The following is a 144,179-nucleotide window of genomic DNA, read 5'->3' on the forward strand; positions in this document are numbered from 1 at the left end:
ATCATATCTGGGTGGTGCATTCTTGAAGTCTCATGTGATTATTGAGGGCCTGGGAGAGAGGGAACAATGGCAAAGTGGATCCAGTTAGAGCTCCCATTAATCTTGATCATTCCATTCTTTGTTTATCCTGTTGTATTTGCTTTCTCATTCTTAAATTCCCCAACCCCAGGGACACTGCCACATATACCACAAAACCCACGAACATCCCCCAATGACCTTATCCCACCACTCCATTCATTCCAGGTGGGAATTCAGGCCAATCTCTGCAGAAGCCACATAGAACATATATACAGTTCTGTTATACCCCATATATTATCCCTCCACATCCCAAGGAAAACATTTCCTCTTAGGGATCATTTTAGTATATCTTTTAAGAAAATCTTGTGTTGACTTGTCTCCATCTTTTTCTTGAGTCATTTTGTGAATTGTCATTTTGTGTCTGATGTTGCTGTTTACAACTTTTTTTCAAGATTTCATTTATTTATTTTTTAGAGAGGAGAAGGCAGGGAGAAAGAGAGGGAGAGAAACATTAATGTGTGGTTGCCTCTCGCACCCCCAGCTGAGAACCTGGCCCACAACCCAGGCAGGTGCTCCGACGGGGAATCAAACTGGCAACACTTTGACTTGCGGGCCGGCACTCAACCACTGAGCCACACCAGCCAGGGCAGTTCACAGCTTTTCTTGATCGGCCTAGAACAATAGTGGGAACAGGCTTGCTGTACACTGAATGTTGGACAGCAGCTCTTAGCCTTGCTTATCTTAGGTTGTTACGCTGTGCATTTTTTAAATTTCTGCTTTTTTAAAACATTTTTCTTCATTGAGATAAAAGTCACCATTTTAACTATTTCAAAGTGTATAATTCAGTGATTTTTAGCATATTCACAATATTGTGCAACCATTACCACTAATTCCACAACATTTTTATTACCCCAAGAAGAAATCCTGTATTTATTAAACAGTCACTCTCCACTACCTCTAGCCTCTTGCAGTCATTAATCTACTTTTGATCTTTATAAACTTGCTTATTGTGGACACTTTATGTAAACGGAATCATATGAGGTTTATATTTGGCTTCATTCACTTAGCATAATGTTTTCAAGGTTCACTCATATGGTAGCATATATCAATACTTCATTATTGTTTATGGTTGAATAATATTCTTTTTTAATGGCTACACTACATTGTATTTATTCAACAGTTGATGGGCATATGGGTTGTATTTACCACGACCATTATGCATACTGCTGCTATAAGCATTTGTGTGCAAGTTTTTATGTAAACGTATGTTTTCAGTTCTCTTGGGCATATACTTAAGAATAGAATTACTGCGTCATATGATAATTCTATATTTACAGTAACTTTCTGAGGAACTGCTCTTACTGCAGAGTAGTAAAAATTCTCGTGACATTTACTGCACCATTTTACATCCCCACCAGCAGTGTATGAAGCTTCTAATTTCTCCACATTGTCACCAACACTTATTTTCTCTTTCTTTTTTAAAATTATAAATCCCAGTGGAATGCTATCTCATTGTGGTTTTGATTTGCATGTCCTTAGTCCAAATGATATTGAACATCTTTCCATGTTCTTATTGGTCATTTGTTTATTTTCTTTGAAGAAATACTTGTTCAAATGTTTTGTTCATTTTAAAATTTGTCTGTTATCATTTTAGTGTTGAATTCTAAGAATTCTTCATCTATTCTGGTCAATAGACCCTAATCAGATAGCCGATGCGCAAATATTCTGCTATCCTCTGGGTTGTCTTTCCATTTCGGTGACCGTGTCCTTGTTGCACACCTTCTAATGGAGTTCAGGTCATCCATTTTTTTACTTGTTGCTTGTGCTTTTGGCATCACATTTAAGAAATATTTGCCTAAACCAGGGTCATGAGAAAATTTACCCCAGTGTCCTTCTAAGAGTTGTAGAAGTGTAGCTCTTATATTTAATCTTTGATCCATTTTGAGGTAATTTTTATATATATTATGAAGGAAAGTTTCAAATTCATGTGGAGGAGGTTTCTCTTGTATGTGGATATTCAATTCTTTCAGCAACATTAGTTGAAAAGACTATCTTTTCCCTACTGAATGGTCTTGGCCCTTTAGGAAAAATCAGTATTTGCTTTATGTACTTTGGGATTCTGTTTTTAGGTTCATAATTGACTGTGTTTTTATTTCAAGCAGTGTTAAAGCAAAATTTAACTGCCACGGCTGAAGTCTTTTTAAAGAAAAGTTTTGTTGAGCCAAACACGCTGGCTAAAAAGACCAGACTTGGAGCATGAAGTCTGAACCAACTGCAGAATTGCTCGGTGGAAAACCCTGTATGTCTGTGGTCCCAGAGTTTGTAGGCATTTTTGTACCTGCTGCAGGAGGGCAGGGGAAGGGAAAGAAACAGGTAAGCCAAGTCGTCTGAGAGAATTTACAGTAGCTATAGGCAAAAGTGAAGCCGGGTCAGCTCTGGGACAGGCGCAGAGCCCGCAAGGAGGAAGAGTGGCTCCTTTGGATTGGGGGGCCAGTAATCTGGAAAGTTTATGAATAAACATGCTGAGGCTCCTGGGGTTCAGAGGCACCTGGCTATTCTCTTTTGAATAATTGAGGAAACAGCTATCTGGAAGTTAATCCAGAAGTTCCAACTGACAAACGCATATAGGAATATGAGCAGTCTTTGGTTAGCTGGTCCAGCTATCAACAGGCTAACTGTTCTGTTTCTTTCTTTCACTCTCTGGCCACTGTAATTAATTTAGAACATCTCTCAGGAATGTCCTCCTTGTCAACAGCAACAACGTGAAAAGTATTACCTGAAGGCAGAATAAAAAAATACTTTCTACATTTAAAAAGTATTGTTGGCAAACAGGAAAAATTAGAGGAAATAGGAGCTTTCACAGAAGAAAATTTCATAGAATACGATCACTCCAGCTCATACTAAGCCCAGAAATAGTCTAAGCAAAGAGAAAGATATCCCTCCGAATCTTTCTGCCCTGAAAAGAGAACACTCCTTTCCTTGTCTATGAGCACTAGAAAGGATCTACGGAATAAAAACATTAGATACCTTTTCCTGAGAGCTTACTGTTCCAGGTACTGTATAAGATTTTTCTTTATTTCATTTAATTCTTAATAAACCCTATATTGTGATGTCTTATTTCAGCACAATTTGAGTCAAGTAGTCATTTCCAAAGGTGATTTTTAAAGAAGCGTTTGTTTCTAGGAGAAGCAGGGAAGGTAATAGGGATAGCAGGACAGAGGAAAGGATGAAGCCAAACAAAGGTGGGATTTCAAGGATTGTCTAGGAGGAGATGCTTCAGCTTGATCTCACAGAGAGGCTCTGGAGTGTAAATTGGCAACCTCAATGTATCCCCCATGAGATCAGTGAACTTGGCTTTTATTCTCCCTACTCATCAGTCAGGGGCTAAGGGCTACCAAGGCGGAATATAAACACTGAGTCACGTGGACTTTCTCTGTCTGTGGACCTTGGTGGTCTGGTAACCAAGGCACTTCCTCCAAAGAGTCTCAGGTGCTCTCAGGTAGCGCTGTTGAAGCTGGTTCCTGCCAAAAAAAAAAAAGGGGCAGAAGCTGGGAGAACGGTGTCAGAAAATGTGAGAGGGATCCTAGGGGATCTGGGCAGAGCAGCCACGGTCTGCTACAGACAGGTACTAAATTTTCCAGTTTAGAGAGAGAAAGAACTGAAAGGTTAAGTGGCCCTTCACAATGATAATGAGTTCATCTGACTTCAAATCCTTTTTCCTTTCCCCTTTACTTTGGGAACTTCAAGAATCTCCTTTCTCAGATACCACTGTGCTTTTTTCTTAAAACAGAGTAATTTTTTTCAGATATTCTTAGGATCAGTCAAATTGCATGCAGAATTTTGTATGTATATATGTGAGTATATTTATAAGATTTTTCTCCCTGAGTAAATGATGTAAAAAATTTCTTAAAGGAAATACAAAAAACATAATATATGAATCACTATTTTAAGAGGTTGTCTCCTATTATTATTATTATTATTATTATTTTACTTATTTTTTTATTTTCCTGCCTAGGATCTTATAACTTGTTTATCACCACATATCTCTAAAACTTTGGTCTCTTGGGCTCATATTAATTATATTAATCACAAATGGCAATTGAGAATGACAACAGATCCCTAGTCCCCATTTCGAGCGCTGCTTTCACTGCTTCTCATAAGTTTAGGGAGGATTGGCATTAATTCTCCTCTAAACACTTGGTGTAATTCACCAGCGACGCCTCTGGTCCTGCGCTTTTTTGTGTTGGAAGTTTCTGAGTACTGATTCAACCTCTTGTTACACGTCTATTTAATTTCTATTTGCAGCTAGAAGCACAAAGAGCTTACAGATTATTTTGTTAGGCAAACGGTTTACTTAGAATTAAGGCAACTGCCAACTTTTTTAAAATTCAAGAATAAATCTCAGTATTTTTCTAATGTTGCTCTTTTGATTATGTGATCTTAGTGGGCAGAACTTTCACGTACACAGAGTTAATCGTTGGAACTCCCTTTATAGAATGAGTCTGAGGGTGTCTTTGTAAAGTGGAAAAATTCTAAACTTTAGTATTATAGATCTAAGACCCGCTGCCTGAGAAAGTTCCGAGGCTTTTGGGGGCTTGGGTAGAGATCCATATGCAGAGCTGTCCCTGGGGGGGAGTGCAGTTTCAGACCTTTGGGTGCCTGGATGGGTGGCTGGCTCCAGCCTGAGCCCAGCTGCTGGAGGTAGGTAAGGAGCAAGTCTTAGACAGAGAGGTAATGCCTTCTCAACAAGTGGTGCTGAAAAATGGGAAAGATGTAAATACACCCATAATCCTGGCTGCGCAGGCCAGGTAATGCTCTTAGGCTGTATTACTTGTACCCATAATTCACCCTTCAGCCGTCTACCACCTTGGGTCTCATTTTGTTTTCTTCCATGTTAAATTTTGATATAATGTAGTAACATTAAATTCAAGTTCAGGGGTGTTTTCTCTTTCTAATATTCCAAGAGAGCATGACAGGCTGTGGCTTGCGGTGAGGCAATGTGAATCGAAAGAAGATCTTTGATCTTTTTGGACAGTGCTAGGCGTTTAGTTGTCAAAAGAACAGATGATGAAATGAAAAATTATGTGGCAGACAACAGTCACCCCAAGTCTTTACTAATTTCTCTGTCTTAAAAGGAGCACACATTATCATATTCAACATGTGTGACCCTTGCCATTTTGGATTGAAAATGAAATACTGTGATTTCATTTTCATTTCAACAAATGTCCATTGCACTACCCAGACGTGTAAAAGATGAGGAATCCGCCGGGATGTGTTTAAATCACAAACTACTGTCAGTAGGAGCGAATGCACCTTTTCCTCCAAGCTCAAGGCCAGAATCTCTGGGAAAGTGAGGCCTGGGATTCTGAGTGCTTGCGCACCCGCGAGCAGGGCAGTCGGGACACGTGCGCTGCGATGGTGTCTGTCCCCCGAGTCACGGAGGAGAGCCCTCACCAACCCCTAGGATTGCCCCGGGAATAAATAAGCCCTGCCCGGGTCGTGCAGAACTGAACGCTGCTCTGGGGTCCTCCTCTTCCCGGCCGGGGCTTACTCTCAAGGCTGCTAGGCGGCGCGGCGTTTGTGCCTCCCGAGTGTAGGGACGCGGACATCTGCTCTTCCCCCCGAGAAGACCGTGAGTGGATCTTTTCTGATCTTTCTGGGAGCTTCTGGCATGAGAAGTGTCCTTGGGCCCAGCGCAAGCTGAGAAAAAGGGGGGAAAGAGGGAGAAGGAGATGTGGGGAATGGGACTCCATTACTCTGGTGAGACGCGCGCAGGTGAGGATGCCAGTTTCGAGTTGTGCATCAGTCAGGACCGCAGACAGGTGGAGAAAGGCAGTCCCGCCTCGGCCCACCTGGTTCCCGGGGCGATCTGAGCTGTACCTGTGCAAAGCTTTCCTTCTCCACGCCGCCGCGGGGATCCCGAGCCGGAGGCCCCCGCCCCTGTAGCCCAGGTCCCCAGCCCCGCCCCGCCCCGCCCCGCCCCAAGCTGGAGGCTCCACCGGGAGCCGGCGCCGACGGTGCCCAGGTCTCCCGTGGCCAGGAGGATGGCCAAGGTCCCGGAGCTGGAAAACGCCTTTCCGCAGGCTCAGCCTTCGCCCCAAGTTTCCTCCGACGTCCAGGACGAGTGTTGCGTGCAGCTCCTGGGCAAAGGCTTGCTCGTTTACCCCCAGGAAAGGGTGTACCTGGCGGCTGAAGCGCAGCCCAGAGGCGCGCTGGGCAGCAGAGAGAAGGAAGAGGACTCAGAGCTGCGGATGGGAGTTAAATCAGGTGAGTGCTCTGCTCTGCTCCCTCGGGGATCTGATTGGAATCGGGATTGATATAGTCTAAAAAAGGCATTCAATAAAAAAAGTTATAAACACACCGCAAACATACAAATATGTAGAATGTTCTGTTCGGATCTTTGTATTTCCCCCAGGGAAGTATTTCTTAACTAGAAATTAAGGGACTTCACATAGGTGTCCTCCCAACCCCCCATAGGCCACCCCGTTAGACGCAAAGGTACATTAAGAGGCTACTCAATTGATTTTATGTTCTGATTTCCTGTATCATCTTTTCAAATTGCAACCAGAAATGCATTTAAGCAATGGCAGCTTTTCCTCTGAAGAAGAGGATTCGGACAGTCGCGACAGCAAAACCAAAGCAGCAGACCCACACCTGTGTCAGAAGAAAACCATCACGCAGATTATGAAGGATAAGAAGAAGCAGACACAGCTGACCCTGCAGTGGTAAGATTCCCACCCCCCCCCCGACCCCGGGGTACACTTAAGCACCTGTTGAGTTTTAAAAGTCAGTATCTTCAGAATCTTTGCTTTTCTCACTTTGCTTCTCCCTTTTTAAACTTTTTGTGAGAAGTTTAAAAGACCAATTAGAAATTTATTCCAATTTTTTTTCACTGAATATTTGGCAGAGAGACATATTTTGGTGCTGATGAAAAAGGAACTACAATACAAATAAAACCACATCATGTTCTTCATTATTGACTAAAACTATAATTCATTCAAATGTAAGCAATAATGGATGTTTTTATGACTTATTTGCTTAACATGAAATCAGTTTGCTCCTGTATATTTGTTATTTGGTAGTTTTGTGTTTATAAAATATGATTCTTAAAAATAATTTGGAAGGATGAGGATTTTAACATTGCCTTTATCTATAAAAGGGCAAATTTAAAAATGGTGCACTAGCCATAAGGTGAAATATATTCGAAATAGAAGAAATAGAAAAATCAGTTAAGATATTGCTAGTAACTTAAATAGATGTTCTATTGTTTTTATAGCACCTGTCATATATGATTTATTATAGTAAAATATCAAAATTGGATTTTGTGTAAAATCTATTAATACCAATGATTTATCAGTATACTCTATATAGAAAACATTGTGTAATATTGATCTAAAAGGAAAAGGGATCTAAAGTAAAACATCACATTAAACTTCCCCTCAAAGTGTGAAGAAATAGGAGTATATATTTTCTCCCAAATTCCAAATAATAAGCTAGTAAGTAAAAAGTTCTATCCACTGATAAGTTACATAATCTGTTTATATGTAAAGTATTATCTACATTTTAGGAAAATGCAAAAAAATCATAAAAATTAGTAATTTAAAAAAATTTATTATAACATTAAATTACAGTTTTATATACTGTTTTTATAATTATATACTCTTTCAAATATTTAAAATATAAACCAGTGATCTTCTAAAGTTATGGTTTAACTATGAAGTTGATGTCACACTTACTGGTTAAGAATACACCAACCAGAGCAGTAAATAATTGAGCTAATAATCTGGAATATTTAGGATACAACTATTTCATTAGGATAACTAGGACAAAAGTGTTTTGATTTTAGTTATATTATGGAGGTCTTTCAAATGATCAGTTTCTTTTTGTCAGTTCAAATTGAATGAATAAAGACAAACTTCTGTTTATTTGTAAATATGAATACCTTACAATTAAAGTAGGAAGTTATACTCCAAATTAGTATTGTACTTATGCCTACAATTGCTCAGTTTTGAAGACAAAAGCAATACCTACAACATCAAAACAGCCGGTGAAAAGTGGGCATTATATGCATGTCATTAACACATAATTTTAAAATACTTGTGTGTTTCTCAGTGATTTTCATTTAAATATTCCACACCTTCTCCCTTCAAAAGTGATATATATATTTTTAAAAACCTAAGTGAGTTATTTATATTTTAAGAATTTTCCCTTAAGGTTATAGATGATATTGAGGATGGTAAAAATTAGAACAGAAAGTTAAAGTGAAAAGTCTGATTGAGTAACTCCAATTTTCACTGTCAACTAGGTGTTTGTTTTTATGTATGCAAATCTTACTTGGGTTTGCTTCTTTTTTTCCTTCTTTGTAGCAAAATAGATGTCTGATGCTTTACCTGGTTAGAGAACATATCCTTTACCTTTTATCTCATGTACATTGGGAATATGTTAAATCAAAGATCTTAAAGAGTTCCACTCAATTTTAATCTAAATGGGTAGTTTGTATTGCATTGTTCTTATATAGTAGTAATTCTGAATTTAATATGCATAAATTTGGTAAGTTTTAGCCAAAATAACCTCCTGAATTGTCAGAAAAACTGGAAATAGAATCTACAAGTTCTGATTTCTAGATTGCTGTTCAGAGATTTGTAACCTTTAAATATATATCTTTACATTTATATAAAGTGTGTTTAATTGCAATTATAGACATCCAAACAATAGAATTACCTCTAAATTTTCAAAGTTTGTGTTATTGTATTTGTAATATAAAGCTTAATTTATATCATATTTAGAGGTATCTATAGAGAATTACATAGTGTTTCAAATGTGGAGGATATTTCAGGTAATTACAGTACTGCTCACAGTTAAGGTGTAGGATAAAAATAGATCAGTACCATTCTGGACTTAAGTGAAGTGAGTTTACCCTTAGGTATTTTCCAAATACATGCACCACCGTGCTTCCCTAACTATTCAGGTTCAGAACTAGTTTGTGCATAACAACAAATGATTGTAGACATTTGCCGTCCTGAAGCCTGGCAGCCTTTTCGCATTGAGAATGTTCTTTTTAAAAAACCCCCATCATTTTCAATTTCACTATTAATTGTATCTCACAGAACAAACTCCAAGAACAGTGAGGATTTACAATACATAGAAATAAGACCTGTTCTTTAGGCTGTTGACCAGGGAGGAGTGGTTTTATGTTAGCCATATTATTTTAACTGCATTAACAGGTGTTCATTGGGGTTCTTGCACTTATGACATTAATTTATGATCTTATTTTGAGTAATACCCAGAATATGTCTACTCGTGAACTCATTTGTATAAAGCATCTATTCAAAAATGGACATTAAATAAATATGAAAGGGGAATGGAAAGGAGAAATAAACAGAATGTTTGATTTGACCTTTTGCCTTTTGTCTTAGGCTTGAAGAGAATTACATTGTATGTGAAGGAGTTTGTTTACCACGGTGCATCCTTTATGCGCACTATTTAGATTTCTGCAGAAAAGAGAAATTGGAGCCAGCCTGTGCAGCCACCTTTGGAAAGGTAAGTGACACATATTGGCTCTACTACCTTACAGTTAAAGACATGTGAGACAGAGAGGATGGAAACAAATTCATCTGAACAAGTTTTCATATAGAATATTAAAAAATGTATATCTCAAGCATAAACGAAGTCTTTTAAGAGCTGTATCTGGAACTGTTACACATCTTACTTTGATTTTACCTACTATATGTTTTACCTTGAACAACTATATATTCCAAATGTTAGAACCCTACCTCTCTGAAGGTTTAATGTGACCTTACAGGAAACTGCATTTGAGCAGTGACATTTGCTTTCAGAAAGGAATATATTAAAGAATGTCGTCTGGACTGTATTGAGAAGCAAAATTAAGTGGAGGTGACAAGTATCTTGGTGATGCAATTGATTATTATGTTTCTTATTTAGTGAGTCCAAGTATAAGAGTTTTTTAACAGATTTTTTTATTCTATTACATAAATATTATAGATCTCCTAATTCTCTACTTCACTCTGACTCTAAGATGTTACAGGATTGATTAAATTTCTCTCATTTTTATACATTTCTTTCTACCCAAATTGTATGTCTAGGATGGGAATCTATAGAACCGACATTACTATATTTATATATGTGGATCTCATTTTGAAAATCAGGAAGCACTATCAGTACCTTGTGAAAGTCTTGTTCTTTGAGATTCTTATACTTGATGGCCTAAGAACCTAAGATGTGCCGGAAAAACTGCAGGAAGCTTAATTAAGTCTCAAACATTGTATCTTACTTAAACTGAAATCCAAGTTCTAGCCTGTAGAGGGACTCATTGCCCAGAAAATAATGAATACTATGGTTCGGCCTCTCAGTTTTTTTTTAAATAAAATGGTTTATCAACTTACTTTAAAGAAACTTATTTATGAGAGTGGTGAACATGGTCAGCCAGTGAGTTAGGCTCCAGCCGAGGCTGTGACTAATTCATGTGAGACCTTCTTAAACGCATTTAATCTCTTCAGAGCTCTGCTTACTGCTTGCTTACTCATTCTATAAAATAAGGAGGTTGGATAAGACAATTTTTAATGTCCATTTTAGCATTATTATTTTATGAGTCCCCCTTATGGCAGTAATTCTTATCTGTTAGGGGGGTCGTGAAACATCCTGAGAATCTGATAGAAACTACAAGACCAGTTCCCAAGACGTGAACACATCCATAGTTTGCTAGTTTGCCCTGAAGCCTTTAGAAGATCAGTGTGGATCTCCTATAATCCAGATTAAAACCCCTGCTTTATGTAGAAAAGATTTATGTTCTTTAATCAGATGTTAATTTTTTTTGCAAGTTTAGAGAAAGAAACATAGAAAAGAAAAATTTTAAAACACTGCTGTGGAGATGCTGTAAAGCAGAAAAAGTTTCATGTGTCCCTCCAGGGTTGGAGATGGATATTTAATGTGGATAAACCTCTAGATAGAATTACTGTAGAGAAACTCAAGTCTTCCCACTAAGTTGATAAAGTAAAACGTGCCTTGGATATTGAGACAATTTGTACTTGAAGTTCAACATTTATTTTCTAGAATTAATTAGTGATGGGTGATCTGAAGTAGAACCATACACTTTCTAAAAACTAAAGTAATTGATTTTCCTTTTAGACCATTCGCCAGAAATTTCCCCTCTTAACAACACGGCGACTTGGAACAAGAGGCCATTCAAAGTAAGACATGTCAATAAGCATGTATCAGACTAGTACATGTGATACCTTGTGCATGAAGACTGACACAATGTCAAATAGGTATTGTCTGTATTGGTGAATAGAACCAGGTATTTTCTTCTCGATGAAGCAGACATTTACCAATTGTAAGAACTAAAAAGAAAAATGAGTGGACTTTCAGGTAATATTTTAAAAGCAAAATTGACAGAAAAATCATAATAGTTTTTCTGATGAAATAACTCAAATAAATCACTTTCATAACCTTAAAGCCACTCCCAAAGGCACCAGTGTCAAGAAGGGCAGATGTATGTATTTAAATAAGTGAGCAAACGGAATTCCCACTCTGAAGAGCAAGGCCAAAGCCAGGGGTTGAAGCAAGGTTCAGGTTCTTCCTCTGGTTGTCTGATAATTTTTAGAGTCTCCTCTTTCTCCTTGAAGAAAAATAACGTGCCTGAAATGACCTCTTTGGTCATCTCTTAGTGTAAATATAAGCATGAATGAGGTGTCGTATATCCCTCCTCTTGGTAACTTTAGCTGTTTTTTCATTTGTGTCAATCTCTGTACAACCTGCAGTTATAGGTTTTTGTCCATCACTTATTTGCTCTTTTCAGTTTTTAGTTTTTCCTTTCCTTCTGCTTACAAACATATCCAGATCTCTTTGATGTTGATGAAAATAAAATTATCTCAAACCTCTACACTGTTCTTTTTAATTAGTTATTTTTGTCTTTGCTAATTCTTGAAAGGGTAGCTATCTGCTCCCTTCCCCTAGTGTGAATCACATGCCTCTGTTCTAGTCATTTCTTTACCAGCCATAACAAAAACCCAGTGTCTCGTTTTTACTATTGCGCATCTTCCTTGGTGCCTGTCTAGCATTTGAACCTACTGAAAATGTCCTCTTAAAATAAATACATACATAAAACTTCCCGGATGGCTTCCCCGGCACAGCCCTGCCAGGTCGTCTTCCCTTCCCTACCTCATTTTTCAGTCTGTGCAGTGTCTCCTTCTGCCCTAAAATCCAGTTCAGCACTGTCCAGGGAAGTAAAATGCAGCCACATAGTTGAAAACATTCTAGTAGTCACATTAAAAGAGTAAAAAAGGAACAGATAAAATTGATTTTCATGTTTCATTTAATCCAACATATCCAGAACATTTAATTACCATGTAATTAAAATAAACATTATTAATGAGATATTTTATGCTCTTTTCTGCTAAGTTTTTGAGATCCAACGTGTATTTTACACTTCCAGCACACATCTCAACTCAGACTAGTCCCGTTTCAAGTGGTCAGTACCCACATGTGACTAGTGGAGACTGTTACCCAGCTCAGGCTTAGTCACTTGCCAAAACAGAGGTCCTTCTCTTTGGGCTTCTCTTGAACCTGTCTGTCTTCATCTTTACTTTCGTAACCTGGCCTTGACTCAGTCTTTCCAGTCCATTCAAAACACTTTTCCCCAAACCGACCTAAAATTCAGATTCAATCCTGCCTCTCTCATGCTCAGAAACTTTCGCCAGCTCATAATGTCTACTAGGAAAGACAAATTTTTATCACCTTGACATTCAAGGTCTATTATGATTTAGTCCCAACCCATTTTCCTATCTTATAATCTCCTTTCTTATTTCTCAGCATGAAGCCTGTGCTCTCCCCAAATTATTGTCCTATTACCCATTGCTTCACCCTCAATGGTCACTCCTTTGTGTATGCTCTCTTCCTCCATCGAGCATGGTATTTGCCCTCTGGGTGTGCTGAAATATCATACATTTAAAAGAATATCCCGTGAACCATCTCTTCTTCAGACTCTTTTCTTAGCCCCTTGATTGATTTTAGATTCTTTCTTTGTACTCTCACAGCAATCTGCGGGAACCTATCTTCATGTGCAATTAACTTACTTCTTCCACTCAACAGACAGTATGTTGAGGACAGAGACTTTGTCTCGTTTGCATTCATATTTTATCTGTTGTCTGCTACATAACAGATCATCAGTTAGTATTTATCTAATTGATTCCAATTAATATTAACAGTATTGTGACCTCAGAAGGAGGGACAAAATGCCAAATTGAAAGATAATGCTGGATTTTTCCTTCTAATCAAATCAGCTTTTTCCCAAAGCTGAGTCAATTTTTCTGGCTAATTTTTACTGAATTTGATTTCTACTGGATTGTGTGTGGAGAAAAGATCAGTCACTATTTAAGTAGATAGGTAACCGAAGAAGAGGCAAAGCAATGCTGAGAAATCCTCTTCATAGGATCTACAGGAGGGCAGGCAGGCAGGTTGCAGAGAAAGTCAATTAATCCTAGAAGGAGACTTTAAGATTAGGGATGAATCATTAACCCCGTGTTTTGTGACACAGGGAGGCTCCAGTATTTAGGTTTTTGTAACAACGTGTGATGACTTCGGGTGATATGTTTGGTATCTAAGAGTAGACAAGCCCAGAAGTAAACAATGACAATTTGAATTTTCTTCTACCTTCCTGATATGCCGTTTTGGCTTTTATAATTTGCCTATTATATGTTTGGTGTTTAGATATCATTAGGAATAAGAAATTTTCCATATGTAAACTAGGACGTTGAGAGAGATGACAAAATGTAAAGTTTGTGTACTTTGTCATTGGTAATGCTTTGATGTAATTATTCTTAGCCAGGTAGTTCTCCTGTTTTTATACATTCCCAAGCAATACCCTTAGATTTTTATCCTGAGAGATGATGTATGTAAAAAGGCAGCATTGCCTAGTAGGAGCATAAAGTTTAAAGTTGGACAAGTCTAAGCTTTAATTCTCTGCTTCCATACAGAGCTGTGTGTGACTCTAGATGAGTTGTTCAGCTCTTCATCAGTAAATATCCATCTCATAGTTTTGTCGTGAATGTTAAAAGAAATAAAATATAGGAATGAATGGAGAAATGAATATGGTTTCAACTTTACTATTTTTAATACTATGAAATTAATCACTCAGTGCATCCAAGTATCAGCAGTCTGTTAAGGTTATTATTTATTGAGAACTACATACACACATTCCCCATAATCCTTACAATGATAAAATTGGAATTCCTGTGTTTTACAAATGAGAAAACTGCAGTTTAAAGATTATTGACTTGCCCAAGCCCACACAGATACTATAAAATAACTATATTGGCATCTAAATAAATGTTTATTTGGCTCTAAAGTTTGTGCTTTGTCAATTAGTAAAGCCTACTGCTTTCTGATATCAGTCATATCAACACAAGAATCGTTTAATTGAACTTTGGTTTTTTAAAGTATAACTTTTTTTTTTTCTGATCTAAGTTTTAAAAATTCATTAATATATTGGATTCTTTTTCAAAGAGCTAACAACATTTTCTCAAGCCTCAATCATAAGGCATTTTGAATTATTTTATACTTATTGGGATATATTTATATTTTATATTAAAGCAAATGTGTAGTATGAACATAATTTTGCTCTCTGCTTTTAATTTTTGTCTTAAACATTTTAATATGTTGGCATGTTATCTTCACACTCATTTCTAATGGATGTTTAATATTCTAAAAATTTACATTTTATTAAAGGTATTCTTATGTTTGTAGAAATATGAACAAATGATGAACTAGAAATATAAATGAAGAAGTAAGCATATTTTGGAAAAATAAGAATTTATAATTTCTCCCAGTTTTACTAGTAATTTTTTAAAACTTATTTTATTGTCATAGTGTTTAGTACAATACCCTAAATGTATTATTACTGAATTTTTATTAAACTATTTCAAAAATAAAAATAAATTGGGTATTAATTTATTTTAAATTTTGTGGATTACATAATAAAATATATTAATGATGGTCATTTAAAATATAAGTTCTAAATTTTGCCAAATTCTTATGGAATATGCTAGAGTATGCCCAATAATTTCATTTGGGTATCTCAGGCAGAATTTATTTTAGATCATGATTAACATAAAAGATTCAAAAGATTCTTCTGTATTGTGGGCACAAGATGAACCACTACTTCTAAAACTGTCCTTAGGTGCTGTTAATGTCCATGACACAATGTCACTTTCCAGATTTTACTGGTTAGTGTGTGAAATTCTACAGTGTGTGAAGTGCTGATCTATGGTGACCAAAGACATGATTAGTACATTCTGAAACAATAGGAGTGAATTCTGTGTTTATTTTCAAGTTCTGTTTCTCTAAGTTCTGACATAAGTGGATATTAAAATGGTCAGTCCAAAATGGGCAGAGCCAAGAATGTGTTCAACCCAAAAGGAAGGGAGAAAATATTTTGTAAGGACAGATACATTAAAAACAACCATAAAAACAAATGGACAGAATTGCTAGGTAGGTAGGGCCCATTGTCAAAAATCAGAAACATTTAAAAACTGACTGATTTGTTTCCAGTGGCAATTCAGATGTTCCTCATGAGAAGCCTTTGTTGCCAAAGGTTATGGAAAAAGGTCTCTAAAGATTAACACTCCAGGTCAGAAAGGCTCACCCTAGAGCATTGAACCTAAGCGTGCTTTTTGGACAAAGCCAGTGTAGTTGCAGGCAACATTAGCATCTCAGCTCCCCATCCCTCCCTTCACCCTTAACCATTATTATGCTCCTGGCCGAGAAAACCAATATTTCCAATGGTGGATTCTTCCCAATCTCAACACCAAGATAAAAACTGACTTTGCATTTTTAAAATTTATTTACAGCCAATGCCAAAAATATACACCTGATTGTTTTTCTGTGTGATGTTTTTAAATTTAGATTTTGAATAAATAACAATAATACAGCATTCTGTAGGTACAAAAGAGTAATGAAAAGTAAATATTGCTTATTTGATGTTATAAATGTATTATATCAAGAATGATCAATCCATTTATATTTATATTGATGTATAAAGCATGGTGCTGAAGAGTTTTTGAGATGTAGAGAATAATACCATAGAGTACATGGTGTCCCAAAACTTCCACCATTAATCTTTATTTATTTAATAAGCACTTTGCTGAGTATCCTGAGGGTGAGTAGGCCCTAGGGGTATGATGAGCAAAAGGAGCCTGTATCCCATCTGTGCTCGGAATAACTCAGAGTGGGGGAGAACACGGTTGAGTAGATTTCATGCGCATGGTAGACTGTTTGATTTGAAGTTACATTTTAATTTCTTATAGACTTTGATCAGTTGGATCTTGGTTTTCAGACATGATGGACGAAAGCTATTATCTTATTTATTAGTGGTGATTTAGTGGGTTAATAAAACTGATATGGCAGCTGCTCTTATCATAGTTAAGTTATTGCAAGTCCCTGAACAGCTTAATCCCATCATTTCCTTATCAGTTATCATTTGTGTAGTGTAAACTGACCTCAGGGCTACTAGCTCAGTGGGAACATCTGTTTCAGGAATCCCGTGTAATGACTGAAATGGAAAAGAAGAAATGTAGGTGTAGGTATACATAGATCAGCAAATGAAGAAAAGTATTAGACACAATGTAAATATCTCAGTAGTAAAAAAGAGCAGCGATAATTGCATTTGTCCCGTTAAAAATCTCTTGTATTTTTTAATGTGTTAACTTTATAATGTGGACACAAAAATCAATGAATAGTATTTCTTTATTCCTCAGATGTAAATGATATCTGTTACTTAATATAAGGCTGCGGACAGTTGATGCTAATAAATACAATTTTGTTAGTTCACAAAGACTGCTTGCATTATGAAAACATTTTCTTAGAGAAACTAGCTAATCATACACAGGATTTTAAATCACTTATTATGTATATTCTTTGATAAAAATAGATAAAAACCATTTAGGGAGAAAGAACTGTGCCATGTTTATTCCGAGTAACCCACAGGACAGGCAGCGGGCAGTGATATTGAAATTAAAACAACTAGTTGTCCCACAGTGAAAACTTCACGTTTTTACTTAACATGCACCAGCTCATGTTCTTGTAATGCTAGAACATTTCTGGCAAATATTTCCTAGCAAGTTCATTTTAGGGAACTATATTAACAACAAAATAGTGCTATAAAATGTTGAAATGAGATGAAAAATCCATGTATATGTTGCATGAAATCACCCTGCCCAGTTTTATGAGGTTTGCGCTTTAGCTGTTAGGAGGAGAGAGAGCGATGGTTTGTTATCGTCTCTGTTTTCAGAGACATGGAATCACTACTCAGATCATGCCATGCACCTAGTTAGAGTAAAAGAAAGGCTAAACTAGAAAAATTGTATTGTCAGCACTAGAAAAAAACGTGTATGAAATGTGCTAAAGCATTACTGTAGTGGTCACTGCAAAACAAATTTATATTTCTAATGTTCTTTATGCCTAAATACACTGGTTCCACTGTTGCATTGTATACCTACATTGCTAGGTATACAAGGTTTGTTCACTCCAGTATTTTACAGATAACCTGGAAATGCACAGTGCTAGGAGGAGGTTATTGGAAATGATTGGCTTTAGGAGAATTTGCTTTTTATCAGTTTCTAAATTTCTGGCAGGATACATTGACTCACCCAATAAATGAGGATTTTTCTTCACAGTAATGTCTAAGGGGGAACACAATGAAGGGAAAGATGCAATTTTCTTTCTCCAAATCTTACAGTTAGTAGGTGAGGTAAGCCATGTATACACTCATCAATGGTACGGGGTATAAAGCTGCATGGGATAAATGACCAAGAGAAGAATTCAAAGGACAGAAAACTTGGTTTTACCTGAGAGACCAGGCAAAGCTTCATGCATTAATGCTATGCCTTGAGGCATGGGTAGGAAATGAGCCAGGAAGGGAGAATATTGTCAATGGAGACAGAGCTCAGCCAAGTAAAGGCACCAAGATGGGAAAGAAGATATTCATGGAGAACAAGTAATTCTGACAGAGTAAATAAGTTTATACCGTGTTAGTTGTAGGATTAAAGGAGTTAGTAGACTTACTTGCATACATACTCTTAGACAAGAGATTCTTCAATCTCTACCAAATTTTAAATTGTGCCATTTTAAGTATATACTTAAATGGAGAAAATGCTTTACTTGCTGGTTGCTGTAGAAATTTGAGGCAAAGTTCTTTGCATGTAACAAGTGCTCAATAAAAAGTATCCATTTCTGTTACCTGCTAACACCTGCTTCAATTTTGGCACATATTAATTTGGTGTTGCAATTTATTGTATGCTTTTCTCTCCACAAGACTGTCCAGTCTTCCAGGGCAGAGACCTTCTTCTCCCTCTCTTCGAATCCTCAGCACCTGGCACACAGTAAGCACTGAATACATGTCTACAATAAGGGAGAGCTCACTCTTCCACTGGTCCCCTATCAGCTGGCATGTTTATAAGACTGTAGTAATGGAACATGCTCAACAGCACCAAGACAGCTAAATCATGAGGTATTGCTAATGAGAAAAGCACACGCTTTTCATTTGTAGAGTGAAATGTAGCTGACCAAGTTACCTTCCTCTGGTGCCAGTGTGTGTGTGGTTACAGAGCCATTTACATTTGACCTACGAATAAAATACATTTCTTGAAAAGGACATTTTTATTTGGGTAGAAATAAAATCTTGACTCTGCATGTAGGTGGAGGCATCAAGTACATCTAATTTTAAAAATATCTTGCTCTAATGATTGGAAGGGAAGAGATAAAATAATACAATCATTTTATTAAAATAAAGAACAAATGAATTCTGTAAGAAAAATATCCTTTTCTTAAAAACCATATGTAAGAAAAAATTATAAATCCATTTGAGTCAGTATTTATTGGGTCTTAAAGGATATTGTAATTTTTACAAAAAGTGATCACCAGTGATTTTAACAAGTGGAAGAAACCTGTGCCTCAGGCTCGGCCTGTGTGGTTGCTGTCCTGTGACTGGCAGGTGGTCTGGTTCAGGAAGCCGTGGACTAAGGCGGACGTCAGAGCATTCGTGTTCCTGAGCTGACTTTTCATGCTGGTTTTTCCATTGCTGTATTGACAGCTATGCAGTGGTCAGGACACAGCATGGCCTTTATTAGTTTGTTAAACTCATGACCGTTCCTTGACTTACGATTTTGTCTGCCACCTGTCAAGGCGATGTATTTTATCCCAGTCTGCATGGCAAACTGATTTTCCATGGTATAATATATTTTGCAGGTTGAAAAAAGGTAGATGAGAAAGAAGATAAAGTTATAATAAAAGATTATCATTTTTAAAACAAGTGGTTAAAATGTAGTTATTTAAACTATAGCATCTTGTTTAACAAACTGCAAGCTTTGCATAAGAACATAAAATTACAATATTCTGTATTTTTATTGTAATAGAATTCCCTGTCCTCAAGCATTTCTTGCTTTATTTCGTCTAATGTAAAGACATTTCCTTTGCTATCTTAGTTCTAAAATCTAATAAAGGAAATATTAATATTTATTTCGGTCTCTTGGCTCATTAACTAATTCTAATTCTAATTCTAATTCTCATTAACTAATTCTAATTAGTTAATATAATTGACTAAAGAGCATTTAAATCTGCTCAGTTATTCATAGTTTTGGGATATTTCCTTTATCTATTCCTATTAATATAGCTGCTTTTGGTAATGTCTTAATGACAAGTTTCCTTCTTTTCATTTCTAATTAGAGACAAATCAGTACAATACTTTGGCATTTCTGTAAGTTTTATATTTTCTCCCTTTCCCCTTTGCTCCAATATGCCTTAGAGGTTCTTCTTCCTCACCTACCAGAGGATCATTCTCTGTTCTGCAAAAACTGAGCAGCGGTGAGCCGCCTCTGTTCAGGGTAACAGGCTACCATTGTCCTTCTGCCAAAACTGAGGACTTGAAAACTTGTTTCTTCTCTGCCAGCATCATAAAAATGCCTTCATTTACCTTGATCACTCTCTGTTACTACTTCTCAGGTATAATAGCTATTTCTGAAAATATTTGTTACAATACATGGAATTTTTTCATATTTAGAAACGCCTCTCCATCTCAAATGTCCCGGGGTCACTGCAGGCAACTTCTCCACCACAGAACTGCCCTCAGGACCTGATGGGAGAGCACCCATCTCCGGGCTTCACACTGCAGGGCTCTGCTACGGCTGTCCTCCAGCTGTTCCCCTCCCCAAGGGATAAGGAGTCCTTGGCCCGAGGGAATGTGTCCACCCAAAGAGCACTTCCCCCTTCTAATCCAGGTCCCTGGGGCCGGAGTATTCCCCGTTCAATCAGCCTCCCGTCTGCCTCCTGGGCCTACGTGGGGCTCTCCCTCATCCTTTCTCAGAAGAGTGCTCGGCTCCCGCAGTAAGCACAGAGCAGAGGACTGGCCAGGAGGCCGCTATTCGAAGGGTCCCTGTGTGCATGGATCCTGAGCGTGGAGGCTGCGGTGTTCACAAGAGGCCCCTCACAGTGAAAAGGAGCAGGGGCGGAGAAGTGAACGGGGTGGAGGGTGGCTCTTCCCCACACAGTGTTCCCCCCACAAGGAACTCCAGGAGTCTAAGGATTCTAAGTTCAAACAACCTACCAAAACATTATGCAGTTAAATGGTCAAGATAGGGCAGTCACATGTATTTAGTAATTTGTTAGCTTGACTTATATCTTTTAAATATTTGGATACATGATATTCAGGCCTCCATTGTCCTCTCATCCTCGGCTTTGAAAACAGTTGGAGGCGGAGTCACTCTGCCAAGTATCTTCTGTGTTGCTGAGGTGGGGAATGGAGCCTTGGAACTTAGATCCTTCTGCCCATTTTCAGCTCAGATGGGGATGCTAAGGAGTGACCCTTTGAATATGCTTACATTGGAATCCCTTTATTCTCTTTAGTTATCCCTTCCCTGATCTTAGATGAATGCAAATTGAAGTGTTAGGTAACCACACAGGCAGTGGTGTAGCATGGGGAGAGAGGGGGAGTGAAAGCAGAAGTGGGCAGGCTTGGCCGCCCTCACCAAATACCCACTATATAACCTTTGTAGTTTTGTGCCCGGGTGTGTACTCTGTTAGCAGTCTGCAGTTTTGCAAAAAATGCTACAACGTGAGACGAGATGGATCCTATACTTACCTGTGGCTCAGGATTCACAGGCACATTTATGACAAATTATTCATATACATTCTATGATTTATATTTGCAATTGATTCATGACATGGTTTGCTCCCCCCCACCATTGTTGCACAAAAGTTTGAAGTGAAAATGACAGTGAATTGGGCTTCTCATTCCACACGAGGAAAAAGACTTTTAAAGGATCACATACTTCACACATATTCCTATGCGTGATATCCATGTCTTCTTCACACGTAATGTCATGCTATTTTCTCTATCTGATAGATACAATACAAAGGAACCCTGCTGTTTTCTTATTTAATTGACTAAACTCAAGTTGAATGGAGCCATATGCAAATAGATACAATCTGCAGACTTAGAGCCAATGTCTACATTTACAAGTTTAAGTGCCTACAGTTAAATGCCTACAATTACATTCTTTTTGCTTTGAAACCTAACATTTTAGGGGTTTAAAGGAGTTTGGCAGTAGGTGTTTCTTCTATCTTTATCAAGTCAAGAGCCAGAATATATTTATTTAATTATTTTAATATAGTAATATATGTTTAATTTATATTTAATATATTTAAAACATAAGTAGGATTAGTTGCCCTCAAAGAGGGATTTAGCACATTTACGATGTTATTTGGAAAAAATCAGGAAAGGAAGGTGATCAACGAGCTGCAGTTCTTACTTGTGGTTTACTTCAGTTATGCTTTAGTATCTTCCCCCCTTCGGAGCCTCCTACAGTAACACAGAGCTGGTCCCTGTCCTGGCCCTAGGTATCACTATTATGGGATTGGCATCAAGGAAAGCAGCGCGTATTACCACTCCGTCTACTCTGGAAAGGGCCTGACAAGGTAGGGTTCCGCTATCCTCCAGACAACTTCTCTGCATTTCTTTAAATGTGCATGATATCTACTGAATAGAACAACTTACTGATTTTGCATATAAAATGTTTTATTTTAAGCATCAGATCTTAATTTCAACTTTGTAAGGACACTTACAGTGATAGGGTCTAGATTATTGTACAATGTATATAATTTTCAATCATTAATGACAAATTAAAAGTGAAACAGGTATTTCAGAGAGATGAAAAAGAAAAACCAGGGAAGCCAAATTGATTTTAAATTAGTATTTATTCATACGGCTGAATCTGTTTTCAGGCTGAATTTAGTAAAAATAAAGGCAGAAATTATAAATGTGTTTTTCTTTTCCTACTAGACAACCTGTTTTAAATATCTGTGTGCTGAGCAGGACCTTATGCAGATGAAAAGGTTGTAATTGTACAATCATGTCTAATCACAGGTGCCTTTACTGCCAGCTTACCTTAGTAAGATAAAGCTACTGACCTTTCTGAGACTCTGTGAAAGGAAAAACACAAATGAATATAGAGAATACATTGCTCTCATCTGCCAGCACTTGCCAGGGGGAGGTTATTCACAAGTGAAGTGACATTCTGTGAAACCTATGATATATGCAATTATTATTTTTTAAATTCTAGAGCTCTGAATAATTAAATCGACATCTGGGATCGCCTTGATGACTTATCAAGAATTGCTCTTAGCTCCCAAAGAATGAATTGTTTTTAAAAGTAAAGTGTCCTGTGGTGGGGGGGGGGGAATGAATTTAGTCACCTGAATCATACTGAGATAAACTCAACACATTACAAAGAACGTATGGAAGCTCACTAGCCACTGCCCATTGTAAAGTTCGAGTGCAGCCTGGAACACAGACACAGATATGTACTGCCGAGTATTCTTGCTTGCTTCAAATCTTAACAGACTTCCCTAAGGTTTCTCAATTTTACTTTTCCTTAATAGATTTATTTTTTTAGTAAGTTGAGAGAGATGCTTAGATCCCTTTGAACATCAAATAAATCTCTCCAGATTTATTTCGCTAATCATGGTATGAAATTACTACTTGGTAGGTTGTCTGTATTTCCTTGATAGCTATAAGTGTTTATGTGTATATATTTTTAACTAATGGAAAATGTACTCACTTTTAAGGTTTTCTGGAAGCAAGCTGAAGAATGAGGTAAGAATTTCTTTCATTTCTTCTATTTTACATGTGCTATAATACATATTACAAACTGAACAGTAAGTATTAATCACTTTTGTTGTCAAATATGGAAATAAATGTTATTTATTAGGAACCCCTTGAATGATTGAGGACTTCAGACCAAGCGAAGTTATATTGGGGGCAGCTAATGGTTCTTTATATGGACTTACTGAACAACTTGCAATTAACTTAGGAGAGGTAATTTTTAAATTATCCTTACCTAATATCAGATATTTAAGTGACTGCAAAAAAAAAAAAAAAGACCATTACTGATCCAAGAAATTTCCACTTAAATATAAATGGCATGCCTAAAGCTGAGGACAGGGAAAGAATTGCTATTTGGGATATACCTGTTTGGAAAAAACCTTTAATAGTTATCAGGAAGCCCAAATGCTATGTTAGGGTTGGTTTTAATGTTAGGGTTTGTTTTAGCCACTGTGTGTACATTAGTCACTTTGCCGATCTCTTCTACAACAAGGACGGGTGTGGGTGGTGGAGGTGGGAGTTGGTAGAGAGGGTACATTACACCCCTGGACTCCTCTTCCCTCTAGCTCCCAATCAAATCACAGATCAGCAAAGAGACTTTATCTAAATGAGTTAGACTACCATTAGGGACTGCATGGCTAATTAGGCACATGATAAGGGCTTCATTATCCTCAAGTTAACTAATCATTAAAAAGAGGTGCCGCAGAACTAAGGGCACATGACAATGTGTTGTGTGGTGAATCTGGACCTGAGGTAGATGGTACCTCCATTAGTTTGGTGAAATGGTGCAAGCATATTATCTTAAGAAATAACATAAAGCCCCAATCCTCTGAAATGATCAGTTTCTTCCCACTAGTGTTTTTAATGCAGTTAATGGCTAACTACATAATAAAATCATCTAGATTGCTCTTTTTATCAATGAAGTAATAGTTCTTTATTAGATAAACAATTATGAAAGGGCAAAAATATTGACTTAGAAATATACTTCAGTTGACCTGAAGTTTGTCAACAGGGAGTTTCAGTAACTTCTCTCAGGTGTTTTTCCACCACTTGGGTGGAGCTCGGGGTATCAGCTGGTACAGCCCGCGCCTGGCAAGCCGTGCTGTACAGAGTGAAGGAAAGCGTTTCTCCCGTTTCTCTCTTCATCCTCAGGAGAGTGCACTACAAACTCATAAAGTTAAAAAGACGATTCCAGGTAGGCCACGTAGCATGTGTTTCTAAAGATACCTGACAGAGGCGGGGAAGGGAGGGGGGTTTGGCTGGGGTGGGGTGCAGGGATGGGCAGGAAATGCAGGCAACTGTAATTGAATAATAATAAAAATTTTTTAAAAACCTAAATAAATAAATAAATTTAATTCAAAAAAATAAAGATACCTGACGTGATAGTAGAGTGTCATTACTATGATGACTATAGAAATTAGCAAAATTAAGGACTTTCTGAAAGCCCAGGACTACTCTAGACACTTTTAAAAAATGATAATAAAGTATTTGTTTAACAAGGTTGAAATAAAAATATTTTGTGCTCAGAGTGACCATTGTAGTTTGCTCAGGACCTGAGGCTTTCAGCATAAGCCTGCACATTTCTGGTCCTTGGAACATTAGTAACTGTGGGATACAGGAAATGGGCATTAACATATATAGTTTATAGCTAAGGAAACTGAGGCTAAGGGATATATTTGCTTTTTAAAAAGTTCTGAGTACAGCTTTATTTTTTAAAACCCATGGTCAAGATATTAATCAAGAGATATATGAAGTTACAGGCACTAGGGAACAAAATAGTGAGTAGATAGATTTGACCCTTTACAGAGTAGCAGAAAAATATGTCTTACGTAATTATAAGTAATTATGAAGGGTGTCATGGCAGTTAACCTAGTGTAAGTGGTTAATGACATTTACCGCAGGAAGTGACATTTAAGAAGAGAACTGTAATGGAAAAAATACAATAAAGATTAAAAAATTGTTTAAAAAGGAGAGAACTGATAATAAGTGAGAATGTGGAGGAGGAGAGCAGTAGGGGAAGAGAGAGGAAGAGTGGTCCAGACAGATGGAACAGCAAAGGTTAGGGTTTCTCAGCCTTGGTATCATTTACATTTGGGCTCAGATGATTCTGTTGTGGGGGATGTCCTGTGCATTGTAGGATGTTTATAGGGTAGGACTTTATAAAATTTAAATTGTAGGAAGCAGCAGAAATGCAAAATATTTAGGAGCCATCATAGTAAAAGACGCATACTACCTGTTTAAAAAATACAGCTATAAAAGAACATTTTAAAGGAAAAGACATGTGACAAGTCTGGATAGGAATTCTAGTTATTACAAAGGTGCCAATTCTTCCCATATTAATTTAAACATTTAATACTCTAATAAAAACATCATTGGGTAATTAATTTTTTGAAATGATGAAAATAGCTATGGACTTGACCCAGAAAAATAGAAAGTAAAAGATTTGTCCGGTAGGTATTATAATATTATGACACTATGGTGCTGACTCAACTGAAGGAACAACAAATCTACAGCAGAGATGAGATACCTGAAAAAAGACCCTCGTATGTATAAGAACTTAGCATATGACCAAGGAGACGTTTCAAATGAAGAAGGAAGACGATATTTTTCAATGATTGCCTTAAGTTTTTTCTGGAGGAAGATGGAGTACAAAATAGATAAATATAATTCTTCAGGGCATAATGTTATAAAAATGAATAATTTGGAGAAAATTTTCTATATCTCATACCTTTATGAATTTCATATAAATTACTATGTATACCAAGAATAATTAGAAGGAAACATATGTATCTACTTCATTTCTGGGTGAGGAATGACTTTCTAAGCATGAAAAAAATTAAGAGATTTCAAAGAAAAAAATAAAACAAATCAAACACTTCTTTGTATCAAAAGTACCATATACAAAATTTGAAGAAAAAAAGAAAAACCGGGGAAAATATTTTCTGCTAAGATGACAATGGGATGATATCTCTACTACATGAAGAAATTCTATCAGTTTATAAGAAAAATATGAAGACCACACTGAATAGTGAAAGATGTGAATAGACACTACACATGAGAAAGAAAAGACCGATAAATGTGTGAAAAATTGATTACAATAAATAAAAAGTTAAATAACATTTTAAATGATAAAATTATCAAATATTAAGGAATTGTTATGCCGCTGGTGAAGGTATGCTGAAATGAGATCTCTCATATCCTGCTGGTTAGACAGAACCAAGTTTCTCAAAAATAGTTGCAAGATCTGTATCATTTTTAAAGTGTTTATACACTTTCTCCCACTAATTTTGCTTTTGCATGAATCTCACATAAAGCAATAATAGAAAATGTGGATGCAAATATCATGCGCAAAATTGTTATTGACTATAGTGAAAAACAGCATGCAACCTAAATGTCTAATAATAAAGAAATGGTTACATAACGTATAGAACTTTTGGAGATAAAACACTGTATCATTTATTAACAGGCTTTTTTACTGACAGAGAAGTAATATTTAGGAAGAAAAACAGGGCATGAGAGCAAATATACACATACTGCTTCAAGTATGTAAATAAAACAATATTTAGATATTACATGTGACAGAAGGTTACTACCTATAAATATATGTGCAGTATGGTAGCCCCTATGCACATGTGGCTATCAGTATGTAAAGTGTCCAGTTTCTCTGTCACACTGACTACATTTCACGCATTCAGTAGTCATATGTAGCTGGTGATTATTGTATCGGCCTATGCAGATATAGAAGAACGTTTTCATCATCACAGAAAGTTCCATAGAACAGTATTGTTTTGGAATATGTAAAGTATTCAACTTCAAAATATAAAGACAGCTCAATATAAATATAGCAAAATATATGAACAGGAAATTAGCACAGGATGAAAAAGAATGACTAATATGTAGTGTTGTTCATGGCACCCATTCTGACTGACCAGGTTCCATAACATATGGTCAGTAAATATTTTGAATACCATTTCCACCAATAAACATATAAAAAGTGCTCAATCTAAACCTTCAATCAGAGAAATGCAAATTAAAACTATTAGTAATTATTTAACTATTATTGGAATAATAACAATTTAAAAAGTCTAAAAATATATTTTCAAGAATGTGGAGAAAAGGAACTCTCTTTAGCAGTAGGAGGGACAATAACTAGTAAAACTGAAGGCATGCACACCGTATAAATGCATTCCTAGAGAAACTTCTCACTGTGCACAAGGAGGCGTGTGGGAAGATGTTCCTAAGAGCATTGTTTATAATCTCAGAATGCTGGAAAATAAATGTCCATTATGATACAATGGGAAAACGTATTTTACATATACTTATACAAGGGAATGCTACCCTTACTTGGAAATGAGTGAACTGCAGCTGTAAGAATCACATTAGAGTCATCTCAAAAACCTAAAGTTTAGTGAAAAAAGCTCATTGAATTTAGAAGGATACATACTTTATGGTACCATATTTAAAGCAATAGTACTTATTGCTTAAAAATATTTACATATGAAGTAAATGTTTGGAGGTTTGAATAGGAATGATAATAACCAAATCCGGAATATTAATTATTTCTTGTGAGGAAGGAAAAGAAAGAAGTTAGGGAGAGCTACAGAGCTCCTTTAATATTTCAAACGTCTAATGTCTTAAGATGGTGAATTCATGGGTATTTGTTACTTTTTATCTATACTAAAAAGTATAGATAGTTTTAAATAGTTTATAATATAAAAGCAAACAAAATCAACAACAAAAGCAAAACAAAAAGGAAAATGGATGGTAATAGTAGTTATCAGTCAGTGGTATGAATTTTGATAGTTTCAATTTTTTAATTCAGAAATTCAGTGGTTCAGATTTCATTTTGTTTTAACTAGCTAAAGTACTGATTTGCCATTATTTCTTAAGAAAAAAGTCCCTTGATTTCAGACATTTCAACCAGGAAGTTTCCCTGATAGTTTGAGTTTCCTTCTCTTCACATCAAGCCTTCATGGCCAGTTCAACAACTTTGTACCAAGATAAACAACAAATCCTCCCTTCTTGGTGTATGCTCTTCAAATATTTGTAGAGTGTTATCATGCTCTCTTTTAGTAGTAGCCAAACTGTGCAGCCGAACTCCTTTAATCTTTCCCCATAAATCAGACCCTCTTGCCTTCTAATCATATTGTTTCTTTTCCATAGGTTCCTTCTTATTTTCTTTTGGAAATAAGATTTTCAATAGTTAACTCAAGAGTACTGAAGTCATCGGTTGCCGAAAAAAAAACCCCAAACAAACAAAAAAACCCCAGACCTCTGTAGCTGGCCTATGATCTGGCATCTCCTAGTATAGTTAAAATAGGAAACATATTATTGGAATCAAAATGATTATATTTTACTTTTTTTTCCACTTTAGCAATCCTTCTTTTTTTTCTGTTACATGTTCTGGCAGTATTAGTATTTGATTTTTTGGGGTCTTTTACTTTTTATTCTTTTTATTCAGATTATATATTTCTTTAAAAAATTTTATTGTTATTCAATTACATACCAGCTTTGTATACAATTGTTAATATATTCAAGCAAAGTAACATTTAAAAACTTTTTCTTGAACACTCTGGTCTCCTGTTGATGTTCCACACATTTGTTAACTTCTGTTACACAGAAGTATTATTTATCATCATGAGAGCTTTAAATAAGCGTTAAAATAAAACATGTATTTTGTTCCTTAATATGTGTTTCCTTAACACTACATTTTTTATTGGGAAATGTATTACTTATAACATGCACACACACAATTTACAAACAACCATGAGATAAAAACTGAAGACCAGCCTCATGGCTGAAAAGAGAGAAGTCCTCTGTGTCCCCCCTTCCAGTCACTTCCTTGTCCCTGCTGAGCAGGTTTCCACTGTCCAGAATTTGGTCTTAATCACTCCTTTGTTTTTCCCTAAACTTTATCACTCTTGAATGAATTCCTAACCATGTGGTGATGATTGCATAACCATATGAATGTGCTTAATTCCACTGAACCCTATACTTCAAAATTATCAAGATAGTAAGTTTTATGCATTATTTATTATTGTCCAGTTTATTATCACCAATATATTGTTTATTATTTACCATACATAGAAATGGATTCATTTTTTTCTATGACTTTTTGGTTTCATTCAACGTAAGGTTTTGTGATTCATCAGTGTTAATACATGTAATTCTAGTACTATTATTTATAATTCTATATAGTGTTATATAAAAATGCTGTATCACAATGCATTCATTTCTTTCATTGTTGGTTTCATTTTTTTGGTAGAAAAACAATATTGTTACGAGCATTTTTCAAGTGCACAGGTTCAGGAGTGGAATTCTGGGTCCTAGGATGTGCTTATGTTTAATTTTACTAGCTAAGGTCAAGTTGTTTTCTAAAATGGCTGTATCAGCTTATGTCGCTTCAGCTGTGTGTGTGACATTCCTTGTGCTTTACATTCTCAGAAACACTTGGCATCAAATAACATTTTAGTTTTTGCCAATTCAATAAGTATAAAATGTTATCTATGGTTTTCATTTGAAAATTGATTTTGATAACTACACAAAACATGAGCTTGAAATTCTTCTTGGGTTTTTATTGGCTGATTCTGTTCTGTGAAATATTTGTTCAGATCACGTAATTTTTCTATTTTAAAAATTTGATTCTTAGGAGATTTTAAAAATATTCTGATTACCAATATCCTATAAGTTATGTCTTGTAAATAACTTCTGCCTGTTGGTGGCATGACTCAGCATTTTATACAGTGTTTTGAAGAAGGTAATTGAAAAATTTTATGGCTGGTGGGTTCTTTTTTGTATCTTGTGTGTTAAATTCTGTGTTTATTCCAGATTCTAAATATACTTTCCTACAGTCTTCTAAAAGTATAAAGTTGCTCTTAACACTTAAGTTCTTATTTCCTCTGTAATTGACTTTTTCCTATTTTCTTACTGTGCAAAAATACACATGACAAAAATTTTACTATCTTAATCATTTTTACATACACACTTAAGGGGTACTAAGTGCATTCATACCGTTGTACAGCGATCACTATTACGCATTAACTCGTAATCTAGCAAAAGGGAAACTCTGTAGTCATTAACATTAACTCCCCATCTTCCCCGTTCCCAGCCCCTGAAAACCATGATTCTATTTTCTGTCTCCGTCATTGTGACTACTCCAGGTACTTCATATAAGTACAATCATACAGTTTTTTATGTTTGTGATGGGCTTATTTTATTTAGCATAATGCCCTTAAGGTTCAAGTTTCATCCATGGTGCAGCATACATTAGACTTTTCTTCCTTTTTAAGGCTGAATAATATTTCATTATGTGTGTGTGTATATAAATGTGGGATTATATATATGTGTGTGTGTGCATGCACATCCTGCATTTTACCTTTTCATTCATCTGCCAGTGAATATCTGATTTGCTTTCATGGTTTAACTATTGTGAATAATGTTCCCATGAACATGGGTATACAAATACATCTTTGAGGCCTTGCTTTTACTTTTTTTTTGAGTATATACTTTTGGGCATATTTCATCAAATACTAATACTATTTTTAATTTTTGAAGAACTTCCATACTATTTAACACACCAGCTGTACTATTTTACATTTCCATCAACAGTCTACAAGAGTTCCAATTTCTCCACGTCCTCACTAACACTTGTTAGTTCTAGGGTTTTTTTATTGTCTTAATTGGTATGAAGTGATATCTTTTGTGGTTTTGATTAGCATTTATCTAAATATTAGTAATGTTGAATATCTTTTCATGTGCTTATTGACTATGAATATATCTTTGGAAAAGTGCCTATTCAAGTCCTTTGCCCATTTTTGGATAGCTTTGTTTGTTTTTATTGTTGTTGAGTTTAGGAATTCTCTATATATTCTGTTTATTAATCCCTTATCAAATATGATTTGTAGGTATCTTCTCCTATTCCATGGACTGTCTTTTCACTCTGTTGATAGAGTTCTTTGATGCAGAAAAGTTTTAAATGTTTATTAAGTCAGTTTGTCTATACCTTTTGTTGCCTGTTCCTTTGATGCCATATCTAAGACATCATTGTCACATCAAATGTTATGAAGCATTTGCCCTATGTTTTCTTCTAAGAGTTTTATAGTTTTAGGCCTTATAATCATGTCTTTGATTGATTTTCTTAATTTTTGCCTGTGGTGCTAGGTAAAGGTCTATCTTCAGTCTTTTACATGTGGATATCCAGTTTCCCTAGCATCACTTGTTGAAAATAATATCCTTTTCCCATTGAATGTTCTTGACACCCTTGGTGAAATTCATTTAACAACATATGTGAGGGTTTACTTCTGGACTCTCTATTCTGTTCCATTGACCTATTTGTTTGTCTTTATGCCATACCACTGTGGTTTTGTGGTAAGTTTTGAAATCAGGAAGGATAATGCCTTCAACCTTGTTCTTCTCTTTAAATATTGTTTTGGCTATTGGGGGTCACTTGAGTTTCCATATGAATTATAGAATAATTTTTCTATCTTTATAAAATGTCATTGGGATGTTGATAAGAATTGCATTGAATCTGTGGGTCATTTTGGTTAGTATTCACATCTTGACATTATTAAATCTTTTAATTCATGAACATAAGATATTGTTCCAGTTTTTTGTGTCTCCTTTAATTTTGTTTTTCAGTATTTTGTAGTTTTCAGTTCATAAGTCTTTTACCTCATTGGTTAAGTTTACTCCTAAGTATTTTATTCTTCTTCATGTAATTGTAAATGGAATTGCTTTCTTCATTTGCTTTTTGAATTGTTCATTATTAGTGTAAAGAAGTGGAACTGATTTTGGAGGTGTTGGTTTTGTATCTTGCAACTTTTCTGAATTAATTTATTCTAACAGTTGTATTTGTGGTATCTTTAGGGTTTTCTATGTATAAAAACATGTTTTTATGAACAGAGATAATTTTACTTCTTTCTCCCCAATATGGATGCCTTTTATTTCCTTTTCTTGCTTAATTTCTCTGGCTACAACTTCCGGTACTATGCTGAACAGAAATGGCAAGGATGGGCATTCCTGCCTTGTTTTGGATCTTAGCAGAAAAGTCTTTCAGTCTTTCACCATCAAATATAACTGAGCAATAGTTATATCATATACGGCCTCTTTTGGACATAGTTTCCTTCCATTCTTTGTGAAGTATTTTTATCACGTTTGGTTGGTCTCCAGTGTTGACATCTTTAACTGTTATTGTAGAGTTATTTTTCCCTTTAATTCTGTTAATTTTTGCTTCATATATTTTGATGGGCTGTCATCAGGTGTGTAAATGTTTTAATTGTTACATCTGCTTGCTGTACTGAACCTTTTATTAAGATACAATGTCCTTCTTTGCCTCATAATATCTTGTAATTTAAAGTCTACTTAATCTGATATTAATGTAGCCATTCTTTTGGGGCGGGTTACTATTTGAATGAAATATCTTTTTCCACCTTTTCCCTTTTAACCTATTTCTGTATTTGTGTCTAAAGTGAGTAGGCAGTGCATAAGTGGATTGTGTTATTTTCCATTCTGCTTTTTTTGATTAGAGGAATTAATTCATGTATGTTTAAAGCAATTATTGAAAAGGAGTGACTTCCTTCTGTCATTTTGCTGTCTGTTTTCTATATGCCTTATCACACATTTTGCTTCATTCCTGCATCACTCTCTTTTTGTATGTGTATAGTTGACTTTTTGTAGTGAAATATTTTAATTTTCTTGTCATTTACTCTGGTGTATATTCTATAACTCTGTTACTTTTGGTTACCGTGGAATTGTTTTTAATATCTTAAAGGTGTAACACTAATTTGAACCTGTACCAGCTAAACTACAATAAGATACAAAATTCTGCTCCATTACAGTTCTGTCTTTGCCCCTTAGTTATTAATATTACAAAATTACATCTCTATAAACTGTTTAAAATATACACGAATAGTTGTTTTTTTAAAATAATGTATTAGTCTCTCATATTATATGGAAAACAAAATGTGGAGTTACAAACCAAAGTTATAGTAATACTAGCTTTTATACTAATATTTGTTTTTTAAAAATATTTAGTTTCTTAAATATATAAAAACAAAAAGTAGAGTTACAACTATTATAATAGTAGCTTTTATAATTGCACAGGTATTTAACTTTACTGAGATCTTTATTTCTTCATATGATTTCAGATTACTGTTTACTGTTCTTTTATTTTAACCTGCAGGACTCCCTTTAGCATTTTGCAGGATAGGTCAAGTAGCTAAAAACTTGTTCAGCTGTTGTTTATCTGTAAATGTCTTGTGTGTGTGTGTGTGTGCAAATGCCTTAATTTCCCCCTTACTTTTGAAAAATAGTGTTGCCAGATATAGGTTTTTTGGTTGTCAGTTTATTTCTCTTAACACTTGGAATATTTCAGCCTGAAAAGTTTCTACTAAGAAATCTACTAATCTTGCTGAGGATCACTTGTTTGTAATGAGTACCTTCCCTTTTTCTGCTTTCAAGATTTTCTCTTTGCTTATTGAAAGTTTGATTTTCATGTGTCTCACTGTGGATCTCTGAGTTCATCTCACTTAAAGTTTGTTGATCTTCTTGGATGTTTATATTCATATCTTTCATCAAACTTGGAAAGTTTTCAGCCATTATTTCTTCAAATACTTTCCCCATCTTGCTCCACCTTCTGGGATTATTACAATGTGTATGCTTATCTTTGGATTCTGTTTCCTTTTTTTCATTTTTTAAATTTTTGTTCCTCAGACTTGATAATTTCAATCGGCCTTCCTTACAGTTCACTAATTCTTTCTTCTGCTTACTCAAATCTATCTTTTAATTCCTCTGATAATTTTTAATTTCAGTTACTGTACCTTCCAGTTCTAGAATTTCTTTTTAGTTTCTTTAGGTTTTCTAACCCTTTAATGATATTCCTAATTTGTTCATACATCATTTAACTTTATCCACATCTTCCCTTGTTCTTTAAACACTGGCTTGACTTTAAGACAGCTGTTTTAAAGTTTTTGTCTAGTTGGTCCACCATATGGTCTTTGTTGGTGATAGTTTCTTTGGTTAGTTTTTTTTTTTTCTTTTCAATGGGGTATACTTTCCAGTGTATTTGTGTGTCTTGTAACTTTTTTGTTGAAAACATTTGACTCTAATAATGCAGTAACTCTGGAAATCAGATTTTCCTTCCTCTTCCAGGTTTGTTTTATTTATTTATTTTTAATTATTTTAATGTTGTTAAAGTATAGTTGTCTGCATTTACTCCCCACCACTTCCCTGTATCCCAGCCATTCCCATCTCCCTCCCCTGATTCCACCCCCATTGGTTTTGTCCATGTGTCCTTTGTAGTTGTTCCTGCTGTTTGTTTTATTTTTATTGTGGTAGGCTGTCTCTATATCAACATCAGCCTGAGGTCTATTAGATCTTCTCAGGTCCTTTCCAAGCCTGCACCTTGCCTTGGGTATGCTCGGTGGTTTTCTAATTTCTCCCATGAATGCTGTTGCTTTTATATATCTCAGTCTTTTAATATATGGTTTTCAAAAGAGGAGAAAAAAATAAAGGGAAGAAAGAGGCACTGACCCTTAAAATCTCCTAGAAGTCACTTTATATGGGGTGGGAAGCAGTTCACTTGCAAAAATACTTTCTGGCTCTGTGTTTGCATCTCCATGATCAGAAGCAGCAATTAGTGGATGCAGTACATTTACACAATGGAATACTATGCAGCTGTAAAAAAAGAAGAAACTTCTTACTCTTTGTGACAGCATGGATGGAACTAGAGAGCATTATACAGTATCTCCCTAATCACGCGTTCTTAAAGTTTGTTCCTTAATTTTAGTAATTGAATTGACTTATACTGATCTCATGTCCAGCAACTTTGCTAACAGTATTTCTTAATTGTAACAAATTTTTGTGCAGTTTGTTTTAGTTGTTCAGTATAATCAGCCACATCACTGGCAATTAATAATAGTTTTGTTTCTTTTCAATGCTTAATCTTTCATTACTTTTTCTGGTCTTAATGTTCAATTAACTATTTACTCTAGTACAGTGTTGATTAAAAGAGGTGAGAGTGGATAACTTTATCTTATTTGTAATTTTTAAGAGAATGTTTCTGGTATTTTACCATGAGTGTAATATTTGTTGTAATTTTTGAAAGATATTCTTTAGTGAATGATTAAGGTAATTCCTCTCTCTATCCATAGCTTACAAAGAAGAAAGGAGATGATTATATAATGTATGATATTTTCCTTTTAATGTGGTAAATTTAAATTCAAGTTGAGTATGATCATTCTCACATACTGCTAAATTTGGTATGCTATCATTTTGTTTGGTATTGTTTCAAGTATAATAATAAGCAATATTGGTCTAAAATTTTTCCTTCATTTTCTGTCATTGTCTAGTTTTGGCATATGTTCTCAAATGAATGGGGAAATGTTTCTTCTTTTCTGTTGTCTGGAGAAGTCTTTTAAGTTTGAAATTATCTGTTTTTTAAATGCTGATGAAACTCACCTATTAAATCTTTTACACCTGTTTTTATTTTCCTTGTGAAAAATTTTGATTACTAATTTTATTGTTTATTGAAGTGAGAGTATTCTCAATCTATAACTTAAATTTAATTTAATACAACACTATGTATTGTCATTTTTGGTTTATATTTCTTGGTCTCACTTTTCCCATCTCACAAATTACATGTCAGGATGAATAAACATGATTTTCTATCCAAGAGAAAAGGTATAAAAAGTATAAATCTCTTTTGAAATTAGTACTTAGGTGTATTTCAGTGTTTATCACATATTTATTTTATATCTTGCTAAGCTTTTTTCTTTCTGTGAAATTAAAATCTTAATTTTCTTACATATTATTTTTTTCCCTTTTTATTAACAGTACCATTCTTTGATAATCAATGATAATTGGTACTTATAAATGACAAATCCAAAGCATTGAAACCCTTTGAAGCACATCTTAAATTATTAAAACTGATTAAATAGATTGAGTTAGTATCAACTGCTATTACATCAGTTTATGATATTTATATAGTAGATTTTTATTCATTTATTAAAAATGATTTAATCAAATTAATCCTTTCCTATCCATACTTGAAATTAAAGGTTTACAAAGTTAAAATCTAAAACCCGATAGAGATGTGCCTTCTTCAAGAGATTTGAAAGAACAAATACCTGAACTTTGGGTGGGGGAAGGGTGAGGTGGGAAAGTCCAGAGTACTAGCTTGGGGATTAAGAGACTCAGGCTCTAATCAAAATTCTACTGCTATTTATCTCTGAGTTGAATAAATAAATTAACTTATCTCATTTACTTAAGTCATAGATGAGGGTGCTGGATTTGGCCATCCTTGATTCTCCTATAGTTAAAATAATTTCAATAGCTCTAAAAGTTGATCTTTAAAAATATATGCCCTTAACAGATGTGAACTAAAAGCTCTAAAAGTTGTGAAAACAAAAAATTTCAAAATGAAAATCCAAAGTAATAGGAAATTTATCCTGACTATGAAACTATTTATGGTTTGGAAACAATAAGTCTGCTGAATTATTTATTTGGTTATACAATTTAAACAGTTTACCTAAATCTTCTAATTTCTCATGGTTTGCAGGATAAAAAAGAATACAATGTTATGGGTTTCTATTTTATTAGAATTGTATGTTTTATAAAGACTTTATTTCTTTTTATTTTTCTAAATTTTAGGGTGGTTTCACTCGTAAATATTCACTTAGCTCAAAGACTGGAACGCTTCTTCCAGAATTCCCCAGTGCTCAACACCTTGTGTACCAAGGATGCATTTCTAAAGAAAAGGTATCAATTAAAGCTACTTCTGTATTGATTTTCTGATATGTTGGCTCCATATCTTGCTTTGCTAGGAATCTCATGCCACTTGAAGGAAGGCAGCCAGAAATCTGCATAATCAAACATAATTGACTGATTTATAGGAGGAAATGTTTACTAACATAGATTAAACACTTTCCAATTAATTATTTACCATCTCCATGGTAGTACATAACCACAGAAAGTGGTAAAATAAACCTTACAAGACTAAAAATTGTTTTTTATTTAAAACTCAATATTAAGGAAGAAAACACTAGAATGTAACCATCACATACAGTATTTTTAGTCATAAGCTTTGTTTTTGATTAACAGCATTTAATTGCTGTAAATAGTCATCACGCACTTCTCTAGGAAAGAATCTATTCCTAGCTCTCAGGGGAGGAACCTAAGTGAATGCAAGGATGTACACTAGATGATTACAAAGCTTCTTTTCATTTCTAAAGTTCTTGTTTCTCTTACATTTGCAATTGGAAGAAGTTTTTCATGGTTTACAAATAATCCTCAATATGGTCTGTCAGTACTTCTGTAATAAAATGTATGTCTAAATTCCCTTCTATTTCAGAACTTCTAAAGTCATTTTTGCAGTCCTACTAGCTGATTAATAGCAGGGTCCATTATTAAATCGGGGCATAATTTCCACATTCTTTTATTAACTAGAGTTCATTCTTCATTAGCATTTGAGGAAAACACCTTTGATAGTATTTTATCAAGTCATTTTTGAGGTGCAAAGATGGAAGAATATGATGAACACATGTCCAATTAAATACTTAGAAATGAGCTTTATGTAGAAACCAGAAATAAAAATAACACATTGATTAGAAATCTGTTGATGGATAAGTAGACACGCACAGTAACTTCCGGGATTCATGTTGATGGCAGGCATACTCCCCCAGTTAAGAATAGGCAACATACTGAAGGTTATTCTCAAATGTCAATTCTAGGCAAGTCTCCTGAAGTATGTCCACTTCCTGCTATTCTCCTCTCCCATCATAGTTACCAAATCATTTTTCCCCTAAAGATATAATGTGTGATGTTATGACTTCAGATTTCAGATACCTACAGCTAATGTTAACATGTGCAGTTTGTGGGGTAACCTGTAGAAATCAATGACATCTCAGGGAACACAGTTCTTTTGGGGAGAGCATGGTTGAGTACCTTTGTGGAGAGGATTGCTTACATGCAAACATATTATAAAAATATTTACTGTGTAAATATTCCTGTTGAGAGAAGGGGGGACACAGAGAGAGCAACAAAATAAAAAAGAGAGGTGACGAACATGTTCAATAGTTTCAGTTTCTCCACTAGTCTCCAAGGAATTCCTTACCTGTCAACTTGAAAAACTGGTCTGTGGATCATTTCTCATGCAGGTATCAAGGTGCTTATATAACCCCTGGTTTCTAAATTCATTCCTTTTGGTCCCCATCATTCCCTTTGGAGCCCTAGCGACTAACACTTTGCCCCTTCAGGGCCCTGGGTATTGCCTTTCACCTTCTTAGCCAGAAGCCAAGTTCCCCAGATAACCTGACAGTTTCTAGAAAGAAGGGCGGGGCTGCAGCTAAGCCTTTGCTTTCTTCAGGCAGAAAGGATGGAGATTGCCCAGGGAGAAGCTGACTCCAGTGAGGGGTGCCAGCTGAAGCTGAGGGACCCGATTTCTGCCTCATCACACTGTCACTCAAAGCAGTTGCTACCCCACCCCTCATCACATGCCCCTTGACTTGACTGGGGATGAACCTTGCCTCTGCTCCTGCCTTCTATAATGTGATGTCTGTTCCTAGAAAATTGAGCAAAATTATGTTTGAAAGAATGCCAAGTATGGTACAATGAAAGTTTATTGTCCTAAGACTATGTAAATAGAAAATAAACATAGTACTAATAGTAAGATTAAAAATGTTGATGATTTGTGTATGAAAGAATAAATTTTGACGCAAATAAATGAAAATACTAGTGATGATAAAAATTTACTTGTATTTAAATAGGTTTTGAGGCTCAAGGGTTAATTTTTTACATCAGTTATAAATTCCCTTCTATCATTCATGCTGATTCATCTAAAAATAAAATACTATTGCCAAAACGTAGAAAGTGTCTCAATTGCATTAATTGTGCCATATCTGGCTCGAGGTGTCCTGTATTCAGCATACCTCCTTGGAGGGAGACTGATAATTTGCATGTCATCATTGTACAGTTTGCACTAACACCCCAAATGTGTGCTGTTACTGGGCTGCAGGGATAAAGGTTAGAGGGCAAGGGATTAGATAGGAAATCATCCCCTTCAACATTACCACCCTAGATAACGTAGGATAAAAATAGCCAATAGTCGACTTCTTAACAGGTATTATGGATTAATTCAACCACTTCACATGTGTTAATTCATTTAGTCTTCATGAGAATCCTATTAGATTGTCATTGTTATTATTATCTCCATTTTACAGATGAGGAAGTTAAAACCTACAGACCTTAAGTGAATTGACCAACTGTCACATAGCTAGTGAGTGGCAGATTAGAACTGACGCCAGTTATTAGTTCAAATCCAGGTAGTCTGTGGGCGAGACTCAACACCTTTAACCTCTGAGCAATACTCCTGTTCACATAAACCACACAACTGGTAACACGTAGGGACATTTCTAGCTCATAAAATAGTCTTGATTTTGAATATTGGTAAATTGCTAGAATATTACCTAGTTCTAATCCATTGCAAATTTTAGAATATGAATAAAACTTTAACTATGCAATGCAAATGTCTGTGGCAATATATCATAATAGACTCCCAATGCCCAAAGTTTTAGGGGGTAAAGGAGTCATTTGATGTTTTTACTAATTTTAGGTAATATTTAGTAAGGTATTACTGTATACCAAACACTGTCCTATGTGCATTATGTCTTATTTGATCTTTTTAATACCATATATGTAATATATAATTACTACTCTAAGTATAGACAAAAAGCGTGAGGTTCCATGACTAAGAAACATGTGCTGCAAAGTCATACTTTGTAAAAAGTGCAGTGGAGCCTGACCAGTGTGGCTCAGTTAATTGGGTGTCATCCCACAAAACAAAAGGTCACCAGTTCGATTCCTGGTCAGGGCACATGCCTGAGTTGCAGGTTAGGTCTCTGGCCGGGGCACACTAGAGAAGAAACTAATGTTTCTCTCTCACATCAATGTTTCTTTCCCTCTCTTTCTCCCTCCCTTCTTCTCTATCTAAAAATAAATAAAGTCTTTGAAAAAAAAGTGCACTGAAGCTGGGCAGTCAAGTTAAACCAACTCTAGAACCAAAAGTGAAAACCACTACACCACACTGCCCAAGCACCCACTTAATAAAACTTAAAGTTGAAGAGTTGGTGTATTTTATCATTTTACAGTTCTCCAATCAAAGGCAATTTTCTTAGTAAAAATCACAGTGTCGCTTTGGCCTGCATGTCCCTGCACCATCACCTTTCTCGTTGTTTTATAGTACTGCATTTTAATCACATAGTGCTTGCCTTTCTCCCTTCACAAGGCAGCAAGCTCCTTGAAATAAGAATTTTTTTTTTATTTGTAATTCCTCAGCATTGAGCACAATGCCTGGTGTATGACAGGGCCTTAATAAATGTGTGTTGAATGAAACAACAAATGAATGCATGAAAATGAAGGCAGTGTCGAAAGGATGCTGTGGCTAAGCTTTTTCTCTCTTAAAATAGGTTGATACCCTCATAATGATGTACAAAACTCACTGCCAGTGCATCCTGGACAATGCAATTAATGGAAACTTTGAAGAGGTAAGAGTGACAAAATACTACTCTCTTGGCGTGTTCTTTATATGAGCTGAAGAAAAAATCTTAATGTACATAATCTTTGCTTTGCAACTAGATCCAGCATTTCTTACTACACTTTTGGCAAGGGATGCCTGATCATCTTCTCCCCCTGCTTGAAAACCCTGTTATCATTGACATTTTCTGTGTTTGTGACTCAATTCTTTATAAGGTAAGCTCTTTGGGCTCTCTTAAACATAAACTATATATTTCTTTTAAGAGCATGCTGTCTAAATTTTTGCAATGTATTTTCAATAAATTCATTACTTCCGGCTAGAGAAACACCATTAATTATTTTTTCTAATGAGAAAGCAAGCAGTTTAATAATGTATGTTTAATAGTGTATGTATTTTAATGTAAATTGACATTAAGTAAATCAAAATCAATTTTATTTATAGCTAAGAATAATTCTAAATGTGGCCTATTAATACATGAACACCTGGTTCATTATTATTAACTCTTCAGCATGTTTTCAGATTAAATAACACAGTTTTTTTCACAATATTCGTGCCTTGGGATAAAGCAGAATTAAGCATTTTCACAGGATTAATAACTCGAAAATCTCTAGCTTTAATGCATAATGTCATTTCTGTTCTCAAACCAAGTAAGAGTCCCCAGATGTCCACAGGAGGGTCACCAAGACATCCTGAACAAAGACAAGAGGAGCTGGTTGGCCTTCTAGCCAGACATTTAGTAGGAAGGGGGAGGCTGGTTTCCTGGCCGTTTGCTCTCTAGTTGGAGGAGCAACAGTGTTCAAGCTGAGGGAGAAAACTGTATTGAAATCTGGGTACTTTAAAGTGAGTTTGTCTACATTTACCTGTTAAATTGTCATAAGATACAAGAGAAGCTTTCCTTTGGGGATTAGCTTGGGTAGAAAAGAGGGTGGGGCAGGGTGGAGGTAGGGAAAGGGAGAAAAGTAAGAATAACTGTAACAGCATAAAAAATAAAAATAAAAAATAATAAAAAAATAAAAAACAGTCTGAGTTAGCAAGAAAACCCAAGCCAGAGCCTTATTAAGCATTAATAAAATGAAATCCTTCTAAGTTAATTGCACAGAAATGAAGCAGAAGCTACATAGACTCAGTCCAGAAACAACTTTGCAGACCAAGAAGTGACAGGTGAACTCCATTGTTCATAGCGGTGTTATTTACAAAAGCCAAGTGCTAGAAACAGCCTAAGTGCCCATTAGTAAATGAGTGGCTCAAGAAACTGAGGTACATTTGCACAATGGAATACCACGCAGCAAAAAGAAAGAAGGAGCTCCTACCCTTCATCACAGCATGGATGGACCTGCAGAGCATTATGCTAAGTGAATTAAGCCAGGAGGTGAAAGACAAATACCATATGATCTCACCTAGAAGTGGAACCTAATCAACAAAACAAACAAGCAAAATAGAACCAGAGACATGGAAATAAAGAACAAACTGACAATGACCAGAGGCAAAAGGGGAGAAAGGATGATGGGGAATAATGGGGGGAAAGAAGGGCTTCGAAGGGACAAATGAAGGAACACAAATAGAGGACTCATGGGCGCAGACAGTGGCGGGGGATGGGGTAGTGGAGAGCAACAGGGAAAAAGGCAGGACAACTGTAACTGACCAACAAGTAAAAAATAAAAAATAAATAAATAAAAAAGTGACAGGGGGGCTTGAGTCTGAGTGCGAGAGCCCATATTTTCACCCTCTGTTCAGCTCTCGCTCATCACAGGGTAAGAGAATGGGGGAGTGAATGAGGGATATTGTCTACCTTTAATTCAAGGTAAAGAAGGACAGAGGAAAGCATTGTCTCATGTTGGGGGGTTGAATAAGAATATCATTATTTAGAGGGAAAAGACTGAGCTTGCACTAGCTGGTTGTCTGCAATATTTAAGACTTAAGAGAGTAACTGGGAAGGGGGAAAAGGTGACTCCAAGTGCGTATCTAACAAAAGACCCAGAGCTCAGGCCCGCACATCACTGCCATCAAGATAAAGCTGCTTCGGCTGTCATTGAATGCCTCCAAGAATATCCTTTAAGCATCTTTCCCCCCCTTAAGTGGTCTGTTTCTTTGAGTTCAACACAACCCCCCGAGTTTAAGTACCTTTAAATGAACTAAGTTTCTCTTCTTCACGGAGGACTCAGGGAGGCACGGTGAGCACTGTAAATGGAGCAGTGTACGATGAGCTTCTGCCAGATCTTCATCCCCCTTCAGAGACTGGTCCCAGCTTTGAGTCCCTAAAACAGTACATAATTACTAGGCCAATCCATCGGGAACTAACATACTGAGCATAGACAATGCTGTCTCTTCTTTTACTGGCTCATACACATGGCATGGCATGCATACACATATGCATGTGCTTTGCTGGTAGGCTACACAGGCCTTTGTGGATGAGTGTCTACCCACATTCTGAAATATCTTATGATGGAAACTTCTTGGTCTTCTTCTCCAGGCTGGCCCACTCAGTTGATTAGCCAGCCTAGTGGATCTGCACTGCTCCTGTCTAATCTGATTCCCAACCTCCTTTATACATCATGGTTTTTCCTGAGCTGGAATCAGTCAGCACTATCTAATTTCTTCTTTGTACTACTTTTCATCTCACCCATGTTTAGGGCGCAGTCTAGCCCTTTCTTTTCAGTAATCTTTCTGTTCTTATAATCATCTCTCTGTACCCAGTAGGTGAGTGTCACCTGCTTAACCTAGTGACTGCAGTGTTTTTAGATCCCCTCACCCTGCCTTTTGCACACACACACACACACACACACAACTCATACATACATTCATTTCAGGGAAAAAGCATAACTTTCAGAAATGAGTTAACATGGTATTCTCTTGAAAGCTAGGAATAAAAGCAATTGACAAATAATGTGTCTTTCTAAAGAAATACTAAGTATTAATGTTAACTCTCTTTTGCTGTGATTAAGGTTCTTACAGATGTACTCATTCCTGCAACAATGCAAGAAATGCCTGAAAGGTAGGTTCCGTCAATAAAATATGATAGTTTCCCAATATAGGGTTTCACATTATACACTATATTAAAGGAAAACATTAAGTAGAAATTAATTCATTTAGCAAGATTAGTTTCTTTTAAAAACAATTTGCCGTCTTTAAACGTCTAATTTGTGCTCCGAATTAGGTACAGGTCACAGCAGAATGGCTGTGCTTACTTCGTGGCAGGCATGCGGCATGTGACTAATAGTAATAACAGTTGATGTTTATTAAACACAGCATGGGGATTTGAGGCTTTGCATAAATTATTTCACTTAGTTCCCACAATAAGCCTGAAAAAACTATGTATATATTTATCTTTTAAGTTTACAAGTAATTCACATTCATTGTGGAGAATGAAGAGCATGCATGTATACATTTAAAAAAATCACTCACAATCTCACTACATTCTTACTGTCCTAGTTATTACCTCACAGACTGTTTTCTAGGAATAACTGTAAATATGTACATTTTATAAAGTGAAACCATAGTATACATACCATGGCAGTATACTGTGAAAATGTTTTCATATCAACCATGTAGCTCAACATTATCTCTTTAAATGGTTGCATAGCATCTGAACAACACTATACTGAACCAATTCCTTACCAATTAGAGCTTTTTGACCAAAATTCCAAATAGCCATTATGATCCTAAATTCACAAATGAGGAACCCAGGAGCAGAAAGAAGTTACCTTATTTATTATTTTATATTTATGTAATTTACTTGCTTAGGTATTTATCTACAGGCAGCTTATTAGTAAGAAGCTGAGCCTATATTTTAATCAAAGTCTGTTTAACTCCAAACTGCCTACTCTTTTTCCTGTGCCACGTCTCTGTCCTCAACTTACATACCACGTCAAATATATTTAAATCTCTTTTACTGAGCTGTAAAAGGTACATAATTAACTGACTTTTAAAATTATATGTGTTCTCATAGTTTAAACACAACCAACATTTGCAATTGTAGTGACTGACATGACAAAATAACCGCTTGAGCTGAAGCCGACCCGCTAACATTTGCAATTTTAAAGCAGATTCCTCTAATCAGCACATTTTTGATAATTTATCCCACAGTTATATTTGGAGTAGAAGAACATGTTCCTGGGAATTAATATTAAATACCTGAAATTATGTTACGGTTCCCACGTGATGGGCTCTCAAGAAGCTAAGATGTGCAAAAGTCAAGTGCACACTTACATTTTCCCAGAAATATTTTATAGAAAATGATTGAGTCGTGAGTTAATATTGATAATAATTATTTATTGAACACTGTGCATGACAGGCTTTAACCTAAGCACTTCCCTTGAGTTATTTCATATAATCCTCATAGTAATCTTATAACATGGATACTGTTCTTGTTCCCATTTAACAGATGAGGAAATTGGAGCTTGAAGTGATTGAGTCTATTTAGCAAGATAATTAATGACAGACCAAGGCTGACTTCAAAAGTCATGCACTTGGAATCACACAATAACCGTATGCTTCCATCAAACTACATGTATTTAATGCATTTTGAACAACTTAGCATTTAACATATTGTGGGCTTTGGTTTTTTTTGTAGTTTACTAGCAGACATACGAAATTTTGCTAAAAATTGGGAACAGTGGGTTGTTTCATCTTTGGAAAACTTGCCAGAAGCTCTGACTGACAAGAAAATACCCATTGTGCGAAGATTTGTATCTTCTCTGAAACGACAAACGTCTTTCTTACATCTTGCTCAGGTACGTTAGTAAGCCGAGTGTGTTTGAGTCTCCAACTCAAACATGAACCTTCTTATAGCAAAGACTGAGGAAATTCCAGAGACTGGAGACTGAATAGACAATAAAGTGCATTGTGAGATCTTAGAACAGAGAAAGGCCATTAGTGGAAAAACTGATGAACTTAGAATTATTTCTACAGCATAGTTAATACTATCACACCAAGGGTAGTTTTCTGATTTGGCTAATGGACAATGGTTATGTGAGAGGATAATAGGAGAAGCTGGATGGAGAAGATATGGAACTTGGGCCTTCATAGCGGTGGGTTCCACAAGAGTGGACACTGGGGACAGCTGTACCCTGCACTAACTTTGCCACTTTGTTATTGATTTAAACCCACTTCAGAATAAAAGTAAAAACACAATTCTGAATGCAATATGAAATGTAGAACTTTTATTAGCCACATGAATCCAAATGATAAAAATTAAGTTTGAAAGAAATGAGCCCATATGATGTTTAATATTTTGAAACCCACAAAACCAACACATTTTAAAAAGTACCTTCTAATTGGGCTCTCTTAAATAGAGATGAAAAAAGTGATATTTTTGTGGTATATTCTTTTTTTCTTTGTATTGAATTTACTGGGGTGACACTGGTGAACAAAATTATACAGGTTTTGGGTGCACAATCCCACAACACATCACGTGCACACTGTATTGTGTGTTCACCACCCCAAGTCAAGTTTCTGTCCGTCACTATTTATCTGCCCTACACCCTCCTCCGCTCCCCACCACTCCCAATTCCCTCTGGCAGTCACCACACTGTGGTCTCTGTCCATGAGTTTTTTCCTTTCTTTTTTTCTTTTTTTGCCCAGTCCCTCCACCCCATCCTTAAATTTGACTACATGTTTGCATATTGTGAAGTATACTTTCCCTTCTCTCAAGTGATCATTTGTTTTAAGAAGGTTTCTAGCTCCCTAAATTTTAAAAGACTAGCTTGGAATAATTCCAGATAAGAAACTGTATTACAAAATTCTTGTTTTATAACCTTGAATTAAAAAAATTCATTTTCTAGGTCTAAAATACTTTTCAGACCTTTTACAGAGATGATCACGAGTCTCAGTTATTGCATTTTAGTTTTAAAATAAGAAAACACTGCCCTGACTGTACTGACTCAGTTGGATGAGTGTCGTTCCACAAAGCGTAAGGTTGCTGGTTTGATTCCCAGTCAGGGCACATGCCTGGGTTGTAGGTTCGATTCCTGGTTGGGGCATGTGCGAGAGGCTGCCTACCTTATCGATGTTTCTCACATGATACTTCTCTCCCTCACTTTCTCTCTCTCTTCCTCTCTCTAAAAATAAATAAATAAAATCTTTGAAAATGTAAAATGAAACATTTATGACTTTCCCCGAAGGAAATATTCTAGAAGCTAAAACCTTTTAGATAGACTATCAGTGACATAGTTTAGTGTTTTTAAAAACCTTTTTCTGTACAGATTGCCAGACCAGCTCTCTTTGACCAGCATGTCGTGAATTCTATGGTGTCGGACATTGAGAAGGTTGACCTGAACAGCATTGGATCGCAGGCTCTTCTCACCATTTCGGGCAGCACCGACACAGACTCCGACATCTACACTGAACGTGAGTCTTCTCTCTTTGCCCGAGCAGGGCTTCCCAGCTTCAGCACTATTGACATCTTGGACTGGATAACTCTTTGTTGGGGGGCTGTCCTCTGCATTATGGGGTGTTTAGCAGCATCCTTGCCATCTACACACTAGATACCATTAGCAATTTCCCTCCAGTTTGACAACCCACAAATGTTGCCAAACATTGCCAAATGTTCTCTCCCTAGACTACAAAGACCCTATCTGTTGGAGAAACCTGGTTTATAGAAACATTTCACATTTTTAAAAAAGTGTTCTCTATTTTAAACAGCGACATTTACTCATTGCGGAAAACATGGAAAATTCAGAAAATATTAAGAGGAAAATAAGTCATCCATAATTGTATAGCCTAGATGTCACCAAAAGAGAAATAACCTAAAAATAATCAAAATGGTCTTGAGTCTTGTTAGTTTTCTTCCAGTTCTACATTATAAGCATACACCTCTCCATGTGTTTAACACTCCTGGCGTCATATGGTGCATTTCAAAATGGTATCTCTGCACAATACTGTTTTTCAAAGCAGAAAGTCCACGATCAGGTTTGGACCCCCTGAGAAATTACCATGCCCGTAGGTGTGACAACCAGGCCCAGTTTCCAAGGGATAGTAACCCACTCTTTCTCCCTTCCTTTCTCTCTGAAAAGACAAAAAAAAATGTAGTTCTGTACAGGCTATAGCACCAATGATGAATTGGGGTCTGGGGATGGTCCAACCACAGCCCTGCTTTCTGTTTCTTACCATAAAATTCTAGTATCCTTTGGGATTCAGTAAACCTTGAACTCTTTAGTAAAGTGATAGTCTTAAACTGGTCCTTTAAATTTTACATGTTACAAGATATTCACATAAATGGTTCAAATTCTTCAGTGCAAAATTCAAGTTTTGTTAAAGATAAACAATATTTCATTAAGCAGGAAATCAATAACCTTAGCTCATCCTTTAGCTTTCAAGTAAGTCATTCCATTTAATGAAAGCATTGGATTCAAAATGAGTAATCAACTATATTGACAACTGACCCATCTCTAGTATCATATACTTACATAATATCAAAACCTATATTTCAATATATACCAAGATACACTTATGATCAAAATTTTGAAGAGTAAAGTACCAAGAATATTTTTACTGTTCTCAGGATATGAAATGAATTCCTTTAACACATCTAACTCAATCTACTGCCTTTCCTTTTTATTGTATAATAATACTATTAATGATTTCTAGTTTTAGGTTTTCTCTTGGGTTCAAAGTCAAGTGCAATATTCTGCTTTTTTTCCTTTTATATATGGTAGATGACTCTATCACAGTGTTCCAGGAACTGAAAGATCTCCTAAAGAAAAACGCCACCGTGGAGGCTTTCATTGAATGGTTGGATACTGTAGTGGAGCAGAGAGTTATTAAGGTACTTTTCAATGACAGAGTCATTATATTTTCGTTAGTAATAAATGCTAATCTGGTTGTAATTTCTTACTGCTGGGTTTGGGATGACAGGCTGTGTGTAAAAATGCTTTGAAGAGTTTTGAAGCCCTAAAAATAAGGCAGCCCAAATACCAAAATTAGGAATATGCCAGATCCAAGACCACGGCACCCATTCAATTCTATTTATCCTTTCTTGTCAAAGGACTGCACGGCAGACACTACAGTGGTCCTCCCTTAACTGCAGTTTCACTTTTCATGGTTTCAGTTACTTCTGGTCAACAGTGGTCTGAAAATATTAATGAAAAATTCCAGAAATAAACAATTCACAAGTTTTAAATTCTGCACTGAGCAGTGTGACAAAATCTCTCAACCTCCTACTCCATCCTGACAGGATGTGACTCTTCCATTGTCCCAAGAATCCACACTGTACATGCTCTCTGACCGTAGCAGACTGGGTTATCAGACTGACTGTCTGTACCACAGAGCTTGTGTTCAAGTCACCCTTAGTGTACTTAATGATGGTCCCAAAGTGCAAGAGCAGAGACGCTGGCAATGCATATGTGCCAAAGAGAGGCTTCCTTTAAGTGGAAGTGTGAATACAAAACAATAAGATTTTTTGAGAGAGAGAGGGAGAGGAGAGAGAGAGAAAGACAACATTCACATAACTTATTACAGTTTATTGTTATAATTGTTCTATTTTATTACTGTTAATCTCTTACTGTTTAATTTATAAATTAAAATTTCTCATAGGTATATATTTGTAGGAAAAAACATAGCATATAAATGGTTTGGTATTAACTGCAGTTTCAAGCATGCACTGTGAACCTTTGAATGTGTCCCCCTTGGATAAATGGGGACTACTGTATGCCTTCCCCATCAGTTAATAGAGTTATGGCTGAATAACATCAGTAGTGAAAGTTAAACTTAGAAACTGGGAAGATTCTAGCCGTTTTATGAAAAGCCCAGTTCCATAAATGCTGGCAGAAAATATGGTTTTAAGTATTTACATTTTTTTAATTCAAAGAGCTCAGTATTTTGTGTTTTCTGTGGGGTTTCTTCAACTCTTTCAGTTAACCTTGAAGTCATCCATCATGGAATGAGACAATAAGAACAAATATATCCATCATTAGTCGGTGTTAGCCCTTCCATATCAAGGAAACTAGTTATAGCGTGGGGACTTTCTTTTCTCCTGGAAGGAAAACAGATTATCATTCAGGACCAGAGAAGTCAGAGTTAATCATTCACAGAAATATATAACCCTTCCTTCATGCTTCACCTTCTGTTTTGTCAAAATAAAATTAAGGGATAAAATATTTTGTAAATTATTTCATTTTGTTGTCCTGTTCTATTATGTAACGAAACAATACAGAATAAAGACCTATTAACCTTAAAAATGACCATGAAGACAAACTAAAATCAAATCCCGTGAAACAAATGGCGTTCCCTGTCCTGCGTCCCGTCAGACCGGTGGCCTACCTCCTGCTCTTGTGTAGGGTGCATGTAGTAAGGAGATGACAGGTCTTTATAGTTCCACTTTATTCTTTCACTTTTCAGACCAGCAAACAAAATGGGAAATCATTGAAGAAGAGGGCTCAAGACTTTCTGCTGAAGTGGAGCTTTTTCGGTGCTCGAGTAATGCATAATCTCACCTTGAACAATGCGTCCAGCTTTGGTATGCTATGTGCTTTAGAAAACTCTTCTGAAGCGAATGACATCATTTGTCCCCAGTCACACTTCCCATCAATTTTTAAACATGCGACATTGTCACTTCTCAAACCATGTCTGGGTATTGAGCAGTAGAGACTGGCAGTTATGAACCTGGGTTTTAGAGGCAGTTCACAGGCAGAGGTCAACCCTAACACCTCTTGGTGGCGCAGGCTCTACCCAGGCTCTCTGCTTATCATAGAAGGAGGGGCGTAGCACTCAGTAAACACTTAATAATTAATAGCTATTATCATCCCATTCCATCAGTGCTGGATAACTGTTTTATTAAACAAGTAAATAAAGAATTATGATACATTATGTTCCCAAGGCACTATGCGTTGCGATATGGCAAATTTTGGCACCTGTTTGGGAACCCACAGAGCTGCATTTCAGGAGTTAAAAGAACAGCTTAGAAGACATGCTCTTGTGTTTCTGAATCACCTTTCCTGCTATGTGACTTGTGAATCAAATTGGGTCAAGTTAGCTTTTTCAAAAATTAAATACCTTCTTGTCTTAAAAAGATTTTCTGGGACTTTTAGTTTATTGTTGTAAAGCTATCTCATGGACAGTACTCCTGAATTTCGTAATCGCATCCTGAGAAATCTTCACAGTACAAAATAGATTACAGTTAACTAAGTTGTTTTTATTTAGTTTTCAGCGGAATTAAATAAAATCAGTTCACTTCTATTGAGGGATGAACAAAGTGTATTGAGTCTATTATTTGAATTTTCCTGCTTACAGTTAAGGTTTCTTAAAATATACAACATTGAAGCCTGACTTTTTTTTTTTATGAAAAAAGACTTCTGTTGAAAATCTATTGAACAGTTAAAGAAGGTTAAGGTTTTCCGGAACAGCTTCTACATGAAAATTACTCTTTTGCTTTATTTTTCCCTCCAAATCAAAGAGGTACTTTGTTTTAGGCTGTAAAGACGTCTTCTTACTTGATACTTTTTCCAGACCATGTTGGCCATTGTCTAATTATTTAGTACAAAGTAAACAGAAATAGAGTAGAATAGGGCTTATTCTCCCCAGGTTGAAGCTTATCACACTCCAATGCGTGCCCTCTTAAAGCATAAAGCATGTCTCACTTTCATCCGTATTTTCCTTTGATGTAATTAGTTGCCAAAGAGCTGGCAGGACAGTACACACAGTGAGTTGGGCAGGCGGTACACAGAAAGATTAGAGACCTAGGTTAAGCATGTTGGTCTTAGAAGGTCATTTAAAGTCCAACAAGTATTTGTTTATTTCAGGCACTCCTTGTAAAGTATTGCGAGATGGTCACCAAGATAACTCGACTTCTCCTTCTTTCTCTTCTCTTTCTCCCCCTTATTTCATCTCACAATGCCCTTCACCCATTCCCCACCCACAAACAAGGTTCTTTCCATTTGATCCGAATGCTTCTGGATGAATACATTCTCCTGGCCATGGAGACCCAGTTTAATAATGACAAAGAGCAGGAGTTACAGAATCTATTGGACAAGTATATGAAAAATTCAGGTAATTTAAAATTTATATCTTGTTTTGAATATTTCTTTGCTTAAACCTAAGTTCAAGGATTTGTTTAGTGGGTTTATAACTGTCTCAGAGTTTACTCCAAACATGTCACTGCTAACATGGTATACTAACACTAATAAAGCACTATCTTTTCTTTTCTGTGGACTGTTCTTTTCTACTGAGTATTCAAAGTATCTCTCTGGAAACTCTGAGAGATACAAAATATTTTTAACTTTTGAGAAGTCAGATAAAATGGAAGAGGTGTCTATAATCCAAAAATTAACTGGATTAATCTACACCTTATAAATGGTGTAGAAATAAGTTTTCTAGTAGTTTAGAGAAGAAAGGAACGCATCTCCTTGGGATGTGATGTGTTTTGAAGACTGTTCATGCCAGAGTGGATTATTTTTAGTGCTTCTCAAGATGCACCTTTATTCACAAGTATACAGTTAACTAAAACCAGACCACAGCCAAGAGCAAAGAGCTGCCAGCCTGTTCCCCATGGAAATCATTTCTCATGACGTTCCAGATTTCTGATACAACCCTAAAACATTTGCAGTTTCTTTTACTTGGCCTTCTCCACCAGGAATATGGGAGTGATGTTAATTTTCCCATTAAAAAAAATCCTTCCAGATGCAAGTAAAGCTGCCTTCACTGCTTCTCCAAGTTCATGCTTTTTGGCAAACCGTAATAAGGCGAGCACTGCCTCCAGTGACACTGTGAAGAACGAGAGCCATGTGGAAACACCCTATCTTCCTCTGTCTTCCAGTCAACCTGGAAGCTTAACCTCTGCCCTGCACCCATTCCCTGCTGGAAATACAGACAACATGCCACTCACAGGTACGCTGAGCAACAACCAAGAAAACCACTTAGGCTTTGGTATCACAGGAAACTCTTCCTTCGTTTTCTTAAAGTTGGTAACCACCAGGCATTCCAAGTATTAAAAGAGGTTTACCTTAACTGACTTATAATAACGGTTTGTAAAATTTTTATGACTTTCAGCATTTGTTATTCAAACTTAGCAATACCATTGTTAACATAGGTATCATTCTTTGGCACGCTCTCTTAGTTATACCAGAAGTGCAAATAATTAGTTATCTTCATTAGGTTTGCATAAAACCCAAAAGGGCTGCTATTTATTTTGGAGTTTTGAGGAGACTTATTTCCCCTTCACTAAAAAGTGGATACAGCCCTTTTTGCACAACCATTATGATTTTCCTCATAGGTAGGTCTGAGGTCCCCTTTGGGTCAGTCTGAATGTTTAGTGGCTTGAACTAGCTGCTAGATAATTTCTTCAGTCTGCTTACTGCTTTATATCTTCTTTGAAATCCTTTTACATACATTACTTCATTGGACACACAGAATTTTAAACTTGGAAGAGCCTAATAGTTCAAGGGCTGAATTCCACCAACGGGAAGTTGGTGGCATCCATAACTCATGGATCATCCATGGTTTTTGCATGGTATTTTGAACTGGCTGCTTTAAAACTGTGGTCATTCTGACTTTATTGCCCATTTTTACCTTAAACATCAAACCAGGTCACGTTCAGCTTGCTTGTTAATTGTAGAGAAATGAGAACAGCAGACCCATCTGCCCTCCCACGCTTGAGCTCTAACCATCTCTACACCCATGGGAGCACGAAGCCATCTTAGACTTTCTTCCTCAGTCACTAACTCCAAAAGTCTCCACTGCCATGGAATATACATGTATTGTGATGATGTTTTTAAACCTAAATTTTTAGTGTCCCCCAGTTTTGTGGTTTGGGGAGAACAGGAATGAAACAAGTTAGGGAAAGGTACAATAATAAATCTTTTGACTAATTTTTAAAGAAGTGGCCTGTATCTTTTAGTATACCACTTAGTGAATGCTATGATAATTTTTTCCCCAGGTCAGATGGAGCTCTCCCAGGGTGCCGGTCATCTGATGACACCACCCATTTCTCCAGCCATGGCGAGTAGAGGAAGTGTCATTAACCAGGGTCCAATGGCAGGGAGACCCCCAAGTGTGGGTCCAGTGCTGTCAGCCCCGCCACACTGCTCAACGTACCCAGAGCCCATTTATCCTGCTCTTCCTCAAGCCAGCCACGACTTTTACGGGACCAACACTAACTATCAGACTGTGTTCAGGGCACAACCTCACCCCCCGTCAGGACTCTATCCTCATCGCCCTGAGCATGGTCGCTGCGTGGCCTGGAGTGAACAGCAGCTTTCTAGAGACTTCTTCAGTGGTAGCTGTGCTGGGTCTCCATATAACTCTCGGCCGCCTTCCAGCTATGGACCATCCCCACACAGTCAGGATGTACACAGTATGCAGTTTTTAAATACAGGAAGCTTCAATTTCCTGAGTACCACAGGGGCTTCCAGCTGCCAAGGAGCAACATTACCTCCAAATTCACCGAATGGTATGAAAAATTTGTAAAATATTTTCCTGGCTTTGAGTTGGTGATAAAACAAATCAGACATGGAGTTCCACCCCTGCTGAGTAGCATGTCGTCCCATGCAGACTTTCTGGAGATCACAGAAGTTTGGAATTTGGGGTTCATTTCTGCTGCGAACAAACATACCCCTAATTCTGTGGCTTTATTAAAGTTGTCTTTTTACGTGCCACATGTGATGAAAATATATGATGTCAAACGACATTTGAGACCAACCTTAGTAGCCCCAAAGAAGAATGTTCTGTCCTTTGAAAATATTTTTTTAGTGAATATTTTTTTCCAGACACTTAGCAGAAGATCTGAATGACTAGGACCCAAATTATGACCTCTGTTAGGCTGATAAAATACTGGAAGTTAAGGAGTTAGAGAGACCTGTGGACTTCTTCAGGCACCAAATTTAGTTCTATGTGTAGGCTGTGTTGACGCTTCTCTCTTAAGTGTAGGCCTGCCCTTCCTTCAGAAACATGAATCTATAAATAAAATTGGTATTTGACAAGCAGGGTAATCTTTGTGAGAGGCTAATAGTACTTTTTTTCATTCATAGAAGATCTTGGTAATTTAGATAAGGGAAATTAAATTAGAGAGATGTAGCCTTTAAAAATTAAGAACAGGATAACTCATGTATGTTTTTCAAAAACAAACGAAATTACAGCATAGTGAACCATTCCATTTACTAAGTAGAAATCCAACTGTATAGTAAATATAGATGTGAATGTAATATTTACAGTATATTTTTAGGCTCTAACCTATCATCTTGTCCACTTTTACCTTCCTGAAAGAGTCTTTGTAATAAGTTCACAGTCCATTCTTGACATTCTCTGTTGCAGGATACTATGGAAGCAACATGAACTACCCAGAGTCTCATAGACTTGGATCAATGGTGAACCAACATGTTTCTGTCATCAGCACTGTTCGCTCATTGCCTCCCTACAGTGACATCCACGATCCACTTAACATTTTAGATGACAGTAGTAGAAAGCAGACCAGCTCGTTTTATGCAGACACATCACCTTCAGTTGCATGTCGAACTCCAGTAGTAGGTAAATTATTTTAGTAGTTCTTGAAAACATTTAAAAAAGTTGTTAACCTCAGATATGCAGTATTACTTGGGAGGGTGACCATTGAGGTGGCCTGGCCACTCATGTACCTTCAGTTGATTTATCACTTTGGATCTGACATTATATTTTTGTATCTGTAACTAACAGTTTGCTATTATTCAGAATGCATATCCCTACTGCTAAAATCTACTGCTAGACCTATTATTATTTCCAAAAAGAATAGCTGGCATCCGCTATATAAACAAAAATGAATAGAACCTGTCAAAGGCAGTTTGAAAGACTGTGGGGTTTATGAGAACAGTAATGATGTCTTTTTCTTACTATCTTGTTCATGGATGGGCCCAGGGGCAGAGCCAACAGGTATCTTTGGACCCCATAATCTCCATCAGTACCTAAAACTGTTCCAAGTTAAAAGAATTGGTGACTTGTGGTAGGCATTTTCTCAACTGCATGTAAAATGTGATTAGTTCCCTCTGTAGAAAAGTTGCTATTTTTAGTGTTTTAAAACATACAGTTTAGTGTTTTATAACATACAGCTATTTTTAGTGTTTTATAACATACAGTTTAAGTAAAAATGAGCAAAACAGGGCATTTGTCATGGAGTCCTGTAGCATCTTCTTCCACCCAGGTTGCTGTACCTAAGAAAATCCTGAAACTTGAACTAGATACATCACTGGCACTCAGCAAAGTGTCTGCCACATAGTAGAAACTCAAGAAATAAGAGTTGAAAAAGAGAAGACACACATAGAAATTAAGTTGCTAAAATTACTGATAAGGTATCATAGGACAAATGTATATCCATGTGAGTATCAAAGCAGCATGTTAATGTTTGTTTATATGAGATGGTTGAAACCTTCGGATGGAATTGATTTCAGACCAGCATAAGTAAAGGGCGTTAACACCCAACTGGAGCATAAAGGAAAATGAGATAAATTCTCTCTCTCCCCGCTCAGTGTGCTTTTCTAATAATTCAATAGGAAGTACTTCTGCCCTTCCGGTGACCATCACAGATGCTCTCTGAGCAGAGTCTGGCAGCTCATCTCGTGCTATGTGCAGATGGTCATTGCTTCTAGGTTACTCTAATGAAGCAGAAAATTCCACTTCAGGAAGTTTCCTCACTGTGAGACTAAAATGTACCATGTTGCTATTGTTACTATTAGTTCTGTTTGCTTGTAGAGATAGTGGAAGCTTTGGCAGAACATAGCTTAGGTGTCAGATGGATTCTAAGCTTGAGGTGTCAGGCCTGGCTTACAGGTAAATTACATACAGGGCTCCCAGGTGAAAAGAGAGAACAGAGCAAGAGGGTAAGTTGCACAGAGGAGTTAGCACCTACCTTATGTCTCCTTAGTTATATATCCTGGTTTTGGGTGACAGAGTAGATGGTAATTAGAACAATAAGGAAAACAACAACCAGAAGGCAGCACCCATAAATGCAAGAAGTGTAGTGTTAGTGAGCCAATTAGTGTGATTTTTTTAAGAACCTACTCTGTGCCAAACTTCGTTCTAGGTGTGGGGATATAGTAGTGATCAGGCCGGAGTTCCTGCCTGTAAGAAGTTTACATCTCAGTAAAGGGAGATAAAGCAATGAATATACAAGCAAATGCATTGAAAGGATAATTTCAGGTACTCTGACGTCAATTGAGTAGAGTAAAATGACAGATAGTAATGGAGGAGCTGCTTCTAGGTTAGGTAGTTGGAAAGGAAACCTGAGGTGAGAACACTGGAGTTGGAAGCTGAGGGCCAAGGAGGTACATGACATGGAGATCTGATGGAGTTCGAGGCAGAAGAAACAGCAAGCGCATAGCCTCTGAAACGGGAACACGGTTGGAAAGTTCACTGCGCCGAAAAGAGGCCGGTATGTTTTGAGCAAGGTGGATAAAGAAGAGAGTGGAACGAATCAGAAGGTACCTGAATTCACACAGGTGCCTGTTATGAACCAGGGCAAGGAGGCTGGATTTTGTTCTGAGTAATGGGAGGTCATTGTAACATTTGAGAAAAGTGACAATCTGATTAAGATTCAGCAAGATTACCCTGGCTCTATCTGCAGGGTGAGAGGGTGGGGCAAAAGTGAGGTCACAAGACTAATTAGATGGTTGCTGTGTTGGTCCAGATAAGAAGACCCTGGTTTGAACTACGACTGTGCAGGTGCAGATGGAAAGAGGAGGTATATTGGGTATAGCTTTTGGAGGTAGAGTTATGTGAATTTAAGTTTAACGTTGAGTTTCATTGTGAACTGTATAGAAGCAATAAATTCTGGAAGAATAGCAAGGGGGAAGATGGAAGAAGAGGATGGCTTCAGAAACCACACGCACTCAAATTTAGGACAGATACATGTGCTAAATGCAAAAATAAACACAGAGGCCTAAAGTGAGTGGCACTTGCAGAGAAAAGAAAATGTTAGTTTTCAATTACTGATTGTCTTTTCCCTTACAGCATCCAGCATGCAAACCTCGATTCCTTCCTCCTCATCCCAGTGTATGTATGGAAGCTCCAATCAGTACCCAGCTCAAGAAGCCCTGGACTCCCATGGAGCAAATGGGAGAGACATGGTGTCCTCTTTACCGCCCATCAACACTGTGTTTATGGGAACAGCAGCTGGAGGCACTTAAATCAACAGTGCTGGGTGGGGGTTAAACTTTAAAAATCTCTACCACTAAATACTATTCACTGAGACTCCCATCAGAGTAAAAAGAATAAAATATGCAGTGTCGGGACATTGTTTTTCAAGTCGCTGGGACAAAACGATGGACAACCCCCATAGTGAATGGAGATATTGCAGAGTTGACCTTGCACACAAATTGTTTAAAACACGATCTCATTATTAATCATCACTTCAAATAGTATCAAGTGGAACCAGTGGAGCTTTGAAGAAGCAAATATTTCAACTATGAAGATTTAATATTTCACTTCCTAATTTATTGAAAATTCGTGTGCTGTTGTTTCGTCTTTGGTTTCTAAAAAAAGAGAAAATTTTATTTAACGCCTTTAAAATACCTTTAATTTATTAGGATCTCAGATTCATTGTTACTACCCCTTATTTGACAAAAAGTCAAATGTGTATGTTCTACCTCCTATGGAAATGTTTACAAGGTCAAGACTTAATTCAACGCAGCCCAAACCAAAGTTGCTTGACTTTCCATTCCTGTGCATTAGTGTGGTGATTTCTGTTACATAGCAGTATTCCAATTCTATGTAACTGAAAGGACATTATAAATGCTTTCCCTCTCTATTTAAAAAGGATGAGAAATAAACAGAATAAGGTGTGGAAATATTCTTCAAGGTGTGCTTGCTCTCAGGGCTGGGACTGTTTCTGAAGAATACTGGGCAACTCTCTGAATATCAAATTAAAGAGTCAGGCTGGTTGGTCAAAATATCATTCACCCAAAGTATCAATTCAAAAACACTCGCACATCAAATACATGCATGTAAGTATAAAGACGTCATGATGTGGAGGCTGTTTGACTTGTACACATTGGAAGTAGTCTTTAATCGAGTACTTTGTTTATAAAGGGAGACTGTAGGAGTGTTCAGGGATCATCTGGAAGCAAAGACAAATTCAGAAGTGAAGGATTTATTATATATAAATTAATACAATTTGATATACCACCTACCTAGCTTGTTTCTTTTTCATGTATCTTAGCTGAAATGTCTGTTGTAAAACTCATGGCCTATAGTGGGAACATTTTATCAACTTTACAAGCTTCTCCTACAGCCTTATGCCAGGCATCAAATTACTTTTATGAAGGATTTGGTTATACTATTAGCCTTGGGTACATTATGAAAGGATCTGTAAGCCCTGAATACCCATTATATACCATGATGGAATTTGGTAAAGACAAACTGTAGGATTGTTTTCAGCAACCAATGAACAATTAATGTGGACTTGGAGTGTTGCTGCCATTTGCTCAGTAGTGTGCTCAATAGTATGTAGTTTATAAACTAATTGAGCAGAAAAAATTTGCAACAGTAATAAATCATGACAAAAAGTAAGCCAAGAGTTCCATTCCTTGCTGTGATAATATTGTAAGAGTACAAGGAGAGTGAAATGAATAAGGACTAGGATTGAAGTAGAAAACAAAACAGTTTTAACAAGTGTTTGGATGGAAGCCTTGAAAATTAAGAACTGAATTTCCATTGTATTGTAATTAAATATATATTCAGCATCTAGTTTGTGTCAGGCACATTGGAAAATACAAAGATGAAAAAGATGAAAATTAAAACACAAAGAAGAAAAGGGCACTGTTCCTATTTCACTTCCTAAGTTTTAGTAAGTTTTGATGTGATGGTGAAGGAGTGATGTGATAGAAAGTAGAAGCTCCCTGAAGACTTTTGAGCAGAAAAGCGATATGGGGAAAGTGATGTTTAGGGAACATGGAGCAGCAGTTGGAGGGAGGAGATGGACGGATAGGAGAGGACTTAGCCTGCGAATGGGCCGCTTGGGAGGTGGTTCCTCTTATGCAGAGTCCAGCAGGTAAGTGCAAAGACGATGTGGAAGCAAAGTGAATGGGGAGGGGAGAGAGAAAGAAGCATGAGCATCATTTCAAAGAATATACTGAAGGATTGGTGACTGACTACATATAAGGGGAAAAAAAGGAATATGTCAACAGCAGCTCTGAAGTTTTCCTTAACCTTATTTGCAAAGCATTTCAGTGCAAATAGTTGACCTTATATTGACATTCCCTTTGTAGATGAGGGAAAATGGTCTGGAGCAGGGAGAAGCTGAACAGAGAAGTGAGTGGTGTCTCTGGGTTTCATGTGCATTGGCTCAGTTTTGACAGTTGAGAAGACTAACTTGCCCTTTTCCCCAGGCAGTGAGACTTGAGTTCATCTCTATTAGATGTATAACAGTGTTTCTCAATGCAGGCCCTGTTGGCTTTCAGGCAGGGCAGTTCTTTGTTCCATAAAACTATTGTGCATATCACACAAGATTTAGTAGCCCTGGCCCACAAACACGAAAAGCACTCCCACCGCCTCTGGCCTTGTGAAGACCAAAATTTTCTCCCATATTTCCAAACACCCCTGGAGGCAGTGCCACCCATGTATGAATTAAAGGTGACAGCAGCTTTAATTTTACTTAGAAGGAGCTTCAGACATTTCATACCTCTCCCCTTTCAGCCACACTCATCATTTAAGAATCGTTTCCTTCATAAATCTAAAGTTTGGATATTCAAGGCATTTTCTGCTCTTCTTAGTATTCTTTTTTCAAAAAATTATTTTTATTCTTGTTCAATTACAGTTGTCTGCATTTTCCCACCACCACTCCCCTCAACCCCAGCCATCTCCTGATTCCACCTCCCACTTGCTTTTGTCCATGAGTCCTGTAGAGTTGTTCCTGAAAACCCTTCTTCTCTCCCTCCCCAATATCCTCTCCCCTCTCCCCTCTGATTACTTTCAGATTTTTCTTAATTTCTATGTCTTTGGTTGTATTTTGTTTGCTTGTCTGTTTTGTTGATTAGGTTGCACTTAAAGGTGAGATCATATGGTATTTGTCTTTCACCACCTGGCTTATTTCACTTAGCATAATACTCTCCAGTTCCATTCATGCTGTTGCAAAGGGTAGGAGCTCCTTCTTTCTTTCTGCTGAGTAGTATTCCATTGTGTAAATGTACCATAATTTTTTGATCCATTCATTTACTGATGGGCACTTATGTTGTTCCAGCACTTGGCTATTATAAATTGTGCTGCTGTGACATTGGGGTGCATATGTTCTTATGAATTGGTATTTCAGGTTTCTAAGGATATAATTCCAGCAGTAGAATTGCTGGGTCCAAAGGCAGTTCCATTTTTTAGTTTTCTGAGGAAATTCCATACTGTTTTCCACAGTGGCTACACCAGTCTGCATTCCCACCAACAGTGAACTATGGTTCCCTTTTCTCCACATCCTCACCAGCACTTGTTGTTTGTTGATTTGTTTATGATGGCCATTCTCACCAGTGTGAAGTGGTATCTCATTGTGGTTTTAATTTGCATCTTTGTGATGGCTAGTGATGCTGAGCATCTTTTCATATGTCTGTTGGCCATCTGTATGTCCTCCTTGGAGAAGTGTCTGTTCAGTTCCTTGGCCCATTTTTGAATTGAATTGTTTGTCTTTTTGAAGTGGAGTCATGCAAGTTCTTTATTATTTTATTTAATATAATTCAGAGACTAAACCTGTCTAGTAACAACTTCAAGAAAAAATAAAAGTCAACTACATTATTAACATAACATCACAGATTAGAAGAGATCTGGTTTATTCTACTTTCTTTAGTCAGGGTTGAACCAAAAGAAGTTAGGGCTCTGGTCAGTTATGTGTTCCCAAGTATGTTTTCAGGTTAGAAAGTTATTACAAAAAGTCATTTAAACTAAATTTTAATTACAGTTGTGATATAAAAGCTTTATCTTTGGTTCTTCTTTGAGAGAGAAGGGCCCGTGAGACTCTCAAGGTCCTGCATGTCATAGCCCATTTTGGAAAGAAAAAGGGGGATATTTGTCATTGCAATAATGTCTAATGGGAGGAGGTGCACTGGCATACAGTGTCAGGACTAAGGATGTGAATAACTTGTGATATGAGGGACAGATTTGCACAATGAAGGATTGTCCAGCTCAAAAGCTAATAACACATTGAAGAAATGGAGGTAGACCAGTAGGCTGAGAGATGATTGTCCTGAAATTTTGCCCAGTAGTGATATTCTTTTGTAAATGGTATCTACCCCAATCAGATAAGCTCTTCAGGAACTATGACTGTGAAACACACACAACCTAGAGCAACAAGCAGGTAGAGGAGTAAGGCTACAAAGTCAGAGAAAGTGAAGGAGATCTAGAAAAAAGCAGAGTTGTGAGAGTGCTGCAGTGGACAGCAGTGGGTGGGCCCTTCTAATGGGACCCTGAGACAAGAAGTTCCTAAGTGAGATTTGTGACTGTGCTACCCTGACCAGTGAGGGGCAATACCCAGTTCTCTCTACTTGAATTAGCCCCTGGAGCACTCAGTGGATAAGGTCTTCATTTAGTCGCTCTGAGCACAGCTGCTTTGAATATATCACTATATCCTCAATGACATGTTTTCCTCTTCTTCAGAAAAAGTGGATAAACAATAAACTAGAGAACCACTGAATCAATGCTCACACAAATGCACTTAACAAAAAATAGGGCAAAGAATATGCCAATTCTTGAAAGTCAGCCCAGGTAGTACATTGCCACCCCCCCCCAAAAAAAAAGAGAAAGAGAGAAAGAAAGAAAAAAGGACGGAAGGAAGAAAAAAGGAAGGAAGGAAGAAAAAAGAAGGATGGAAGGGGAGGAAGGAAGGAAGGAAGGAAGGAAGGAAGGAAGGAAGGAAGGAAGGAAGGAAGGAAGGAAACCCTTAGAGATAAACAAATTCTGAAACCCAAATCCAGAGCTCTAACATTTCAAAAAAGCAGGAAGTTAAATGAGAGTGGTTTTTCCAAACTCCCTGGAAAGAAATAGTTCAGTCACTCAGATTTCCATATGACAAAGAGTAAAATTAATCTTACAAGTCTCAAAATAATGGCTATGATCTCTTATAAGGTCTGGTGCAGTAAACTGTTCACACTGTATTGTGAAGGTAAATTTACAATCCTAGGTTAGTTGCAGAAATTTAAACAGAAAACCTCCCAGAAAGGTAAACAATAGTGGTTAAAGGCATACAGGACATTTTGTGCTTTGGGAAAGATAAGAAATGATGAATTTATATAAAAGATTATTGTACTATCTCATTCAATTATTGAAATCTAAATTAAATCCTCGAGTTTGTAAATGGCAGAGAACACAGCCTGTCTGTTACAAAAGCACACTGATTAAATGAAAAGAAAATAAATTTCAGTTACCCCTTGATTATAGGCATTAGCAATGGCTAGAAAAGATCAGTAGTTGTAAGTAGACACCACTAAACGATCTATTCACTAATTCTGAGATATTTTACTACCAAATGAGGTCTTATTTCTGTTCTCTTTGGTAAAAAGTTTTTCAATTAGTTTTCTAACATCAGAATCTTATTAGTGCTTAATTTCTATTGAACTTGGCTACATAATTCTATGATAGAAATGCTTTCCATTATAAAAATAGTCTACTTCAGAACAAGCAAAAGATTTATGTAGTTTTATTTTGTAGAATCTAATCCAGTTGGAGAGATCTCTGATTTTCCCCCAAATCTCTCTTCTAATATCTATAATTCAATCATATTAATGCAGATGTTTATGAGGATAAAATTGACCACTTACTAGTTTGACCATTTTACTTTTTATGTTAGAAGGTTCTAGTAAAAGCCTCTTTGTCCATTCAATAGCATGGGAAGCTTTGAATATATATATATATGTATATCATATGTGTGTATGTATAATATATGTATATATGCTTCTAGATTCTTTTTCCTATTAAAATTTTATCTCATTATTTTATCTCAAGACTTAATTTTTATTTATTGAGTATTTTTAATGAAATGTCTTGGTAGCATTCTTAGGCTTGGTTAGGTTCTGTTAAGGAGTTAATGTGTTGAAGATTCTAACAGACAACTCTGTTTATCTCATATCTTAACAAATTTGTCAGCTCACACTGGTGATAAGAAGAACTGACAATAGCCCTGGCTGGTGTGGCTCAGTGGATTGAGTGCTGGTCTGCAAACCAAAGGGTCACTGGTTTGATTCCCAGTCAGGGCACATGCCTGGGTTGCAGGCCAGGTCCCCAGTAGTGGGTATGCAAGAAGCAACCGCACATGGATGTTTCTCTCCCTCTCTTTCTCCCTCCCTTCCCCTCTCTCTAAATGTAAATAAAGCAGACATTAAACTAAGCATTTACACAATTGGTAACAGTAAAGAAATGATTAATTGAAATTGTGAAAAGAGGTGAGGGCTGCTCAGAGAAATCATATAACAACAGTTGAGCTCATGGAGAGGTGTACAAGACAGATGGTGTCAGGAGAGCAGGTCAGGAAACTTCCTGGGAGAAGGGACCTACTGAGAAGGAAAGAAGAAGTGGGAAACAGGTGATGCTAGGGAAGGGAGTTTTGGGGGGAAGGGTGAGCAGGCAGGACAAGTGTTCAGACAGGAATCCAGCAGGTAAGGAGGCACAGGATAAAAAGATGTGGTGGAACTTGAAGAGCCAGAATGAGTTTAGAAAGATACTTTGGAGGCTTTTAAACTTTAATGATTATAGTGGTTTGTTGATAAAACATGACAAACTCATATGATTGTGAAGATCTATAAGGTATTGGAAGAGGTTGGTAAGAATGTCAAGCTGAGATTTTTATAAATCCTGCTTTTGTGGAACTATTTTCATGATGACATCAGCATTGTTTTTCTAGAATCTACTATTAAAAATAGCCTGTAAGCTCCTTCAATGTGTTCAATGACAGTACATAATTAAGAAATTTAATTTCGTGGTTTCATTTTTATTGGGATATAATCAACATATAACATATTAGTTTTAGGAAGTTGTTTTCTTTAATGAGAATCTGAATTTGGATCTCTTTTTAAAATAATTATTTTAGCTAATAATTTAAGTTTTAATAGAATTCTCATTTCTTTTTCCAGAAATTTAATTCTTGGCTTCCTCCCTTGAAAAATGCATTTAAATAACAGGGAAAGGAAAAATATGTTAATGCTTTGAAGTGGCACTTTTTCTGTATTGCTGATGTGATTAATTTCAACCCTAATGTTGAAGGAAACCAAAGGTGAAGAGAAGGTCAAAACCAAGATGTCTCAGTGTAATGTGGTGACTTCACATCTTTTCTTAAAATAGATGTCTTAGAGTCTCCAAGAATTGGGAGAGAAGCACATTTACAAAGGTGAAAAATTAACTTCCCAATATGATACCTGCTCTAAAGTAAAGAGAAACCATTGTTTTTATTAGTTAAAAACAAGGGTGGTGTTCTTACCAATCAATAGTCAGAATGAGGGTCAAAGATTTACAGCCTTCAAGCATCTTTAAACACACTGAAGCAAATACAAGCTTCGTGGGCAGTTTGTTTATCTAGATTTGTTATTTAACTCTGTGTACTTTGGCTTATTAATGCTTTACATATGACCTCTATGGAAAATAAAATTGTTTCCATATTTTATGTTACAAAGTAGCAAGATTTCTTGAATCTTGGGAGTAATATATATCTACTATTTGCCTTCTTGTCTCCCCAGACATATATTGGTTTTAACTCATTACTAACTGTCTAGATTTCTCTACAATTCATAATATTCACTTGAACTCTGCTTCCCAAAGAACGTTCAGCTAGGAAATATGCCTGAAGATGGTATAAGATGTGTTTTCACAGAAAGCCGAGCACTCATTTGCCTAGGATGTTAGAGGCACTTGGACGGTGAGCTAGCAGAGGAAGCCCTCCGAGAGCACGTTGATCTTTCAATGGAAGATAACTTTGTGGCATAGCAGTGGGTCTCTCGCATCCTGATGTGAACAACTGCCAAGAATTGACTAGTGAGTCCTGGAAATGGAACGAACTGCTTGTCTTTGACACATGCTTCAGTGTTAAGTAGCTTGCCCTAGAGAAACTCCCATATAGTTTTCCTTGGGCTCCCTGCACTTAAGAACATGAGACCAGATAGGGTAAAGCAGGGAGAGAGAAGTATCAGGATGACATGAGCTAATCTTGAGTTCTCCTAGGAAAGGCATGGCCCCCAAAACAAAAACTTTCCTTTATATAACAGCATTGAAGTGATTGTTCTTGTTAAAATATGAAACAGGACTAACCTAAACTATGATTTCAAAGGAAAAACACATAACAATTTCAAACACTTACTACAAAGTCAGACAAGTCTGTGTTTCTAACCACATTAACCGTGTGACTAGTTAAATGTCTTCTCATCTGCAAAGTGGACTTAGTAACCCCACAAAGGGTTTTTGTGAGGATTAGTTGAGATAATGCTCATAAAATATTCAGCACGATGGTTTCTGACGGACACACAGGCTCAGTAAATGGTAGCTGCTATTCGTTTTCATTGTTATTCAAATCCATAGAATCAGAAGTGCTACTGAAAGCAATGCCAACTGTTCTTGTGTGTCTTTATGTGTGATGTGGACAGCTCTATTGCTACAGTTTTCTAGCAAGATAGCCCAGGCTGGTATAATTAAATAAAAATTTATAATGTAAAAGTAAAGGAAAAAAGCAAAAGGCAGTCAATCATTAACTACCCCAATATGGTTTCATGAAAGTGGAACTCACAGGAAACAATATGGTCTGATTGTTAGATATAAAAACATGATTGCAAACAATATTTAAAAGTAATTTTGTTTCTACGTGTTTTACTGGTTTTATACAATGATACAAATTATTCCTCCATTAATCAATTCAATTCAGGGAGGTAACTATCAATGTATTTCAGTCTCATTGTCTTTGTTTTCACAGACCTATAATCAGTAGCCATAAAAATTAGATTTTTCTATGAAAAATTATATTAGAAAAACATTTTAATGAATTTTATTCCCCTTTTACAGTTAGCTAAATTAATATTTAAAATATAAATGGCTAAACTTATAACCAGAAATTATTGTGTTAGACATTTTGAATACCTTTATAATTGCAAGGTTAAGGACAAGGTGCTTTCTGCTCTCATTCTTGCTATTATAAAGAAAACCATTACCCAAGCCTAAAGCACTCTCAAGCTACTAGTCTAAAGATCAACTATTGATTATTGACTATTGAACATCTCTCCCACGATGTACTTCAAGCACCTAAAGCTCAGCATGTACAGACCTGGAGCCATGAGCTCTGTTCTCAAGTAGAGTTCTCACTGTTTTCTCTCCTCATTATACTCTTGTGGGAGTGAAAAACCTGGAAGTCATCCTAAACTCTCCCTCCTGTGCCCTCTCCCAGCTACTCTATCCCTTTATTATCTTCAGGAGCTCCCTTCTCATCCTCCTCATCCTCATGGACAATGCCTTACCCCACTCTCATCTCTTGCCAGAATTACGGGATTAGCCCCAACCGAATCAGCTTCTCCACCGCTCCCAGAGGAAGCCTCCTGAAACACAAATGGCACCTCTTCTCTGGCTCCTCTGTGATCTCAGAACAAGGCATGGATTTAAGGCTTTTTTATTTTTCCTGCTTGGACCTAGTGTTAATCAATATAATGTAAATGCTCTTTGAAAATTTGTATGCAACTGGAAGTTTCATGGGATTTTTTAGGTGTTAGAAGTAATCACTTTGTAGGTTCTGGGATTTCCTTTATGTTTTATGGTCAGAGTAGAAATAATAGGACTATGAATGATAAATGGTCAATAGAGATGAAATGCTTATAAAAATCAATAGCTGTAATGGCTCTAAAATATTTCAAGACATTAGCACTTGACATAAACAACATTGAAGGAAACCTTATTTAATTGGAATTTTTGGCTCAATTCTCAGCCTTTCTAATGTGTGACAGAGTGATACTGAAAGACTAAGGGAAAAGACCTTTATAGACCTCAATGCCATATAGACAGAAAGAGGCTTCACTGAGTCTAAGATTGAGATTTTTTTAAAGTAGTACACAGAAATTCAATAAATGCGGCAAACTCTCTTCCTCTTCATTCTGTCGCTTCTGTGTTTGGCTGATTCTTACTCCACCTTCCAGTATAGGTGTTGTATGCCTTAAGCACTCTCTCCTGAAACCCCAAAGCCCAGGTTACTGTCCCTCCTATACGCTTTCTTTAGCTTATATTTCCACATTGGGGAAATACAAAACCTAAATAAGATGATAAGATGACTTATCATCTTATTTTTGTTTCCTGAACTAAACTATTAGCACTGGGATGGCTGAGGTGATTGTTAGGTTGATATATTTCCACAATAAGTACATGTTCACTAAAATTACTTGTAAGGAGCACCATTAAACTCATAATGAATAACTACCTTTGGGTCCATTGCTCTAGAAGCTGTGTAGCAGATAACACAATGAAGATCAAATCCCCTATCAATGTCAATGTTACAGTTCATTCTTTGAAGTTCAGTTAATATTGATGAGGTTATAAACATGTGGCTTCCTCTCTTGAAATTATTCCTCCATGCAAACATACCTCTCAATAGCCTAGCAACTCATTTGCCTTCTGCTTTCAAGGCTAGATGCATCCCACATTCCCTTAGGTAAAGGAATGATTCAGACTCATCTTCCACATATCCACGTGAAGAAATAAAATCCAATTTTCCATCCAAGGTCAGTGCAAACAACAATATCCAACCATCAAGAACTTTGCTGAGTTACGTTAAGGAGATCAACTCCTCCTGGGACTGTTTTTTCTGAGATGTGACTTTGTATTTGTGCTTCTGCTCAACTACAAGTAACTCATAGAAAAAAGCTGTGCCTGGAATCCCTTCAGTTACTATAATCTGTATAGACAGTAAGAAAGATACTGCGATGTTCCAGGTAAAAGTAGTTATAGCCTCAACTCAATGATTTCAGTAGGTTAAAAATAAGAAAAGACAAGACTTAATTACTTGGATGTGGGGAATGGAGGTGATGGTAAGAACGACGGAAGAGAAAAGGAGAGATCCAGACACTTGGTATGTGATAATACGAATAACTGATTATGCAATATAGGAGGGAGTGTAGTGTTTCTGTCTGGATACATGGGTGAAGAGAGACAAGAAACATAAGTATATTATGCAAATTGGGAGATGACGGATTGGCCTATATTTCTGGTCTAAAATCCAGGGGAACCATAAATGCTGGAAATACACACTTGATGCTCATTAAGATAAGGTGTTACTTAAAACTGTGTCAAAGTTATCACCCAGGCAGAGTTCATAGATTGAACACAGAGCAAGGCCAAAGACAAATCCCTGAGAAAATACTGTTTAAAGAGAACATAAGGAGAAGGCATCCATGAAGGAGACTGATGGCCGGAGGTAGGAGCAGAAAATAGAGAAATCTGTGACTTAAAATGAAGGAAGGAGAGATTTCCAAGAATGCATGATGGTCAATAGTGGCAAACATAGTATAGATTCTCCAGAAAAAAAGGTCTGGAAAATACCTATCAGGTTTGGTAAGGCAGAGTGTTGTAAGCAAAAGGAAGCTTGTGTATATTTAGATGGAATTGTGAATGGGAAGTAAGAAAAAGACCATGAGTAGAGAACATTTTATTAAAAACCTTTTGGACTCCCTGCTTTTGAGAACATGGGACTACAGGTTTAAAAGGGAGCTGTTTGTTTTCCTTTTTCTTTTTGGCTGGAAAAAATTTAAGCATGCTTATGGACTACAGAGAAACAGTTGGCAGCGAGGAAGGCGTTGAAGGTTTGGGAGAGAGGGAGACCATGAACGGGGTGACATACCGGGCCAGGTGTCTTTCCCTGCGGGGGGGGGGGGGGGGGGCTGCATCAGTGGAATGCACTGTTGCTGCTTTTCTTCTCGCTGCCCCACCATGCCTTTCTCTGTTCACATGCTATTTGTTACCTATTCACATACTTTGGCAGGATCTGCAACACGACTCATCTATTTATAAGCCTTGTTTTTCCAAGTTCTTTTGCAAAAATCAGGTAATGAAAAGGAGCTGGTGATTGGTGAGGAAAGATTCCTCTCTTAGGTTGTATACTTTTTCCTTAATTTGTACATCACTAACAAAAGACCACGTGATTCAGTTTTCCTCATTCAAGAGACAAGCTCAGTTTTCAAAGCAAAATAGACACAACACCGTTGTGATGTGGTAAAAATTTTTGCAAAATCCAAGTTAATGGGCACATCTCACAGAATTCCCTGACTGCCTGAATTGAATTTGGGTAGGTTTTAAACTACTGCATCACACACACGTGTGCAGAGGATACACAAAGTTATATTGCTTTCCTGGTGCTTAAGTGAAGCGAGAAGTTCTGATAACAATAACAACCCAGCTGGTGCGGCTCAGTGGATTGAGTGCCAGCCTGTGAGCCAGAGTCGTCACTTTGATTCCTGGTCAGGGCACAGGCCTGGGGTGTGGGCCAGGTCCCCAGTAGGGGGCACTTGAGAGGCAACCACACATTGATGTTTCTCTCTCTCTTTCTCCCTCCCTTCCCCTCTCTAAAAATAAATAAATAAAAACTTAAAAAAAAAAAGAAAACAATAACAAACCATAGGCACATTTAGTCTAGTTTAGAGGCAGATATCAAACTTCCAGCTTTTTAATTACCTAGTGAAAAATCCCTTACTCTATTCCTGATCTCAGCCCACTCCGAAGACTTACTCCTCCATCCTCATGTGTGACCAACAGGACAGAGTAGAAATGTGGTGAAGTGTCCTGCTCTGCTCATTGTGTGGTAGTCTTTACAAGCAGAACATGCAATGCTTTGTCTTTTTACTTTCATGAATGGATATGCAATTTAAAAGTCATAATGCAAAAATAGCAACATTAAACAGCTTTGTCAGAATGACATGTAACTTCCCTAGGTTCCTTTGTTTTTCTTTTTATTTCTAATAATCTCGTGTTCTATCAGAGAGCTTCTCCTGCTTCTATTCTTTTCTCCTCTTTCTTTTCTGAAGTTCATAGCTGACATGACAATTTTTTGTCCACTGCCCTCACCCCACAGCCAACACTTACTACCTTCAATCAGCAGCTCTACAAGACTTTCTGAAGTAATCAGTCACTATATCAACCCATAAATACTGTTAAGCACCAGTACTATTATTCTGAGAGGTGGGAATATACAGTTTCCCAAGCAAGAGCCATTGGCAGGTATACTCACTTTACATTTTGGTGCTTGTCTGTACAGAGAGCACTACTAATCATTATAACCTGAGTCCTAAGCCCCAGGAACAGTATGAAGAATCAGCTATAGGCAAGAAAGGTACTTTAGCGTCAGAATGACCTGGAAGTTCAATGATGTTTGATAAGTTGTTACATAAGAAATTTGGGGAATCCGATGTATTATCATCATTTGAATGACTTACATCAAAGATAGTAAGGATTCGTAGAAACTCCAAGATACTGTATAAATTTTCCTCAAGTGCTGGAAGAAACATATTAGTGCAGCAAATACCAAGGGAGCCCTGGAATAAATCCCTCCCCCACAACCTTGTTGTTCTTGACAAATGAAGGCCATTTATCTGGAAACTATTAATTAGCAAATATACATATATTGTGGAGTACATATGCATGTTTTGGCATTAGCTGGTATAATCCTGAGAATTCTACCCCCTGCTTAATAACTACAAAAAGAAAGAAGAGGACTACAAATACAAAACATGAGGAGGCAGGAGAAAAAATTTAAATGAAAATAAGCAAGCAAACAACAAAAGTAACCAATCTGTGGCTCTTTCAGATTCACAAAAATGAATGAGTGAGACACATTTCCATTCAGAGAGTGGCAGTCCCTAGCTATGCATATTCCAATAAACTTTAAATATTCAGTTTTTGTGGAATTCGGCCCCTATATTTCTGTAGACTTTTCCTTCTTAATGGTGGCACAGATGGACTCACAATTGGAGAGCAGGTAAAAAGATTACATTTTGCAGGTGAACTAGGAACACTGACCTACCTTCCTCTGGGCTTGGTTGATCATTACCCTTAATCAAATAAAGGGCCACATGTTCCAGCTGCCCTTATGCCCTGGTTACCACAGGGAGAGAACGAAAGGAAAGAAAGAGAGGGAGATAGAAGGAAGACTTAAGACAAGATAGATGGTTTTATATACATTTTTATATCATCTGAATACAGGCATTTCCATGCACTCAGATACTTCATTTTTATTAAAAAAGAACATTTAAATGGTATGAAAATGGTTCACAATAAATAATTTACTCTTGTTGTACTGAAAACAATACTTTATTGCAACAAATTCAAACTTTTAAAATTAGAAATATTATGCAATGAAGACATAGAAACAAATCTGAATGCCTGATTAGAAGTGGAGAAGAATAGGGTAGAAAGAAGGGGTATGGAAGGAGATTCAGAGAACAGTTCCTCCTCCTGACTTCCTGTCCCGAGGATGCAGATGTGCACAGGCGCACACAAGCACCGCTGCAGCCCGCCCATCTGTACGATGATGAGAGTTACTGGTTTTCTCCGTCTCCACTGAGCTTTCCATTTGAGCTGATGACACTGGGTAGATATTTGTATTTTTGTTACATATTTCTGAAAGCAAGCACTCCAGAATGAGTATTTCCACCAAATGAGTTTTAAAACCTAGTGTTGTTCTGAGACATGGAAACGTCTCAATGTGGTAGAGGGTAGGGAAGCAGATTACAAATTATTATACATGACATAATGTTTTTCTTGAAAACATCATTTTTATTGTATAAATAGAAACAAAAAAAATCTTGGAGAAGGGATTAAGCCTCAAATTATTGATAGTGATTTTCCAGGGTGAGGAAAATTACAGAGGACTTTCTATTTAATGATTTCCTACAATAATTAAATTTTGTTGATTACTATTACAATTATGAAAATACATTTTCTATTATAATATATACATTATTAAGATTTAGGCTGTGGTGATTAAAGTGTTGACGATTTTCTAGTGACCAGGGGCTAATGTGTGTTTTCTTGAGAATTCTGCTACGGAGCAGATCCTGTTTGAACTTGATGAACCAGATTTGTTGACAGAAAAACCCTGAGTACTTAGGTTTTTTTAAAAAAAGGAACCTCTTTTACATTATCCCATTTTATTAGTTCCAAATTAAGGGGAAATAGTAGGTATTATGTTGGCTGATCATATTGTTGAAATTGTTCAAGGTGAGATGAATAGCATACCATTTGTGCCTTTGCAATTAAAATGATAGCTGGCAATTTAGAGAAGAAAAGTGTTTTGGAGAATGTGTCTGGTGGGGGTAACTAAGTAAATTTAGGATGTGAGAACCTTTCAGATTGGATGGCAAGAGCGACTGGATTGATGAGAGGGGCTGAGAAGCATCAAGCCAGCCCTAGAGCGACATCACTCTCAACATGAGATCAGGTGTCTTAAAGATAAGTTTATCTTCTTTCGATTTTGAAAGGGAAGTGAAGCTGAGAAAGGGTTTCAGTTTTATTCATTAACTTTAAAAGATTAAAGACTATGATTTTCAAGTACAACACAACAGAAATGTGCTTGGAATGCAGTGCCATTTTATTGGACATTTCTAGGGCTGCTGAGTCAGGGAGGCCTTGACCACTGCACAACGCACAGAGCTTAACATGAAGATAAAACTCACAGTCTATTCTTTTGGCATCAACAAAGTCATTTGCTCAATCCTGATGGTATAATTTCAAAGTACAAAGAAAGGGGCTTTGTAGTTTTTGGCAACCTGAAGCCACATATATCTTGTAGAAAAGATTGCTTTGAACTAAATTGTTAAGATGGCATTTTGCCTTCCATTATTGGCCAAAATGAAATCAGGATGTCCTTCCTAAGTCATGGGGAATGGCAGAAGTCAAACAGGTGTTTAAGATTTGTATCACATACCTGCAAGTTAACTCTAAATCATCTGATTCTATTAGTGCTGCTCACTTTCCACAGCAAATGGATGTATTCTGGGGAAAAAATAGCACATGTTTTGAGCTGACTGGGTGCATCACAGTCTTTTTGCTACTGAATCTATGTGACTTTATGGCATATGCAATTTGTTGCTTCGTTGTTGCTGCTAAATTTGGTTTTTCTCAAGAAGAAGAAGGTGGGATAGATAGATGCCTTCCATTCCACAGTTGCCTCTTTCTGTGACTCCTTGGAACAAGCAAGTCCCAGGATGAAGAGACAGCTTTCAGTGTTTCCATGGCAACATAGCATTTCTTCAGCATGGCTTTGTCTGTAATCTGCTGTCTGCAGGAAGAGCATCTGCAACTGGCGTTGTCAAACAGAGTCAGATTGGGATCAAAGCCGAACCCTTTGTGACTGGTTGACTGGCAAGAAGAGCAGAGCCCCAGGAGAACAATTGGGTGTCTGATGCACAGCTGATGGGTTCCCGTGCTTTCTCTCACGTCTGGTTTACCTCATTTTATCTATGCTGATAAGAACAAGAAAAGTATGTGAACTGGACAGAGGCCAATGATAACATATTATTAATATACTCACATAAAAATCTAAAGGCATACTTACAACTTCCAAGCAGCATGAGGTCGATCTTTTGCTGTAATTTGTATTGGTCCTACAGCTTTCTTCCACGGGGATCTTAAGGCCTTTCCTCCTGCCTCTCCCACCTCCCATGCTTAAGGAGAAGGAGTCTGTCCATAGCTACAGGAGGCCCCACTGATGTGTTGCTAGGCTGTGATAGGAGGCTTGGTGGTTCCTAAAAGCACCTAGTTCTCAACCAAGTAAAATTTCCTATCCCATGGAAACTATAACCCTGATTAAGTTTTCAGGAAAACAGAAATTTCCCTAAAATATTCAGGGTCCTAGAGAGTATAACTTTTTGAACTGATTATTGAATGTGAAATAGGATTTTTTTCATTCTGCAGAATTGTCCACATGGTTAGAAATCCCAGTAGTTGTCAAAATAGTTCAATTTTTTTGAAATTCTTTTCCTCATGTTAGCTTCAGGTCCTTTTCAAGCTACATGCTTTCATATTTTTAATATATTTTATATTCATTTTCTAGAACAGTTACATATCCTAACATGCCCTTGGATTGAGTTCACACAATACTTTTTATTGGTACCAGAATTTTTGAAATTATTATTATAAATATTTATTATAAGCTCATCAAAACATTAAAAATAAAATTATTCATATCTTGTTTTTCTAAACATAAATAAGACAAAATCTAATGAAAGTTTTGTTGGTCTCTTCATACAACTTTTGATCAGAACCACCATGTAAACATTCTCTAACGTCCACAGTTTCGAGGATCAGTTGCATACAACTGAACTGAATGCCCACCCCTTCAGTAACCTCTGTGTGCCCAGCACAGAGTGTGGCTGATGGTAAATTACTCTTTGTCTTCTATTTCAGGGCAAAAAGAACCATATGCCCACTAATTACCCGGCATAAGCATGGTTTTTATAACAAGTCCTGTTAATACGGTCCCAGTAACATCACCATAGAAAAACAATCCTTCAGTTTGGCAGATGACGAGTTACCCTTATAAGAGAAACTGGATGCTGTTAACTATTTCAGAACCTTCATGATGTCTGTGGCAACTCTGCTATGTTGAATCGCGGTGTTCAACAGGCCGTCATCACATAGTTACAGTGCTCTGGTAAGAAAGAAAGAAATCTACGGCGTGTCCTCTCTGTTTCAGGACTGTACTAAGAGGAAAAATGTATTACCTTAGTAAGTCAGCCCTATGAGATAGGTACTATCAGTATTCACGCCATTTTCCAGATGATAAACCATGTACTGAAGATGTTAGGTGGGTTCCCTGAAGTTACACATCTAGTAAGCAGCAGAGTTAAGAGTAAAAGCTAGGCACCATGAGGCTGAAGCTTGCGTTCTGAGATATTACAGCTCTGTATAGGAGTGACACCCTGCCCTGCCTCCACCCATCCTGCCTTCTCCTCACCCCCAATACACCCTTGTTCCACATTCTAGTCTGCTATTGTTAGCTTGACATGAGCTGTTTAGGAGGAATCCCTGAATTGGGCCTCAAAAATCTCCAGGTTACTTACAGAAAGCCTGTAATTCATAATAAATTTTATGCCTTGTCTGGTGTGGCTCAGTGGATTGAGCACCAGCCTGTGAACCAAAGAGTTGCTGGTTTGATTCCCAGTCAGGGCATGTGCCTGGGTTGCAGGTCAGGTCCGAAGTTGGGGGCATGTGAGAGGCAACCACACACTGATGTCTCTCTCCCTCTCTTTCTCCCTTCCTTCCCTTCTGTTTAAAAATAAATAAATAAAATCTTAAAAAAATAAATTTTATAATAGTTATCAATTATTTTCCTGTTTTGTTTCTCTCCCAAAATGAACATGTAGAAGAGATGTCAGCCAAAGAGAACTGTGAAATTGCTTTAGAAGCACATTATTAAACCTTATATCTAGTTATTTTTATTGGTGAATTACACTAAAACTTTAAGGCAAAATGCCTCAAGGATTTGGTTTCAAGTAGATCAACAGATTGAGACAGACATGTAATTTTTTTAATGCTTCCTACATATTAGACACTATACCAGGTACTTTACACATTATGTCATAAAACCCCACAGCAATCCTGTGACAGAAGTACTTTTATCTTCACTATTTTATAAGTGAGGGGACCTCCACTTAGGGAGGTTAAGCAACGTCAAGTCCATGAAGGGCCATGACTCATATTTTCAAATGCATCTCCCAAATGCAAAAGACGTGATTTATGGTAGTTCAGACATCACTCATGTCCACCGTGTGGAAATCGGGCCACTCGTCTGCTTCTTCTCTCTGGGAACATGAAGGCAGGCCTACAGATTCTCTATCACTACAAAGCTAACACACTTCATAAGCTACTTATTTAAAAAATATCCCCCTTGCCTGAATAGTCTGCTGTGTTCATGGGTCCTCTCGGCTGTAATAAGCACTAAACCACCCGTGACAAGCACACACACTCGGAGTCCTGAAAATACCATGGCCAGCTAACAAGAAAAGTTCCCGGTACTCCGAAACACATCAAAACCTGTCTCTAACACCACCCTATTCGTCCTCTAATAAATTAGTAATAGCTCTGCATGTACAAGAGGAAACAATACACCTTTGAAAAAGAACAGTACTTTCTTTTGCATTTATTTTGAATTCTGTGACAGGCTTACTTTTCCATCACTCAGAGAATTTACTACTTTTTTTCTACTGATTTGTTAGCAAATCAAGGCCCTAAAATCAGGACTGTGAAAGTAAAAAAAAAAAAAGCCATTGTAGATATTTTCTTTACCTTGAAAGGAAAAAGAGTTTACCCTCTCAGCACGACAGATGGTTTTAAATGCAGTGATTACAAAATTCTGAGGGTAAAACGGTTTAATTACAGAGTCAATACTGCCTCCAGCCTGGGCTGAGACTTGAGCGTAAAAACAACAGACGGAGTAGTGCAAACGCTAGGACAATGTTTAACCAGAACTTTGCATAGCTACTGCAGTAGGGTTTTCCATGGGGCTTAGTAAACGACAGAGCACCTGACTCCAGGTTCCTATTCATTGAGTGTTCTCAGAGGACGATGAGTTATATAGGTGCGTGTTCATTTCACCATGCAATATTTATACATACACACAAAGAAGCCTGATGAGGCCTACTGGAACCCGATATTTTGAGATAGGGTTCGATTCCAGCAAAAATGAGCAATTAGGGGAAGTTAAGGATACACGAAGAAGGAGTTTGCCACAGGAATGAGTTTATAGTTCATTTAAAAAGGACAACATTCTAAAATTATACTTTAGTTTGTAAAACTTGTTTCCAAACATTAAATGGTCAGTTTTGGCTTAAAACTAAAAGGAACAGCAATGACATACTAAGAAATTATTCAATTGCTATATATTTGTAAAACTGTTTTTTGTTGTTTTTTAGTCACATAAGAAGGCAAATTGACGTTCTTTATAAAACTCATCATCTTTTTTTCCAAAACAGAAATTTGAGGATACAAAAAATTATTCATGGATTAAATCCTGATTTTAATTAAAGTTATAATACTAAAAAATAAAATTAGAGTGCCTGGTTAGAGCTTTCCTATATGTCTAGCAATACACTCATCAACAGATAACTCAGTGAAATTCTTTTCATTTTATCCATTAAATAGAATTAAAACCATCCATGAAAACTGATATAAAAGAAAACCAAATGCTTTTTTTCTTATGCTGGTGTATTTTTGCCTTCATATCCTCTAACCATTTGATATAGGCAATTATAAGATAGGGTCACTGAGCTAAGCAGGTGTGGGAGGGTTTAAATAGTTAAGTAAAATAAACATTTCTGATGGTCTTATCTCTATACCTTCTGATCTTAATAAATGTCACCAGGATAACCTAAAACAACTCTTCTAGCAACTCTCTGTAGGGAATTAAAATCAGAAGCATTTCTAATCTGTTCAGGTTTCTCTGGAAGAAAAAATGCCTCATTCCAGCAGGATGTGCCTGGGATTACCTTCAACAACATTTGGAAAGGTTGGTGTTGAGGTTAAAATATAGAAAATAAAAAGGGAAATGAATACTAAGTTCTAAAAATAAAAATGGCACAAAGGTGCAATTATCAAAACATTACATGTTAAGGCAAAGTAAGTAACCTCTGAATCATAATTGCCACACATTAATTTCACTTTTGAGGAGGTATTAAAATTTACCCAAATTCAGAGTAACAAGACATAGCTAGTTGCTTACTTACTGTCATTCTCTGCCACAAGCTTTGTAAAGAGCCCTTAAGCACAAGGAAGTATTTTACTCTCCTAAAACTCATAATAAGATTAAGAAATCCTTTGGTATTCTTTAGTGATAAGTTCTTGAAAATCATACATTTGAAATTCATTCATTTGCTCTCTTTTATTTCCTCTTTGACAGGCAACCATTCTAATGTATTTAACATACAGCTTCAAGAAAATCCTTTGTATTGTAGTATCAGAAATGTAGACAATTCTACTTATCTTAAGTGTAGGACTTGATGCCATCAGCCCCAGGAGCAAGAGGCAGACATTGCCCGCCCCCAGCCAGCCTTCTTGGGTCCCTTTCTAGCCACTGTCAGCACAGGGGAACCACTATCCTGGCTTTCAGCAGAGGAGATTATTTTTGCTGAGTTTGTACATTAAAGGAACAGACCCATACCATCTGCAGTTGTATGTGTCTGGCTTCTGTAGTTCCACATTGTGATTTTAAGATTCATCTATGCTTTTGTGTATAGTTGAATACTGTTCATTGTCACTGCTGTGACCCTGCCACTGTTCATTCTCCTTCTATTGTTGGGCATTCGGGTAGGTCCCAGTTTTGTTCTTGTTAATAGGGTTGCTAACAACCTTCTGGTTCATTTTTTGGTGAACATATGTCTATATTTCTGTCAGGCCTATACCTAGGTGTGGAACTGTGTGTCACAGTGCAGAGAGTATGTTCACTTTTAGGCAATATGGTCGAAGCTGTATCCCAAAGCGAGTGTTTATACTGAGCCCTTTGCTTCTGTGTTCTTGTACAGCGTAAATTGCTTTGCTGTGCGTGTGCTTTTATTCATTATAAAGGGCTTTATGTTATACATCTATTTTTCTACTTTTTTCCCACTCAGGATTACGGATTTGAGGCCCATGCATGCTGCTATGTGAACATCGAGTCTGTTACTTCTAACTGCACGTCACTGCAGGATGTATAGTGACAGGTTTATAACCACAGGGGGAAAATTTCAACCAGACAGCGAACTACTACAGGCCTGCTTAAAACAAAATTTTTAAAGTGTATTTGATTCTGTGGGAAATATTCGCTAAAATCAATATTTTGGGAAAGGAAGGATAAAAAACTTTATAAAGTATAATCTAAATTTTATTTTTAAATGTATATATCTGAAAGGAAGTATACCAGATACAATCTTTACTATGGTAAAAGATTTAGAGTGCTTTTTGTTTCTTTGTAGTTTTCTGTATTTTCCAAGGACATTACAACCAGAAAAAGGTAAGTAAAAGAAGAAAATACATAACCTATGAGTACATTCTTTTTTTGAAGTGTTAGAAAACATTCTTACTTTTTATATTGTGAGTAGTTGTTTTCACGTCATTGTTTTCATTATCATTATTTGTGCTTTATGAGAATCATTATTGTCATCTCCCTGAATACTACCTTGTTTCAATATTTTTGTCTTTCCTTTCTATTTAGTTTTTCCTATTCTGAACCCTTCTTCATAAGGAAGGCTAACTAAAGGTCAGGACTTCACTCTTCTCCAGGGGGCAGCCCTTGATGAAGGAGATGAAATGGGGAAACCAGGACAAGGTCTATGATAAGAATGATCTTTTCAAGTATCTGGCAGGGTGGAAGCCTCTTCTCATGGGCTGGCCCACATTTACTCAACCCCTCCCCTGCTGAATCCACTTGGCACTCTAGGGAGGCCCTTGAAGGCCACAATCACCACGCTCCCCAAATATCCTGGCTGCTTACCTTTCTCTGTCACAGCGCTTCTTCTGCCCTGCAGCTCGTCCCCTCAGGCCCCTGTGGTCTGCACCTAGCAGCCTGAGGCTGGATAACTATAGGGACAAATCTCCCAGCCGAAGGTGCTGTACTGGGTGGGAGTCACCTCTGGAATATTTTTTGCCAATATAGTAAAAGCCATGCCCTGGGTTAGACTTGTGACTCTCTAGAATTTTCTAATTCACCTTGGTGTCTGACTTGCTGGACCAACTAGAATCGAAAAGTGGACTGAAAGCAGGGGTTTTCCTGGCAGACCATCATCCTTGTCACACACGGTGAGGCAGCGGGCCAGCCTCACCTACACCCAAGCCATACATCACTGTTATAGCACTTCTATATTTTTGATCCATTAAAAAATAACTGTAAAACAGTGTTCAACCCGAGGATAAATAAGGTAGAAAACCCATGTATTTTCAAGGCTTTTCTTGGTTAACAACTTTTACTAATGATAGCAACAAAATTATTGGAGCCTGCAATAAGCCATCCAGTGGTCAAGTAGGTCGTCTATGACCAGTATTAAGATTTAAATATCCTTTAAAATTAAACACTTTGGTGTTATTAATGTTTCCTCTCCTCTCAAAATTTTTGTGTTGAGAGGAGGTATGGGAGGAAATGTATTAGCAACAGTAGGATGTGAAGAATAACTCAAAGTACATTAAACATCTGTTGATGGAGCTATTAGCACAATTTGTAGATACTGCCACCTGGCCCTTATTCCATTTTGCTCAAATTTTAGTACCTGAAAATATACTGTAGCAATCTCATTCCACTTCTATTAAATCTTTTACTACTGCATTAGGTGGGACGTAAGCATCAATCAGTTCTCATTAAGAGAGAAAAGACCTACTTATGGCAGAAATCAAATGCCAATAAGAAAATGCCAGGGGTTAAACATCACTTAGCATCTCACACTGGCTGTGTTATCATCTGTATGAGCGGAAGGCCTTAAAACAGCAAATGGAGGCGGAGGCAGCTGCAGGTTGTATAATCGGGTTATTCAGGTGAGAGAATATGAACTTCTTCCTTTATGACTTCTATAGGTTGTTTTGAAGTGCAACATCAGATTTATCATGGATGGGGAGCTAAATAAAATAGGATCTCAAAAAATGAAATCTCCATTTTCCCTGAATGCTAAGCCTAAACTGGCTGTTCTTTACTAGCAAAAGCATGTGAAGAAGTGCTTATTCTGAGGTCTCATCAGAATTACAGAGTCCAAATAAAGGCAAACAAAGTTCTCTAGTGAAAGGACAATTGACTTTCCTGTTTTTAGAGCACTCCTCCCAGGTTTATATATGTGACCATCCAGTCTCCAGGTTGCTAGACACAGGGAACAGGGGCCCGGGGGATGAGCTGCAGGGCAGAAAATGCGCTGTGACAGAGAAAGGTAAGCAGGCAGGTAGTTTGGGAGAGTGGTGGTTGTGGCCTTCCAGGGGCTATATGGTCAACAAGCTACAAAAACCTTCTTTTTCACTTCGCAATGGAACCCGGCTTTCTTTCTTTGGAATCTTGGCTCCTCCTATTTTGCCATTTTCTTTGTGTACCACAAAACTTTCCTAAGATTTGTCATGTTTGCAGAGGTGCTTCAGAGGACCTAAAGGCCCAGAATTTCATTTTTCAGCTCCCTATGAAGTGTCCCTGCTTCCACCTTGGCCACGTGAAATTTGAGGCCTCAGTCTCTTAATGTTTATGGAATGAATGAACTCAGTGATGCATTTGAGTTTTAAAAGAGACCACTGTGGGTCATCCTCACCCATGCTAAACCGTTCTGTGCAAATCCTTTTGTGATTTCACATACCATAGATATGTAATGTTCCTTGAAATTGTTTTTCTCAGCTCCAGAAAAAAACGACCTCTACCTTTTCCCTACGTAGGTCCTCTGTGTTATACATTAGATACTGAAGAACTCTATTGCTGGACATCTGCCCTGATATTATGTCTCAAAGACATGTCCTGGACAGAAGTTTGATGGAGTCAGAATGAATTACTAGTTTTAATCATTCAAAAGCGCCTACTTTCCAATCTCACTGCAAACTGGTGGTGTGTGTCGTGGTGATGTTTAAGTCTCTGGCATTCATGCATTCAATGAACTCGATCTAGTTAATTGCATTCATTTTCAAACTGTTTTCATTAGATAATTGGTGCTTCAGTTTCCATCTTTGGAAAATTAGGAAAGTAATGTCTGAGTTATTTATTTCATGAATGATGGCTATAAACTTTTTAAGACTGATCTTGAGGCTTGACACAGTTTTAAAGCTACTGATAGCATCATCTCTCACCTTTCCCCTCCTTCCCATTCCTAACATCACTCGTCTAGGTTAGAAAGTTTTTATGTCTTACTTACATTACCTGTACTATGTAAATGTGAAAAACAACAACAATGCAAAGACTTCCCATTTGAAAAGAAGATACTCTAAACTTTTCTCTCGTAGTCTGTGAAGTCACTGCATTTGCCTGGGACACTCCTCCCTCAGATCATCACGTGGTGCCTCCGCATAGTGAAGGCCTTGGCTCAGTGCCCCCTGCAGAGAGACCTTCCCTGACCACTTTAGCTGTGGTAGCTTGCCTCCTACCCTGTAACCTTTCCCCTTCTACCCCATTATTTTGTTTTATATTTTTATTAGAGACGATCACTGTCAGGAATTATTCATTCATTGTTTTTCACATTTGTTGTTCACTTCCTCCAACCCCTCTCTGAATCAGGGACTTACTCTTATTTGTAACTCTAGCACTTAGAATAATGCCCATGGTAAATGCTCAACGAATATTTGTTGAATGAATGGAACATCGACTTTATACATTTAACAAATAGTCTTTGAGCACCATCTATGTACAAGCCCTACATGTATGCTGATGGTATAAATGTGATACAATATGGCTCCTGCTTTCAGGAGTAGCAGCGGAGATAACCAGGGAAACAGAAAAACACAGCATAGTGGGTTAAGTCTTTGATGAGGAACACGTGGGAGCCGCAACAACATCTAGGTGAGACATGTGACATAGACTTGGGGTGGCTATAGGAGGTTTAGGAAAAGACTTTCTGGAAGAGGGTGTATTAGTTTTCTATTGTTGCCATAACAAAGATACTGCAAATCTGGAATCTTACAACAACATTCACTTCTTATCTCACAGTTCTGTAGATCCAAAGTCCTACTGAGCATCGCTGCTCACAGCTTAGTGTCTAACAGGCCAAAATCAAGGTGTCAGCAGGGCAGTGTTCCTTTCTAGAGGATCTGGGGATATATTGCATTTAAGCTTATTCCGATTATTAGCCAAATTCATTTTTTGCAGTTGTAGGACTGAGGTCCATATTTTCAGACTGGCTGTCAACCAGGGGCTGGTCTTTGTTCCTGGAGACTACTCACATTTTTCTGAAGCTTTCCATGTAGCCTGCCTCCAATAACGGTGGGCCAAGTCTCACTCACACTTCCAGTTACTGCAACTTCTCCTTTTGCTGTGTTTGTCTCCTGCCTACAGTCAGAGTATGTTCTCTCTTTTCAGAGTCCTTGTGATGAGAGTGGCCCCCCGGATAAACCAGGATAATTTCCCTGTTATACTAAGGAACATATCATGTTAGAAAAAAATGTATTTACAGATTCCAGGGATCAGGGCATGGACATCATTCGGCCGACCAGAGACTAGATATCTAATTTAAATCTTTCAGATTAATTGGGAGTTCTCTAGGCAAAAAAAGTAAAAAGAGCATCCCAGGCAACAAAAAAACCAAACAAACAGAAAATCATAAAATTGTTGCCAGTCATTCCCCATGTCTGGAACACTGGGATGTCAGTAAGTGTGGGAAGGGTGCAGAACAAGACATAAGACTAGAGGCGTAGGCGGAAGCTAGATGTTAAAGGCCTTGTGTACAACGTGGAGAAGTTTGGACTTTATCACAAGACAATTGAGCCACCACGGGCTTCTGAGCTGGAAGTTTATGACGAGAATTGTGTAGAATAGCAATCCAGACAAGTCTGGATTTGCTGAAAGAACAGTTAAACTTGTGTATAAAAGCATGTGAACATTTCTGTGACTACCAAGTGAGGGAGAAGAAGTGGCTCTTTGTGCTGAAAACTGCGTGAAATGCTCCAGGTAGCCTGGGAAGACTGAAGTGCTATGATTTCCTAATTCTTGGTAAGGATCATGAAAGGATCTTCAATCCTAAATTATCCCACTCACTTGTGTCTGAAGTTCATCATTTAGCTTTAGTATCCAAAATTACCCCAGGACTTCCAGTCAAGATAGCAGCGTAATCAGACATGGTTTGCTTCTTTGCACAACCACATCAAAATTACAACTAGAATATAGAACAACCATCACTCAGGAACACCAGAAATTGAGCTGAGTGGAAGTCTGACAACCACAAAATCGAGTTGAATGGAAGTTTGACAATTATGGAATTAAAGAAACCATATCTGTCCAGACTGGTAGGAGGGGTGCAGATGTGGAATGGGCTGGGCCCACACCCACGTGAATAAAAATTCAGGAGGCATATCTTGGGAGCGAGGACTCCCAGCCCCACACTAGTCCCCACAGCCCAGGATTCTAGGAAGATAAGTCCCCACAACTTCTGGCTGTAAAAACCAGCGGGGATTGAGTCAGTGTAAGAAACTACTGGAGTCCCAACCTGTTCCTCTTAAAGAGCCCACCCATGGACTCACCTCTCAGACTCACTCCCTCTAAACTCTGTCACCAGGGTAGCCGCTGGAATGGCACTAGTGGTATACAGGAAGAAACTGAAGTATCTGGCATCAAGGTAAGCAGAGGCCATTGTCCCTTTGCGAAACCCTTCCCAAACACCCCTGTCACCCTGGTGCCATATCTGAGATCCCATCATCCTGGCAAATACTGTTTGACCTTCCCTGGAAATCCCCAGAGACTCTTCCCCACCCAACTTATGGGCCCACCCAACTTATGGGCCCACCCAAGCTGCTTTTCCATAAGAATGATTGGTCTTGGCCCCTAAATCCTATCAAACAAGCAATAGCTGGCTTTAGTGAGTCTTAGTGGCAGCCAGATTACATTCACAGCTTGGCTTCACCTGGGAATCTCCAAGCCCAGCATAAGTAGCAGCCATCTCAGGTTGCTTTACAGCTCAGGCAGGGTACCCCAGGCAAAACATGGGTGGGGGCTGATCTTGACCTGCACCACCCAGGAAACTCCAGGGCCAGAGTACTCAGTGGACAGCTACAGACCATGTTGGAACACCCCCACCCTACGCCTGCACAGCTAATTGTCCATGGATGGTGGAGGTTGGCAGTCAGTGGTCACAGCCAGTCCTTGCAACTGACTAGCCTGGATAAATCCCTCCCATTGATCTATAACAGCAACCAAGGCTCAACTACAAGAAGAGGATGTACTCAGCCCACATGAAGTGTGCACCTCTAGTGCCCAGCTTGAGTGATAGGGGAGGCTGTGCCACTGGACTCTACAGAACACCTACTACATTAAGCCACACTACCAAGACACAGAGTCAAAGCATCTCTACTTAATACATAGAAATAAACACAGGGAGGCTGCCAAAATGAAGAGACAAAGAAACATGGCCCGAATGAAAGAACAGATTAAAACTCCAGAAAAAGAGCTAAACAACATAGAGTTAAGCAATCTATCAGATGCAGAGATCAAAACACTGCTTATAAAGATGCTCAAGGAACTTAGTAAGGACCTCAGCAGTGTAAGAAAAGACCCAGTCAGAAACAAAGGATACACTAATTGAAATAAGAAACAATTTATAGTGAAGCAAAAGTAGAGTGGATGAAGCCAAGAATCATATCAATGTTTTGGAACATAAGGAAGCAAAAAACAACCATGCAGAACAACAAAAAGAAAAAAGAATCCAAAAAAAGTGAGGATAGTATAAACCACCTCTAGGACAACTTCAAGCATTCCAACATTTGCCCCATAAGGGTACCAGAAGGAGAAGAGAAAGAGCAAGAAATTGGAAATCTATTTGAAAAAGTAGTGAAAGAAAACTTCCTTAATTTGGTGAAGGAAATTGGCATACAAGTCCAGGAAGCTTAGAGAGTCCCAACTATAATGGATGCAAAGAGGCCCACTCTAAGACATACCATAATTAAAAGGCCAAAGGTTAAAGATAAAGAGAGACTCTTAAAAGCAGCAAGAGAAAGAAGTTAGTTACCAGATGGTGGACAGATGGGAGGGGAGAGGGGGAGAATAGGTGAAGAGGTGAGGGGATTAAGAAGTACAAATAGGTAGTTATAGAATAGCCATGGGGATGTAAAGTACAGTATAGGAAATGGAGTAGCCAAAGAACTTAAACATGACCTATGGACATGAACAATGGTGGAAGGATTGCCTAAGCGAGTAGGGGGTACTGGATGGAGGGGGACAAAGGGAGAAACATCAGGACAACTGTAATAGCCTAATCAATAAAACATAATTTAAAAAAACACAAAATTACCCCAAATATAGATCAACATTGAATAAAATGAATCCTTCTTTTGTAAACATGCTCTCCCTTCTATCATAGTTCAATACTTTAAATTGGAGATTAACAAAAATATATTAAAAATTTACTCTGTCAAGCACTAAGTTAGGCAGTGTGGAGTGTCCATTCATTCCTATGAATTGTTATTACCACTTTGCAATAAAATGTCCTTCACAATACAATCCTTGACTTACATCAGCTATGCAAGAAAATCAGCAGGATTGAAAGGGTAAAGCTCATATCAGAACGCAGCTGGGAAGATTGTCCCTAGATGGAAGGAAGCTGGGAGATCAATGAGATGTTCAGATATGGAACATGAGAGTGACTGAACTTGGGTCAGAAGATGAGGTCCCAATACAATCACATAAGTCAATTTATGGATCTAGGATTTGTCAAGGTGAGCAATGATCAATTTTTACCCGACTGTTTGTGTGTGTGCTTAGTTAAAAACATCTGAAGAATTTGCTATTTTTATCAATCTTTAGGGTAATTTTTATGCATGAACCTCTGGTCTAGCCTGTCCTAGTTCTCCTCATTCAACAGATGAGAAATGGGGCCCAGAGCAGTCCCCTTGTCAGGATCTCTGGGTTGGTGAGTGGCAGAACTGGTGCCACAACCTTGGGCTCAGGGCTTCCTGCTGGGTGTTCTGAATAGATCAGTGGCCTTATCTCTTCTCAGAAACCCCAAGGAAGAAAAGCAGATGCTCAGCCTAGCTAGGAATAAGGCTCCATGTATTGAAGAATTATGACAGCGTTGAGAAGAACGATAGTTTCATTGTAAAGGGGTTGAGGAGAAAGTCATCAGGTGGAGGGCACAGGCCTGGGTGAGACACAGCAAGGATACTCAGGTCAGACGAAGGATCGACTAGTCATTGGGAGATTGTGTGTTGTTAACCTGCAAAATCTGGAGCTCTGGTTCTTACTACTGGCTTCTGCTTCATTGAATCCAAGAGCAGAGATGATGGACAATGGATGTCCTGACCACAGCGCTTCTCCATCTGATTAGTGTTATCAGGGGTAGAGACACCTGTGCGCTCACTGCTTTCTAAGCTCACCATTGGTCCCAGAGCAATAATAACCCGCAGTCTTATTGTGACACCTTCGCCATCTTGAGAAAATAGACCCACAAACACTCAAAGATCCCATGAGGGAAAAACTGAAAGAAAGTGCAAATATGCTCTTGTTTATTCTGTCACCAGTTGGTCGACCTGGTCTCAAGTTTGAAGTAAAAGAATTCCAGCCTGAAACTCTGTCTCAGGAACATTTCTCCTGCAGAGGCTGACCTGCAGTGAGGAGGAGGCTGCCCCTGTCTTTGAGCTGCTCTTCTGTGCTGAGAGATTAATAGACGTAGGACTCCTACAGCAATCTGATAAAATAGGCAATGGTGTCTGCATGATATGAGTAGGAAACTTAGACCCAGGGAGAGGAAATAATTTAGGTTTGGCAGTGGCAGCACCAGGATTCAAAGCTACACCTGGGACCAAATCCTTGGTGGTTTCCAGGTTATTTAACCTCAACAAGGTGAGACTATTGTAAAAAGCACCAGAACAATTCAGAGTGGGCTTCAACTCCTGAAGCAGAGATGATGCTTGTTAACACAACCGTACTCCCACCCTAAAATGAAAAGGGCGTGCTGGCCCCAACAAAGGTAGGGAGCAAGTGATTTCAGAATAAAGGGGTGCTCCTGACAAGTACGAACAATGAATCATTTAAACTGAAATATATCTTTACAGTCCTTGTTTTTCTAATTTCCTCAAAGATATAAAATTTATAAGTTCGAGCTCACTCTTTAGACTGACTTTATGAATCACTGGCTGACAAACATCTTCCAGTAATTTCCACTGCTGCTTTTTTTCAAACTGGCAATATCAGACATGATGTCGAGTATTTCAGACACTTTTTAAGAATTAGTAAGCTCTCTATTTTATATACTCATAAATATAAAGTTATATAGAAGTACATATATACTGCATATACCTGATATATATAAATACATATAAATGTATATAGACCTCTAAGATTTTATTTATGTATATTACATCATATATAATTACATATGCACAAATTGTATATTTATAGAAATATTTGTACACAAATTATAAATATATAATTTACATATACATATTATATTGCATATAATATGTAATTATTATATGATATAATAGTGTAATTATATTGTACACATAGTTATAAACATCTAGTATTATGACAATGTTATAAATGTTTATATTTATGCATGTAAAATCATACACATAATTACACACATAATTATAATTATACACACAAATGATAAACCATACACTTAATTACATGTATGTTATATACACATAAAAATTACATATATTATAATTACATATTATAGATAATTAACATTTATATCATATAATTTTATAAATACCTTTACAATATAATAGAGAATAATTTTGGCCATAGCCTGGACGTTCTCTTTCTAATCAACATTATCTAATCCGATTGTCATTGAATTTTGGAGCTTACAGCCGAGTTTATGTACGATATGATTCTATGCTTATGTCTTAATGAGACGAAAAAGCAGACCAGAATGATTCATTCATGCCAAGTGAAGGCCAAATGATGTTGCGCATGCTGTATGGGTGACAGTCTCGCAGTCGATCAAAAACCACAAAGTGATGGGAAATCGAGTCTTCAGGTCGTGCTCAGCAGGGAGGGCACACCTCTGCAAGAACTCACACCCCAGAGTCAGCAGCACTTCATGTTTCAAGTAGACACTGGTTTCAGCAAAACAAAACCATCTGTTACATTAAATTAAGTGTTAATATGAACACTGTTGAATTTGTAGTTTTGTTTATATTTGATTTTAAATTTCATCTTATTTAATAAGGTCTGTATCTAGTCTTGTGGCTCTACACATGCAAGTAATACTCTTATGTATAAAGTTGACTTAACACTCTAGTGCTTTAAGTATTTGATTGCTACTCTTCAGGGTAGGTAGTTATATGCCAGTCAGGTATTCGAAGGGAAGGTAGGGGGAAAGTGGGGTTACTTAGACAATCGTAGTATCAAAACATTTCTAAATTTGGAGACATTATCTAGTTTCAGAGGGTCTTCTCTGTTCTGAGGAGTTCTATATTACAAAGAGAGGTGGACCCCCCAAAACAGGAATTATTTTCTGGAGGGCAGCCCCTTGTAGTACAAGCTTCCCCTGCTAGGTGAGTGTTCTAGGAACCCATCTGTATCAGTGCACCAGCAGGTGTTGCTGTGAGAGTCTGTGTTCAGCTTCAGGGCAGTTTTTGGGAAGACTCTTTCCACGTGTTTGCCCATTTCACGATGGGTAGTTTACGAGTGCACCTGCCCAAACTGTGCTGAGTGTTTAGCAGTTTTTGACCAAAAATGGCATGACCCCTATGCCCCACCCTCCCTATTCACACTATCTCGCCCCAAGCGATATTTTTGTTTCCCGAGATGAAAAAAGTCCTCAAAGGGAAACGTTTTGTGGATGTGGAAGAGGTGAAACAAAAAATGGCTGAAGCACTAAAAAGCTTCAAAATTGATGGGTCCAAAAATTGTTCTGAGCAGTAAAAAAAAAATTTCAATAGCTGTATTGCATCAAATGGAGAGTAATTTGAAGGTGACTGGAGTTTAAACATGTAAGAATAAATACACAATTTTTTATAAGTAAATTCCATTTTTGGGTCCCCCATTGTATTTCTCTCTACTATGTCATATGTTAACTGCATTTTTATATATCAGTGAAAAACATTGTAACTTTTCCTAGTCAGGCCTGCTTATGACATGCAAATATGGCCTTAATCCAACTCCAAACAATTGAAACGGCCAAGACCTACTTGCCCCACTGGACTCGGAGCTCTGCAAAGATAGGATCTCTTATGCCTGAGTCTTGCTGTATCCATGGTTTTGAGTGTATATTTAATGAGAAAGAGAGGAGAGACAAGGGAAAGGCAGAGGATTGACATGGAAGGAAATAAAAAAGGAAGGAAGGGAGGAAGGAAAGGAGGGAGGGAAGGAGAGAGAGAGAGGGAGGAAGGGAGGGAGGAAAAATGAGAGATGGGTTAGGTCTCAAAACTCCCAACCTAGTTTTTTACTATACCATAATATATGCAAAACGTTATATCTGTTTTTTCTCCAGGCTTTACACTTAGATTATAATTCTACTGTCATAGAAAGGCCCAGAAGAAGAGAAGTCAGTTTACTATGATACCTAACTGAAGAAACCTCCATAGAGGCAAGGACCATGTATATTTTACTAAAACTACATTCCTAGACCTAGCATAACGTCTGGCATTTAATGTATACTCAAAATATCCATTGGATACAAGTATGTAGGCACTGGGGGAAAGACTGGGAGAAGTACTGCGGCCAACACATAGGAATCTCTGTTTTCACCAAAGCGATTCATCTGTCTGTTATTATAAGAAAATCAAAATACCTCCTCACAAATGAATTACAGAAAAACTGTCTTGAATTTGATATTGCAAAATGAGAACTTCTCTTTTTAAGGGAGAATACAAATAAAATGAATTGATCAGAGTGTGAAAAGAATAAATTAAATACTTTAGTAAAACATTAAAGGAAAAAACTTGTTTCCTCTAAAATACAGATTAGCTAGTTGGTGAACTCAGGAGGACCCAGTGATCTCTCCCAACTGAGCCAAGAACAGGAAACTGCCCCCAAGAATGAATGAATGGTCTTAACTTGCTGCGTTGCACAAGGTCACGTCCGGATGTTACAGACAAAGCAAATGTAACTCAAAAAATCTGTGCGAAGAGCAAGCAATGGGTGAGGCAGAGAAGCAGTCAGATAGCCTTGTAGGGGGTCAGTGGAGGGTGAAGGACGTCAGTTATTGTAGCCTGAAGTGACAAAGGGGCATCACAAGGCTTGAAGTTGGCAGACCTGCATGGGGGCGCTTACCAGCTATCTGTCTTCGGACAAGTTACTTACCTCTTTCAGCTTCAGTTTATGTGTAAAATGAGGACAATGCTGTTCTCGTTACAGTTAATATGTGTATAGTTGCTGGCATGCAACGAGTGTGTTTTAAAGTACTACTAATAATAACTATTATCACCATCATCATCATTATGTCGTCATCTTTATCAGCATCTCAGCCTCAGGAATCTTTGTACACAGAGGGAAAAAAAGAACCAGTAGCGCTACTTCACTTCTGCGTTTCTACCAAGCTCCGAGATGATACCAACGGGGCTGGTCCACAGACCACACTTTGAGGAGACAAGTTGGACCCTTTCAGAATCTCTGCCCTTCCTCTGTGTTCCTCCTCTCATTCTAGTCCCTAGTCTCACCCCACCACCTTTCCCCTGAGTCTAAATAGACAATATCATTGGGACGTGAAGGGGAGATATGGGCTTGCTTTTTTATTATTTCTTTCTGGGCCTCCTCTAGACCTGCAGTGCAATGAGCTCTCCAAGGAATTCCTGCATACACTCGAGCCCAGGAAGCCCTGGTCTAGATACAGATTTTCTAAAGCATGGAGGATTCTTTATACAAGAGAGACTGTGAGGACTAGTTTGCATTGCTCTTAATAAAAATTAAAAAAATGATCTTAATGGGGCATATTGTCTCGAGTGTTCTTCTTCCTGGGATCTGTGGGAAGACAGGTTGATGGAGGAGGCAGCAGAGGCCCAGGGGAGGGTAACCCATTCTCACCCAAGGAAGCTAGGCTGGTGCCAGTCTCCCTTGCTTGTTATAGAATGAGGCCCCGATAGAGCTGGGCTGATGTGTTCTTAAAGTGCTACCAGTGAGACCGAATGCATCAGCTATTACTATGGTCCCTTTAAGCTTTTCTTTTGGTGACTTGGTTTGTTTTCAGTCAGCAAGTGGAAAAGACACCAAGTGCCACAGCCTGTCCACTGGAGCTAACCGCCCCTCAGCTTTGTACAAAGAACCCCACTACGGCTTTGTGCCTGCTGACTGAATGTAAGTGAAGGAGCAACCGTCCCACTCGTCTGGGAAGTGAATACCTCCAATCTTCACCGCGGGGGAATGACTGTAAGGCTGGAGGAATGAGCAGAGGCTGTTCGCGTGTCTGAGCCTCTGTCCTTAACCTAAAGTGGGCAGTACGCACATGTACAGTGGCCCCTACCTCCCTATTGGCCTGACTTTGAGAAAATGGAGATGAAGGAGACAAAAGGGGTATGGGAGAATTAAATAAGGGGAGAGAATTCACAGGAAGTTTCTAGCTTTGAAGAAGAATTAAAGTCACAAAACCCAAAGAGAATCTTGGGTTCTTGTCGCCTGGTTCCACATTACCACAAGAATCTTTGTAGGACTGAGGGGTAAGGACAAAATAGGATTTGCTTATGGATAGTCACTTATCAATCAGGAGTGCAGGGTCTGTAAAATAGAGAGGAAGTAGGAAACAGGCTGTTAAAGGAACAGTGTGTCCAAATACAATCCACCTGATTGAAGGAGCCTCACCTGCTTTGAAGTCTGCAAATCCGTGCTCCCTGCTCCCCCTGCTGGATCTTTGAGAGTATATTACCAGATCTATAAGATGCAAGTCAGTCATTGAATCCGTCCTCAATGAACCAAGCACCTGCTCTGAAGGAGGAAATAATTTTGCTAGGGTGGGAAGAACAAAGTCGACTTACATTTTCCTGACTGTTTCTGATACTGGATAAAAAACAAAACAGCCTAATTTATTTTCCACAAGAAAAGACAAATATAAGGAAAGAACCCACCTTTTAAATAGCAATGATATAAAAGTGTTTCTAGAAAGAATGAATAAATATCCTCCATGTGCTAGAGAAGCAACGCGTATGCAGCTTCCTCTCCTCTGTTTCCCCCCCACAAATCCCACCTCAAGGACAACATGTGCTTCCTTCCTCTTCATTACAAATGGAAGTGCTCCTGGCTTGCTGGCTTCAGCGGCAAGATTGCGTTATTGAAAAGCACTCGCAGAGAAAAACAGTAAGAGTGAACAGCTTACAATGGATACACCATCACCTATTAAAAACAGTTCCCTCTTTCTACGTTCTTTCTTTGTTCTCTATTTTTAAAATTGCTTGTGATGAACGTCCCTCCCAATCTTTCCCATCTTAGCAAGGAAGCACATATTTTCCCCATGAAAAAATTAAAAAAACATTTATTATGGATAATTTCAAACCTACACAAAATTTTTAAAAATAGTACTCCTCATTCTATAATCTCCATGCAGTTTCAACAATGATCAATCATCCAAAGTGCCCCATTTTACTTCCTCTGCTGTGTTATTTTCAAGTAAATTTCACTTATATTATTTCATTCATAAATATTTCAGTATTTGTTCTAAAAGATTAGGACTATTTTGAATATAATTATAACATTATTATTATATGTAAAGAGGAGCAATAAATTCTTAATATCCAGTAAATGTCCAAATTCCAGGTTCAAGTAAATTCAGATAAGGTGCTCACATGTGCTTGGTTCATAAGATTTTAATCTGTAGATATCTCTTCTGACTCACCTTCTTCTTGCTCTTTGTTTATTGATTTATCTATTTACTTGCTTATTTTTATCCTTGCTGGATAACGTTTTTCTTTGCTTTTCTAGAGAGAGAGGAAAGGAGAGAGGAAGGGAAAGAGAGAATCATCAATGTGAGAAAAATCAATCGGTTGCCTCCTCTATGTGCCCTGCCCAGGAATCCAACCGTAACCCCTCAGTTACTAGATGATGCTCCAGCCTACTGAGCCACACTGGCCAGGGCTCTTGTAATTTATTTTTGATGAAACCAGCTTGCCTTGTAAAATTTCCTTCATTCTGGTGTTGCTGATGGTATACTTTAACAAGTTTTGGGATGTTTTTTGTTCTCTGTATTCCTGTATATTGGGATTCTGGCTTAGAAGTTTGCCAGGTTTAGGTTTATTATTATTGTTAGCAAGACTGCTTCATAGGTGGTGATGTGTTCTTCCAGCCAGGAGCATCTAATGTCTGATTATCACTCCTCTTGTCCTATTAGCAGCTATTGATCCAAAATGATTAACCACTAATTCACTGTGGGTTGAAAAATAATGATATTCTAATACTATAATTTCTTATTTATTAACTAGACTAGTTCTATAAAAGTACAATAATAGTAGTGTCTTACCCCATGATGTAGTTTGGATAAGAAAGGCAAGATAAATGACTATTTCTCTTTATTTGCCAGTTATCAAAAATGAGTTGGTTCTCTGGAACCCCAACACGACCACTTATTTAGAGAAAAACAGTTCTGTTTCTATTCATGTATTCTTTTTTTATTTTTTAAAGATTTTATTTTTATTTTTTTAATATATTTTATTGATTATGCTATTACAGTTGTCCCATTTTCCCTTCACTACTGTCCTCCCTGCACACCCCCTCCCACCCACATTCCCCCACTTTAGTTCATGTCCATGGGTCCTACATATGAGTTTTTTGGCTTCTACATTTCCTATACTATTCTTACCCTCCCACTGTCTATTTTCTACCTACTATTTATGCTACTTATTCTCTGTACCTTTCCCCGCTCTCTCCCCCTCCCACTCCCCTGTTGATAACCCTCCATGTGATCTCCATTTCTGTGGTTCTGTGTCTGTTCTAGTTGTTTGCTTAGTTTGTTTTTGTTTTTGTTTTAGGTGTGGTTGTTAATAACTGTGAGTTTGCTGTCATTTTACTGTTCATATTTTTTGTCTTCTTTTTCTTAGATAAGTCCCTTTAATATTTCATGTAATAAGGTCTTGGTGATGATGAACTCCTTTAACTTGACCTTATCTGAGAAGCACTTTATCTGCCCTTCCATTCTAAGTGAAAGCTTTGCTGGATAGAGTAATCTTGGATGCAGGTCCTTGCCTTTCATGACTTCAAATACTTCTTTCCAGCCCCTCCTTGCCTGTAAGGTCTCTTTTGTAAGGTCTTTTTTGAGAAATCAGCTGACAGTCTTATGGGAACTCCTTTGTAGGTAATTATCTCCCTTTCTCTTGCTGCTTCTAAGATTCTCTCCTTATTTTTAATCTTGGGTAATGTAATTATGATGTGCCTTGGTGTGTTCCTGCTTGGGTCCAACTTCTTTGGGACTCTCGGAGCTTCCTGGACTTCCTGGAAGTCTATTTCCCTTGCCAGCTTAGGGAAGTTCTCCTTCATTATTTATTCAAATGAGTTTTCAATTTTTTGCTCTTCCTCTTCTCCTTCTGGTACCCCTATAATTTGGATGTCAGAATGTTTAAAGATGTCCTGGAGGTTCCTAAGACTCTCCTCATTTTTTGGAATTCTGGTTTCTTCATTCTTTTCTGGTTGGATGTTTCTTTCTTCCTTCTGGTCCAAACTGTTGATTTTGAGTCCCAGTTTCCTTCCCATCACTATTGGTTCCCTCTACATTTTCCTTTATTTCACTTAGCATAGCCTTCATTTTTTCATCTAATTTGTGGCCAAATTCAACCAGTTCTGTGAGCTTCCTGATTACCTGTGTTTTGAACTGTGCATCTGATAGGTTGGCTATCTCTTCGTCACTTAGTTGTATTTTTTCTGAGCCTTGATCTGTTCTTTCATTTGGGCCATGTTTTTTTGTCTCTATGTGCCTGTTACATAGTAAGGAGCGGAGCCTTAGGTGCTCACCAGGGCGGGGCACCCCATGTCCCTGCACTGTGACACTGTCTGTGGGGGAGGGGTCCAAGAGGGAACAATGACACTTGCTCCACTCTCTGACAGATTTCAGTCACTTCCCCCTCTACCCACAAGCAAAGTGGGCCCTTCTGGTGCTGCTTCCCGGGTGGGTGGGCTTGTGCACGCTCTAGGCCCCTGTGGGTCTCTCCAACGAACTTTCCTGTGAGGCTGGGAGTTTCTCCTGTTGCTGCCTCAACCCCCACAGGTGTTTTCAGTCAGTGGTTTGAGGCTTTATTTCCCCGCAATGGAGCCCTGGGTTGCACAGTCTGCTTCACTCCCAAGTTGTTCCTCCCGGTTTATCTGCACATGAACGTGGGACCACTGGGTCCACCAGCTGCTGCCTTGCCTGCCCCGCTCCACAATCCACCACTTCGCTGGGCCCACTGCCTTGCTGGGTCCGCCAGCCACCACCTTGCCGTAAGTCCTCTCCCCCACGGCTGCTCTTCTCCACCCTCCTACCAGACTGGGTGAGTGTCTGCTTTATCTCTTTGGTTGTCAGACTTCTATACAGTTCGATTTTCTGTCAGTTCTGGTTGTTTTTTGTTTTTTAATTGTTGTCGTCCTTCTTCTGGTTGTGCGAGGAGGCATAGTGTGTCTACCTATGCCTCCATCTTGGCCAGAAACTCTCCTATACTTGTATTCTTAAATAATTTCTAAAGCCAGTCTTGGAGTAGTTGGGTTTTGATATAATTTACATGTTTTCCAAAATTAATTATGTACTTTCCTTTTTATTATACTCATTTGATAAATAATGTTTTAACCGTGATATATATTTTCAGTCTTTCAGTTGGATAGGTCTTGTCTTTTACTCAATGTGGGTTTACCTGTTCTTACTTGTACAGGCTTGAACATTTGTATATAATCAGATTCTCTCACCTAGTCTTACATGTAAGCCTACTCATCACGCATTCATTCATTTATTTGTTCATCTATTAAACATCTATTGAGTGCCAACTGTGTGCCAAGCATTGCCCTCAAACAGATAAAAATCTTTCTTCTTGGAATTACATTCAAATGGAAAAGATAGGAAACACACACACACCCCTTGAGATTAAAATCCTCCCGCTCCTGTTTTCAGTTTTTATACCATCCTCCCATTTTCACTCCTCTTTCTTCCCATCAGGTTTGGAGCCTTCTTAGTTATAGCAATGCAGCTGTGTTAGGGTTGGAAGTTGGCAGGAAGCTGAGAAGCAGAGGAAGCAGGAGGAAGAGCTGGGGTCTGTGACTGTATTTGTGTGTGTGCTTCTGACTGCATGTTGTATGTACGTACATATTGCTGTGCCTTTGTGGTGACCTGGCTGATGGTTAACCAGGGAAATTTTGGAACCAGAAACCATGTCTCTGAAAATGGCAGTGCAGAACAAATGATGGAAGCTTGTGATAACTGGCATGCTAAATGCTCTTAGGACAGAGGTACAACTTTTGCTCACTGTGAATATTTTACTTCTGTGCCGTATCTTACCTGCATTTCTGAATTTGATACACATTTGACTGTCTGGGGAAGCTTATAAAGATGACTAATGCTCAGCCAAATATGAATGAATCAGAATCTTTATTAGGGGCTGGGAATGAGGATTGTTTTAAAAGCTTCCAGGTTATTTTAATGTGCAACCAGGGTTGAGGACGTCAGCCTGTATTAACAGGCTTTGGTCTAGGTAGTAAGAGAGACCTCATAAAGCAAGTTCTCCAATACTAGCAGTAGGGGGCAGCACTGCTCCAATAATTATGTAATTCAAACCTGTCATTTATGTTTCACTGTGTGAGCTTGATGGATAATTTTTAGCATTTTAAATGAAATATTCTACTTTCATAAAACTGGGTTTTTGATTCCAGAGCTATGTAAGCTTTAACTCTATTTTAAGTTTCTAAGAAATTAAATTAATTAAAAATTTACACTGCTAATATAGATTCTAAATGTAATCCCACAATTTCAACAATACCAAGAGGTCATTTCAAACTACATTATTTTAAACTACAGATGAACAACTCGAAAATGTTACATTAGTAAGTGGCATTAATTTTTTAATGAAAATTAGAAAAAACATTTCTGGATTTGGTAAATTATATAACATTTAAAAAATAACATGAGTTGTTAGCATGCTTGGTTTTCAGTCCTGGAGGCTCAAAGTATACAATCTGGCAAGGAGATCTGGAAAGAATTCCCATGAATGTATTTCAAAAAGCTGCACCAGTGTCTTAGAGTAATTCATAAATATTTTTGGTATTATTTAGATCCAGCAGATGGGAGAATTCTTGAGCCAGTAAACCAGTCCTATTTTATTCAAAGATTCTCATTTATTTAAAACTCATGAAAATACAATACATGATATTTTAAAAATGCCTTTATTTCCATATCGTACTTAACATGACTGGGGTCCAGTAATAATACGGTATAGAGAGTAGTCAATCTGATAAAGATTAGGTTGAAAGTGATTACTCTCAATCTGGGAAAGGACAGCTGTGGGCATTAACTTGGTGGGTGCTGTTGCAGAAGTAGTAGTTCTGCTGACATACACAGGGTTTATGGCGCCAAATGGATCCACAAAGGTTGTGAACATCAAAGACAGCTTCCTCTTGCCAATAATCATCCTCTTCTTGAGCAACATAACTTTTTACCTGGTCCCGCTAGAGACAGCAAATGGCCTGCCTGGGTGCATGCGGCACTCAGGTGTTAGTTTGTATGAATGAAAACAAGATGAAGTACAGTGCTAACAGACGGCAAAAGGAAACTCCATGTAAGGACACAAAGACAATAAGCACACGTAGTGCCGCGTTCCCCACACTGAGTCAGTGAATACCAAGTCTGCTGGTCTCTTTTCCTACAGTCATGGAAGCTCTTTGGTCATTTTGCTCTAGTGTGTAAGAGTCAACTGACTCCCCACTCCCTCTGCCACAAGCCTACAAGCTTAGGATGGAAAACAGTTTCGACTTTCGCCGCTTGGACTTTTGCCCTTAGCAAGCACATTTGTTGTTCAGCCATGGTCTCTTGGCTGCCTTCACTCCCAGCCATCTGTTAAGAAAGGCATTGTGCCTGCTGAGATGGCATGGAGCCACTATTTCTAAGAGACTCTCACAAAACATGTGTCTTAACTATTTCAACTTCACAAATTTCAAAGTATTCAGTACAGTTACGAACTGAAATTGCATTTTAAAACTCAGCAGAGGTGAGTAGTTAAGGTCTGAGTTCTCTGTACAGATGACTTGTGAGATTCCCAAAAGAATTATTCCAGACTTACTTTCAATGGGTGGACAATGAAATTGAGTGCTGCATTTTCCATGATTAAATGCAGGATACAAACGCAGTCGTACACATCAGTGCTTTCTCTTTTCATGGGACCAGCTCTGAGGAAGCATACCTGTTATCCTCACATCCCCAGGGCCACGCGTCTCAGCGACTCACAGAGATTGTGTTTACACTTGGAATATTTAATTTGTGAATAATTGGTTATGGCTGAGACCACGTGAGTCCCTGCTGTCATTAATAAGGCTTCAGTGGTGACAATATATTTACCCTAGGAAATCCTTGAGATGGAGATTGCCTTTCCAATGAAGGTTGGGCTGAGCCTTTTGACCTTCTCAGCTGGTACATTTTAAAGTTTACCGTTTCCCCTCAAGGTTGAAATGTGCTTCTTACCAGGTTCTTATCCTGGGTGGAGTTTGAGCCTGTCTCCAGGTCTGTGTCAAGTTTCATCTTTCTACTCGATAAGTCATCGTGTTTGCAGTCAATCTGTGGGTCCTTCTGCATCTGGCCGATGATCATTTCACTGTCTACATGGATTGGAAGGTAATGTGAATTTGGGAAGCAAGCCTAACAAAGCCAGCTGAATACCACCTGAATGGGCTCTCGTGTCGAATCATACAATAAATATGTTGTATATGAATATCACCAGACTTCATCATTTCTTCTTCTTCCAAAATTCCAGTTAGAAAAGTAATAATCATTTAACTGCAAGCTAACATTAAAAGAATGATCTAAACTCATGGTTTTTTTTCCTAAAAAAAAATTATCAAGTTTATAGTATAATGACTCTGCTCAGGAATAAATGAATGTTAGTAATTAGATTTTATGTAGAAAATATAATTTATAATTCTTTTCACCAAAGCATGTGGTAAGTGATGAAGAAAACAATCTCGCTTGATCCAGGGAGGACTTGGGGCAGCTGATGGGCAGCTCTGGGTGACATGATTACTCTGTGTGTGATGAGCATTCTGTGTGGAGTGAGGGAACTGTGACGGTGAGGTAATGAAGACCTAGAAGAGAGCTAACTGAATGGAAAGGACAAACGGCAGAAGGGAGTTCTCTTGAGCTGAACAGGGGTAATGCGATAGGGAACACAGTGAAATGAGTTCACCCGATCATTCAGGAGGGCATGTAATAGGGTCATTGTAACTTAGGATGAGGAATCTGATGCTGAAGTCCAGTATGATGGGAAGCCACGCAGGTTCTTTGACCTGAGCTGTGGTGTGGTGATCCCGGCCAAGGCTCACGGTGAATGTAGCTTAAAGAATTAATCACAGTGGGACAGGGCCTAGGAAGAACAGCAGCTGATTGCAAACCTGAGGTGTTCTAGCTGGAGATGGGTAAGTGTTGCCTTTGACTTTGAGCCCTGTGACAAGAAACACCACGTGTGTCTTATACATCATCATATTTATGAGGTTGAACACAGAACCTCGTGTACAGCAGGGGATCAGTAAATATGGTTGACTAAATGAGAGTGTGAGAGGAAAGAGCTTTGTGTGATGATCTGAAGAGAAGAGCACTAACACTCAGAAGTGGGATAGTTTTATGTGTGAATGACCATTGTTATTACAAAGCATCTTGAGTTTGAACCAGGGGTGGACTTACAACAAACTACATCAGCATAAATTTCAGGTCCTTCCCTTGCACAGGCTCCCTTCCAAGATCCTGGGGGTGACCTTAGCAATGTGTGTATGTGTCACCTGGTTTTATAGAATCATCACAATAGATAAGACTAGGATCCTTTTCCACTCTGGATTTCCCTCAGTCACTCTTACCTGCGTGTAGGGGTAGCATTGCAGGGGAGCTGTGAGCCTTTTTGGAATCTGGCTGACAGGAAGTGGAATTGAATATATAGTTAATTTTGATTTAGTGAGATACAGTTATGTGGTTTGCAGGCATTTTTGAGTATAAATAAGTCCAAGGAATACTCCTTCTACCTGTGTGATAGCTTGCCCTGTGCTATGACAGAAAGGCCAGGGCAGAGGAAACATCAAGGGAAATAAATAGCCTGCTATCAGAGACAATTCTCTGTGTCCTGATGCCAGCACCGAAGATTGCTCAGTAGGGGAGAAACAAGGTTAGAACTGGTGGAAGTTAGTTCATACAAAGCTTCCTCTTATCTGATATGCAAAATTGTAAGCTGAGTTTTCAATCTTCATTAATACCTAATCAAAAGAGAAGTTATTCCCCATGAACATGAATTCAGGATTGCAGTTCAGAGTACTGTAAATTCACCACATATTTTTTCTTTTCAATGAAATCTCACAAAATAGATTTTATCACAATTATATTAATGGGGCATAAACTTTTGTCAAAACTACAAATAACATGTTTGTGTATGAATTCACTTCTTTTAGTATCTCAACTATCAACAACAACAAAAAACCACATTTCTATCATCCATGTCAGTAGAAAGACTGAATTACACTTTTATTCCTTCTATAGGAAATATTTTTAAATTGCCTGTCATTTAATTAGATGTTCAAGTGGTAGGCAGACAAAACAAGTAGGAGAAAAAGTATTATAGCTGTACATTGGGAATGTTATTTTTCTTAATTTTTGTAGTGTTTGTGATATTTGTAAACTTTTAAACATTTGTAATTTGTTGTAATTGCTTTTTCCAATCTGAATATTTGACTAGTCTATATTCATAGTTTGCATCTGTCACTTAAAGGGTCCCTCCCCCAAAACTGTACCTAAATACTTCAAGACCCAGAAAACCTAATTAAATAAGATGTGGTGTATCTAGTAACAAGAGTTTGAAAGAAAAAGAAATGTTTCTGTGTATTACAATGGAAACAGTTCAAGATACATGATTGATATATTTATGAGTAGATTTTAGCATAGAAATTGAAGCCCAGACCATATAACATTGTCTATTTTATATACAGGAAAGCTTAATACATTGAGAGATTTAAAAATGTGAATTATGGACTATAGAGACAATAATAAAAATGAACGATAGAGAAATAGACACAGGTCTGAAGCTCAAAAACTTCTATTTTCAGTGGACAATAGGAGGATATTATCCTAAAGGTGACATTATCAAGATAGAAGGTAAAAATAAATTTGTGGAAGCTAAGATTAAACAAATACTGAAAAGCACTATCAAATACACAAATTAGTTGTACATATTATCTACTAATAAATGTGATTTAAAGTAAAAGTTTTTTCAACATTTTAATATGAGTACTAGTAAATTTGGTAATAATAATACAAATACAGATAATAATAATGATATTATCTATTCAGAGGATTTTTGAGAGGATTAAAAAATGCATCAAAAGCACCAATCCTAGCCATTGGCCCATAATGCCATATACAGAAAATGTATCATAGAATTATACATTCAAAACCTGTATAATCTTTTTTTAATTTTAATTTTTTATTGTTATTCAATTACAGTTGTGTGCCTTTTCTCCCCATCCCTCCACCCCACTCCAGCCAAACCCCCCTCCCTCCCCAACCTCCACCCTCCCCCTTGATTTTGTCCATGTGTCCTTTATAGTAGCTCCTATAGACCCCTCTCCCCACTATCCCCTCCCCACTCCCCTGTGGCTATTGTTACAATGTTCTTAATTTCAATGTCTCTGGTTATATTTTGTTTGCTTTTTTCTTCTGTTGCTTATGTTCCAATTAAAGATGAGATTAAATGGTATTTGTTCCTCATGGCCTGGTTTATTTCACTTAGCATAATGCTCTTCAGTTCCATCCATGCCATTGCAAAGGGTATAAGCTCCTTCTTTCTCTCTGCTGTGTAGTATTCCATTGTGTAAATATACCATAGTTTCTGGATACACTCATTTACTGATGGGCACTTAGGTTGCTTCCAGCACTTGGCTATCATAAATTGTGCTTCTATGAACATTGGGGTGCATGGGTTCTTTTGAATTGGTGTTTCAGGGTTCTTAGGGGATAATCCCAGCAGTGGAATTGCCAGTTCAAAAGGCAGGTCCACTTTTAGATTTTTGAGGAAATTCCATCCTGTCTTCCACAGTGGCTGCACCAGTCTGCATTCCCACCAACAATGTACTAGAGTTCCCTTTTCTCCACAACCTCACTAGCACTTATTGTTTGTTGATTTGTTTATGATGGCCATTCTGATCAGTGTGAAGTGTTATCTCATTGTGGTTTTAATTTGCATCTCTCTGATGGATAATGATGTTGCATGTCCTTTCATATGCCTCTGGGCCCTCTGTATATCCTTTTTGGAGAAGTGTCTGTTCAGGCCCTTTGTCCATTTTTTAATTGAATTGTTTGTCTGTCTGGAGTGGAGTCGTGTGAGTTCTGTATATATTTTTGAAGATCAAACCCGTGTCTGAGGTCTCATGGGCAAATATGTTTTCCCATACATTTGGTTCCCTTTTCATTTCCCTGATGTTTTCTTTAGCTGTGCAGAAGCTTTTTTATTTTGATGAAGTCCCATTTGTTTATTCTTTTCTTTATGTCCCTTGCTCCAGGGGACATATTGGTGAAAATATTGCTGAGACTTTCTCAGAAATATCTGAGACTTTCCAGCCTATGTTCTCCTCTAGGACTTTAATGGTGTCGTGACTTATATTTAATTCTTTTATTCATCTAGAGTTTATTTTTGTATGTGGTGTAAGTTGGTGGTCAAGTTTCACTTTTTTTCATGTAGCTGTCCAGATCTCCGAACACCATTTGTTGAAGAGCCTATATTTACTCCATTTTATACTCCTGTCCCCTTCGTCGAATATTAATTGACCATAGAGACATGGTTTTATTTGTGGGTTCTCTGTTCCATTCCATTGATCTATGTGTCTGTTCTTATGCCAGTACCAGATTGTTTTGATTACAGTGGCCTTGTAATACAGTTTGATATCAGATATCATGATCCCTCCTACTTTGTTCTTCTTTCTCAAAATTGCTGTGGCTATTTGGGGTCATTTATGGTTCTGTATAAATTTTTGAAATGTTTGTTCTATATCTGTGAAATGTGTCATTGGTATTTTAATAGGGATTGCATTGAATCTATAAATTGCTTTGAGTAAAATGGGCATTTTGATGGTGTTAATTCTTCCAATCCATGAACATGGTACATGCTTCCATTTGTTTGTGTCTTCCTTAATTTCTTTCTTCAGTGTTGTGTAGTTTTCTGAGTGCAGGTAGTTTACCTCCTTGGTTAGGTTTATTCCTAGGTACTTTATTTTTTTTGTTGCTATAGAAAAGAGGGTTTTTTTCCCCTGATTTCTGTTTCTGATGTTTCATTGTTGGTGTACAAAAATGCCTTCAATTTCTGAATATTGACTTTGTATCCCTGTGTTTTGCCAAATTCACTTATTAGGTCGAGTCATTTTTTGGTGGCATCTATAGGGTTTTCTATGTATACAATCATGTCATCTGCAAACAATGACAATTTTACTTCCTCCTTTCCAATTTGTGTGCCTTTTATTTCTTTTTCTTGTATGTGATTTTTGTCTTTCCTTTTGTTTATGTGATATATTACAGTTACTGATTTGCAAATATTGTACCATCCTTGCATCCCTGGGATGAATTCCACTTGATCATGGTGTATGATCTTTTTAATGTATTGCTGGATGTAGTTTGCCAATATTTTGTTGAGGATTTTAGCGTCTATGTTCATCCAGCAATGTTGGCCTGTAGATTTCTTTCTTTGTTGTGTCTTTGTCTAGTTTTGGAATTAGGATGATGCTGGCCCATAGGAAAAGCTTAGGAGACTTCCCCCTTCTTGGATTTTCTTGGAATAGTCTGAGAAGGATAGGGGTTAGCTCTTCTTTAAATGTTCTGTAAAATTCTCCTGTGGAACCATCCAGTCCAGGGATTTTGTGTGCCAGGAGTTTTTTTATTACTGCTTCAATTTCACCAGCTGTTATCAGTCTGTTCAGACTTTCTGCTTCTTCTTCATTCAGTTTTGGAAGATTATATTTTTCTAGAAATTTGTCCATTTCACCTAGGTTTTCAAATTTCTTGTCATACAGTTGTTCGTAGTAATTTCTTACAATCCTTTGTATTTCTGTGGTATCAGCTGTCATCTCTTCTCTTTCATTTCTGATTTTATTTATTTGGGTCCTCTCTCTTTTTTTCTTAATGAGTCTGGTTAAAAGCTTGTTGATTTTATTTATATTTTCAAAGAACCAGCTCTGGGATTTATTGATCATCTGAATTGTTCTTTTAGTCTCCATGTAATTTAATTCTGCTCTTATCTTGGTAATTTCCTTCTTTCTACTCGTTCTGTACTTTGTTCGTTATTCCTCCAGTTCTTGTAGATGTAAGGTTAGGTTGTTTATTTGAAATGTTTCTACTTTTTTAAGTAGGCCTGTATCACTGTGACCTTCCCTCTCAGGTCTGCCTTTGCTGTGTCCCATAGGCTTTGGGTTGTTGTGTGTTCATTTTCATTTGTTTCCAGAAACTTTTTTTGATTTCTTTTTTGATCTCATTATTAACCCATTAATTGTTTAATAGCAAGCTATTCAATCTCCATGAATTTGAATGTTTTTGAGTTTTTTCCTTGAGATTGGTTTCTAGTTTCAGGCCATTATGGTCCGAGAATATGCCTGCTATGATTTCTATTTTCTTGAATTTGGTGAGGTGTGTTTTGTCTCTTGTCATGTGGTCTGTCTTTGAAAATGTTCCATGTGCATTTGAAAAGAATGTGCATTTTGCTTCTTTGGGATGAAAGGTCTTATATATATCAGTTAAGTCCATTTGATCTAGGGCGTTGTATAATGCTGCAATATCCTTGATGATGTTTTGTTTGGAAGATCTATCCATTGTTGACAGTGGGGTGTTAAAATCCCCTAGTAGAAGTGTTTTGCTGTCTATATCTTTCTTGAAGTCCTCCAAGATTTTCCTTGTATATTTGGGTGCTTCTATGTTGGTTACATATGTGTTTATAATGTTTATGTCTTCTTGATGGATTTTTCCCTTGAGTATTATAAAGTGTCCTTCTGTGTCTCTTTTTATGGCTTTTGTTTTGAAGTCTATTTTGTCTGATATAAGTTCTGCTACCCTGAATTTTTTTTCTGTCTCTTTGCTTGGAATATTTTTTCCAACTCTTCACTTTCAGTCTGTGTAGATACTTTGTTTTGAGATGGGTCTCTTGTAGGCAGCATATGTGTGGGTCATGTTTTCTTATCTGTGATCATAGAAAGTTTTGGTGAGGATGCAGAACAACTAAAACCCTTATACACTACTAGTAGAAATGAAAGATTATACAGTTGGTTAGGAAGTTTGTCAGTTTCTTTAAAAGTTGAACAATTATCTACCATAGAACCCAACCATTCCACTCTTAGGTATCTATCCAAGGGAAATGAAAGCTTATGGCCATTTAAAACTTGTGGGACATGAATGTCTGTAGCAGTTTTATTACACTTTTCCAAAATTGTAAACTACCCAAATATCTATGAACAGGTGAATGGATAATCAAATATGACATATCCATGCAGTGGAATACTTACCTACAATAAAAAATAAACTTTTAAAACATATAACATGGATAAATCTCATAATAATTATACTGAGTGAAGGAAGCCAGACAATAAAGAGCATCTATTATATTCTTTCATTTATATAAAATTCTATAAAATGCAGACTAGTTTATTGTAATATAAGGCAGATCAGTTGTATGAGGTTGAGAGGACAGTGGGAAGGAATAACAATGTACAAAGAAACTGTTGGAGATGATGGATATGTTTATTATTCTGATTTTTTTGATGGTTTTGTGGGTCTATAAATATAAAAACTTATCAAACTGTATACTTTAAATGTATCCAATTTATCGTATGTCAGTTAAAACTCAACAAAGCTCTTTAAAAATAATTAAATGAAATCAAACATATACTATTAAGAATCAACCAGAAGTGGGTAAAACTAGCTTTTTATTAAAATCATCCCAGAAAATAACCTGCTTAAAGAGAGAATTCTAACTTACATTTTTTTCTGAATTTCAAAATGGAACCCAAAAAGCCATATTAAAAATATTTCAAGAAGCCCGGGCTGGTGTGGTTCAATGGATTAAGCACAAGCCTGTGAACCAAAGGCTGGTTTGATTCCCAGACAGGGCACATACCTGGGTTGCCAGCCAGGTCCCCAGTTGGGGGCACGTGAAAGGCAACCACACATTGATGTTTCTCTCCCTCTCTTTCTCCCTCCCTTCCCTTGTCTCTAAAAATAAATAAATACAGTCTTTTAAAAATATTTCAAGAAAATAAGTAATCTAAAATTATATGAGACTGAAGTAATATTGTTATAAAGTAGAATTACAACAGGGTCTTTAGCAAGTAGAAATAGTAGAAATTAAAACCAGTGAATACTGCATCATATTTTTCAGTATAAGAATTAAGATGTTTGGGTTCTTGAATAAAGGGAAGATTTTTCAAAGTTATGTAAAATTAACTTGATGATAAAAATGTGAAACAGAGCATTTCATAAAGAAGGAAGGGAGAAAAACTAATTTGCTTACTTAGAGTTTCATTTGCTCCTCTTTGCTGTGTTTCTGAAGTCATGTCTATGAGACATTCCTTCTTTGCTAGCAGAGGTTTTCAGGAAACTCTAAGTTTTCCTCTAAGTATTATTTTTAGCTGCATCCCACAAACAGTGATATGCTACTTTGTTATTTACATTTAATTCAAAATACTTTTTCATTTCTTTTGTAATTTCTTGGTAATTAATTCACTAGGTATGGTCTAGCTTGGTAAACTTCACCTATATATCGGTTGATTCTTGTACGTGTCCTGACGGGAGATCAAACCCACGACCTTGGCGTGTGGGGCCGACACTCTTAACCAAGAGAGCTCCCCAGCCAGGGCCTGTCTGATCTTTGTTTTATGAATACAATGTCTCCTTTTCATTGGCATTAAGCATTCTGATTGTGATATATTTTGGTATAGTTTTTTTCATGCTTCTTGTAGTCAGATTTTATTGCAATTCTTGTATCTGTGAGTTTATTGCTTTTGTCATCGAATTTTAAAACTCATGCATTGTTTATTCACCATTTTTTCTCTGTGTCCCCCTCCCATGTTGGGCACTCTAATTACATGTATGTGAGGCTGTTGGAAGTTGCTCCAGAGCTCAATAAAGCTGTAGAGTTTTTTCAGACTTTTTTCTTTTTTATTCTTTTTTGTATCTCTTCAAATTTACTAATTTTATATATTTTCTAATCTACTTTTATTCCCATTCAGTGTATTTTTCACCTCAGATATTATAGTATTCATTTTAAAACTTCAATTTAAAAAGTATCTTCCATGTCTTTCTTAACATGCTCATGTTCTCTTCCTTCTTGAGTGTATGGATTATAGCAATAATGACAATTTTGATGTCCTCATTTATTAATTTTACAACCTGTGACATTTCTGGATCTGTTTGCATTTATTGGTTGTTCTTATCTTGTGGGTCATTTTTCTACTTTTTTGCATACCTAGTATTTTGGATAGATGCCAGAAGTGAATTTCACTTTGTTGAGTGTTGAGTAATTTTGTATTTCAGTAAATATTCACAGTCTCCATTCTGATACTCAGTTCAGTTACTTAGAAATCATTTGGTCCTTTCGAGGCTTGCCTGTAAACTGTGTTCGGCAGAGTAGAGCTGCCTTTACAATCAAGCAGTACTGAGGCAATACCTTTCAGATTAGTCTACCCAATGTCACATTGTCATACTATAAAGCTTTATTCTTTGCTTGTTTGAACATATACTACTCTGAGTGAGTAGGATATGTTCCTAGGATTGCTCTCCCTGCTTCTTTATTTTGTATCTCCCCCAAGCCTCAGATAGTTTCCTCACATGCATGTGCTCAAGTGTAGGTGGGCTGGGAGAGGGGGAAATTTTTTGCAGGTCTCCCAAGGGCTCTCTCTGTGTAGCTCTCTCCTCTCCAATATTTTGTCCTGCAAACTCTAACCATCTTGGTATCTTTGAACTCCCAATTCAATCTCTTCAACTGTGGGAAACTACCGGGCCATGACAGGCTTCTCAGGTGATTCTACTCATATGTTCCAGAACATACTTCTCAGGTTATTCATTCATTGACTCACTTGTTCATACAATTGATATTTATCCCATGCTTATAGTATTCCATGCCCTGTTATAGGTGTTGGGAATACAATGAAAGACAAGAAAGAATACTGTTCCTGCTTTTAGATGTTTATATTTTGCTGGAAGGAAGTCACTGATAAACAAGTATATTTCAAAAAGAAGCAAGTACTAGGTAGAAAATAAATGAAATACTGTAATAGAAAGTGACTGGACAGAAGAATGCTAATTTAGTTATGAGTCACTGAGGAGGTGACACTTGGTCTAGGACTGAAATGACAAGAAAGATCACCAATAAAAAGTTCTGAGAAAGGACAATCCCAAGACAGCAAGTAGCAAATAAAAAGGACTTAAAATGGGAATGGGAAATGTGTATTTGAAAATAAAAAGACAACCAGTGTGGCTGGAATATAAAGTGATGAGGAAAATGGTGGGAGTTGAGATAAGAAAGGCATGGTCTAACTTAAAAAAAAATATTTCTATTGTTGTTCAACTAGTTTTAGTCTCACTGAAAAACAAACAGGGTGAGACCCAGACACTGGTTGTTCTTATGAATACCCTCTTCTTCCTTGCAGGCCTATCCAATTCTGTTCAATGTCTATTCCTAAACCCAGAGTAGATGCTACTTACTATACTAATCATAGCAAACCTATTTATCTGGCTAGTGATTGACTTAAGAAAAGGTACATGATAGAGCTATAAACAATGAGACCTGAGGGATAGTTTTCTGAGAAAGAGTTCCTTATTTATTTAAAAAAAAAAAAAAAGGCCAGCAAGGGGAGATAGGTCCTTTTTTCACTAGACTAATAATTTGCAACTAGAAGCAATTTTGTACTCAGGGGACATTTGGTAATGTCTGAGTACTAATGGTATTTAATGAGTACAGGCCAAAGATCCTCCTAAACATCCTACAATGCATTGCACAATCCCCACACTAAGGAATTATCCAGACCCAAATATCATTATTACCAAGATTAAGAATCCCTTCTTTGGATGTTGTTGGTTCTAAATGCGATGGCCATCTTATAACCAGGAGAATGAGCTGATGCACTAAAGATGAGAAAGTAAAAAAATGAAAGAACTGTAAGGATATAAACATATCTTTGAGGTGCTAAATCACTCAACTTGTTACAACCACTTTACCTTAGAACTGCTTGCTATATAAATTATTATACTTGTCTATAGATTAGACTATTTTGAGTTCAGCAGTTGCATATAGGAGTCTGGAGTCAAGAGGAGAGATTATTTGAGAGTCATCAACAAATATATGAAAATTGAAGCCATAAGACTGGAAGAAACAGGTCTCTAGAGACCCTGCCCCAAGGGAATGCTAATATTTATAGGCTACATTGAGTCAGCAAAGAGGACTAAGAAGGAGCAGTCAGGAACAGCTAACAATAATAGCTAACATTTTCATAATGCTTACTATACGCCAGGCACTTTTCTGAATGTCCTATAAATATTAACTCATTTAATCTTCTAACAACCTTATCAAGTAGATACCATTATCATATCATTTTGCATGAGAAGAATGTGAGTTATAGATCAATAAAAACTAATTTGCCTATTATCACAGAGTCAGTGAGTGTACGAGCTGAAATTCGAACCCAGGAGATCTGGCGCCAAACTCTAAATTGCTTTGTCATGCAATAGGTCTAGAATCAGAAGTACATGTTTTCATGGAAGTTAAGGGGAAGAAGATGTTTGAGAAAAGTGGGTAGAGTCAACTGTATTGAATGTAGTCAATAAAACATGTAAGATGAGGACAGGGAGGTGTCACTGAATTTGGCAACATGAAGAACACTGTGACCTTGACATGAAAAGTTTCAGCTCCTCGGATGGAAAACAAGCTCATTTGTAAGGCCTGAAGAGTAAATAGGAAGTGAGAATTCTAGACTTAAATCTGGACTTTCATTTAATTATTATATGTGTGTGTATGTTGTATTTAGGAATTAAAGTTCTAGACTTTAAGAAATTAAGGCCAAGATAAATAATATAGACAATTATAGTCCATTTAGTCAGATACCTATTGACTTCAATTATAACTTGGAATAATTGTAGAACTGTTATGTGATTGGTTTTGATACCCACTAAACATTACCAATAATTTTTCATTTGACTTCTTTCCTGGGTTTTGCTTTCACCTTCTTATTTTGCCTGCTTTAAAATAGACACCTGTGCCTTTGGCAGAAGCACAGTCATGTCAGTTAAATTATGGCCTTGACTGTCACCAAGGCATTGGATTCCGCATGTACGTGCCTCTTAACCTGTAATGAGCAGCAGGTTACTGTATTCTGTGTGTGAATTTCTGGGATAAACATTACGGGCGTTTCTCTCGTTGGTTATAAATATCTAGGAAACCTCACTGCAATCTTAGCATAGTAAATCTTAAATCCGAGTACATAATACAGCGAAGTCATGATGTACAACATAGGTGTCATAAACAAATTAGACAAACAATTATGTTTGTGTCTACTAGTTTTGAGAAAATGTCTTACGCTATCAACATATTCTTGAGAGAATTGGCTGGTCTTATACCATTCTGCCAAATCTTTATTATTAAAATGTTTGGTGGCTCAAATTCTTAAACTGAACTTTAAGCATGGTAGGTATGATACTCCATTTTTATTAATAATAAAGTCATTTTTAGGGCTTAAAAATGTTCCAAGTGGGGAAACATAGATGATGAATAAATTAAGCATGTTATCTTCAATTATTACTTAATATGAATAATATTTTCTCTATGAATAAAATCACAGTCATGATCCCATAGTAATGGTATCATATAATAATATGATGTGAGTTGTATATTAATGAATTTAAGAAAAGTAGTTATTATATTTTCATGAAAATAATTATCATCAAAATACAAGGTGGTGACTTTTTTGTTGTTGTTGCTCTAGATTTTTATTTTAATAACCACAAGGGAAAAGAACACGAGGCAGCAGATGTGGATCCCAGAGCGAATGTTTGCAACTAACCAGTAATGGCAGAACCTTAGCTCGTTATTTAACCCATTTGAGTCTCAATTTTCTCATCTGCAAACTGGGAATAATAGTACTTACTCTGCATGTAATGAGTGCTTAGCAAGTGCTTTCTAATTTCAGTTTTAGTGGGTGGATACCATTATATATACGTAGAAAAATCAGCACACGATCAGTGTAAAGATCTTCCCCATTCTGATGGGATAGGGCAGTGGGGAGTAATTCTGGTCTGGAAATCTTTAAGCACACGGAATATACTCACCTATTTAGACACATTCCAATAGAGGCCTAAATTAAAGAAGACAAATTAGATGACTGATCAGATCTACTCCTTTTCCTAACTGAAATAAAAACATAAAGATCTTGCCTAAATAAATGCTAATCTATTAATAAGTATGATGCACGCTGAGATAAAAGTATCAGACTTGACTGACCGTTTAGTTCTGTAGTGTCCATCACGTTAGTCAACACAGCATGACTCTTTGGCTTTGACTTTTGGCACCAATGTTATCTTTTGAAAAACCCCATAAATTCATATGAATGAATGTCCATGGCACAGATCAGGCTTAGACGGGTAGAGCCAAGTCATGTTCTTTCCCTGTGCTTTTCCTTGGCTTCCTCACCGATGTCCCTGTTGCTCTTTTCACAAAGGACAGTGACTTGCTTGGCTTCCAACCCACGTGGAACAAGAGGCTTATTAAAGTCTAGATGCAGGTTTGTTTTTAACAAAACCAATGCCCCCAAATGAAGAATTCAGCCTAACAGTCTCTTTGGTGACAGAAAACAACCGACCTGATTCATGTTTTTGTTCAATTAGTATGTGTTTAATACTTGTTTAATTAATAAGTTGTGGTTTAATAAAAAGAATATAAATGTGGGAATCAGAAAGTCTGATTCTACTCCTTATAGAATAGATTTACCTCTCTGATCCTCAGGTTCTTCATCTATAAAATTGGTATAATCATACCCATGCCAGAGTGTTTTTATGACAAGAAAAATGTAACATATGTAAAGTACTAAACTTTAAAGAAAAGCAACTAAAAATAGTATGAAAGAGGAGTCCCAGTTAGGGAACTATAGCAATATACAGATGGCAATGATAAACATGTAATAATAGCAGTGGTGAGAGATTAAAACACCCCCACAATGTTTCTGGGATCTGCTTCAGTTGAAGGAGTGATAGGCTGGTTGGGAGAAAATGGAACAATAAACAGGAGGATTGTGGGAGAAGAAAAACAGAAAGGGACCAAGAAGGTGTTTTGAACATATTAAGTTCAAGATGCTCATTGAGTATCCAAGTGGAGTTCAGGAAAGAGATACAGGGTGGAAATACAATCATGGGAGTCATCAATATACAAATGATATTTAAAGCTATGAGGTCATCAAAGAAGTATGTGCAGAAGAAAAGAGCAGAGGACCAAGGGCTCAGCCTTAGGCTCAGGCTTGGGAGCAACAGCCTTCAGAGGACAGACTGATGAGGATGTACCAGAAAAAGAGACAATCTAAGATTAAATACTTTCTGAATCCATTTATATTTTCAATATCTTTGAACATCATTGTATTATTGCAGGATAAATAGGAATTGCCATAACAGCCTTCCAGAAAAATCTGGAAAATAAATAGCTGTTATAAATTATAGTGTTATAAATTAAAGGAAAAACAAATAATTGTGGGTGTGTTTTCATAGTATCCCAGTTCCTGTTTCCTTTTATGAGTAGGGGTTAATTTATACTGAAGTTCAAAGGTACAAAGAATAAATTGTCAACATGTGTTTTCGTATCTACATTTCTGTATCTTTTATTCAGAGCAAAAGGTGCATGAAGGCAAAAAGTTCACCTCAGAGCATGTCCTCCATGGTAGCTTGAAAATACAAAGGTTCCAACTTGCGTTTTGAAAAACAAGGTCTATTTGAACAATTTCCATCTTTCTAAGGACAGTCATTCAATAAAAAATCATATGGTATACAGGGAGGACTTCATGAGAGATAGTGCTCTGTGGCAGGGTTCAGCTTTCTCTCATTTGATTCCCTTATTGGCAACTATTCATAACACAAATGCTTTGTCCTTTTCTCCCTCTCCCTATCACAATAGGCCAAGTAATTAACCAAGTGAAGAGGCTGTCAATTAAATACTGATACTAATCTAGGCATAAAAGCTTCTTTAGGGAACATTGGTTTTGAACATGTCTTCAGCATTACCAGCATTGATTTTATTCAATCCAATTCTCACACAATCGAGTGCTCCAAATGTTTACATGCCTTCCAGGCAACACGTGCAAAACGGGTGACCCACACTGTAGAAACCGTGTTCACAAAGAATGCACAGAGAATAAGCCCTATTGTGCTGCCAAGGCCCATTTTTCCCGGAACTGATGTTCCATCATTAATTAATGTCCCATATCTTTAATGATGAGTTTGTCAAGAACAATTAAGGAAATGATTACAAGTGTCCTTGGTAACTGGAATGCCCCAATGAGTTTAGCTTACTTTCACTAAGTGTGGCTTAAAGGTCATTTCTTTGAAGTGTGAAGATTGAAGCATGTCTTAAGACATTGGTGTCATTATGTACAAATGTTATACAAAAATAAAGACATGTTTTTAGCTTGATCTCTTCAGTACAGATAAGAAGATATTTAAAAATAGTCAAATTTTGATCCATTGCTTCAGGTATTAACTAATGTCTCACAGTAAATGATCTTCAGGAAATGCTAGGGTTTCTTTATTACCTGTTTGGTTAACCTGTTTGATTCACCCATATGCTATACACTGTAATTAGTTCTTTTAAATGAATTCAAATTGGGTTACTATTAGCTATCAATGATTTCTTCCTTTTTCTTACTTTTGCTGCAGACTGTTGGTGCATATCTGTGCAGACATAGCCTTGTTTAAGCCTATAAGCCCTTGGGTCTCCAAGACAAGCCCCCTCTTCCCAACCCTTGTCAAAAACTGAACAGTCTGCTACTTTAGTCTATTTTTCAAGCTAATATGTTAGCCTGTTACATTTCATAGACGCTAACGGAAGACATGAGTCCTAATAGTGCTCAAGTACTGCATCCCTCACGGCACAGCAGGCTGCAGAAGCACTGCATTTGTCACGCTTTTCCTTGTCTCCCAAGTCTCACAGAGGTGACATTAGGGCCTTGGGAGATGCTGCAAATATACCTTTTAGATCTTTCCTGTCAGGTTCTGTCACATGGTGTCCTATGGGATGGCAAATTATCGAAGTTGTTAAGTCTAGACTAATTTATAGACCCACCATGTTGACATAGCCCTGAAGCAATATGATAAAATCATACAGCCATCCTCGTCATGTGAAACAAGCCACTTTTAAGATTAGCTGAGGGGTATTAGGATTATTTTCGGCTTATTGGTATAGAGAGGGGACAGTCACTATAGCAATAGCTGTGTATCATGTGCCAGAAATCTCCAAAGCAACAGCAGCTACAAGGGAAGTCACACCTTATTACATTTGTTATGATTCATAGCTATTGTCTAAGATCTCTCTCTCAGATATGTGACAAGGTACTGTCATCTAATTTCCTCAGGGGTAAGAGTTTCTTTGGTTTACTATTTTGTTCATCAACGGGAACTCCAGAGACTTCCACTTCACACTTTCTGTCATGCACGAACATGCTAGTCCACCTGTTAGAGAGACAAAGATAGTAACTGGGGATTCTTCCAGATACTGGAAAAAAGCATATTCCAGTTAAATAATCAAGAACTGATAAAACAAACACTGAATGGCTTCATGAATCCTCTTTGCCCAGTGAGAGAAACTCAGACCCAAACTTCACTTATCACCTAAATTCCCTAAGCCTCTTCTCTGAAGGGCACAGGGCAGGTGGAATTCTGAATTTCAGGAAGTAACTGCAAACCAGTGACCCATAATCTTCCAAAGCTCTGACTGCTTTGTCTTTTAATCCTAACCTAAGCCTTAGTACATTCTTACCCTGGAAGTGGTTTCCACTTTAGGGAAGACTAGGAGAAATATTTATTGAAGTCTCTGAGTCTGTGGTAATCACACGCATCTCGATCCTTGAAATTAACTGTTGATTCCTGGCTTCTGCTGCCTCAGGATCCATTATTCCCGCTGAACGAGGGAACATATTTCAATGGCAATATTTCCCTCCATTTTAGCCTCAGACGACACCTCTACAGCACTTTCCTAGGGAACTGGCACTTCCCTCACCTGATATGTGTGTCCATGTCTTGATAAAGGGTGTGTCTTCTAAGCCCTTGGAAGAAATAGGGCTGGAGTGTAAACTGGTTATACAGGATAAATCCACCTTATGTACATAATCATTTGTATTCTGTCTTCTGCATTAAAGCAAATAATGTCTGGTATCTCAAGTTTATTCAGCTTAATCCACTGTTGAGTCCAATTTTGGTTTATCAACTGAGCAAACAAGGTAATTCTAAACTCCTCAAATTAGAACACTGAATTCAAAATCTCTGCTTAAGTATAACTGTGTTGATAAACCATAAAATAATATTCTATCCCATCTAGTCTAGAACCCTCAGAAGTCACGGGTGCGTATTTGCCAGGTGTTAACAAGATAAGTTAGAAAAATGTTTCAGTTCTCTTGGAATGTAAGCCTTTTCCTCCCTGGTTGGTTTAATTGAGCCCTTGGAATATGCTGCTCTCTAGCTGTCACTATTGATCTGAAGATACTAAAGAGTAGTAAAGTAGGGTGACGTGGAAACACCTTCTTCCCAACTAACTACCTTGGGCAAAATCAGAATAGAGACGCCAAGCAAGTCAAGACTGACCTCTCAAACAGAGGCTACTCCTATTGGTATAGGATGGTATCGGAAGCTCAGAGGGATTCAGGGGTCTGAGATACTGTGAGCTGCCCAAACTCTCCAAAATTTAGCCATTTCAGATCTCAGTCTTTTATTCTTTCCAACTAAAGCCTTTATTTTTACCTGAGACCCAACAAAGCTATAACATCTATCGACCATGTGATTCATCAACTGTGTGGCTACCAGAAGGAAGAGTCTTATTTAAGGACAATGTAGAAACTTCCCAGTTTTATTCTACCTTGCCCTCAGCTCAGAGTTTAAAGTCCTTTTATAGTGATTTTTTACCCTTTAGCTCTCCAGTGAAATTTTAAGTATTTTAAATGAATTTTAAACCTTGTTAATTTTTTTTTCAAAATTATGCTCCTAAACCAAACCTTCAGTATTATATTTCTATTCTCCTTTTCTATAGAATTTTTCCTATTAGTCCAGTGGTTTCTTTTCTTTTCTTTTGTTTATTCTCCACTCTTTAACTATGCTTTAATGAGAAAAAATCTATCTGGCCTTGGAATTTGCCAACAGAGAGGGCACATGAATTGTCCTAGTTCTCACTCTCAACCTGGGAGCTGAGAAACCCACTTCTTAGATCCATAGTTAAAAATCAGATGAACAGGTGTAATTCCCACTTTGCTTCCCATTAAGTACAATGTTTTATGCAGCACAGCTCTTGTCTTACCATCCTACCTGGTTCTCTAACAGCTGGAATGATGCTATAAATAGTAAGTGCCATTTTTAACATATGCACTGCTATCAGGACTCTTTTATCTCTCACCACAAACTTTCCGATGTCCTAAACAGTAAGTAGTGACCGCCATGCCTGCACAACAATTTCTGCCCTGTCTTCTGGGAACAGTTCATTATTTGGATATATAAAGATAAGGAGTGGGGAAGGAAAGTACTCCAGCTACTTCCAACAGAAGCTCCGCTACGGGAATGTACGCTGCTCAGTTTTACAGTTAGTACAGACGGTGGCTGTCTGAGCCACGGTACAGACCCACACTGTCTATGTGTGATGACGGCTGCAAGTGCAGTCACATTCGCCATCTTTAATTTTCTAGTAGCCACACTTAGAAAGTGCCAAATAGTCACATGTGGCTGGTGGCTCCAGTATTGGACAGTGCACGTCCCGGCAGTCAGAACATGCTACGAATGTCTCCATGCCTATGTTCATTCGCAGGTGGCTCTTTTTAACGGGTGAAGAATGAGTGAGCTTTCAATTATTATTCCTAATCTTATGCCTCCCTTCCCCCATGGAGAAAGTAAAACTTCTAATCATCCAATGGAAATAATTGGTTGATTATTAATCTTAATTTTCATTGTTGACATGCTTTTTTAAAATCTTTCTCTGTATACTCTCAAGAGTTTTGTTGAAAAATTGGAAAATTGCTACCCAGACGTAGTTTTAAACTCTAAATCAGAAAATTTAATTTTAAGCTTAATTTCTTTCCATTAGTACATAAAACCCTAAAACAGCTGAGAAAAAAATACTACCCTTTAAACTAAATTCCAAGGCTAATAAATGAAAATAATTCCTAGTGGCAGGAGCTCTTATGCGTAATCTCCGTGTTGCTGACACACGTGTGTGTTTGGGGAGACTTTCAGTTGTTGCTCTCGTCTGTGTCTTCTCGCTGGAGGGATGATGTGCACTCGTGCAGCTAAAGGCGCTGTGGGAAGCTGGAAAATGTCTCCGTTCTCTCCATTTGTTTACCAAACATGCTGCTTCACAGAAAAGTAAACAAGCTTGGGGTTTCTGTTTCAAAAAGTGGCTATTTTACAAGAATGTGAATAGCTTAGAAAGACAATCCTGTCCTTTTAAATGTTAAAGACTAAATACCCCATTCTCTTCATTAAATGAACAAAATTCATTCTTAAAATTACCATTTTACTTAAAGTTCATGTCCTTCTTTCTGATGGACAACCTCAATCATGTTTATTGTGTTAAAACAATTTCTTATAATAGAGGAAAATATAACATATAATAACAAGACACCCAAAATTCAGAGAACTCAACAATAAAATTAGTATAGAAATGTTGAAACTATACTGCTGTGTAAAAATCTGTTAATTCCTAATATTGTAATTATTGTGAAGAATCCAAACTACAGAATTCCAGTAGTTTAAATAATAGCCTTACTATGAATCAGATAAAAATATTAAAAACAACCAAATGCATATTTAACATTTTTAAAAAGATTTTATTTATTTAGTTTTAGATAGAAGGGAAAGGAGGGAGAAGAGAGGGAGAGAAATATGAATGTGTGGTTGCCTCTTGTGCACCATCAACTGGGACCTGGCCTGCAACCCAGGCATGTGCCCTTGACTGGGAATCGAACTGATGACCCTTTGGTTCTCAAGCCAGAACTCAGTCTACTGAGCCACACCAGCCAGGGCCATATTAAACATTTTTAATGACTAAATTGTGTTGCTTGGAAAAATAAATTTAACTGATGAAACAAAGTAGTCAAATTTGACTACATTGTTAGTAGCCCATGTATAAATTGATATATCTTATATATATAAAATACTAACAGTTATTTTTAAAATAAAAATACCACTAGTGTTTTACAAATATGGTAATAAAGTATACTTGCTTCATCCATGATGTAAGGCCAAAAGGATTTTGACTACTTTGGAGAGGGAACATTTTGGAAAGCCTATTTATTTTTGAAATTTTTAATAGCGTCTAAATACTCAGATGGGACAAAGAAGGAATCCAGTCAATGTTTGCCATTAATTCAGCATGCCTGACTTGCTTTTCGTAGGCAATTAGACATTTGGAAAAAAACACGTTTGTTATCGCTTAAAATCTACTGCTAGCCAGCATTATTGAGCATGTGCCATCCACAAGGAAGTGCCCTAATAGTTTACATGTATTAATTTCTCAATAACCCTGTGTCAGGCACAGCTATTATTCCCATTTTACTGACAAGAAAACTGAGACAGAGAGTTTATATAATAAAAGAACATTGAATTAAAATATCTTCCCCACTAAATAATATTTAATCAGAAAATAATTGCTGTAAATGGCCAAAAACTTGTAATCTCACTGGAGTAGATGTGTTTATACTTAGATGGAGGTTGAGAATTAAGTGATTACTTCTGATGAGTGCGATCAGCAATGGCATGCCAGGGAAATCTTATGAAAATCCTATTAAAAGGTTTAAGGGAAGCAGACAGGTTTTTGTTTTTGTTTCTTAAGTTAATGAAGTCAAAAGTCAGTGGTGAGAAATATGCAGAACCTAATAAGACCTAACCCTGTGGAGGCAAGGGGCTTAATTCTTCATGTAGGAATTTCCCTGTGGATAGAGGCTGCTCAGGAAGAAGCTAAGATCTCGGGAGGCACAACAGCCTCTGTATGAAGAAACGTTCATGGCTCTCTTTCATTCCCTCTCCCTTATTCCTACCCTACTCAAGTGACTGGAGAAATGTTGGAGTTATTGATGCACTCATTATAGTTATTAATAAACTTGTTCCCAGGTCACTATATTAAAATTTGTTTTTACTTAGTATGTGCTTAGTGCCCTTTTGAATGAATGGACAAATTAATCAAATGACTTAACAAAAGCAAAATAACATGAAAGAACAAGGCTTATTTTCATCTTTTAAAAGTATCTAAGGATGAGAAGAATGAGAAGAAATTAACACCTTCCATAAGTGTTCCTTCAATACTTGACTTTGTTCAGAATGTGAACTCGTCTATAATATTGTTTGTTTTAAATTGCTTCAACTGGTGTATTCTGTTTACTTTGAGCTTTTTGGAATTCCAAATCTGTAAATTGCATTCCAACCAAACAGCAATATACCATTCACAAAGTGAAATGCCTCCAAGAAGAATGAGATTAGCTCATTTTAGTGAAAGATAAGTTCATTAAGACACTTTGAAGATTGGTGGAATGTCTGGAGAAAGAGTTCTTTTCAAGTACCTTGAGTTCAACAATTTAAATTAATTTAACTCAATACAAATTTATTGAGCAAGACACTGTGGGGATATATACAGGTGTAAGTTACCGTGATTAAGAAAGTCATGATCCTGAAGAGTAAATGTGTCCACTGTTAAATACAACAGAAGGAAGACTGTAGTTAGTGCCGTGAACACAGAGGAGGGATAAGTAGTCCTGGGCCCAGAGACTGGGAAGAATTCATGCTTGGTACTGCGGCAGCTAGTGTGTGACTATGAGGGAGACACTACTGACACACAGAGAGTGGCAGAACAGAAAGATGGCCAGAACGTGTTTGTCCTTGGTGATATCATTTATCTGTTACGCAATCCAGCAACTGCCTACCTCTGGACTTCTTTCTTGATTGGGAAGATAAAAATTTAATTAAGGTAATGCCACTTTCAGCCCATCATTCATTCTTGCAGCAGAAATCACTCTTTGTCTGAGGGCCCACAGATCTGGCTGAGCTGTAACAGGGGTTGAATGAAACTTAGTTGCAATGAGAATAGGAAGGCGGGAACAAGTGCCAAAATGTAGGATAGAGAGAAATCTGCATTTCTGAGCCTGGAAGGTTGGAGAGAAGGAGGAGCCAAAGATGTTTGCGTTTTAAAATCTGACGACTGCATGCATAACTGCGATCAGCCTAGACTGGGTACGATAGGAGGAACAGGTTTGAGGGCAAAGGCACATAATTGTGGTGCTGAGTTAGAAAATGTAGGGAAAAGACTGACATTAATTTTTCTAAATACCCTTGAACCAACTGTACCGTCATTTATGAGGATATCAGCACGGCACTATCCTCAATAGGTTAAGCAAGCCTTGTTCACTCCACACTGAAGTGCTGATATTTATCAAAGCGGAGTTTAGTATTGCAAAGAAACCACTGGTCTGCTTCTTACTGGTTGAGAAAAACAAATAAACATATCAATCTCAGAAGGAAACCTGACTAAACTGAGAGCAAAAGAATAAAAAACTGTTGAAACTTACAAGCGCCAAGAAATGGGCATCCTTCCTCAAGAGGTTACTGGAGCATGTTAGTCAGCAAAATGAGGAGGTGATTCAAAAGGACAAGGAGGATTCCTGGAATCGGGGCACCCAGCACAGGAAAGAGCTGAAGGACATTCCCAGGCTGATGATGAGGAAGCCCTAGGAGGACATCGACAAACCTAAAAAGCAGCAGTTAGTACCACCTGGGACAAGGGTGGCAAGCAGGATTGTATCTAGGGAAAAAAAAAGATTAAAAAAAATGTAAATTTATCTGCTGTGTCATTTTCTACTCACATGGTTAGATCTTTCCTGGTTCTAATGAACCCCTGGAGGAGACTGGGAGTCTTCCTGTGTACTCAGGAAGAAGCGAAGAACTGGTATGGTTAGCACCAGCAAAGCTTAATAATCAAGTTATAGCCATAAAAGCTTAGGTGGGAATACAAAGTTGAAGGGCAGGAGAATAAGCAATTGGCTGTGGGAGCTGGAATTAGTGGTAGAAACAGGGAGCACCAGGAAATGCTGTACAGTTGATTGTACTGAGCCTTCCAGGGCAATTTGATCTTTCAAAGTCATCATATAAATAACTTTGGTGAAAACTAAAATTTAAAAGAAAATGAGAAAGGGAGGAACCCACTCAGAGAACTGTCTCAGATAAAAAGGTAACAGTTGCCTCACTGGACGCTTGTTCCACAAACTCCATCCCTCCACTCTGCCGCGAGGCTAGCCTGGTGATTCGGTGGCAATGCCGCCTGCCCTCCACGTTCACGAGAGCACCTCGTAGGGATGGAGGAAGGATTCGATTCCCGAAAACTGCTCAGCCACAGGCTCTCATGGTGTGGGCAACAAAAACACGCTTTTTATCTCTATTCAAAACTATCACTTACATTTTGATCCAACTATTCTGGCCAGTGTAAATATTTCTGGAAATCAAATTAGAGCCAGTGTGAGCTGGGTGAAGCTTTGCTAAGTCACTGCTAAGTTTTGGGGAAGCCATAAAAGCCATGCTGCACACAATTAAAATATTAAATTACACATGAGCAAGTCTGTTTGAGTCTTAAAAAAAAGAAAATAACACATGGAAAATTGTCTTACATGAAGAGATGAAAAATGGCTGCCGAAAGGAAAAAGAGAGAATTTTGAATATAAAAATTGCCCACTGATAGTATTTTGCCATGTGAAAATCTAAAATTACAGAAAGAGACTGTTCTTTAAAAGTCAACCAGTCAAAAAAAAAAAAAAAAAAAAAAAAAAAACCCCTTGATTTACAGCTACGGAATCACAGGTCCAGGGAGGCAGAGTGCCTTGCTTGGGACAAAAAACTATTTATGGAAAGGCACGAAATGGAGCCGAGACTACATGACTACCAACCTACTGTCACTCCACATTAAGTGCTGGCTTCAGTTGCTTCCACCAACATGCCATGGCCAGGCTGGAGAATAGGGCTCCTGGCACAAAGGGCTCACAAAAGGTCGACACTTCAACCCGGCAGCAGGTGAAGCACAAACGCTGAGTTAATGCGCCGCCCACAATGTGATTACGTCTGTGCCAGAAGGAAACTTCACAGGGTCTTCAAAAGACAGTAAAGCGCTTGGGATCTTGTTTTAAAGGATCAGAACACTCCTGCCTCTTCTCTGTTCCTTTCATGTGCACATTAAAAGAGCAGAGGTGTTCTATTTCCACTGTAGGTTTTTGAGTGAGACCAAGAGAGCTATTGTTGCAAAACTACTCTTAGTGACGCAGTGCTTCAACAAGGCATCCCCAGCACAACCCAGGTGATGGCCATTTGAGCCTTTCTTTTAGGTCTCTGACATCAGCTTAAGACAGCCTCTCCCCAAACTGAGTTTCAAATGCTGCTTATAGATACGCTCTGATGAATGAAGTCAGAAATTGCAATCTGGGTACATCCTCCACACTCCTTTTCCAACGTACTCTCTTCAACCATAATTCTAGATCCCGTCTTTCCCTCCCTCCGTGACCCAGAGCACAGATAAATAATTACTCCTTTTTGTTAAGTTTCGGTGCTGGCTCCTTGCCCCTTATCTACAAATTTCCTTTTCATTCAATAAGTACAATAATTATGTGTTCCGATATGTGCAATAAGTTCTCTGGTTCTTAGGAATGTTTCATCATTAAGGATTTTCCTTCACCTCGAAGGTAAATGAGCTTAACATAGTCCATTAAAATTGTCATTTTATCTGAGGACCACGGACAAACTCAGTCAGGTCATGTTTCACTCTTATCTCTCTGTGGATCAGAGAGGAAGTCTTGCTAGTCCCTCTTTAGTTTGAAGCTGATTATTGGCCTCACAATCTCACAAAAGGAGATGCGGTTCTTTCCACACCTGAAGGCATTGAGGTGCAATTTGTGTGGTACTTACAAGCCCTGACAAAAGGAAAGGCTGCCTATTTTCCTAATCTGTCTGTTTGCATTTGTAGGCATTGAGAATGCACAGTGAGAAAGCTAAACTGTGGAAGCTTTCAAGGCTTGTGTTGGGCAATAATAGCTACTGGTAACAAAGAAGAGAAAAAGCTCTTTCCAAATCTGTACTTCATCGGCTCATAATATGTTTGAGGATATTCTTAAGTAGGTTACTCCTATAATGGCCAAACCTTACCATTTCCACCGACAGGAACTCAAAGTAACATAACTGGAAAAAGTTTTTTCATCTTCTAATTTCAAATATTCTGTCCTCATCTGAGAACATGTAATGTATAGAATATAAATATAAGGTGCTAATCTTAAAGTGAGTGATAGGGAAGAAGATATCCCATAAAGAGAAATTGGTTAATGGGTTTTAAGTAGGATTTATAAAAGGGAAAAGAGTTTTACCTCTCCGTGATGACTTAATTGTTCTCCTGCTTGAAATTCGAGATGAAGTAGAGTTGAGTGAAGTCCTCTTCAGCATTGATATCATTATTTTACAAATCTGTTTTAGATAAGTGCTTTAAATATAGAAAGATTCGTGGAATCCTTAATCAGAATCTCAACAGATGAGTCCTGAAAATCTATACGGACATAACGCTGCAAGTGAGTATGACGCCCAGCTGCTCACACCTGTCCGCGGTACCTGCCGTGGCCTCCACAGTTCGAGGTGTTTCCGTGCTTGCGAGAAAGGAGTTCTGCTATTCCCTGACCAGATAGAACTGTAGCTTTTATATTCTAGATGATTTAGAGGAGAAGTTGGAATTTTGTTATGGAAATAAACTAGCTTCATTTATATCTTTGTTACAGAAGCAGTTGCAGAATGGGTAGAAAATTTTCTAAGGAACATTTCTTTAGGGGGTCTCCTCAAATGTTTCAGCTAATATTTCATTGAAATTCCAAATTTATATACTAGAAAGCAAAGAACAGTTGACCGTGGCCTGGAAAACTTTGATGACTAGAGTAACCAATGAACTCACTTCAGTATAAAAATCTTGTAAAGTTCCTGCAAGCAGCTTAATTACTGAATGGGAATATGCTAAAGGATGAAATAGCCTGTTTAAAAAGTTGTTTGAAATTGTCTATAAAAAATCCTGAATTTTATCTGCCTAAAACAAAGGTTTGTTTTTCACATACTTTATATGAAAACCTTGTTTCTGTAAATAATTATCCATTGCGATCTGTTGCCTCTTCAGGGCTGCTGCTAACACTACAATGCTGGTAGGTTAGAGGAAGATGCTTGCCTTCACTGCATTAGTGACTGGAGGACTTGTATCCAATACTTGACCACTGACTATGCATTAATTCAACAAAAATATTGTGATTTACTATGTGTGAAGCTCTGTGAAAAGTTCTGGAAATTCAGTAGTGAATACGGCATATAATTTTTATTCTTTTTAGGGTATTGGGGGAATTGAATCTATCTGACTTGGATTTTTAGGTTCTAGGATCAGAAGTTTTTCCTCAGAAAATATATTTGTATTAATTTCTTAAAAATATATTAGTAAAAGGGCTTTGAAGGAGTCAACCTATAAATGGCTTCTCCCTGAGGAGGTAGTGTCTCATGATAAATAAATTCTGAAAAAATTTTTTTAATTGTTCCCAATAATCTTACTAAGTAGGTAAAATAATAGGGCACAACAATTGTCCAGGGCAAAAGAGTTGCTTCTCACACAGGATGTCAGATCCAAGGGTCCAGACTTGCAGCATTTTTAGAAACAAATGCTTTTGTTTTTTGATGCTTTTGAATTTTGATGGATTGTTTAAATTAACTATACTGAGTACAATTAGCAAATCTAGTTAAGGAGCATGCTGAGTCTACAAACCATCAGGTGACTACCATAGAGCTATGAAATTCAGTAGGGAAAAGTTAGTAAGTTGGAATAGAAGTATTAGTGAAAATGTATTCATTTATTCAATGAATATTTATTGACCTTCCACTATAAGGCAGGCAATATACTAAAGTACTGAGGATATAAAGATGAAGATAGTCCTTTCCTCAAAGCAAGTTTGTTCTGAAAATTGAAGGTGAAATAAAAACATTTCAGATGAACAAAAACTGAGAAACTTTATCACTAATAGAGTCTCTCTAAAAGAATACTCAAAAGAGTTGTTCAAATAAAGGTAAATGATCCCAAACAGAAGATTTAAAATGTAGAAAAGAATGAAGCCTGCAGCTAGGCCAAATTTGATGTTCTGTGAGCAGCTAAAATTATGAGTGAAAAATCTGTGGTCTTTCTCGGTTTAAAGAACTACAGGACAAAGCAATTCAGCCACTAGAAAATAAGATGTAAACCTCATAAAGGAGAGATCCACAGAGGGGAAGCCCCAAATTCTGTCTGTAAACTCTGCCCATCCCTAGCTGACACCTGACCCACACATGCATGGGACAGATTCCAGGTAAGAACAAACACTGACCTGAGATTTGAGTGGTCATTCAGGTGAGTGGTGGAGGTAGGAAAGGGAATGGGGGAACAAATGGTAATGGAAAGATACAATAAAAAATAATAATAAAAATTAAAAATGCTTCATAACCAAAAAAAAGACAATATGGTATTTGAGTCCCATCAAATTCATCATTTTATAAAATACTCTTGAAGGTTAAATAAAACAGAATTCAGAGTTCTCACAAAATAATATTCACATTGCTCTAGATACAATAAAATATATCTCAAAATATGAAGAAACCTTGGATTTGGGCTTGGTATGCCTTCTATAAAATAGTAGTTTATTTATTTTAAGATGCTTTCTCCAATAATGAAGGCCACCCTGGTTTGAATAAAATGATTCTAATAAATTATTGGTAATCTATTTTTCAGAACACGTCCCACCCAGTTCTTAGGATATCATTTCTTAAATTATGGAGACTGAAAGTAACAATTCACATAAGCATAGACTCTCCCATCCCAAGGACAGTGTGAAAATATATTGGGAAAGAACTACAAGGCCATCCCCAGAAAATAGTGCTTTTGAATAGCGAAATAGGAGCTCTGTTCACAAAGAACTGAGGGATCTATTTGTAGTTTCATGTCCACATTTTGAAAGCCCCCAATTGTGGTTTCAGTATCAAAATAATGAAGTGTCAATGGCATTTCTCCTCACAGTAAAGAATTAATTAAACAACCTCTATAATGATCCGCCTTCTAATACTACTATTTCTGACATGAGACCCTTTTACCTTGATTCTGAATTACATGAATCCTTGCGAATGCTTTAGTTATAAACACTCATCTTGCTTCCTCATGTGTTACATGAATTTCTATGATCATAGATCACAATTATCTCCTTACTCCTTTCAGAGAATTTGAATAGCTCCTTTGATAAGAGAAACTCAAAGTGTTTTGCAAACACACCATTTACCCGAGCCAACGTGAATCACTGCCCTCATTTTATGAGAGCAATATCACCTTTCAGCCAAAATTGTCAGGCAAAAGAAAGTCTTAAATCACCTAAAGACTAGCTACAAATATAAGAGATCTAAGTTCTGGAAATCAAGTAATGTTTTTCATTATCAAGTATGTCTTGCTTTATGTAATATATGAATTTCTTTAAAGATTCCCATAAATGAGTTGTTTTAAAGTCAGATCAAACTTGAATACATTCTGAAGACATTTCATAGTAATAAAGCCTGTTGACAGCCATTAAGTTTTCAAAAGGGAAGATAAAATGTGTGCTATATATTTTAAAGAAAAAATTCACTTTGAATATGCCAAGGAAAATTTAAGTTTGCTTTTTCTCTGAAACATTGTTCAATAGTCACAAAATCCAATGCTTATGGGGCCAGGCAGGAAACATAAGGAAATAGAATGAGGCTAGGCATGGAGTAATGAATTGGAGTGGACTGGACACTGAGGCACACATGTAAGGTCATATCCCATCTAATGGGGGCAACTGCTGCTCATATCTCAAACAATGTGTGTGTAGTATTTAAGAAGACGGGGACCCCCCCAAATCAGAATTATCCTCAAGAGGTTAGGTACTTGTAGTACAGGCTTCCCCCACTAGGTGAGTGTTCTAAGAACCCATCTGTATCAGTGTACCAGCTGGCAGTGTTGTGAGAGGCTGTGTTCAGCTTCAGTGAATGTTTTTTTTTGAAGATTCTTTCAAGGTGTTTGCTCATTTCATGATGGGTGATTTACCAGTGCACCTGCCCATACCATGCTGAGCATCCAGCAGTTTTTGACCCAAAAAGTCATGACCCCTATGCCCCACCCTCCCTATTCACCTGATCTTCCCCCAGTGATTTTTTTTGTTACCCCAGATGAAAAAAATCCTCAAAGGGAAGTGTTTTGCCAACGTGGGAGAGGTGAAACAAAAAACAGCAGAAGCACTAAAAGGCATCAAAACTGACAAGGCGAAAAACTGTTTTGAGCAGTGGAAAAAAGGCTCAATAGGTGTATTGCATCAAATGGAGAGTACTTTGAAGGTGACTGAAGTTTAAATATGTAAGAATAAATACACAATTTTTAATAAATAAACTCTGGGTTTTGGGGGATCCCCATTTTTAAGCCCATTTTACCATCTTGTCAAAGTTTTCCAGGCACAATGGAAACCCATAGTTTTATGTGAAATTTCTTGATATCTGAATTCAAAATCTTTTAAAATCACTGGACAGGACAAACCAACAACACATGCTGACCAGATCAGAATCATAGGACACTATTCTATGATCGACGTCCACTAACACGTTCTGGAAAAAGGCAACCACTTAGAAGCTAACCCTTAGGTCACGAGACTGAAAGAGTGTCCCACGAGGTCATTTGGCTCAGATCTCTTATGAAGATGTTCGTTCAATGAACATTTGCTATAAGGTGCAATTCTGACGGGCATTGTGCTAGGTGGGAGAGATGACATTGAACAGGATACCATCGTCCCTCTTGATGAGCCTGGGGAATAGGAGCCATCCTATCCCATGGCTTTATGTTGCCAAATGGAATGGTGGGATCTTTACTAGCATAATATTTCTGTCCTCTTGTTCCATCCTCTCCCTCTCTTTTCCCAAGGTTGGTGAGTTTTTGAGAAGGACCTGGTAAAATATAGATTGGCTCCCCTGTTCTCTGATCCTTGCTCATTCACCTTCTCCTGGCCTTACCTGGGGGTGGGGACAAACAACACCCTGAAGGGTAGTTCAGTTCAAGGGAGAGCAAGAAAACCACTTGTCCTCACCTAAGCCATGGCCTCCGAAATAGTTTTAAAGGTTCAAAAGTTTGGAACAGACAAGTTTGTCTCCTTTGTCTTCTTTCTGTGTGGTTTCAAGCCAATGCAAGATAGAGAGATGTTAAGTACTGGGTCTTATCAAAATTGTAATAATCTCCCCAGAATGCAAACCCTGGTGGAAAGTGCTGGGCACTTCAGTAAGGGAGGTATATTGTGCTTTGAGAACATATAGGAGAGGTATCTTTATCAGGACTCAAAGAGTCAGAAAAGGCTTGTAACAAAAATCATGGAGAAGAATTATGTACTTATCCAGGTAAAGGCATGAGTAAGTATGGAAGGACATTGTTTCTAGAATGGGAAATAGCACACACAGAGACACTGGGGTCAGAGTGGCAAGATGGGAGAGTCACCAGTATTTCAATAGGGCGAGAGCCTACGGAAGAGCAGGAGAGGCAAAGGGGTGATGCCAGAGAATCCAGCAAGTTCTGAAGGGTTCTATACTCCATATCAAGGAATCTGGCTTTTTCTTTCCCCCTGAGGAAAATGAGGGATGCCACTGAAGTGCTTTCGGTGGGAAAGTCAAATAGATTTGTGGTTTTAAAAGATCAGTCTGAGAATAAGGGAAGCTCAGTCCCGCCACAGTGTTACAAATTGGTTGCAAGCAGCCAGCCTGAAAAGAGATGGACTCATTATTGTTATAGGAACCAAGGCAAGAGGTGAAGGTTCCTACTCCAGGCATAAAGAAGAGAGATTCAGGAAGTATGTGGGAGAGATAATCATCAGGTCTCAAGGGACCTTATGACCTCAGAATGAAAAGGTCCTTGGATCTAAGCAATATCACCACCCTGCCCTCTGCCTCCCCTCCCAAACCATTGCTACCACTTCCCTGGCTCCAATGCTAAAGTCAGCAGCTAGTGTAACTCAATACATGGTCTCTCTCAGCTTGGTGAGAACTGATTAACACACCTGGACTGACAGCCCTCCCCCAGGGCTCTCAGTAGCACTAAAAATCCATGAGGCTCTTAAAGGTCCTCCTTAGCTCTTCTAGGCTGGGGGGTCCACACCAACCTCTGTGTGGGGCTCATTAGCCCTCATCGTGATCAGCCTAATGATTTCCAACTTAATTCCTTTTCTGTCTTCTTGGGCAGGGAGTGGGTGATAACCACAGTAAGTTTTAGAACCCATCCACACAACCCAAGAACCCAGGGTGGCCAGAAAATGAGGTTCATACCCCATCAAAATAACTCTCCATCTAACTTATCTAACACTCCCTCAATTCAGAAATCTGAACACACCTGTAAGCATTTTGTTCTCATACCTCTGACTGTGTTAGCCTCCTTGTTTGATAGAACTGGGTGTCTTTCACTTTCTCTTCTCATCTGAGTCTTCTTTATGCTAACTCTGTGGTCTAAACCACCACATTTGTCTTTCAAAGCAAAAGTCTCAAGAATCCCTTCTCACTGGCCAGGATTTGAGGAAGACTTCTGAGAGAAGAAATCAACATAATAATAGCTAACATTTATTGAGTTCTTACGCTAAGACGTGGTAAGTGCTAGTCCAAGTGCTTTTAGATTTAATTGTTTTAATCATCACACTAACCCTGGTATATTCCCCAGTGTGCAGGAAACTGAGGGGCTAAAGAATCCTGTAACTTGCCTAAGATGACACAGATGATCAGTGGAGGAGCACAGTTTGAAACTGGGGGTTCTGGATCTTTGCCAAAATTTTTTTTTAATGTGATATATTTCAAGCTAAGAGAAAAAAATTAAATAATGTTAGAGTGGTGGTCTGTGTTTCAAACACTTCTACATAAGAACTATAAAGGGTTAATTTAATTTGAGTCTGTCCCTTGACTTCTCAACCCTCACATCACTGGCCTTGGTGTTCTTAAGTACCAGAGGAGAATGAGAGCAGTTACAGGGATCCAAACGTGAGTGAGACTTGAGAAGTTAAGGGACAAACTATACTATTCTTCCGGGGGAATAGCTGAAGGCCCACATAGGGTTGAAATGAGGCTTTTGTTTCATTTTCTTTTGTTCTTTAACTTGGGAGAGCATTAGACATACTTAAATAAGGATGAGAGAGAACCAGTAGAGAGAAGGTGGCCCAAGGTTAAAGGGAATGGGGAGAAACCTCATCATAGCTCATCAGAACTCCCAGGGATCTCAGACGAGGTTCCCTTAATTGGTTTTGGGGCTGAGATAAGCAACCAGGACATAAATATGAAGATATGAAGGTAAATCCAATACTCAGTGATGGCTTCTTTCAAAACTGGTTAGCTAAGACCCAGGCACTCATTAGAGAACTGTACAATTTATTGGGTTTAAAAAAAGCAAAAATCACCTCTTAGCACACCAGCATCTTCATCCTCTTTGTCCTTTAAGAAGTAGAAGCCAAGAGGGTTCAGAAATACACATAAGAGTTTCCATTTGATAAAATACAAAGTTCAAGGCAGCCTTTGCTTTTGAAAGGTGTTCTTTTCATGTTCTAAACGATGTAATGCTATTAAAATTATGCTTTATAGAATTGTGCACCTGGAACCTATATAATTTTATTAACCAATGTCACCCCACTAAATTCAATAAAGATTAAAACAAACAAATGAATAAATAAACATAGCAGCAATGTGCAAGGGGAAGGAAACCACTTAAATACTATTATGGTTCTACTAATGGAAGCATTGTTCAAAGGAGGGGCTTTGATTTTTCCCCCAAAGCAGTGTTTACCAGAGATTAAAAACACTGACCTTTAGCTCATATTGAGCAAATATTACATTGCACTTTAGCAAGCCTTATTGAAAATATCTTTAGTTTTCTTATTGTTTTAAGGCTTGCTCTTTGTCATTATTAATTTCTTATTTTTATCTCTATGGTGATTTTAAAACATTGCCCATGCATTTCAAATGTTGCGGTATAGGCATTATAGGTAAAACAAGCCAAGAAAATATAATGTAATTTATTGAAACTTCTTCAAAAAGTTATTGTCTGAATTGGCATTAATCTTAGTACTTATTGCCTTGTATTCTAGATATTTGCATATTTTTCAGAAAGATATATTTCTCCTTATGTCCCATCTTATACATATTTCACATAGAGTAAAAATATCATAACTATTAGTGTAATGAATTAAGTACCTATTTTCTAAAAGAAATTCCTGATGTTCAGAAATCACTAATAAAATTATTTTGTGTTTTATGTATAATTTCCAGAAAATATCTTAGCCAGAATGGAAAAGAATTTTCTAGTGGATTACAAAGAAATTATATAATATTCCCTGACAAGTAAATAGTGTTCATATTATAAGACTGTCTCCACATTTGACTATTTATATGATTAAAATTTCACCCTGTCTTTTTCAAGTTGCAGTGGTAGAAAGAGCTTAACCCCTAATATAAATTTTAGATCAAGGGTAATCTTGACAAGATTACCTCATCAAACATGTATTGAGTTCCCTATTTATCAGCAAGAGTCTGCCTTCTGAGGGCAATGCTTTGGGGTCCGCTTTAGGGCTGTCACGTGTCAGTGTAAAGGGCACCAGGAGGTCAAGGTCTGCAGGTGGGCAGATCTGCTTCCAGTGACTCTGGACAGCTTCAAGTAAACAATAAACCCATTCTCAAGTCAAGGCCTAGGATGAGATCCTATGACGTTCCATGTCCATGCTAAATAAAATAAGTAAAGTAAAATAAAATAAATCTGTCTTTCCAGCTGTATGGCCAATGGAGGAAAAAAAAAACTCTTAAGTTTGAGCCTGTGGGTTGTCCAATGGGAAGCACACAGGGTTTAGACTTAAAAGACCATCATTACAGACTTTAAAAATTCAGAGATTATAAACTAAAGCCCTATGTTGTTCTATAGTTTTTCAAGTACTGAAGACAGATGGGTCTTAAAGTACAGTGGTTTACTTTATATTCACATAGCAACTTATTTAAGTGATTAATTTGAAGATGGGACCTACTTCTTGAAGCAAGTCAATATGGAACCTGTCTTCCTACATATACTTATTGATCTGGTGAAACATTTCTCTATTGCAACATTCAGAATACACCGAACACTGGTTGGGGCACCAGCCAAAGCAATACGGGGTGAGATGCCATGGTGAGTCAGGTGCTGAGTCGTGGTGCTGAGTCAGGACACTATCCACTGCCCATGTCTCGGACACAATTTATTTCACGGACACCTTGATCATGCCAGCATACTTCAAGATATAACATTGGTTATCAAAGTGAATTTATTATGTTGATAGGATTTGAATAATATGAAAGGTAAGTACCACATGTGCTTCGGTAGCTCACCTGAGTGTGGAAGCAGTGATATTCAAAGTGTGGCCCAGTTTGCAAATATTCCGTCACTGCTCTACAATGAGGTAAGAGTCTAGAAACTCTTAAAGCAGTTTGACAGCACTGCAACATCCATGCTCGAGATGAGTGGACACTGGCTAAGTTGAATAAGGCACACCAATCCATGGCAGATTAGAAAGAAACGTAAAAACTACCCACAACTTTGCATCATAAAAGCAAGTTCCCAATGTCTATTAAATAAGAGGACAAAAAGCTGTTTTTAATGTAAGCCTCTGCAAAATGTGCTCCATTCAGCCATAACTGCACTTATGTGATATTCAGCCCTCCTTGGGGAAGGAGGTGAGCTGTTGAAAGACAAAGAGGAATGGAAGTTGGGCAGAACTTCAAGAGTACATCTCTTTGTCTGTATTGTCAGGCAGTAATGGTGCCCAGGAGAATCTAGATCAAATCATAGACCCAGCCTAGTAGAATGGTCAGTCTTTTAGGTAATGGACCTAAAGGAAAGGTAACATGAAAGTTCAGGTAAATTGCATGTGGATGGAGATTTTGGAATAGGTCTAGGACATGAGTGTCTATATCCTATATAAATTCACATCGAAGATCTTCCTCAATGAGGGCTCCTAATGTGATGTTTCATAGAATGAATTGCATTATCCATGTTAGTTAGCATCTTCCTCAACCACTTCATTCCTTGCTTAATAAGGCCACATGCATGGTGGCCATGAGCTTAATAATATGGATTTACCCTTCCCAAAGATGATCTGGATATTGGCCACAAGCACTCAGTTTCCCACAGCAGGAATCCTCATTGTGACCCCAGGCTAAGGGAGATCATTCAGCTCCCTGGTAGGAGATCGAGTACATTTTACTGCTACAGCTACTGCTGATGCCCAATTTTCTATCCCCACTTGGATATTCTTGAGGACAACAATTTGTTCGCACTGGAATAAACACATGCCTGAGATTTGTATTTACACCCGCCACTCGTCATTTTCTGTTAGCACTACCGCTTGTGAACTTTCAGAAGGCCTATGTTTCACCATGGCATCTCAGCCCATATTGCTTTTCTTTTATTGTGAAAGAAGTATAGACGTGGTCTAATGTCCATGGCATTCATTAGTCTCATACGTGTCAAGTCATCCACAAGCAGCTATCTTAAGAGAATAGAAGAATGACCCATCGAAGCCTGAGTTATTTGCCTGTTGGGACATAATAACTTGTGAGGTTGTAGGATATCCTGTAAAATAAAGAATATTATCCTTTTCAGTGGATTTACACTACACGAAAATTAATGATTCTGTTTTTCCCATATCAGGTTATATCAATCCAGGAACCAAATGTGGGGGTAAGAATAACAACTTCCAAGATTAGATTTAACAAACAACCCGGCAAAATTTTTGTTACTCCACCCTCATGTTTATAGCTTTTGATAATTAAAAAACAAATGTTTCCACTAAGAAATGCCAAAATCATTTTACTGAACTAGAATGTGAGACTTCCGGCTAGCTGCTTCTGTCTCGCGATGCCACTGGGGAAACAGACAATACGAGGGGTAATAGTGCAGACAGGTGTGATTGATGCTGAGTATCAAGAAATGGGGTTGTTTCCTCTTGATGGCACAGAGAGATGAAGGGAACCTAGTAATGGTGGGTTGCAACCTACGTCGGTAGAACCACCAAGGGCTCAGATATGTTAGGTATGATGATTAAGCAGGTAAGGAGTCCTAGCCATCTGAATTTTAAGCTAAAGAAAAAAAAGTAATCTGATTGGTAATAGATAAAGAATATATGTTAAATTTTGTATTTTTTCTCTCTTTTTATTTATTTCTTCTTTATATTTCTCCCCTTGTTTTTTGAAATGTGTTGCAGGTTGTTGGCTTTACACATCATCTCATGAGTTGTAGGACATTAAAACAGAATGAGACTGAATTCAAGAGATATAGACATCACTCCAATATCCTCAACCCGGAGATGGATTCAGTAAAGCATGTGCCTTTGAGTTGTTTTACTTTGGGAAGAGAAGAGTGTATGGTACAATGGTAGGCAGGAACACTTCCTTCCTCGGTGTAAATGCTCTGATTTCTGACCTGCAAAAATATTTACTTCACTCCATTTGAGCTATCCATTCTAGAGTCACACTTTGACTTTGCCACTACCAATGACAGAAACAATCTCCAAAAATTCATTTCAAATATCCCCTTTAGGGCACCTTCCAGCCTGTCCTTTAGCACACTTAACTTCAGAACTACTACACAAGCAATGCTTTGCTCTCATCTAGATCTCCATTCTAGGAAATCTACCTTCCTTTCAATAGGCATTAGCACTTTCTGTCCTTCTTAACCAGCTTAGACTCTGTCTCTGCCGTAACACCACTCTTAATTCCCTCCCCTGCTCTCCTTCCATCAGTCTAACTTGCCAAAGGGCTAAACACATGTAATCCTATCTGCCTATTTCTTGCCTGCATCAGTAGCTAAACATTGCTGGAAAAAATACAAACTCTTCTCACTTGTTTTAAATCTACCACCCCTATCTCGAATGAGTCCTTAATACTGCTTATCAATTCTTACACACTTGACTAGACTTTTAAAATTTTCTACTCTCTAAATAAGCTATTTTACACTTTATCCTCCCTTGCCAAACTTCCTACATTTCCTCCCCTCTGCTCTGTTTACCTCTGAGAATCTTATGCCTTGTGCTTTACTACCTTATTCAAAGTTAGCCACACTGGCCTTCTTTCTGTTCCTAAAGCACCAACACCATTCAACCTTAAGTCCTTGCATAAGCCATTCTCTCTACCCTTGCCGGAATGCCCTTGCTCTTGATCTGCACAGGGCTGGTTCCTAGACATTCAGGTTTCAACTTTGATGACACCTCCTTAGAAAGACCTTTAAAAGTAGCCGTTCAATCACTTTCTATCACATCACACTATTTTAATCTTCTGCTTAGCACTAATCAGTTTCTGACAGTCCTTTTGTTCATTACTTGTTTATTTGTTTGTTATGCATCTCCTGCCTCTAGAATGATAAGGGGCCTAGAACAGAGCTGGCACAAATTGGGCACTCAAGAAATATTTTTGAATGAATGAATGAATTTAAATGAATGAACACAGTCACCCTGTTTAGTGAAGGATCACGTGAAGAATTAACAGTGCTGTAAGTCATAGAGATTACTGTGCAGGAAGTGTATTAAATGGTGCTCTCGGGATCAACGTCTATGAGAGGAGAGAAGAAAACAGAACAGGGAAGATGGAAAAGTTGGCTGCGATGCAGTCACAACAAAGGTCTCAGTAGTCCCTACAGGGAGCTCTGGACCTAGAATGACCCTTCAGACTTGTCCTAGGTTGGGACAGAATGGCCAAGCTTTTTTACCCTCTCTCCCTCTATTGTATCAACCAATCACTGGATCAGGCCCTGGAAAGGGGATGTGACCTGAGCCAAATGGCTCCTTTCAGCCAGGGGCAGTTTCCAGAGAGTGCTAATGGGAGGGGGCTGAAGGTCAGTAACTGGCAGCACTCTTGTTAACTGCAGTGGGCAGGTCCATCACTCCTGAGCAGGACCTTGTAACACGTAGATCCCTTTCTTCCTGTGAATTCTGAGAGCAGCTTTTCCAGAATTCTGGAAGGTCTCTTTTCCTAGAGGAGACTTACAAGGGGAAGGTTAGAGAGCCATCTATATAGTCCTTTCTACTCAGGGCACAAATGATACTCATCATTTTCTTCCTCTAATGTCCGTTCTAGATTCTCCTCATCATCACTAGTACCTCCTGGCCTTGTGGGCTTACCTGGAGGGAAGAACCATACCCTCAGGTTTTAGGTATCTGAGTTCATGATCCTTGTGTTGTACTCAGGCTGAGATGGTTGCATTTCTCCATTAGTTTGTGAAAATTAGGCAAAAGAGTACCCCCAAACACCCAAGTAGGTTGCTGGGGTGCCAAGGCGTTCCTCCTGCTACTGTTGTGCAGCAGCAGCCTGGCTCCTCCTGCCGATCAGGGTAAAGTGTGCCTGCCAGGGTGGTGGCTCCTCTTCTTGTCTGCAAGTCCCTGGCATGAAGAACCTAAAATGCCTGGGCAGCAGCCACAGCTTAAAGCTCAATGGGACATTGCTGAGTCCTCTGTTGGAAGCACTCCCTCTTTGTGAACCTAGATCTTAAATCCACAGAGCCCAAGTTAATGAGAAATTGTCAGGACGGGCCTGTGAGTGGTCCTCAGCCACCGATGCTCACTTCACGCTTGGTGGATGGAGCTTGGGGATGTAGTGACTGCCCAACATGCTTTCCACACTTAGAATTTCTAAGGTGTAAGGAGTAGAGGAATTGCAATATTGTGCTTAGGGACCCACTTCCTTCAAATGACTTTTCTTCCTTTAAAATCAAACTTCAGGTAGATTGTTCTTATCCATCTTATTCTCATAGCAATGGCCACAAAATCTGCATAATTTTTGAAATTCATGCTGTCCTTCAAAGTCCCCAAGGTGTACTTGTTTCCTAGGGATGCTATATCCAAGTACCGCAAACCAGGCAGCATAGAATAACAGAAATTTATCTTCTTACAGATGTAGAGGTTGGAAATCCAAAATCAAGGCATCAGCAGAGCCGTGATCCATCTGAAAACTGTAAGGGAATCCTTCCTTGCCCTCTTCTTAGCCTCTGGTGATTTGCCATCAATCTGGCTTGTAGTTTTATAACTCCAATCTCTGCCTTCGTTTTCCCATGGCATTCTCCTTGTGCACCACTCTGTCTTCATATGTCCTCTTATAGGACATATTGGATTAGGGGTCCACCATACTCCAGTATGATTCCATTCCAATAACATGTACTGTGAAGCAACTTCCAAACTCCATCACATTCTGAGGAACTAGGGGAGGACATAGTTCAACCCATACCTAGGGGAAATGGGTGGAGAAGATTTAATTAGATCTTACTCTAAACTGTACTTCCCCGATGTCCTCACCCCCAGAAATTTCAAAATATAAGTGTTTTAATTTATTTGGTTTACATATTGAGGTTTCCCCCCAGCTTTCATTTGAAGACAGATTTACTAAAAATAAAAGTTACAAGACTAGATAAACTTCCTGGTTTACCAGGAAAACCTGTTGTTCCTATTGCTTTGTGATCCTGGAAAAATTACCTGACTTCTCTAGAACTCACTTCCCTATATGTAAAGTGGGATAACTAGTGCCTACCTCGGAGGGTTGCTGCACAATAAAATAATCCAAGTCAAGTGCTTAGCACTGTGCCCAGCCCAGAAAAGGGGCTCTGGTAGTGTTAGCTCTTGTTCATAGTTATCTGCAAATACTGAAATGTCTGGTCAATAGAATAAACTATAAGGACTCTGACATGGATGTGTTAGGTGGAAGTAAAGAGTCAAGGGAATTTCTATGCGGCTAATTTAAAAAATGAATCATAGGAACAACATGTGAGTCCCTGACCCAGGGAAAAGAATCCAGAAGTTCTGTAAACCGCAGTCTGCAGACATTGTCTCATTCTACTCCTGCAGCCAAGGATGCTCAGCAAATGCTGAAAAACACTGGAAACCCATTGGAAACGAAGGGGAAATCTCTCTTAATCCCGTGTAAGGGAAGCCCCTGGCCTCCGAGGAAGGAGGTGGTAGACGAGGGAGGAGCTGGTCAGAGCCGGAGCTCGGGTGGGGCGTGGACGGCAACACTGAAGGCGGCACTCCCTCCATCTCAGTGTTTGTGGTGTCAGCCCTGGGACCCGCAGCCCCGAGGGGGAGCCTCCTAAGTAGGGGCCATGAAGTTTTCTGCAGATAAATATAAAAGTGTGGTCTTGAGGACTAAGAGGGAGAAAAAATGTCTAAAAAGAGAGAGAAGGCAAGTCAGGCTGAAGATAAACCCTTTATTTCGATAACGAGGAGCTTGAGGCGAGGGAAGGTGAGTGATGGTGTCCAGCTTGCACAGCTGGCGGTGGCGGGAGCCAGGCTCAGAGCTCACTCTCCTCCCTGGCCAAGTGCCTTCCGCTGCAACGTGCAGACACCGTGAGCCATCAGGAGGATGTGCCAAGAATCTCAAGTATTTTAGATATGGAAATAAAATGTGTTTGTGAAAAGAGTTTAAAGTTATGAATGTTGATACTAGGTAAATAGCAGTAGAAAAAAATCTTTGAAAAGAATGAGATTCCAGATGTGCTGTTTACTATTGATGGGTTAGATGGATCTTCTTCTGCTCAGTCAGTTTGGTCTACGTCAGATGCAACATCCTGGACACGGCTTTGGCATTGGTTGTGGTAATTACTGGGTATTGAGAACACACTGCTGTTATATGCCAGGGGCTGCACATGGATTATCTCTTTGGTTCCTCGTTACAGATCTATGAGGTAGGTATTATTACTCCCATTCTTACTAACAAGGAAGTAGCCAAGAAAGCAATAGCATATAACTTGAAAAAATAAGTAAATAGGAGTATCAGAACTGGAATCCAGATCTCCCTGACTCCCAAACCTGTGCTCTTACCGAGGATGCCTTCCTGCCTTTTTCACATCTCCCTTTTCCTCCTCTCCTCCATGTAGGTCTGGGCAAAGGCCTTTTAGAATATGCCCAGGCTCAGCCTCTTGTCTCACCATTTTATGATGCCCATGCTATTGTGTTTTCCACTCCACGCCTTGGGCCATGAGATCTTTCCAGCGGCCACCTCCATTCCTGTTCCCACTCTATTCTTCTTCCTGTCCCTTCTGGTTGCTGCTTACTGCCCCATTGGAATGTACTCTGGGTGTCTTCTGATCTTGTTTTTGTTTTGTTTGTGAGTTCTTAAGACCACACATTAGGATTTGTACCTGGATTCCCTTACTTTCCCTTGCTATAGAGCCTCCTCACTGGTCTACCTTCTTCTCCCTTAGGAGTAAGCGACTTTCCTTACAGGGGAACACAGAACTTTGTTTTTAATACTTTTCCAGATTTTTAATGCAACATTTTTTGTAAGCATGTTTGGCTACAGGGGTAGAAATTGAGCCAATTTCTGAAGACCACAGTGCACCTACGAGAGATACCAAGAGAAAATCGGTGCAGGGATGACAAATGAGAAATACATAGAATTAGTGCTGTGAGTTCCTAGGAGGAGGGAAGTTCAGGGAAGGCTTCATGGAGGAGGGAGAATTTACATCGACATTAGAGGAAATAATCGGTTTTCTAGGAAGGACAGTGACACAGAAGTTGAATAGTTGCTTCAGATAAACAATAAACTAACAATAAACAAGTTAGTATGTTTTAAGCAAAAAATTCACATGGGAAAACTAAAAGATAAGTCTTAAAAAGCAAGCTGGGCATGGGGCAGAGTGTCCTTGAATGCCAGACTTTTATTACTCTAAATTAAAAAATTTGACCTGACACCTAATTTTGTAAATAAAGATCGGTTGGAACACATCTAGCCCACTCATCTACATGTTATCTATGGCCGTTTTCTCATTTGACAGCAGAGTCAGTGGGCCATACCCATTGACAGAGATGGGTATGGCCACAAAGCGTGAATATTTACCATCTGGACTTTTACAAAACAATTTTATTGACCCCTTGCTCTAAGTAACTAGAAGATGCCAACATATTTCTTAACTGCAGGGTAATAGAAAATGACAGAAATTGTGCTTATTTCAAATTTTATGAATTATAAATTTTATTAATAAAATTAATGTCAAGGGCAAAGAAAATACATGTTAAGACTTTTAAAAAATTTACAAGAGCCAAGTTTTCTTTATATGCTTTAACATTTCTAAACAATTATTGGTAACAGAAATTTGTTTTGCAGAGATCCACTCTTTGTGTGTGATCTAGAGTATTTGTCAGAAGAGGGGGAGGGATACATTGTAACTGAAAAAATTAATCCTGCACAAAACACCAGTCATTAAGGAACGGAATGACCCTAAGATATGGTGCAGTTCCTTTGTTTTGTGCTGAAAGCACAGGAATCTTAGGAATATGTTCCCTAACCTGGCAACTTAATCCTTTCTCTGCTGCTTCTTAAAGTCATTCTCCTTGTTGGCTTGAATTAGGCCTCGGTAACAAAAACAACAGCTTTTCTTTGAGGATCTCTAGGTAAAGCAGGACTGAGTTATGTGACAAGGCGAACCAGGTAATTCTGTTTTGTCTGCCCAGGATTTCTCCTGACACCAGCAACCCGGTGCAATTGGCTCAATGGAGAGACTCAGTTGAAAATGATGGCATGCTTTTTCGTAAACACAAAATTCACTTATTAAAAATGAATAAAACATTCTAAATAAGTCTGAATTTTGTTTTCTTTAAATTCTCAACCCACAATTGGAAACAAATGACAACAATAAAACCAAGAGAACAGCATCAGAAGAAAAAAATGCTGAAGGTGATCAACACAGTGGAATTTATATCTTCTCCAGTTTCCAGGTTGTTACAAAGATGAACTCATGCTCTCCTACACAGTCCTGATAATTACAACAGCTTACTCTAATACACTCTAAAGCAGGATTGCAAAAGGAAAAAACAGGGCATCTGCTTCTCATAAGAAATTAGATATAAAGGAGTTCTAAAGGAAAGTAGAGATAATGAAGGTTGTTTTTAAAAATGAGTGGATTTTTTTCCTTTTACAAAATGTTGTATGTTCATTGTAAATATGTAAAATTTGGACAAACAAAAAGAAGAAAAGAAAGTTTTACTCTTTAAGTCCACAACTCACAGCTAACCACTCTTGCTATTGTGTCAGTCAACTTCATGTTGAACGATAGGGAATAAATAATTAAATCAATATGACATTTTTGTAGTGTGTAAAGTTACACACTACAAAATGAATTAACATTAAATTCATTTTTTCAAGAAACATTTGATGACATTGACAAACTCAACTAATATAAAAACAAATGTTAAAAGCCTGATATAAAATTGCATGTAGAGTGTTATGGGTTGAAATTTGTCCCCCCCCAATTTACATGTTGAAGTCCTAAATCCTAGTACCTCTGAGTGTGACCTTATTTGGAAAAAGTATTCCCGTGGCTGTAATTAAGATGGGTGCCTACTAGAGAAGGGTGGGCTCCAAGTTCAATATGATTGGTGTTCTTATAAAAAAGAGAACATTTGGGGACTGACTTGCACACAGGGAGAATGTCATGTGGGAATAAAGGCTGTGGGATGATGCTTCTACAAGCCACGGGGACAAACTTGCCAGTGAGAAGGAAGACAAAGACGAGATTCTCCCTCACAGCCCTCAGAAGGAACTAACTCTGCTGACACCTTGATTGTAAACTCCTACTCTCTAGAATTGGGAGACAATACATTTCTGTTGTTTAACACGTCCAGCCTGGGGGGAGTTTCTTTAGGAGACTAATATGTACAGTATCAAATGAATTTTGCTAAGTCGTGTGTGTGTGTGTATGTGTATCTTTCTCAATGACCCTTCCCTGGGGAAAGGTAACTTCTTCCCCAGTGATCCTATCTAAAACACAATTCTCACCCTATGTATTTTCTTATTTTATTTTATTACTTGCATGATCAATATCTTACATGCTATATTTTACTAATTCATCTTTTCCATTGTCTGTTTTTTCCATCAAACTATAATTTCCATGAACGCAAGGGTGTCTGTCTTTTTATTTCCTGCTCTCTCCCAGTTACTTAAAGCAGTGCCTAGCACATGATAAACACTAAGTAAGCATTAAAAAACAAGTAAATGAATGGGAAATATTTCAAATGGGAAAAAGAGAAGTATACCATAACATAAACAATAGCTTTCTCTGGGTATTGAGAATGAGATTTGTTGGTTTATGCATCTTCCAAATGATCTGCATATGTTATCTTTAAAAACCACCAGCTTCATTATACTTTATCATGCATAGCTGTGAATCCACACATTTCTTAACTATTTTGTTATAAGATAGTTCTGTCAGTTGTACTATTATTTGCATTAAAAACTCATTGATTTACATGATACTATATTCTAGAAATACAGAAGTACATATTTTTTACAGAAGCTGTGAAGAACAGTTCTTCTGAGAAATTAAATTGACTTCTGGTGTTAAAGCCATTCGTCTGCACCTGCCCTCTCATCTACATATTTTCCCCTCATTGGCATGAAGATACTGACCAGCAAGGCTCTGAACCAGGTTCTCAGTGTTTGCTGAGAGATGTGTACTCAGCCTCTAGAACACATTGGAAAAGGCTGGAATCATTACACACGATCATTAAACAGAGCAGTGTGTGTGTGAAACGCCATGAGAGAGACACAAAAAGAACTCCCTGTTAGACAGAGGGAGTCATCG

At 37.7% G+C, this 144,179-nt stretch overlaps 1 protein-coding gene across 1 annotated transcript; it reads left to right on the forward strand.

The window, feature by feature from the left end:
* The first annotated feature begins 6,062 nt into the window (after nt 1-6,062).
* On the forward strand, nt 6,063-58,427 carry RFX6 (regulatory factor X6). Its single transcript, XM_024552155.3, has 19 exons — nt 6,063-6,285; nt 6,587-6,743; nt 9,435-9,558; nt 11,164-11,225; nt 21,922-21,999; nt 23,149-23,176; nt 36,833-36,940; nt 40,645-40,722; nt 40,814-40,927; nt 43,655-43,704; nt 45,283-45,442; nt 46,913-47,057; nt 48,365-48,474; nt 50,046-50,163; nt 51,570-51,692; nt 52,323-52,529; nt 53,578-54,090; nt 54,951-55,163; nt 57,615-58,427. The coding sequence occupies exons 1-19, from the start codon at nt 6,063-6,065 to the stop codon at nt 57,788-57,790; spliced, it is 2,787 nt and encodes a 928-aa protein (XP_024407923.2). The 3' UTR covers nt 57,791-58,427.
* The last annotated feature ends 85,752 nt before the right edge of the window (nt 58,428-144,179 follow it).

The sequence above is a fragment of the Desmodus rotundus genome, chromosome 11 (assembly GCF_022682495.2).
Source record: "Desmodus rotundus isolate HL8 chromosome 11, HLdesRot8A.1, whole genome shotgun sequence".
NCBI classification, from domain to species: Eukaryota; Metazoa; Chordata; class Mammalia; order Chiroptera; family Phyllostomidae; genus Desmodus; species Desmodus rotundus.

Coding starts and splice junctions, on each gene's coding strand:
- RFX6 (XM_024552155.3), top strand. CDS start 6,063: ATGGCCAAGGTCCCGGAGCTGGAAAACGCCTTTCCGCAGGCTCAGCCT. Junction 6,744..9,434: donor ACACAGCTGACCCTGCAGTG/GTAAGATTCCCA, acceptor CTTTTGTCTTAG/GCTTGAAGAGAATTACATTG. Junction 45,443..46,912: donor CTTTCTTACATCTTGCTCAG/GTACGTTAGTAA, acceptor TTTTCTGTACAG/ATTGCCAGACCAGCTCTCTT.